The sequence below is a fragment of the Muntiacus reevesi genome, chromosome 1, assembly GCF_963930625.1.
Source record: "Muntiacus reevesi chromosome 1, mMunRee1.1, whole genome shotgun sequence".
Lineage (NCBI taxonomy): Eukaryota > Metazoa > Chordata > Mammalia > Artiodactyla > Cervidae > Muntiacus > Muntiacus reevesi.
Window position 1 is genome coordinate 3,221,972 of NC_089249.1, and position 144,179 is coordinate 3,366,150.

Genomic DNA, 144,179 nt, shown 5'->3' on the forward strand with positions numbered 1-144,179 from the left:
ACACTAGGCGGTCTCCCATCCAAGTACTGACCAGGCCCGACCCTGCTCAGTTTCCCAGATCACAGGAGAGAGGGCACGTTCAGGGTGGTATGGCCTTAGACGGAGGCGACTGCTAGGCGCTACAGGAGCCCCGCGTTGCGCCTCCCTTGCGGTCTGACCTGCCGGTCGGGCCTGGGGCTGCAGATGTCGAGCGGGCTCGCGCTGCACTTGAGCCGCACGACCCGCGATTGGACTCCGGCCGGCCAGAGCCTGCAGCTCGGCGGCCAGCGGAGGGCGCCCCCGCTCCGCACACCGCGAGCCCAGGCCAGCACCAGTCTGGCCCGGCCGGCCGGGGCCTGGCATGCCTGCGGAACCTGGGGTGTGGGGAGGGGGGGTGGGTAGAGCAGCGAGGACATCTCGGTGCCCCCTCACCCCCTGTCACCCACAATCCCGTTCGCTGCTCAGGGTCAGGTGGCTCCGGACGAGTGGGGCTTCGGCCCGGGTCTGCAGTCCCCGGAGCCTCCTGGAGCTTAGGGGCAGCCCAGCCGGGGCCCCAGGCTCCCATCCTGCCGGCTGTGCAAACCCCCTGGAGTGCCTCAGCCCCGCCCTGTCCCCAAACCGAGGCCCGCCCTGCCCCCACGCCACGGGCCCAGCACAGGACCTTCCTGAGAGAGCGGACGAGCGACAGCCAGGTACACGGACAGGCACTCGCACGCACCCACGCCAGGTGAGACAGAGGCAGAAAGAGTCGAGGGTTCAGAGAGAGACTGGAAGACAGCGTGTGGGCAGGGGGGGCCTCGGGCAGGATGCCGGGCAGCTGCAGAGACCACCCGGCCCTGAGCAGCCAAAGAGATGGGGGCGGGGGGAGGCCACTCAGCAGCGGCGGGCCTGGAGAGGCCCAGGGTGGGAGGACACCTGAGATCTCCGCGCTCTGCTCCCCGCCCCCCTCCCCCCAACCCCCTGCACGCATGCCACGCCGGGGCGCTCTGACACTAGCTTCACTGGAGTTTTGTCACTTGAATTTCTATCCTTGTGCTCAACTGAGTGATGACAGTGTATTGAACAGCTAGGTCATTTCCAAATAAATTAAGCTTAGTGTTTCACAGGACACCCGGGCATGTATGGAGAGACCAGCTCGGATGCATGGACACCAACCTTGGTAACTGGACAACCAATGGGAAATTACTGTCTGACTCAGGAGAGAGAAAGGAACCCGAACAGATGGAATGAAATGAACAGAAACACAAGCTTTGCAACTCACACCCTAATTCAATTACCAGAAAATAAACAACACTATAACCATTTTAGAAAAACAATAGACCTCTCCATGACCTTTGGTTGGGTGAGGAGTTCAAACACCCAGCAAAAAAAGCCAACTTTTCCAAGTCATGAATATGTTAGTTCACACATTGATTTTTACATTGAAATGTGTAACAAATAAAATTAAAATCATTGACTCACTACATAAGCATGGAAGTATTTTAAATATAAAATATATTCTATAGTATTCAGGAAGCACTTGGCACATCTCTAAGTGTATCAGACCCAAAACTGGAACGTAGTGGAAGAGTCAGGATAGTCTAAAAATGAATCCCTAACTAAAAGGAACACACAGGATTACTGTAGATAAAAAAGGTTAAAGAAGAGAAGCTAGAAATCAGTCAATAAATGTCTTAGGGGTTAGCTTAGACTGACTAGCCTCTGCGTGACTCTTTAAATTTTTCATGTTTGCAGCTTCCAAATTTTCCATTTTGAGAATAATACTTTCGCCTCCAAACCAGAGTGACTTGGGGACACAAAGGTAGAAGTCGATAATTTTCTTTGCCTATGTCTGAATATTTACAGTCAGAGGTAGAAAAGGAGGAGTCTGTCCCTTGTCTAGATGATGTCAATCCCCAGGTGTGGGATGTCTCCAACCCTGGTTTAGCCATAAATGTTCGACCAGTAAAGATTTCTCTGAGACCAAATGCTCCCTAGCCCTGGAAAAGACAATATCCCTTAAAACCAGTAGCTCTTGAGGGTCTTAAACCATTAGTTAACACATACCGAGATACTGGAACTCGAATCAGCTATGAGTCCCCCTGCAACACCCCAATCTTGCCCGTTCAAAAACCAGATGGATCTTACCGATTCGTCCAGGATCTAAGAGCTGTTAATGAAGCTGTGGTTCCCATCCACCCCATAGTCCCAAACCCATATACCCTCCTATCCCAAGTCCCAGGAAATGCCAAGTACTTCTCAGTCTTGGAACTTCAAGGTGCTTTCTTTTGCATTCCTCTCCATCCTGAATCCCAAAAACTCTTTGCTTTTGAGTGGCGGGACTTGGAAACAAGAGAGACCATACAACTCTCGACTGGACTCGACTACCCCAAGGGTTTAGGGACAGCCCTCATATCTTCGGGACTTCCTCGGGGAGAGAACTAAGGGAATTAACTTTAACAAACAGTAGTCTAATACAGTATGTGGATGACTTGCTCATAGCTAGGCCAGATTTAACCAGCTCTCAAATGGACACTATTTAAAACGCTAACTTTCCTGTATGAAAATGGTTATCGAGTATCCCCCAAGTAGGCTCAGATTAGCTTAACCCAAGTAAAATACCTTGGATTTATAATTACGGAGAGAAAAAGGATGCCTGACCCCGAGGGGAGATCCCTCATCTTAAATACCCCGTACCCCCAAACAAAACAACAGCTTAGGGGATTTTTAGGAAGGACCGGGTTTTGCAGGATATGGGTTCCTAATTATGGCAATCTGGCCAGACCCCTATATGAAAATTTAAGGGGGAAAGAGGAAGAGCCACTCGACTGGCATTAGACCTGCAAGGTGGCCTTTAATGTCCTAAAAGAGTCCATCACTACAGCCCCAGCTTTAGGCTTCCCCAACCTGGAGAAGCCTTTTAGACTCTATGTTTCTGGAAGGACAGGAACTGCTCTTGGGGTGTTAGAGCAGATGATGGGGCCCGTATTACAACCTGTGGCTTATCTCTCAAAATAACTAGATGAGGTAGCCAGAGGGTGGCCCACTTGCCTCCGGGCAGTAGCAGCTACTGCTCTTATGGTTAAGGAGGCATCTAAGCTGACCCTGGGTCAGCCCACCACAGTGTATACGCCTCACCGGGTGCAAGCAGTCTTGGAAACGAAAGGGGACAGGTGGATGACAGGGGGAAGGATCACCCAATACCAAGCCCTCCTCCTTGACACTCCAGAAATAAAGTTGAGGGTCTGCCAGACTTTAAATCCAGCAACCTTATTGCCAGATCCCCCTACCTCCCCTCTGGATCACCAATGCATACAAATCACAGACGAGTTATACTCTTCTCGCCGGGACCTATCAGAGACAACTTTATCTGACCCAGAGGAAAACTGGCACACAGATGGCAGCAGTTTTGTAGAAAAGGGAGAGAGGAAAGCAGGATATGCTATAGTGAGCCTGGAAGAAACTAAGGAAAGTGGGTCTCTTCCCCCAGACACTTCAGCCCAGAAAGCTGAACTTTTTGCCCTGACAAGAGCTTTGGAGTTAGGAGAAGGAAAGAGGATTAATGTGTGTATGGACTCTAAGTATGATTTCCTCATTCTGCATGCCCGTGCAGAAAAAGATAGAGGGATGCTCAGTGCCCGAAGCTCTGCTATTAAACACAAAGAGCACATTCTCAGGCTCCTGGAGGCAGTCAAACTTCCTGCAAAATTAACTGTCATCCACTGCAAGAGTCACCAAAAGGGGCAAGAAAAAGAGGCTCAGGGAAATAGGAAAGCTGATGAAGAGGCAGGACGAGCTGCCGGGGAAGCTACCTCTGCCACTGCTATCTGCCCCCTTTTCCCCAAGGAAACCCTGACTCCAGATTTTACCCCAGGGGGACATTCCCGATATGCTGAGCGGGGCTGGGAGATTGGGTCACATGGGTGGTTTCAGCCTGATCAGTCCCAAATAATACTCCCTGATTCTCAGGTTTAAAACATTACTAACTCCTTACATAAGAGCACCCATTTTGGAAAAGATAATCTAGAAATCTTGCTTAAGCCTATTCTCTCCCATCCCCAGTTAGCTAAGGTTGTTAAACAAGTCACACAAAATTGTGACACCTGTCTAAAAAATAACCCAAAAACCAGACCTCCTCTAATTACACCTGTCCAACATCGGGGATCATACCCAGGAGCGGACTGGCAATGCCGCTCCGCATTTAGAATTTACAGCCATGCCCAAGACCCAAGGGTTTTCTTACTTGCTAGTCTTTATTGACACATTCACAGGATGGATCGAAGCGTTCCCTACTGAGACTGAGAGAGCTACAGAAGTCTGTAAAGCTCTGCTGAAGGAGATAGTGCCTAGGTTTGGGCTGCCTCGGTCACTTCAGAGTGACAACGGGCCCTCACTTACAGCAAAGATACCCCAGAACCTAGCCGCATGCTTAGGCATAAAATACCAGCTCCGCTCATCCTGGAGGCCTCAAGCTTCAGGAAAGGTAGAGAGAGCCAACCAGACTCTTAAAAGGGCTCTGGCTAAGCTATGTCAGAAACACATAATAAGTGGACACATATGCTGCCCATAGCCCTCATGAGGCTACGGACATCCCCCAAACGGCCACTATTGTTAAGTCCTTATGAAATGATGTATGGACGTCCATTCTTAACTTCTGATTTGTTTTTTGACGAGGATGCCAATACACTCTTAAAACATATAATTGACCTGGGAAGCTTTCCGCAAGAACTCCAACGGTATGGAGAAGAAACCACAGGAAGACTTGAAAAATCCACAGGTAAAGCCAGGGGATCAAGTATCAGTAAAGACCTGGCAAGAAAAAGAGAGTCCAAACCAGCTGTCCGAGAAATGGACAGGGCCATATCAGGTTGTTCTAGTGACTTCAACTGCTGTAAAAGTGAAGGGTCTATCTGTCTGGGTCCACAATTCTAGAATAAAACCCTATGGCCTACAGGAGGGGGAGACAGAAACTGAGACTCCAAAGCCAGAGGACAGCTATTCCTGTGAACCTGTTGAAGATCTCAGGCTCTTGTTCAAGCAGAACCCCATCAATCCTGCCTCAGATAAGTAAAATGCATCATATGATGTTCTTCTTCTTTCTAATCATATCTCCCTGTATGGCTATTGATCTCTCCCTAAACGAGGCATGCTCACTTGCAAACCACACTGCTTCTCAACTCAACCTAAGCAGACCGGGCTGCATCTGCATTAATGACAAAGGTTGGGGGTATGTCCATCCCATCCCAGGGTATCACTATCAAAGGCCCACCCTTCCAGCCGAGCTATGGGCTGTTACTCAGCGCCCCCATGTGGTCGTAATATGGCCTTTTGGGAAAAGGGGGGAAAAAAACTTCATGTCTTGGTACCAGCAACAACTGTCTCTATTTACCCCCTGGATGACATCTGCAATCCCACCTGAGCCCTTATTTTCTCTCATGACTAACATCCCCCAAGTGACCTTCCCTATCTCTCTAAAAAGCCACTCCCTAACAGGGGTGTCAGTGAGAAATCTAGACGACTCACAATGTGGGGTGACCGTCACTGTTGAAACTGATGGGAAAAACCGGGACAGGCCCTGCAGCTGGGAGACCAGCCGACGCCACCCCCGGCCAGCACCCGCCTGGCCCGGCCCGGGGGGCTTCCTGGACCCCGAGCGGCCTGGCGAGGCTGCGGGAGCTCTGGCGGGGGTTGAGGAGGGGGGTGGCTTGAGCGGGGAGGACGTCTCGGTACCCCCCCACCCCCCGCCCCCCACCATCCCGTTCGCTGCTCAGGGTCACGTGGCTCCGGACGAGCGGGGCGTCGGCCCGGGGCCGCGGTCCCCGGAGCCTCCTGCGGGCTTAGGGGCAGCCCAGCCGGGGCCCCAGGCGCACATCCTGCCGGCTGTGCAAACCCCTGGAGTGACTCAGCCCCGCCCTGTCACCAAACCGAGGCCGGCCCTGCCCCCACGCCACAGGCCCAGCACAGGACATTCCTGAGAGAGCGGACGAGCGACAGCCAGGCACACGGACAGGCACTCGCACGCACCCACGTCAGATGAGACAGAGGCAGAAAGAGATGAGGGTTCAGAGAGAAACCGGAAGACAGCGTGTGGGCAGGGGGGGCTTCGGGCAGGATGCCGGGCAGCTTCAGAGACCACCCGGCCCTGAGCAGCAAACGCGATGGGGGCGGGGGGAGGCTGCCGAGCAGAGGCAGGCCTGCAGAGGCCCAGGTTCGGAGGGCACCTGAGATATCCGCGGTCCGCGCCCCTCCCACCCCAACCCCCTGAACGCACGCCCCTCTCCGACGAAAGCTTCTCCGGAGTTTGATCACCTGAATTTCTATCCTTGTGCTCAACTGAGTGATGACAGTATATTGCACAGCTAGGTCATTTCCAAATAAATTAAGCTTAGTGTTTCACAGGACACCCGGACATGAATGCAGAGACCAGCACGGATGCATGGACACCAACCTTGGTAACTGGACAACCAATGGGAAATTACTGTCTTACTCAGGAGAGAGAAAGAAACCCGAACAGATGGAAAAATTGAACAGAAACACAAACTTTGCAACTCACACCCCAAATCAATTACCGAAAAAAACAACAACACTATAACCATTTTAGAAAAACAATAGACCTCTCCATGACCTTTGGTCCAGTGAGGAATTCTTACACACAACAAAAAAAGCCACCTTTTCCAAATCGAGAATATGTTAGTTCACACATTGATTTTACATTGAAATGTGTAACAAATAAACTTAAAATCATTGACTCACTACATACGCATGGAAGTATTTTAAACATAAAATATGTTCTATAGTATTCAGGAAGCACTTGGCACATCTGTAAGTGTATCAGACCTCAAACTGGAACTTAATGGAAGAGTCAGGATAGTCTAAAAATGAATCCCTAACTAAAAGGAATACACAGGATTACCTAGATCAAAAAGGTTAAAGAAGAGAAACTAGAAATCAGTCAATAAATGTTTTAGGGTTTAGCCTAGAGTGACTAGCCTCTGCGTTACTTTTTAAGTTTTTCATGTTTGCATCTTCCCAATTTTCCATGCTGAGAATAATACTTTCATATCAGTTTCGAGATCAGTCTCACACTAAATACAGTAAGAGTGGAATAAGAAATAAGAAATGCTTGGGGGGGGGGGGAAGAAATGCTTGAACTAAAGGTGGTACTGATGAAATTATTTGCAGGGCAGCCAAGGAGTCACAGATGTAGAGAACAGACTTATGGACACGGGCAGGGGGGAGGAAGGAGAGGGTGAGATGAATGCAGAGGAACATGGAAACATAGTACCATACGTTAAAAGAGATGCCAATGCAATTTGCTGTATGACTCAGGGGACTCAAACAGGGGCTCTGCAACAAGCTAGAGGGGTGGAATGGGGAGGAGGAGACGGGAGAGAGGTTCAGGAGGGAGGAGACGTATGTAAACCTGTGGCTCATTCACGTTGATGTTTGGCAACAAAATTCTGTAAAGCAACTATCCTTCAATTGAAAGAAAAAGTCATGTTTGGACTTACCAAACAAGGTCTTGTGTACTTCTAGCATGGCCTTCTGTTTCGTGCTGCCATCCTTAATTCATTCCTCCATATCATTAAACAGACTAGTCAAGTTTTTGCCAAAAACATCTTGAGCTCCTGCATCATGCTGATCAACTGCCTTCTCTCGATCCAGTATAGAATGGAGACCAAAGAAACCTTTTGTCGTTTCTTCAAGTGATTGAAGCCACTCTATGTGATTTTAAAAAATAAATGTGGATAAGACGGATATGACCAAAGCAATCTAATGACAATATCTGTGCTTCATTAAAGACTTCTGCAGAGAACTAGTAAATTTTTTGTATAGTATCAGAAGAATTTTTTAAATCCACACCAACATTTCTTTCGCCTCCGCTAGCCATCTAGACAAGGAAAACTGATTTTACCAATCAATGTCCCTAGTTCTGCTCCCTCACCGATTTTTACGCAATATGTGTTACTCAGGCAGGAGACCCTGGTTCAATTCCTAGGTCAGGAAGATCCGCTGGAGAAGGGATAGGCTACCCACTCCAGGATTAGCGGGCTTCCCTTGTGGCTCAGTTGGTAAAGAATCATTCCTCTGTACCAAGAGTAGCTCAACTCTTCTCAAAGCAAATACAGGACGGTAGTCACTATGCAGGACAAAGATGATTCTGTACATTTATACTACTCGCTCATGAGCTTGACAGAGGTTCTAGATCTGTTACCACATTTTTATTTTTAAGTGATATCCGCATGTGCAGGTGAAAGTGGCTCAGTTCGTGCCTGACTCTTTGCGGCCCCAAGGACTACACAGTCCATGGAATTCTCTAGGCCAGAATACTGGAGTGGGTAGCCTATCCCTTCTCCAGGGGATCTTCCCGACCCAGGACTCAAAGCGGGGTCTCCTGCGTTGCAGGCAGATTCTTTAGCAACTGAGCTAGTAGGGCTTCCCTGGTGGCTCAGTTGCTAAAGAATATCTGCATAACTTTCTATCTATTTGGAATTAGCAATCTGTCTGTGAGCAGGGCCGGTCATAACCAGCTTCTGTGAGAAAACAGAAGCATGTCTGCCTCACTTGCTTCTCTGGGGAGCTTTCACTGTTCTTGCGCTAGTGCACATGGCAAGTTTCTAAGTGAGAAAGTAATGGCTACTATCACAGCTGGCCACTGAGGTACTTAATGGCAGAGGCAATCCCAGCTCTGCCAAGCAGTAGACATCACGAAATCAGCTATTGTCATTGTAGCCAAGTTCCGTGAATTTGTGGTGTTATTTGCTGTGTTCTTCAAGAAGATGCCTTCTTGAAGACATATTTCCATAACACACAGCCATGTACTCAATCGATGTGCATCCTCCAGTAAAGCCCAGCCACGATGTCTTAGAGGAGCCTTTCTGCCCATTGTCATAAACCAGTCTAATTTTGTGTGAGACCGTGGAAACTCAGTGTCTTTATTATGCTTGTGCTTCTGACGGGAGGTCTGAGAAGGCACTTCTGAAGGTTTATTCCTACCAGTCGTTGTCATATTTATCGAGTCTTTATTTTATATTTTTTTCTTATTTTTTACTTCTACCAGTTTCTTGCTACCAGCCTGTCTCCCTCCACCCTCGTGCACACACGGTCAGTCATGGAATCCCGTGGACTTCAGCCCGCCAGACTCCTCTGCCCATGGATTTTTCCAGGCAAGAATACTGAAGTGGGTTGCCATTTCCTTCTCCATGTGTGGAGTCTTTAAAGATTCCATCACTGAGGTGTTGCTTCTCCACTTGTACATGCCCTTCCTCCCTAAGTGCAGTAGAAGTCATCCCCACTTCCCAACATGTCTGTCTTCCGTCCTCTGGAGTATGTATTGCTTGAGCTCACCACAGCGTCAGGATATTCTAGAAACCCTTCTGATTGCAGTCTCTTCGGGAGGTTACAAGTGCTTCAAACCTCAGAATTTTACAAAGCACTTTTTACGACCTCAGCTGAAAGGGAAGTCAACACTCAGTGACAGTCACAGGCTTCCATGGCCTGGACTTGATTATGGGCAGTGCTTTCATAATCATCGTGTTTCCGATACCAACTAAGATGTCACTGAGAAATTTTTTTCTTTCTCATCATTGTATCTTTCATGTTTATTTAGATATATTATGGGTTTTCCTATATATCTTCCCTTAGGGATGAGGGTCTGAAGTCAGTAGAACTTACTACAACTGATTTCCAGTTAGCTGTGTTAGGACAGGAAAAAGAATGACCAGCTGCTGGATTCTTAAGATTATGTATGAAAATATGATTCGTTTTACTGTGTGAAGTCATCCGATTCTAAGTTTCTGAAGTAGGCATTCAGAAAAATCAAAAAAAATCGCCTAAATACTAGGCGGTCTCCCATCCAAGTACTGACCAGGCTCGACCCTGCTCAGTTTCCCAGATCACAGGAGAGAGGGCACATTCAGGGTGGTATGGCCTTAGACGGAGGCGGCTGCTAGGCGCTGCAGGAGCCCCGCGTTGCGCCTCCCTTGAGGTCTGACCTGCCAGTCGGGCCTGGGGCTGCAGATGTTGAGCGGGCTCGCGCTGCACTTGAGCCGCACGACCCGCGATTGGACTCCGGCCGGCCAGAGCCTGCAGCTCGGTGGCCAGCGGAGGGCGCCCCCGCTCCGCACACCGCGAGCCCAGGCCAGCACCAGTCTGGCCCGGCCGGCCGGGGCCTGGCGTGCCTGCGGAACCTGGGGTGCGGGGAGGGGGGGTGGGTAGAGCAGCGAGGACATCTCGGTGCCCCCTCACCCCCTGTCACGCACAATCCCGTTCGCTGCTCAGGGTCAGGTGGCTCTGGACGAGCGGGGCTTCGGCCCGGGTCTGCAGTCCCCGGAGCCTCCTGGAGCTTAGGGGCAGCCCAGCCGGGGCCCCAGGCTCCCATCCTGCCGGCTGTGCAAACCCCCTGGAGTGCCTCAGCCCCGCCCTGTCCCCAAACCGAGGCCCGCCCTGCCCCCACGCCTCGAGCCCAGCACAGGACCTTCCTGAGAGAGCGGACGAGCGACAGCCAGGTACACGGACAGGCACTCGCACGCACCCATGCCAGATGAGACAGAGGCAGAAAGAGTCGAGGGTTCAGAGAGAGACTGGAAGACAGCGTGTGGGCAGGGGGGGCCTCGGGCAGGATGCCGGGCAGCTGCAGAGACCACCCGGCCCTGAGCAGCCAAAGCGATGGGGGCGGGGGGAGGCCACTCAGCAGCGGCGGGCCTGGAGAGGCCCAGGGTGGGAGGACACCTGAGATCTCCAGGCTCTGAGCCCCGCCCCCCTCCCCCCAACCCCCTGCACGCATGCCACGCCGGGGCGCTCTGACACTAGCTTCTCTGGAGTTTTGTCACTTGAATTTCTCTCCCTCTGCTCAACTGAATGATGACAGTGTATTGAACAGCTAGGTCATTTCCAAATAAATTAAGCTTAGTGTTTCACAGGACACCCGGGCATGTATGGAGAGACCAGCACGGATGCATGGACACCAACCTTGGTAACTGGACAACCAATGGGAAATTACTGTCTGACTCAGGAGAGAGAAAGAAACCCGAACAGATGGAATGAAATGAACAGAAACACAAGCTTTGCAACTCACACCCTAATTCAATTACCAGAAAATAAACAACACTATAACCATTTTAGAAAAACAATAGACCTCTCCATGACCTTTGGTCGGGTGAGGAGTTCAAACACACACCAAAAAAAAAGCCAACTTTTCCAAGTCGTGAATATGTTAGTTCACACATTGACTTTTACATTGAAATGTTTAACAAATAAAATTAAAATCATTGACTCACTACATAAGCATGGAAGTATTTTAAACATAAAATATATTCTATAGTATTCAGGAAGCACTTGGCACATCTGTAAGTGTATCAGACCCAAAACTGGAACGTAGTGGAAGAGTCAGGATAGTCTATAAATGAATTCCTAACTAAAAGGAACACACAGAATTACTGTAGATAAAAAAGGTTAAAGAAGAGAAGCTAGAAATCAGTCAATAAATATCTTAGGGGTTAGCTTAGAGTGACTAGCCTCTGCGTGACTCTTTAAATTTTTCATGTTTGCAGCTTCCAAATATTCCATGGTGAGAATAATACTTTCGCCTCCAAACCAGAGTGACTTGGGGACACAAAGGTAGAAGTCGATAATTTTCTTTGCCTATGTCTGAATATTTACAGTCAGAGGTAGAAAAGGAGGAGTCTGTCCCTTGTCTAGATGAGGTCAATCCCCAGGTGTGGGATGTCTCCAGCCCTGGTTTAGCCATAAATCTTCCACCAGTAAAGATTTCTCTGAGACCAAATGCTCCCTAGCCCTGGAAAAGACAATATCCCTTAAAACCAGTAGCTCTTGAGGGTCTTAGACCATTAGTTAACAAATACCGAGATACTGGAACTCGAATCAGCTGTGAGTCCCCCTGCAACACCCCAATATTGCCCGTTCAAAACCCAGATGGATCTTACCGATTCGTCCAGGATCTAAGAGCTGTTAATGAAACTGTGGTTCCCATCCACCCCATAGTCCCAAACCCATATACCCTCCTATCCCAAGTCCCAGGAAATGCCAAGTATTTCTCAGTCTTGGACCTTCAAGGTGCTTTCTTTTGCATTCCTCTCCATCCTGAATCCCAAAATCTCTTTGCTTTTGAGTGGCGGGACTTGGAATCAAGAGAGACCATACAGCTCTCAACTGGACACGACTACCCCAAGGGTTTAGGGACAGCCCTCATATCTTCAGGACTTCCTCGGGGAGAGAACTAAGGGAATTAACTTTAACAAACAGTAGTCTAATACAGTATGTGGATGACTTGCTCATAGCTAGGCCAGATTTTACCAGCTCTCAAATGGACACTATTTAAAACGCTAACTTTCCTGTATGAAAAGGGTTATCGAGTATCCCCCAAGTAGGCTCAGATTAGCTTAACCCAAGTAAAATACCTTGGATTTATAATTAAGGAGAGAAAAAGAATGCCTGACCCCAAGGGGAGATCCCTCATCTTAAATACCCCGTACCCCCAAACAAAACAACAGCTTAGGGGATTTTTAGGAAGGACCGGGTTTTGCAGGATCTGGATTCCTAATTATGGCAATCTGGCCAGACCCCTATATGAAAATTTAAGGGGGAAAGAGGAAGAGCCACTCGACTGGCATTAGACCTGCAAGGTGGCCTTTAATGCCCTTAAAGAGTCCATCACTACAGCCCCAGCTTTAGGCCTCCCCAACCTGGAGAAGCCTTTTAGACTCTATGTCTCTGGAAGGACAGGAACTGCTCTTGGGGTGTTAGAGCAGATGATGGGGCCCGTATTACAACCTGTGGCTTATCTCTCAAAATAACTAGATGAGGTGGCCAGAGGGTGGCCCACTTGCCTCCGGGCAGTAGCAGCCACTGCTCTTATGGTTAAGGAGGCATCTAAGCTGACCCTGGGTCAGCCCACTACAGTGTATATGCCTCACCGGGTGCAAGCAGTCTTGGAAACGAAAGGGGACAGGTGGATGACAGGGGGAAGGATCACCCAATACCAAGCCCTCCTCCTTGACACTCCAGAAATAAAGTTGAGGGTCTGCCAGACTTTAAATCCAGCAACCTTACTGCCAGATCCCCCTACCTCCCCTCGGGACCACCAATGCATACAAATCACAGACGAGTTATACTCTTCTCGCCGGGACCTATCAGAGACACCTTTATCTGACCCAGAGGAAAACTGGCACACAGATGGCAGCAGTTTTGTAGAAAAGGGAGAGAGGTAAGCAGCATATGCTGTAGCGAGCCTGGAAGAAACTAAGGAAAGTGGGTCTCTTCCCCCAGACACCTCAGCCCAGAAAGCTGAACTTTTTGCCCTGACAAGAGCTTTGGAGTTAGGAGAAGGAAAGAGGATTAATGTGTGTATGGACTCTAAGTATGATTTCCTCATTCTGCATGCCCGTGCAGAAAAAGATAGAGGGATGCTCAGTGCCCGAAGCTCTGCTATTAAACACAAAGAGCACATTCTCAGGCTCCTGGAGGCAGTCAAACTTCCTGCAAAATTAACTGTCATCCACTGCAAGAGTCACCAAAAGGGGCAAGAAAAAGAGGCTCAGGGAAATAGGAAAGCTGATGAAGAGGCAGGACGAGCTGCCGGGGAAGCTACCTCTTCCACTGCTATCTGCCCCCTTTTCCCCAAGGAAACCCTGACTCCAGATTTTACCCCAGGGGGACATTCCCGATATGCTGAGCGGGGCTGGGAGATTGGGTCACATGGGTGGTTTCAGCCTGATCAGTCCCAAATAATACTCCCTGATTCTCAGGTTTAAAACATTACTAACTCCTTACATAAGAGCACCCATTTTGGAAAAGATAATCTAGAAATCTTGCTTAAGCCTATTCTCTCCCATCCCCAGTTAGCTAAGGTTGTTAAACAAGTCACACAAAATTGTGACACCTGTCTAAAAAATAACCCAAAAACCAGACCTCCTCTAATTACACCTGTCCAACATCGGGGATCATACCCAGGAGCGGACTGGCAATGCCGCTCCGCATTTAGAATTTACAGCCATGCCCAAGACCCAAGGGTTTTCTTACTTGCTAGTCTTTATTGACACATTCACAGGATGGATCGAAGCGTTCCCTACTGAGACTGAGAGAGCTACAGAAGTCTGTAAAGCTCTGCTGAAGGAGATAGTGCCTAGGTTTGGGCTGCCTCGGTCACTTCAGAGTGACAACGGGCCCTCACTTACAGCAAAGATACCCCAGAACCTAGCCGCATGCTTAGGCATAAAATACCAGCTCCGCTCATCCTGGAGGCCTCAAGCTTCAGGAAAGGTAGAGAGAGCCAACCAGACTCTTAAAAGGGCTCTGGCTAAGCTATGTCAGAAACACATAATAAGTGGACACATATGCTGCCCATAGCCCTCATGAGGCTACGGACATCCCCCAAACGGCCACTATTGTTAAGTCCTTATGAAATGATGTATGGACGTCCATTCTTAACTTCTGATTTGTTTTTTGACGAGGATGCCAATACACTCTTAAAACATATAATTGACCTGGGAAGCTTTCCGCAAGAACTCCAACGGTATGGAGAAGAAACCACAGGAAGACTTGAAAAATCCACAGGTAAAGCCAGGGGATCAAGTATCAGTAAAGACCTGGCAAGAAAAAGAGAGTCCAAACCAGCTGTCCGAGAAATGGACAGGGCCATATCAGGTTGTTCTAGTGACTTCAACTGCTGTAAAAGTGAAGGGTCTATCTGTCTGGGTCCACAATTCTAGAATAAAACCCTATGGCCTACAGGAGGGGGAGACAGAAACTGAGACTCCAAAGCCAGAGGACAGCTATTCCTGTGAACCTGTTGAAGATCTCAGGCTCTTGTTCAAGCAGAACCCCATCAATCCTGCCTCAGATAAGTAAAATGCATCATATGATGTTCTTCTTCTTTCTAATCATATCTCCCTGTATGGCTATTGATCTCTCCCTAAACGAGGCATGCTCACTTGCAAACCACACTGCTTCTCAACTCAACCTAAGCAGACCGGGCTGCATCTGCATTAATGACAAAGGTTGGGGGTATGTCCATCCCATCCCAGGGTATCAGTATCAAAGGCCCACCCTTCCAGCCGAGCTATGGGCTGTTACTCAGCGCCCCCATGTGGTCGTAATATGGCCTTTTGGGAAAAGGGGGGAAAAAAACTTCATGTCTTGGTACCAGCAACAACTGTCTCTATTTACCCCCTGGATGACATCTGCAATCCCACCTGAGCCCTTATTTTCTCTCATGACTAACATCCCCCAAGTGACCTTCCCTATCTCTCTAAAAAGCCACTCCCTAACAGGGGTGTCAGTGAGAAATCTAGACGACTCACAATGTGGGGTGACCGTCACTGTTGAAACTGATGGGAAAAACCGGGACAGGCCCTGCAGCTGGGAGACCAGCCGACGCCACCCCCGGCCAGCACCCGCCTGGCCCGGCCCGGGGGGCTTCCTGGACCCCGAGCGGCCTGGCGAGGCTGCGGGAGCTCTGGCGGGGGTTGGGGAGGGGGGTGGCTTGAGCGGGGAGGACGTCTCGGTACCCCCCCACCCCCCGCCCCCCACCATCCCGTTCGCTGCTCAGGGTCACGTGGCTCCGGACGAGCGGGGCGTCGGCCCGGGGCCGCGGTCCCCGGAGCCTCCTGCGGGCTTAGGGGCAGCCCAGCCGGGGCCCCAGGCGCACATCCTGCTGGCTGTGCAAACCCCTGGAGTGACTCAGCCCCGCCCTGTCACCAAACCGAGGCCGGCCCTGCCCCCACGCCACAGGCCCAGCACAGGACATTCCTGAGAGAGCGGACGAGCGACAGCCAGGCACACGGACAGGCACTCGCACGCACCCACGTCAGATGAGACAGAGGCAGAAAGAGATGAGGGTTCAGAGAGAAACCGGAAGACAGCGTGTGGGCAGGGGGGGCTTCGGGCAGGATGCCGGGCAGCTTCAGAGACCACCCGGCCCTGAGCAGCAAACGCGATGGGGGCGGGGGGAGGCTGCCGAGCAGAGGCAGGCCTGCAGAGGCCCAGGTTCGGAGGGCACCTGAGATATCCGCGGTCCGCGCCCCTCCCACCCCAACCCCCTGAACGCACGCCCCTCTCCGACGAAAGCTTCTCCGGAGTTTGATCACCTGAATTTCTATCCTTGTGCTCAACTGAGTGATGACAGTATATTGCACAGCTAGGTCATTTCCAAATAAATTAAGCTTAGTGTTTCACAGGACACCCGGACATGAATGCAGAGACCAGCACGGATGCATGGACACCAACCTTGGTAACTGGACAACCAATGGGAAATTACTGTCTGACTCAGGAGAGAGAAAGAAACCCGAACAGATGGAAAAATTGAACAGAAACACAAACTTTGCAACTCACACCCCAAATCAATTACCGAAAAAAACAACAACACTATAACCATTTTAGAAAAACAATAGACCTCTCCATGACCTTTGGTCCAGTGAGGAATTCTTACACACAACAAAAAAAGCCACCTTTTCCAAATCGAGAATATGTTAGTTCACACATTGATTTTACATTGAAATGTGTAACAAATAAACTTAAAATCATTGACTCACTACATACGCATGGAAGTATTTTAAACATAAAATATGTTCTATAGTATTCAGGAAGCACTTGGCACATCTGTAAGTGTATCAGACCTCAAACTGGAACTTAATGGAAGAGTCAGGATAGTCTAAAAATGAATCCCTAACTAAAAGGAATACACAGGATTACCTAGATCAAAAAGGTTAAAGAAGAGAAACTAGAAATCAGTCAATAAATGTTTTAGGGTTTAGCCTAGAGTGACTAGCCTCTGCGTTACTTTTTAAGTTTTTCATGTTTGCATCTTCCCAATTTTCCATGCTGAGAATAATACTTTCATATCAGTTTCGAGATCAGTCTCACACTAAATACAGTAAGAGTGGAATAAGAAATAAGAAATGCTTGGGGGGGGGGGGGAAGAAATGCTTGAACTAAAGGTGGTACTGATGAAATTATTTGCAGGGCAGCCAAGGAGTCACAGATGTAGAGAACAGACTTATGGACACGGGCAGGGGGGAGGAAGGAGAGGGTGAGATGAATGCAGAGGAACATGGAAACATAGTACCATACGTTAAAAGAGATGCCAATGCAATTTGCTGTATGACTCAGGGGACTCAAACAGGGGCTCTGCAACAAGCTAGAGGGGTGGAATGGGGAGGAGGAGACGGGAGAGAGGTTCAGGAGGGAGGAGACGTATGTAAACCTGTGGCTCATTCACGTTGATGTTTGGCAACAAAATTCTGTAAAGCAACTATCCTTCAATTGAAAGAAAAAGTCATGTTTGGACTTACCAAACAAGGTCTTGTGTACTTCTAGCATGGCCTTCTGTTTCGTGCTGCCATCCTTAATTCATTCCTCCATATCATTAAACAGACTAGTCAAGTTTTTGCCAAAAACATCTTGAGCTCCTGCATCATGCTGATCAACTGCCTTCTCTCGATCCAGTATAGAATGGAGACCAAAGAAACCTTTTGTCGTTTCTTCAAGTGATTGAAGCCACTCTATGTGATTTTAAAAAATAAATGTGGATAAGACGGATATGACCAAAGCAATCTAATGACAATATCTGTGCTTCATTAAAGACTTCTGCAGAGAACTAGTAAATTTTTTGTATAGTATCAGAAGAATTTTTTAAATCCACACCAACATTTCTTTCGCCTCCGCTAGCCATCTAGACAAGGAAAACTGATTTTACCAATCAATGTCCCTAGTTCTGCTCCCTCACCGATTTTTACGCAATATGTGTTACTCAGGCAGGAGACCCTGGTTCAATTCCTAGGTCAGGAAGATCCGCTGGAGAAGGGATAGGCTACCCACTCCAGGATTAGCGGGCTTCCCTTGTGGCTCAGTTGGTAAAGAATCATTCCTCTGTACCAAGAGTAGCTCAACTCTTCTCAAAGCAAATACAGGACGGTAGTCACTATGCAGGACAAAGATGATTCTGTACATTTATACTACTCGCTCATGAGCTTGACAGAGGTTCTAGATCTGTTACCACATTTTTATTTTTAAGTGATATCCGCATGTGCAGGTGAAAGTGGCTCAGTTCGTGCCTGACTCTTTGCGGCCCCAAGGACTACACAGTCCATGGAATTCTCTAGGCCAGAATACTGGAGTGGGTAGCCTATCCCTTCTCCAGGGGATCTTCCCGACCCAGGACTCAAAGCGGGGTCTCCTGCGTTGCAGGCAGATTCTTTAGCAACTGAGCTAGTAGGGCTTCCCTGGTGGCTCAGTTGCTAAAGAATATCTGCATAACTTTCTATCTATTTGGAATTAGCAATCTGTCTGTGAGCAGGGCCGGTCATAACCAGCTTCTGTGAGAAAACAGAAGCATGTCTGCCTGACTTGCTTCTCTGGGGAGCTTTCACTGTTCTTGCGCTAGTGCACATGGCAAGTTTCTAAGTGAGAAAGTAATGGCTACTATCACAGCTGGCCACTGAGGTACTTAATGGCAGAGGCAATCCCAGCTCTGCCAAGCAGTAGACATCACGAAATCAGCTATTGTCATTGTAGCCAAGTTCCGTGAATTTGTGGTGTTATTTGCTGTGTTCTTCAAGAAGATGCCTTCGCCCTGCCAGTAAGACATATTTCCATAAAACACAGCCATGCACTCAATCGATGTGCATCCTCCAGTAAAGCCCAGCCCCGATGTCTTAGAGGAGCCTCTCTGCCCATTGTCATAAACCAGTCTAATATTGTGTGAGACCGTGAAAACTCAGTGTCTTTATTACGCTTGTGCTTCTGACGGGAGGTCTGAGAAGGCACTTCTGAAGGTTTATTCCTACCAGTCGTTGTCATATTTATCGAGTCTTTATTTTATATTTTTTTCTTATTTTTTACTTCTACCAGTTTCTTGCTACCAGCCCGTCTCCCTCCACCCTCGTGCACACACGGTCAGTCATGGAATCCCGTGGACTTCAGCCCGCCAGACTCCTCTGCCCATGGAGTTTTCCAGGCAAGAATACTGGAGTGGGTTGCCATTTCCTTCTCCATGTTTGGAGTCTTTAAAGATTCCATCACTGAGGTGTTGCTTCTCCACTTGTACATGCCCTTCCTCCCTAAGTGCAGTAGAAGTCATCCCCACTTCCCAACATGTCTGTCTTCCGTCCTCTGGAGTATGTATTGCTTGAGCTCACCACAGCGTCAGGATATTCTAGAAACCCTTCTGATTGCAGTCTCTTCGGGAGGTTACAAGTGCTTCAAACCTCAGAATTTTACAAAGCACTTTTTACGACCTCAGCTGAAAGGGAAGTCAACACTCAGTGACAGTCACAGGCTTCCATGGCCTGGACTTGATTATGGGCTGTGCTTTCATAATCATCGTGTTTCCGATACCAACTAAGATGTCACTGAGAAATTTTTTTCTTTCTCATCATTGTATCTTTCATGTTTATTTAGATATATTATGGGTTTTCCTATATATCTTCCCTTAGGGATGAGGGTCTGAAGTCAGTAGAACTTACTACAACTGATTTCCAGTTAGCTGTGTTAGGACAGGAAAAAGAATGACCAGCTGCTGGATTCTTAAGATTATGTATGAAAATATGATTCGTTTTACTGTGTGAAGTCATCCGATTCTAAGTTTCTGAAGTAGGCATTCAGAAAAATCAAAAAAAATCGCCTAAATACTAGGCGGTCTCCCATCCAAGTACTGACCAGGCTCGACCCTGCTCAGTTTCCCAGATCACAGGAGAGAGGGCACATTCAGGGTGGTATGGCCTTAGACGGAGGCGGCTGCTAGGCGCTGCAGGAGCCCCGCGTTGCGCCTCCCTTGAGGTCTGACCTGCCAGTCGGGCCTGGGGCTGCAGATGTTGAGCGGGCTCGCGCTGCACTTGAGCCGCACGACCCGCGATTGGACTCCGGCCGGCCAGAGCCTGCAGCTCGGTGGCCAGCGGAGGGCGCCCCCGCTCCGCACACCGCGAGCCCAGGCCAGCACCAGTCTGGCCCGGCCGGCCGGGGCCTGGCGTGCCTGCGGAACCTGGGGTGCGGGGAGGGGGGGTGGGTAGAGCAGCGAGGACATCTCGGTGCCCCCTCACCCCCTGTCACGCACAATCCCGTTCGCTGCTCAGGGTCAGGTGGCTCTGGACGAGCGGGGCTTCGGCCCGGGTCTGCAGTCCCCGGAGCCTCCTGGAGCTTAGGGGCAGCCCAGCCGGGGCCCCAGGCTCCCATCCTGCCGGCTGTGCAAACCCCCTGGAGTGCCTCAGCCCCGCCCTGTCCCCAAACCGAGGCCCGCCCTGCCCCCACGCCTCGAGCCCAGCACAGGACCTTCCTGAGAGAGCGGACGAGCGACAGCCAGGTACACGGACAGGCACTCGCACGCACCCATGCCAGATGAGACAGAGGCAGAAAGAGTCGAGGGTTCAGAGAGAGACTGGAAGACAGCGTGTGGGCAGGGGGGGCCTCGGGCAGGATGCCGGGCAGCTGCAGAGACCACCCGGCCCTGAGCAGCCAAAGCGATGGGGGCGGGGGGAGGCCACTCAGCAGCGGCGGGCCTGGAGAGGCCCAGGGTGGGAGGACACCTGAGATCTCCAGGCTCTGAGCCCCGCCCCCCTCCCCCCAACCCCCTGCACGCATGCCACGCCGGGGCGCTCTGACACTAGCTTCTCTGGAGTTTTGTCACTTGAATTTCTCTCCCTCTGCTCAACTGAATGATGACAGTGTATTGAACAGCTAGGTCATTTCCAAATAAATTAAGCTTAGTGTTTCACAGGACACCCGGGCATGTATGGAGAGACCAGCACGGATGCATGGACACCAACCTTGGTAACTGGACAACCAATGGGAAATTACTGTCTGACTCAGGAGAGAGAAAGAAACCCGAACAGATGGAATGAAATGAACAGAAACACAAGCTTTGCAACTCACACCCTAATTCAATTACCAGAAAATAAACAACACTATAACCATTTTAGAAAAACAATAGACCTCTCCATGACCTTTGGTCGGGTGAGGAGTTCAAACACACACCAAAAAAAAAGCCAACTTTTCCAAGTCGTGAATATGTTAGTTCACACATTGACTTTTACATTGAAATGTTTAACAAATAAAATTAAAATCATTGACTCACTACATAAGCATGGAAGTATTTTAAACATAAAATATGTTCTATAGTATTCAGGAAGCACTTGGCACATCTGTAAGTGTATCAGACCCAAAACTGGAACGTAGTGGAAGAGTCAGGATAGTCTATAAATGAATTCCTAACTAAAAGGAACACACAGAATTACTGTAGATAAAAAAGGTTAAAGAAGAGAAGCTAGAAATCAGTCAATAAATATCTTAGGGGTTAGCTTAGAGTGACTAGCCTCTGCGTGACTCTTTAAATTTTTCATGTTTGCAGCTTCCAAATATTCCATGGTGAGAATAATACTTTCGCCTCCAAACCAGAGTGACTTGGGGACACAAAGGTAGAAGTCGATAATTTTCTTTGCCTATGTCTGAATATTTACAGTCAGAGGTAGAAAAGGAGGAGTCTGTCCCTTGTCTAGATGAGGTCAATCCCCAGGTGTGGGATGTCTCCAGCCCTGGTTTAGCCATAAATCTTCCACCAGTAAAGATTTCTCTGAGACCAAATGCTCCCTAGCCCTGGAAAAGACAATATCCCTTAAAACCAGTAGCTCTTGAGGGTCTTAGACCATTAGTTAACAAATACCGAGATACTGGAACTCGAATCAGCTGTGAGTCCCCCTGCAACACCCCAATATTGCCCGTTCAAAACCCAGATGGATCTTACCGATTCGTCCAGGATCTAAGAGCTGTTAATGAAACTGTGGTTCCCATCCACCCCATAGTCCCAAACCCATATACCCTCCTATCCCAAGTCCCAGGAAATGCCAAGTATTTCTCAGTCTTGGACCTTCAAGGTGCTTTCTTTTGCATTCCTCTCCATCCTGAATCCCAAAATCTCTTTGCTTTTGAGTGGCGGGACTTGGAATCAAGAGAGACCATACAGCTCTCAACTGGACACGACTACCCCAAGGGTTTAGGGACAGCCCTCATATCTTCAGGACTTCCTCGGGGAGAGAACTAAGGGAATTAACTTTAACAAACAGTAGTCTAATACAGTATGTGGATGACTTGCTCATAGCTAGGCCAGATTTTACCAGCTCTCAAATGGACACTATTTAAAACGCTAACTTTCCTGTAAGAAAAGGGTTATCGAGTATCCCCCAAGTAGGCTCAGATTAGCTTAACCCAAGTAAAATACCTTGGATTTATAATTAAGGAGAGAAAAAGAATGCCTGACCCCAAGGGGAGATCCCTCATCTTAAATACCCCGTACCCCCAAACAAAACAACAGCTTAGGGGATTTTTAGGAAGGACCGGGTTTTGCAGGATCTGGATTCCTAATTATGGCAATCTGGCCAGACCCCTATATGAAAATTTAAGGGGGAAAGAGGAAGAGCCACTCGACTGGCATTAGACCTGCAAGGTGGCCTTTAATGCCCTTAAAGAGTCCATCACTACAGCCCCAGCTTTAGGCCTCCCCAACCTGGAGAAGCCTTTTAGACTCTATGTCTCTGGAAGGACAGGAACTGCTCTTGGGGTGTTAGAGCAGATGATGGGGCCCGTATTACAACCTGTGGCTTATCTCTCAAAATAACTAGATGAGGTGGCCAGAGGGTGGCCCACTTGCCTCCGGGCAGTAGCAGCCACTGCTCTTATGGTTAAGGAGGCATCTAAGCTGACCCTGGGTCAGCCCACTACAGTGTATATGCCTCACCGGGTGCAAGCAGTCTTGGAAACGAAAGGGGACAGGTGGATGACAGGGGGAAGGATCACCCAATACCAAGCCCTCCTCCTTGACACTCCAGAAATAAAGTTGAGGGTCTGCCAGACTTTAAATCCAGCAACCTTACTGCCAGATCCCCCTACCTCCCCTCGGGACCACCAATGCATACAAATCACAGACGAGTTATACTCTTCTCGCCGGGACCTATCAGAGACACCTTTATCTGACCCAGAGGAAAACTGGCACACAGATGGCAGCAGTTTTGTAGAAAAGGGAGAGAGGTAAGCAGCATATGCTGTAGCGAGCCTGGAAGAAACTAAGGAAAGTGGGTCTCTTCCCCCAGACACCTCAGCCCAGAAAGCTGAACTTTTTGCCCTGACAAGAGCTTTGGAGTTAGGAGAAGGAAAGAGGATTAATGTGTGTATGGACTCTAAGTATGATTTCCTCATTCTGCATGCCCGTGCAGAAAAAGATAGAGGGATGCTCAGTGCCCGAAGCTCTGCTATTAAACACAAAGAGCACATTCTCAGGCTCCTGGAGGCAGTCAAACTTCCTGCAAAATTAACTGTCATCCACTGCAAGAGTCACCAAAAGGGGCAAGAAAAAGAGGCTCAGGGAAATAGGAAAGCTGATGAAGAGGCAGGACGAGCTGCCGGGGAAGCTACCTCTGCCACTGCTATCTGCCCCCTTTTCCCCAAGGAAACCCTGACTCCAGATTTTACCCCAGGGGGACATTCCCGATATGCTGAGCGGGGCTGGGAGATTGGGTCACATGGGTGGTTTCAGCCTGATCAGTCCCAAATAATACTCCCTGATTCTCAGGTTTAAAACATTACTAACTCCTTACATAAGAGCACCCATTTTGGAAAAGATAATCTAGAAATCTTGCTTAAGCCTATTCTCTCCCATCCCCAGTTAGCTAAGGTTGTTAAACAAGTCACACAAAATTGTGACACCTGTCTAAAAAATAACCCAAAAACCAGACCTCCTCTAATTACACCTGTCCAACATCGGGGATCATACCCAGGAGCGGACTGGCAATGCCGCTCCGCATTTAGAATTTACAGCCATGCCCAAGACCCAAGGGTTTTCTTACTTGCTAGTCTTTATTGACACATTCACAGGATGGATCGAAGCGTTCCCTACTGAGACTGAGAGAGCTACAGAAGTCTGTAAAGCTCTGCTGAAGGAGATAGTGCCTAGGTTTGGGCTGCCTCGGTCACTTCAGAGTGACAACGGGCCCTCACTTACAGCAAAGATACCCCAGAACCTAGCCGCATGCTTAGGCATAAAATACCAGCTCCGCTCATCCTGGAGGCCTCAAGCTTCAGGAAAGGTAGAGAGAGCCAACCAGACTCTTAAAAGGGCTCTGGCTAAGCTATGTCAGAAACACATAATAAGTGGACACATATGCTGCCCATAGCCCTCATGAGGCTACGGACATCCCCCAAACGGCCACTATTGTTAAGTCCTTATGAAATGATGTATGGACGTCCATTCTTAACTTCTGATTTGTTTTTTGACGAGGATGCCAATACACTCTTAAAACATATAATTGACCTGGGAAGCTTTCCGCAAGAACTCCAACGGTATGGAGAAGAAACCACAGGAAGACTTGAAAAATCCACAGGTAAAGCCAGGGGATCAAGTATCAGTAAAGACCTGGCAAGAAAAAGAGAGTCCAAACCAGCTGTCCGAGAAATGGACAGGGCCATATCAGGTTGTTCTAGTGACTTCAACTGCTGTAAAAGTGAAGGGTCTATCTGTCTGGGTCCACAATTCTAGAATAAAACCCTATGGCCTACAGGAGGGGGAGACAGAAACTGAGACTCCAAAGCCAGAGGACAGCTATTCCTGTGAACCTGTTGAAGATCTCAGGCTCTTGTTCAAGCAGAACCCCATCAATCCTGCCTCAGATAAGTAAAATGCATCATATGATGTTCTTCTTCTTTCTAATCATATCTCCCTGTATGGCTATTGATCTCTCCCTAAACGAGGCATGCTCACTTGCAAACCACACTGCTTCTCAACTCAACCTAAGCAGACCGGGCTGCATCTGCATTAATGACAAAGGTTGGGGGTATGTCCATCCCATCCCAGGGTATCACTATCAAAGGCCCACCCTTCCAGCCGAGCTATGGGCTGTTACTCAGCGCCCCCATGTGGTCGTAATATGGCCTTTTGGGAAAAGGGGGGAAAAAAACTTCATGTCTTGGTACCAGCAACAACTGTCTCTATTTACCCCCTGGATGACATCTGCAATCCCACCTGAGCCCTTATTTTCTCTCATGACTAACATCCCCCAAGTGACCTTCCCTATCTCTCTAAAAAGCCACTCCCTAACAGGGGTGTCAGTGAGAAATCTAGACGACTCACAATGTGGGGTGACCGTCACTGTTGAAACTGATGGGAAAAACCGGGACAGGCCCTGCAGCTGGGAGACCAGCCGACGCCACCCCCGGCCAGCACCCGCCTGGCCCGGCCCGGGGGGCTTCCTGGACCCCGAGCGGCCTGGCGAGGCTGCGGGAGCTCTGGCGGGGGTTGGGGAGGGGGGTGGCTTGAGCGGGGAGGACGTCTCGGTACCCCCCCACCCCCCGCCACCCACCATCCCGTTCGCTGCTCAGGGTCACGTGGCTCCGGACGAGCGGGGCGTCGGCCCGGGGCCGCGGTCCCCGGAGCCTCCTGCGGGCTTAGGGGCAGCCCAGCCGGGGCCCCAGGCGCACATCCTGCCGGCTGTGCAAACCCCTGGAGTGACTCAGCCCCGCCCTGTCACCAAACCGAGGCCGGCCCTGCCCCCACGCCACAGGCCCAGCACAGGACATTCCTGAGAGAGCGGACGAGCGACAGCCAGGCACACGGACAGGCACTCGCACGCACCCACGTCAGATGAGACAGAGGCAGAAAGAGATGAGGGTTCAGAGAGAAACCGGAAGACAGCGTGTGGGCAGGGGGGGCTTCGGGCAGGATGCCGGGCAGCTTCAGAGACCACCCGGCCCTGAGCAGCAAACGCGATGGGGGCGGGGGGAGGCTGCCGAGCAGAGGCAGGCCTGCAGAGGCCCAGGTTCGGAGGGCACCTGAGATATCCGCGGTCCGCGCCCCTCCCACCCCAACCCCCTGAACGCACGCCCCTCTCCGACGAAAGCTTCTCCGGAGTTTGATCACCTGAATTTCTATCCTTGTGCTCAACTGAGTGATGACAGTATATTGCACAGCTAGGTCATTTCCAAATAAATTAAGCTTAGTGTTTCACAGGACACCCGGACATGAATGCAGAGACCAGCACGGATGCATGGACACCAACCTTGGTAACTGGACAACCAATGGGAAATTACTGTCTGACTCAGGAGAGAGAAAGAAACCCGAACAGATGGAAAAATTGAACAGAAACACAAACTTTGCAACTCACACCCCAAATCAATTACCGAAAAAAACAACAACACTATAACCATTTTAGAAAAACAATAGACCTCTCCATGACCTTTGGTCCAGTGAGGAATTCTTACACACAACAAAAAAAGCCACCTTTTCCAAATCGAGAATATGTTAGTTCACACATTGATTTTACATTGAAATGTGTAACAAATAAACTTAAAATCATTGACTCACTACATACGCATGGAAGTATTTTAAACATAAAATATGTTCTATAGTATTCAGGAAGCACTTGGCACATCTGTAAGTGTATCAGACCTCAAACTGGAACTTAATGGAAGAGTCAGGATAGTCTAAAAATGAATCCCTAACTAAAAGGAATACACAGGATTACCTAGATCAAAAAGGTTAAAGAAGAGAAACTAGAAATCAGTCAATAAATGTTTTAGGGTTTAGCCTAGAGTGACTAGCCTCTGCGTTACTTTTTAAGTTTTTCATGTTTGCATCTTCCCAATTTTCCATGCTGAGAATAATACTTTCATATCAGTTTCGAGATCAGTCTCACACTAAATACAGTAAGAGTGGAATAAGAAATAAGAAATGCTTGGGGGGGGGGGAAGAAATGCTTGAACTAAAGGTGGTACTGATGAAATTATTTGCAGGGCAGCCAAGGAGTCACAGATGTAGAGAACAGACTTATGGACACGGGCAGGGGGGAGGAAGGAGAGGGTGAGATGAATGCAGAGGAACATGGAAACATAGTACCATACGTTAAAAGAGATGCCAATGCAATTTGCTGTATGACTCAGGGGACTCAAACAGGGGCTCTGCAACAAGCTAGAGGGGTGGAATGGGGAGGAGGAGACGGGAGAGAGGTTCAGGAGGGAGGAGACGTATGTAAACCTGTGGCTCATTCACGTTGATGTTTGGCAACAAAATTCTGTAAAGCAACTATCCTTCAATTGAAAGAAAAAGTCATGTTTGGACTTACCAAACAAGGTCTTGTGTACTTCTAGCATGGCCTTCTGTTTCGTGCTGCCATCCTTAATTCATTCCTCCATATCATTAAATAGACTAGTCAAGTTTTTGCCAAAAACATCTTGAGCTCCTGCATCATGCTGATCAACTGCCTTCTCTCGATCCAGTATAGAATGGAGACCAAAGAAACCTTTTGTCGTTTCTTCAAGTGATTGAAGCCACTCTATGTGATTTTAAAAAATAAATGTGGATAAGACGGATATGACCAAAGCAATCTAATGACAATATCTGTGCTTCATTAAAGACTTCTGCAGAGAACTAGTAAATTTTTTGTATAGTATCAGAAGAATTTTTTAAATCCACACCAACATTTCTTTCGCCTCCGCTAGCCATCTAGACAAGGAAAACTGATTTTACCAATCAATGTCCCTAGTTCTGCTCCCTCACCGATTTTTACGCAATATGTGTTACTCAGGCAGGAGACCCTGGTTCAATTCCTAGGTCAGGAAGATCCGCTGGAGAAGGGATAGGCTACCCACTCCAGGATTAGCGGGCTTCCCTTGTGGCTCAGTTGGTAAAGAATCATTCCTCTGTACCAAGAGTAGCTCAACTCTTCTCAAAGCAAATACAGGACGGTAGTCACTATGCAGGACAAAGATGATTCTGTACATTTATACTACTCGCTCATGAGCTTGACAGAGGTTCTAGATCTGTTATCACATTTTTATTTTTAAGTGATATCCGCATGTGCAGGTGAAAGTGGCTCAGTTCGTGCCTGACTCTTTGCGGCCCCAAGGACTACACAGTCCATGGAATTCTCTAGGCCAGAATACTGGAGTGGGTAGCCTATCCCTTCTCCAGGGGATCTTCCCGACCCAGGACTCAAAGCAGGGTCTCCTGCGTTGCAGGCAGATTCTTTAGCAACTGAGCTAGTAGGGCTTCCCTGGTGGCTCAGTTGCTAAAGAATATCTGCATAACTTTCTATCTATTTGGAATTAGCAATCTGTCTGTGAGCAGGGCCGGTCATAACCAGCTTCTGTGAGAAAACAGAAGCATGTCTGCCTCACTTGCTTCTCTGGGGAGCTTTCACTGTTCTTGCGCTAGTGCACATGGCAAGTTTCTAAGTGAGAAAGTAATGGCTACTATCACAGCTGGCCACTGAGGTACTTAATGGCAGAGGCAATCCCAGCTCTGCCAAGCAGTAGACATCACGAAATCAGCTATTGTCATTGTAGCCAAGTTCCGTGAATTTGTGGTGTTATTTGCTGTGTTCTTCAAGAAGATGCCTTCTTGAAGACATATTTCCATAACACACAGCCATGTACTCAATCGATGTGCATCCTCCAGTAAAGCCCAGCCACGATGTCTTAGAGGAGCCTTTCTGCCCATTGTCATAAACCAGTCTAATTTTGTGTGAGACCGTGAAAACTCAGTGTCTTTATTATGCTTGTGCTTCTGACGGGAGGTCTGAGAAGGCACTTCTGAAGGTTTATTCCTACCAGTCGTTGTCATATTTATCGAGTCTTTATTTTATATTTTTTTCTTATTTTTTACTTCTACCAGTTTCTTGCTACCAGCCCGTCTCCCTCCACCCTCGTGCACACACGGTCAGTCATGGAATCCCGTGGACTTCAGCCCGCCAGACTCCTCTGCCCATGGATTTTTCCAGGCAAGAATACTGAAGTGGGTTGCCATTTCCTTCTCCATGTGTGGAGTCTTTAAAGATTCCATCACTGAGGTGTTGCTTCTCCACTTGTACATGCCCTTCCTCCCTAAGTGCAGTAGAAGTCATCCCCACTTCCCAACATGTCTGTCTTCCGTCCTCTGGAGTATGTATTGCTTGAGCTCACCACAGCGTCAGGATATTCTAGAAACCCTTCTGATTGCAGTCTCTTCGGGAGGTTACAAGTGCTTCAAACCTCAGAATTTTACAAAGCACTTTTTACGACCTCAGCTGAAAGGGAAGTCAACACTCAGTGACAGTCACAGGCTTCCATGGCCTGGACTTGATTATGGGCTGTGCTTTCATAATCATCGTGTTTCCGATACCAACTAAGATGTCACTGAGAAATTTTTTTCTTTCTCATCATTGTATCTTTCATGTTTATTTAGATATATTATGGGTTTTCCTATATATCTTCCCTTAGGGATGAGGGTCTGAAGTCAGTAGAACTTACTACAACTGATTTCCAGTTAGCTGTGTTAGGACAGGAAAAAGAATGACCAGCTGCTGGATTCTTAAGATTATGTATGAAAATATGAGTCGTTTTACTGTGTGAAGTCATCCGATTCTAAGTTTCTGAAGTAGGCATTCAGAAAAATCAAAAAAAATCGCCTAAATACTAGGCGGTCTCCCATCCAAGTACTGACCAGGCTCGACCCTGCTCAGTTTCCCAGATCACAGGAGAGAGGGCACATTCAGGGTGGTATGGCCTTAGACGGAGGCGGCTGCTAGGCGCTGCAGGAGCCCCGCGTTGCGCCTCCCTTGAGGTCTGACCTGCCAGTCGGGCCTGGGGCTGCAGATGTCGAGCGGGCTCGCGCTGTACTTGAGCCGCACGACCCGCGATTGGACTCCGGCCGGCCAGAGCCTGCAGCTCGGTGGCCAGCGGAGGGCGCCCCCGCTCCGCACACCGCGAGCCCAGGCCAGCACCAGTCTGGCCCGGCCGGCCGGGGCCTGGCGTGCCTGCGGAACCTGGGGTGCGGGGAGGGGGGGTGGGTAGAGCAGCGAAGACATCTCGGTGCCCCCTCACACCCTGTCACCCACAATCCCGTTCGCCGCTCAGGGTCAGGTGGCTCCGGACGAGCGGGGCTTCGGCCCGGGTCTGCAGTCCCCGGAGCCTCCTGGAGCTTAGGGGCAGCCCAGCCGGGGCCCCAGGCTCCCATCCTGCCGGCTGTGCAAACCCCCTGGAGTGCCTCAGCCCCGCCCTGTCCCCAAACCGAGGCCCGCCCTGCCCCCACGCCTCGGGCCCAGCACAGGACCTTCCTGAGAGAGCGGACGAGCGACAGCCAGGTACACGGACAGGCACTCGCACGCACCCACGCCAGATGAGACAGAGGCAGAAAGAGTCGAGGGTTCAGAGAGAGACTGGAAGACAGCGTGTGGGCAGGGGGGGCCTCGGGCAGGATGCCGGGCAGCTGCAGAGACCACCCGGCCCTGAGCAGCCAAAGCGATGGGGGCGGGGGGAGGCCACTCAGCAGCGGCGGGCCTGGAGAGGCCCAGGGTGGGAGGACACCTGAGATCTCCGCGCTCTGCTCCCCGCCCCCCTCCCCCCAACCCCCTGCACGCATGCCACGCCGGGGCGCTCTGACACTAGCTTCTCTGGAGTTTTGTCACTTGAATTTCTCTCCCTCTGCTCAACTGAATGATGACAGTGTATTGAACAGCTAGGTCATTTCCAAATAAATTAAGCTTAGTGTTTCACAGGACACCCAGGCATGTATGGAGAGACCAGCACGGATGCATGGACACCAACCTTGGTAACTGGACAACCAATGGGAAATTACTGTCTGACTCAGGAGAGAGAAAGAAACCCGAACAGATGGAATGAAATGAACAGAAACACAAGCTTTGCAACTCACACCCTAATTCAATTACCAGAAAATAAACAACACTATAACCATTTTAGAAAAACAATAGACCTCTCCATGACCTTTGGTCGGGTGAGGAGTTCAAACACACACCAAAAAAAAAGCCAACTTTTCCAAGTCGTGAATATGTTAGTTCACACATTGACTTTTACATTGAAATGTGTAACAAATAAAATTAAAATCATTGACTCACTACATAAGCATGGAAGTATTTTAAACATAAAATATGTTCTATAGTATTCAGGAAGCACTTGGCACGTCTGTAAGTGTATCAGACCCAAAACTGGAACGTAGTGGAAGAGTCAGGATAGTCTATAAATGAATTCCTAACTAAAAGGAACACACAGGATTACTGTAGATAAAAAAGGTTAAAGAAGAGAAGCTAGAAATCAGTCAATAAATGTCTTAAGGGTTAGCTTAGAGTGACTAGCCTCTGCGTGACTCTTTAAATTTTTCATGTTTGCAGCTTCCAAATATTCCATGGTGAGAATAATACTTTCGCCTCCAAACCAGAGTGACTTGGGGACACAAAGGTAGAAGTCGATAATTTTCTTTGCCTATGTCTGAATATTTACAGTCAGAGGTAGAAAAGGAGGAGTCTGTCCCTTGTCTAGATGAGGTCAATCCCCAGGTGTGGGATGTCTCCAGCCCTGGTTTAGCCATAAATGTTCCAGCAGTAAAGATTTCTCTGAGACCAAATGCTCCCTAGCCCTGGAAAAGACAATATCCCTTAAAACCAGTAGCTCTTGAGGGTCTTAGACCATTAGTTAACAAATACCGAGATACTGGAACTCGAATCAGCTGTGAGTCCCCCTGCAACACCCCAATATTGCCCGTTCAAAACCCAGATGGATCTTACCGATTCGTCCAGGATCTAAGAGCTGTTAATGAAACTGTGGTTCCCATCCACCCCATAGTCCCAAACCCATATACCCTCCTATCCCAAGTCCCAGGAAATGCCAAGTATTTCTCAGTCTTGGACCTTCAAGGTGCTTTCTTTTGCATTCCTCTCCATCCTGAATCCCAAAATCTCTTTGCTTTTGAGTGGCGGGACTTGGAATCAAGAGAGACCATACAGCTCTCAACTGGACACGACTACCCCAAGGGTTTAGGGACAGCCCTCATATCTTCAGGACTTCCTCGGGGAGAGAACTAAAGGAATTAACTTTAACAAACAGTAGTCTAATACAGTATGTGGATGACTTGCTCATAGCTAGGACAGATTTTACCAGCTCTCAAATGGACACTATTTAAAACGCTAACTTTCCTGTAAGAAAAGGGTTATCGAGTATCCCCCAAGTAGGCTCAGCTTAGCTTAACCCAAGTAAAATACCTTGGATTTATAATTACGGAGAGAAAAAGAATGCCTGACCCCAAGGGGAGATCCCTCATCTTAAATACCCCGTACCCCCAAACAAAACAACAGTTTAGGGGATTTTTAGGAAGGACCGGGTTTTGCAGGATCTGGATTCCTAATTATGGCAATCTGGCCAGACCCCTATATGAAAATTTAAGGGGGAAAGAGGAAGAGCCACTCGACTGGCATGAGACCTGCAAGGTGGCCTTTAATGCCCTAAAAGAGTCCATCACTACACCCCCAGCTTTAGGCCTCCCCAACCTGGAGAAGCCTTTTAGACTCTATGTTTCTGGAAGGACAGGAACTGCTCTTGGGGTGTTAGAGCAGATGATGGGGCCCGTATTACAACCTGTGGCTTATCTCTCAAAATAACTAGATGAGGTGGCCAGAGGGTGGCCCACTTGCCTCCGGGCAGTAGCAGCCACTGCTCTTATGGTTAAGGAGGCATCTCAGCTGACCCTGGGTCAGCCCACCACAGTGTATATGCCTCACCGGGTGCAAGCAGTCATGGAAACGAAAGGGGACAGGTGGATGACAGGGGGAAGGATCACCCAATACCAAGCCCTCCTCCTTGACACTCCAGAAATAAAGTTGAGGGTCTGCCAGACTTTAAATCCAGCAACCTTACTGCCAGATCCCCCTACCTCCCCTCTGGATCACCAATGCATACAAATCACAGACGAGTTATACTCTTCTCGCCGGGACCTATCAGAGACACCTTTATCTGACCCAGAGGAAAACTGGCACACAGATGGCAGCAGTTTTGTAGAAAAGGGAGAGAGGAAAGCAGCATATGCTGTAGCGAGCCTGGAAGAAACTAAGGAAAGTGGGTCTCTTCCCCCAGACACCTCAGCCCAGAAAGCTGAACTTTTTGCCCTGACAAGAGCTTTGGAGTTAGGAGAAGGAAAGAGGATTAATGTGTGTATGGACTCTAAGTATGCTTTCCTCATTCTGCATGCCCGTGCAGCAATTTGGAAAGAAAGAGGGATGCTCAGTGCCCGAAGCTCTGCTATTAAACACAAAGAGCTCATTCTCAGGCTCCTGGAGGCAGTCAAACTTCCTGCAAAATTAGCTGTCATCCACTGCAAGAGTCACCAAAAGGGGCAAGTAAAAGAGGCTCAGGGAAATAGGAAAGCTGATGAAGAGGCAGGACGAGCTGCCGGGGAAGCTACCTCTGCCACTGCTATCTGCCCCCTTTTCCCCAAGGAAATCCTGACTCCAGATTTTACCCCAGGGGGACATTCCCGATATGCTGAGCGGCGCTGGGAGATTGGGTCACATGGGTGGTTTCAGCCTGATCAGTCCCAAATAATACTCCCTGATTCTCAGGTTTAAAACATTACTAACTCCTTACATAAGAGCACCCATTTTGGAAAAGATAATCTAGAAATCTTGCTTAAGCCTATTCTCTCCCATCCACGGTTAGCTAAGTTTGTTAAACAAGTCACACAAAATTGTGACACCTGTCTAAAAAATAACCCAAAAACCAGACCTCCTCTAATTACACCTGTCCAACATCGGGGATCATACCCAGGAGCGGACTGGAAAGTAGAAATTACAGCCATGCCCAAGACCCAAGGGTTTTCTTACTTGCTAGTCTTTATTGACACATTCATAGGATGGATCGAAGAGTTCCCTACTGAGACTGAGAGAGCTACAGAAGTCTGTAAAGCTCGGCTGAAGGAGATAGTGCCTAGGTTTAGGCTGCCTCGGTCACTTCAGAGTGACAACGGGAACGGGCCCTCACTTACAGCCACGATACCCCAGAACCTAGCCGCATGCTTAGGCATAAAATACCAGCTCCGCTCATCCTGGAGGCCTCAAGCTTCAGGAAAGTTAGAGAGAGCCAACCAGACTCTTAAAAGGGCTCTGGCTAAGCTATGTCAGAAACACATAATAAGTGGACACATATGCTGCCCATAGCCCTCATGAGGCTACGGACATCCCCCAAACGGCCACTATTGTTAAGTCCTTATGAAATGATGTATGGACGACCATTCTGAACTTCTGATTTGTTTCTTGACGAGGATGCCAATACACTTTTAAAACATTTAATTGACCCGGAAGTTTACCGCAAGAACTCCAACGGTATGGAGAACAAACCACAGGAAGACTGGAAAAATCCCCAGGTAAAGCCAGGGGATCAAGTATCAGTAAAGACCTGGCAAGAAAAAGGGAGTCCAAACCAGCTGTCCGAGAAATGGACAGGGCCATATCAGGTTGTTCTAGTGACTTCAACTGCTGTAAAAGTGAAGGGTCTATCTGCCTGGGTCCACAATTCTAGAATAAAACCCTATGGCCTACAGGAGGGGGAGACAGAAACTGAGACTCCAAAGCCAGAGGACAGCTATTCCTGTGAACCTGTTGAAGATCTCAGGCTCTTGTTCAAGCAGAACCCCATCAATCCTGCCTCAGATAAGTAAAATGCATCATATGATGTTCTTCCTCTTTCTAATCATATCTCCCTGTATGGCTATTGATCTCTCCCTAAACGAGGCATGTTCACTTGCAAACCACACTGCTTCTCAACTCAACCTAAGCAGCCCGGGCTGCATCTGCATTAATGACAAAGGTTGGGGGTATGTCCAACCCATCCCAGGGTATCAATATCAAAGGCCCACCCTTCCAGCCGAGCTATGGGCTGTTACTCAGCGCCCCCATGTGGTCGAAATATGGCCTTTTGGGGAAAGGGGGAAAGAAAACTTCATGTCTTGGTTCCAGCAACAACTGTCTCTATTTACCCCCTGGATGACATCTGCAATCCCATCTGAGCCCTTATTTTCTCTCATGACTAACATCCCCCAAGTGACCATCCCTATCTCTCTAAAAAGCCACTCCCTAACAGGGGTGTCAGTGAGAAATCTAGACGACTCACAATGTGGGGTGACCGTCACTGTTGAAACTGATGGGAAAAACCGGGACAGGCCCTGCAGCTGGGAGACCAGCCGACGCCACCCCCGGCCAGCACGCGCCTGGGCCGGCCCGGGGCGCTTCCTGGAACCCGAGCGGCCTGGCGAGGCTGCGGGAGATCTGGCGGGGGTTGGGGAGGGGGGTGGCTTGAGCGGGGAGGACGTCTCGGTGCCCCCCCACCCCCCGCCCCCCACCATCCCGTTCGCTGCTCAGGGTCACGTGGCTCCGGACGAGCGGGGCGTCGGCCCGGGGCCGCGGTCCCCGGAGCCTCCTGCGGGCTTAGGGGCAGCCCAGCCGGGGCCCCAGGCGCCCATCCTGCCGGCTGTGCAAACCCCCTGGAGTGCCTCAGCCCCGCCCTTTCCCCAAACCGAGGCCCGCCCTGCCCCCACGCCACGGGCCCAGCACAGGACCTTCCTGAGAGAGCTTACGAGCGACAGCCAGGCACATGGACAGGCACTCGCACGCACCCACGCCAGGTGAGACAGAGGCAGAAAGAGTCGAGGGTTCAGAGAGAGACTGGAAGACAGCGTGTGGGCAGGGGTGGCCTCGGGCAGGATGCCGGGCAGCTGCAGAGACCACCCGGCCCTGAGCAGCCAAAGCGATGGGGGCGGGGGGAGTCCACTCAGCAGCGGCGGGCCTGGAGAGGCCCAGGGTGGGAGGACACCTGAGATCTCCGAGCTCCGCGCCCCGCCCCCCTCCCCCCAACCCCCTGCACGCATGCCACGCCGGGGCGCTCTGACACTAGCTTCTCTGGAGTTTTGTCACTTGAATTTCTCTCCCTCTGCTCAACTGAGTGATGACAGTGTTTTGAACAGCTAGGTCATTTCCAAATAATTTAAGCTTAGTGTTTCACAGGACACCCGGACATGTATGGAGAGACCAGCACGGATGCATGGACACCAACCTTGGTAACTGGACAACCAATTGGAAATTACTGTCTGACTCAGGAGAGAGAAAGAAACCCGAACAGATGGAAAAAATGAACAGAAACACAAACTTTGCAACTCACACCCCAATTCAATTACCGAAAAAAACAACAACACAATAACCATTTTAGAAAACAATAGACCTCTCCATGACCTTTGGTCCAGTGAGGAGTTCTTACACACAACAAAAAAAGCCACCTTTTCCAAATCGAGAATATGTTAGTTCACACATTGCCTTTTTCATTGAAATGTGTAACAAATAAACTTAAAATCATTGACTCACTACATACGCATGGAAGTATTTTAAACATAAAATATGTTCTATAGTATTCAGGAAGCACTTGGCACAACTGTAAGTGTATCAGACCCCAACTGGAACTTAATGGAAGAGTCAGGATAGTCTAAAAATGAATCCCAAACTAAAAGGAATACACAGGATTACGTAGATCAAAAATGTTAAAGAAGAGAAACTAGAAATCAGTCAATAAATGTTTTAGGGGTTAGCCTAGAGTGACTAGCCTCTGCGTTACTTTTTAAATTTTTCATGTTTGCATCTTCCCAATTTTCCATGCTGAGAATAATACTTTCATATCAGTTTCGAGATCAGTCTCACACTAAAGACAGTAAGAGTGGAATAAGAAATAAGAAATGCTTGGGGGGGGGGAAGAAATGCTTTAACTAAAGTTGGTACTGATGAAATTATTTGCAGGGCAGCCAAGGAGTCACAGATGTAGAGAACAGACTTATGGACACTGGCAAGTGTGAGGAAGAAAAGGGTGAGATGAATGCAGAGGAACATGGAAACATAGTACCATACGTTAAAAGAGATGCCATTGCAATTTGCTGTATGACTCAGGGGACTCAAACAGGGGCTCTGCAACAAGCTAGAGGGGTGGAACGGAGAGGAGGAGATGGGAGAGAGGTTCAGGAGGGAGGAGACATATGTACACCTGTGGCTCATTCACGTTGATGTTTGGCAACAAAATTCTGTAAAGCAACTATCCTTCAATTGAAAGAAAAAGTCATGTTTGGACTTACCAAACAAGGTCTTGTGTACTTCTAGCATGGCCTTCTGTTTCGTGCTGCCATCCTTAATTCATTCTTCCATATCATTAAACAGACTAGTCAAGTTTTTGCCAAAAACATCTTGAGCTCCTGCATCATGCTGATCAACTGCCTTCTCTCGATCCAGTATAGAATGGAGACCAAAGAAACCTTTTGTCGTTTCTTCAAGTGATTGAAGCCACTCTATGTGATTTTAAAAAATAAATGTGGATAAGACGGATATGACCAAAGCAATCTAATGACAATATCTGTGCTTCATTAAAGATCTGCAGAGAACTAGTAAATTTTTTGTATAGTATCAGAAGAATTTTTTAAATCCACACCAACATTTCTTTCGCGTCCGCTAGCCATCTAGACAAGGAAAACTGATTTTACCAATCAATGTCCCTAGTTCTGCCCCCTCACCGTTTTTTACCCAATATGTGTTACTCAGGCAGGAGACCCTGGTTCAATTCCTGGGTCAGGAAGATCTGCTGGAGAAGGGATAGGCTACCCACTTCAGTATTAGTGGGCTTCCCTTGTGGCTCAGTTGGTAAAGAATCATTCCTCTGTACCAAGAGTAGCTCAACTCCTCTCAAAACAAATACAGGATGGTAGTAACTATGCAGGACAAAGCTGATTCGGTATATTTATAGTACTCACTCGTGAGCTTGACAGAGGTCCTAGATCTGATACCACATTTTCTTTTTTTTAAGTGATATCCGCATGTGCAGGTGAAAGTGGCTCAGTTCGTGCCTGACTCTTTGCGGCCCCAAGGACTACACAGTCCATGGAATTCTCTAGGCCAGAATACTGGAGTGGGTAGCCTATCCCTTCTCCAGGGGATCTTCCCGACCCAGGACTCAAAGCGGGGTCTCCTGCGTTGCAGGCAGATTCTTTAGCAACTGAGCTAGTAGGGCTTCCCTGGTGGCTCAGTTGCTAAAGAATATCTGCATAACTTTCTATCTATTTGGAATTAGCAATCTGTCTGTGAGCAGGGCCGGTCATAACCAGCTTCTGTGAGAAAACAGAAGCATGTCTGCCTGACTTGCTTCTCTGGGGAGCTTTCACTGTTCTTGCGCTAGTGCACATGGCAAGTTTCTAAGTGAGAAAGTAATGGCTACTATCACAGCTGGCCACTGAGGTACTTAATGGCAGAGGCAATCCCAGCTCTGCCAAGCAGTAGACATCACGAAATCAGCTATTGTCATTGTAGCCAAGTTCCGTGAATTTGTGGTGTTATTTGCTGTGTTCTTCAAGAGGATGCCTTCGCCCTGCCAGTAAGACATATTTCCATAACACACAGCCATGCACTCAATCGATGTGCATCCTCCAGTAAAGCCCAGCCCTGATGTCTTAGAGGAGCCTCTCTGCCCATTGTCATAAACCAGTCTAATTTTGTGTGAGACCGTGAAAACTCAGTGTCTTTATTACGCTTGTGCTTCTGACGGGAGGTCTGAGAAGGCACTTCTGAAGGTTTATTCCTACCAGTCGTTGTCATATTTATCGAGTCTTTATTTTATATTTTTTTCTTATTTTTTACTTCTACCAGTTTCTTGCTACCAGCCCGTCTCCCTCCACCCTCGTGCACACACGGTCAGTCATGGAATCCCGTGGACTTCAGCCCGCCAGACTCCTCTGCCCATGGAGTTTTCCAGGCAAGAATACTGGAGTGGGTTGCCATTTCCTTCTCCATGTGTGGAGTCTTTAAAGATTCCATCACTGAGGTGTTGCTTCTCCACTTGTACATGCCCTTCCTCCCTAAGTGCAGTAGAAGTCATCCCCACTTCCCAACATGTCTGTCTTCCGTCCTCTGGAGTATGTATTGCTTGAGCTCACCACAGCGTCAGGATATTCTAGAAACCCTTCTGATTGCAGTCTCTTCGGGAGGTTACAAGTGCTTCAAACCTCAGAATTTTACAAAGCACTTTTTACGACCTCAGCTGAAAGGGAAGTCAACACTCAGTGACAGTCACAGGCTTCCATGGCCTGGACTTGATTATGGGCTGTACTTTCATAATCATCGTGTTTCCGATACCAACTAAGATGTCACTGAGAAATTTTTTTCTTTCTCATCATTGTATCTTTCATGTTTATTTAGATATATTATGGGTTTTCCTATATATCTTCCCTTAGGGATGAGGGTCTGAAGTCAGTAGAACTTACTACAACTGATTTCCAGTTAGCTGTGTTAGGACAGGAAAAAGAATGACCAGCTGCTGGATTCTTAAGATTATGTATGAAAATATGAGTCGTTTTACTGTGTGAAGTCATCCGATTCTAACTTTCTGAAGTAGGCATTCAGAAAAATCAAAAAAAATCGCCTAAATACTAGGCGGTCTCCCATCCAAATACTGACCAGGCTCGACCCTGCTCAGTTTCCCAGATCACAGGAGAGAGGGCACATTCAGGGTGGTATGGCCTTAGACGGAGGCGGCTGCTAGGCGCTGCAGGAGCCCCGCGTTGCGCCTCCCTTGAGGTCTGACCTGCCGGTCGGGCCTGGGGCTGCAGATGTCGAGCGGGCTCGCGCTGTACTTGAGCCGCACGACCCGCGATTGGACTCCGGCCGGCCAGAGCCTGCAGCTCGGTGGCCAGCGGAGGGCGCCCCCGCTCCGCACACCGCGAGCCCAGGCCAGCACCAGTCTGGCCCGGCCGGCGGGGGCCTGGCGTGCCTGCGGAACCTGGGGTGCGGGGAGGGGGGGTGGGTAGAGCAGCGAAGACATCTCGGTGCCCCCTCACCCCCTGTCACCCACAATCCCGTTCGCTGCTCAGGGTCAGGTGGCTCCGGACGAGCGGGGCTTCGGCCCGGGTCTGCAGTCCCCGGAGCCTCCTGGAGCTTAGGGGCAGCCCAGCCGGGGCCCCAGGCTCCCATCCTGCCGGCTGTGCAAACCCCCTGGAGTGCCTCAGCCCCGCCCTGTCCCCAAACCGAGGCCCGCCCTGCCCCCACGCCTCGGGCCCAGCACAGGACCTTCCTGAGAGAGCGGACGAGCGACAGCCAGGTACACGGACAGGCACTCGCACGCACCCACGCCAGATGAGACAGAGGCAGAAAGAGTCGAGGGTTCAGAGAGAGACTGGAAGACAGCGTGTGGGCAGGGGGGGCCTCGGGCAGGATGCCGGGCAGCTGCAGAGACCACCCGGCCCTGAGCAGCCAAAGCGATGGGGGCGGGGGGAGGCCACTCAGCAGCGGCGGGCCTGGAGAGGCCCAGGGTGGGAGGACACCTGAGATCTCCGCGCTCTGCTCCCCGCCCCCCTCCCCCCAACCCCCTGCACGCATGCCACGCCGGGGCGCTCTGACACTAGCTTCTCTGGAGTTTTGTCACTTGAATTTCTCTCCCTCTGCTCAACTGAATGATGACAGTGTATTGAACAGCTAGGTCATTTCCAAATAAATTAAGCTTAGTGTTTCACAGGACACCCAGGCATGTATGGAGAGACCAGCACGGATGCATGGACACCAACCTTGGTAACTGGACAACCAATGGGAAATTACTGTCTGACTCAGGAGAGAGAAAGAAACCCGAACAGATGGAATGAAATGAACAGAAACACAAGCTTTGCAACTCACACCCTAATTCAATTACCAGAAAATAAACAACACTATAACCATTTTAGAAAAACAATAGACCTCTCCATGACCTTTGGTCGGGTGAGGAGTTCAAACACACACCAAAAAAAAAGCCAACTTTTCCAAGTCGTGAATATGTTAGTTCACACATTGACTTTTACATTGAAATGTGTAACAAATAAAATTAAAATCATTGACTCACTACATAAGCATGGAAGTATTTTAAACATAAAATATGTTCTATAGTATTCAGGAAGCACTTGGCACATCTGTAAGTGTATCAGACCCAAAACTGGAACGTAGTGGAAGAGTCAGGATAGTCTATAAATGAATTCCTAACTAAAAGGAACACACAGGATTACTGTAGATAAAAAAGGTTAAAGAAGAGAAGCTAGAAATCAGTCAATAAATGTCTTAAGGGTTAGCTTAGAGTGACTAGCCTCTGCGTGACTCTTTAAATTTTTCATGTTTGCAGCTTCCAAATATTCCATGGTGAGAATAATACTTTCGCCTCCAAACCAGAGTGACTTGGGGACACAAAGGTAGAAGTCGATAATTTTCTTTGCCTATGTCTGAATATTTACAGTCAGAGGTAGAAAAGGAGGAGTCTGTCCCTTGTCTAGATGAGGTCAATCCCCAGGTGTGGGATGTCTCCAGCCCTGGTTTAGCCATAAATCTTCCACCAGTAAAGATTTCTCTGAGACCAAATGCTCCCTAGCCCTGGAAAAGACAATATCCCTTAAAACCAGAAGCTCTTGAGGGTCTTAGACCATTAGTTAACAAATACCGAGATACTGGAACTCGAATCAGCTGTGAGTCCCCCTGCAACACCCCAATATTGCCCGTTCAAAACCCAGATGGATCTTACCGATTCGTCCAGGATCTAAGAGCTGTTAATGAAACTGTGGTTCCCATCCACCCCATAGTCCCAAACCCATATACCCTCCTATCCCAAGTCCCAGGAAATGCCAAGTATTTCTCAGTCTTGGACCTTCAAGGTGCTTTCTTTTGCATTCCTCTCCATCCTGAATCCCAAAATCTCTTTGCTTTTGAGTGGCGGGACTTGGAATCAAGAGAGACCATACAGCTCTCAACTGGACACGACTACCCCAAGGGTTTAGGGACAGCCCTCATATCTTCAGGACTTCCTCGGGGAGAGAACTAAGGGAATTAACTTTAACAAACAGTAGTCTAATACAGTATGTGGATGACTTGCTCATAGCTAGGACAGATTTTACCAGCTCTCAAATGGACACTATTTAAAACGCTAACTTTCCTGTATGAAAAGGGTTATCGAGTATCCCCCAAGTAGGCTCAGATTAGCTTAACCCAAGTAAAATACCTTGGATTTATAATTACGGAGAGAAAAAGAATGCCTGACCCCAAGGGGAGATCCCTCATCTTAAATACCCCGTACCCCCAAACAAAACAACAGTTTAGGGGATTTTTAGGAAGGACCGGGTTTTGCAGGATCTGGATTCCTAATTATGGCAATCTGGCCAGACCCCTATATGAAAATTTAAGGGGGAAAGAGGAAGAGCCACTCGACTGGCATGAGACCTGCAAGGTGGCCTTTAATGCCCTAAAAGAGTCCATCACTACACCCCCAGCTTTAGGCCTCCCCAACCTGGAGAAGCCTTTTAGACTCTATGTTTCTGGAAGGACAGGAACTGCTCTTGGGGTGTTAGAGCAGATGATGGGGCCCGTATTACAACCTGTGGCTTATCTCTCAAAATAACTAGATGAGGTGGCCAGAGGGTGGCCCACTTGCCTCCGGGCAGTAGCAGCCACTGCTCTTATGGTTAAGGAGGCATCTCAGCTGACCCTGGGTCAGCCCACCACAGTGTATACGCCTCACCGGGTGCAAGCAGTCTTGGAAACGAAAGGGGACAGGTGGATGACAGGGGGAAGGATCACCCAATACCAAGCCCTCCTCCTTGACACTCCAGAAATAAAGTTGAGGGTCTGCCAGACTTTAAATCCAGCAACCTTACTGCCAGATCCCCCTACCTCCCCTCTGGATCACCAATGCATACAAATCACAGACGAGTTATACTCTTCTCGCCGGGACCTATCAGAGACACCTTTATCTGACCCAGAGGAAAACTGGCACACAGATGGAAGCAGTTTTGTAGAAAAGGGAGAGAGGAAAGCAGCATATGCTGTAGCGAGCCTGGAAGAAACTAAGGAAAGTGGGTCTCTTCCCCCAGACACCTCAGCCCAGAAAGCTGAACTTTTTGCCCTGACAAGAGCTTTGGAGTTAGGAGAAGGAAAGAGGATTAATGTGTGTATGGACTCTAAGTATGCTTTCCTCATTCTGCATGCCCGTGCAGCAATTTGGAAAGAAAGAGGGATGCTCAGTGCCCGAAGCTCTGCTATTAAACACAAAGAGCACATTCTCAGGCTCCTGGAGGCAGTCAAACTTCCTGCAAAATTAGCTGTCATCCACTGCAAGAGTCACCAAAAGGGGCAAGAAAAAGAGGCTCAGGGAAATAGGAAAGCTGATGAAGAGGCAGGACGAGCTGCCGGGGAAGCTACCTCTGCCACTGCTATCTGCCCCCTTTTCCCCAAGGAAATCCTGACTCCAGATTTTACCCCAGGGGGACATTCCCGATATGCTGAGCGGCGCTGGGAGATTGGGTCACATGGGTGGTTTCAGCCTGATCAGTCCCAAATAATACTCCCTGATTCTCAGGTTTAAAACATTACTAACTCCTTACATAAGAGCACCCATTTTGGAAAAGATAATCTAGAAATCTTGCTTAAGCCTATTCTCTCCCATCCACAGTTAGCTAAGTTTGTTAAACAAGTCACACAAAATTGTGACACCTGTCTAAAAAATAACCCAAAAACCAGACCTCCTCTAATTACACCTGTCCAACATCGGGGATCATACCCAGGAGCGGACTGGAAAGTAGAAATTACAGCCATGCCCAAGACCCAAGGGTTTTCTTACTTGCTAGTCTTTATTGACACATTCATAGGATGGATCGAAGAGTTCCCTACTGAGACTGAGAGAGCTACAGAAGTCTGTAAAGCTCGGCTGAAGGAGATAGTGCCTAGGTTTAGGCTGCCTCGGTCACTTCAGAGTGACAACGGGAACGGGCCCTCACTTACAGCCACGATACCCCAGAACCTAGCCGCATGCTTAGGCATAAAATACCAGCTCCGCTCATCCTGGAGGCCTCAAGCTTCAGGAAAGTTAGAGAGAGCCAACCAGACTCTTAAAAGGGCTCTGGCTAAGCTATGTCAGAAACACATAATAAGTGGACACATATGCTGCCCATAGCCCTCATGAGGCTACGGACATCCCCCAAACGGCCACTATTGTTAAGTCCTTATGAAATGATGTATGGACGACCATTCTGAACTTCTGATTTGTTTCTTGACGAGGATGCCAATACACTTTTAAAACATTTAATTGACCCGGAAGTTTACCGCAAGAACTCCAACGGTATGGAGAACAAACCACAGGAAGACTGGAAAAATCCCCAGGTAAAGCCAGGGGATCAAGTATCAGTAAAGACCTGGCAAGAAAAAGGGAGTCCAAACCAGCTGTCCGAGAAATGGACAGGGCCATATCAGGTTGTTCTAGTGACTTCAACTGCTGTAAAAGTGAAGGGTCTATCTGCCTGGGTCCACAATTCTAGAATAAAACCCTATGGCCTACAGGAGGGGGAGACAGAAACTGAGACTCCAAAGCCAGAGGACAGCTATTCCTGTGAACCTGTTGAAGATCTCAGGCTCTTGTTCAAGCAGAACCCCATCAATCCTGCCTCAGATAAGTAAAATGCATCATATGATGTTCTTCCTCTTTCTAATCATATCTCCCTGTATGGCTATTGATCTCTCCCTAAACGAGGCATGTTCACTTGCAAACCACACTGCTTCTCAACTCAACCTAAGCAGCCCGGGCTGCATCTGCATTAATGACAAAGGTTGGGGGTATGTCCAACCCATCCCAGGGTATCAATATCAAAGGCCCACCCTTCCAGCCGAGCTATGGGCTGTTACTCAGCGCCCCCATGTGGTCGAAATATGGCCTTTTGGGGAAAGGGGGAAAGAAAACTTCATGTCTTGGTTCCAGCAACAACTGTCTCTATTTACCCCCTGGATGACATCTGCAATCCCATCTGAGCCCTTATTTTCTCTCATGACTAACATCCCCCAAGTGACCATCCCTATCTCTCTAAAAAGCCACTCCCTAACAGGGGTGTCAGTGAGAAATCTAGACGACTCACAATGTGGGGTGACCGTCACTGTTGAAACTGATGGGAAAAACCGGGACAGGCCCTGCAGCTGGGAGACCAGCCGACGCCACCCCCGGCCAGCACGCGCCTGGGCCGGCCCGGGGCGCTTCCTGGAACCCGAGCAGCCTGGCGAGGCTGCGGGAGATCTGGCGGGGGTTGGGGAGGGGGGTGGCTTGAGCGGGGAGGACGTCTCGGTGCCCCCCCACCCCCCGCCCCCCACCATCCCGTTCGCTGCTCAGGGTCACGTGGCTCCAGACGAGCGGGGCGTCGGCCCGGGGCCGCGGTCCCCGGAGCCTCCTGCGGGCTTAGGGGCAGCCCAGCCGGGGCCCCAGGCGCCCATCCTGCCGGCTGTGCAAACCCCCTGGAGTGCCTCAGCCCCGCCCTTTCCCCAAACCGAGGCCCGCCCTGCCCCCACGCCACGGGCCCAGCACAGGACCTTCCTGAGAGAGCTTACGAGCGACAGCCAGGCACATTGACAGGCACTCGCACGCACCCACGCCAGGTGAGACAGAGGCAGAAAGAGTCGAGGGTTCAGAGAGAGACTGGAAGACAGCGTGTGGGCAGGGGGGGCCTCGGGCAGGATGCCGGGCAGCTGCAGAGACCACCCGGCCCTGAGCAGCCAAAGCGATGGGGGCGGGGGGAGTCCACTCAGCAGCGGCGGGCCTGGAGAGGCCCAGGGTGGGAGGACACCTGAGATCTCCGAGCTCCGCGCCCCGCCCCCCTCCCCCCAACCCCCTGCACGCATGCCACGCCGGGGCGCTCTGACACTAGCTTCTCTGGAGTTTTGTCACTTGAATTTCTCTCCCTCTGCTCAACTGAGTGATGACAGTGTTTTGAACAGCTAGGTCATTTCCAAATAATTTAAGCTTAGTGTTTCACAGGACACCCGGACATGTATGGAGAGACCAGCACGGATGCATGGACACCAACCTTGGTAACTGGACAACCAATTGGAAATTACTGTCTGACTCAGGAGAGAGAAAGAAACCCGAACAGATGGAAAAAATGAACAGAAACACAAACTTTGCAACTCACACCCCAATTCAATTACCGAAAAAAACAACAACACAATAACCATTTTAGAAAACAATAGACCTCTCCATGACCTTTGGTCCAGTGAGGAGTTCTTACACACAACAAAAAAAGCCACCTTTTCCAAATCGAGAATATGTTAGTTCACACATTGCCTTTTTCATTGAAATGTGTAACAAATAAACTTAAAATCATTGACTCACTACATACGCATGGAAGTATTTTAAACATAAAATATGTTCTATAGTATTCAGGAAGCACTTGGCACAACTGTAAGTGTATCAGACCCCAACTGGAACTTAATGGAAGAGTCAGGATAGTCTAAAAATGAATCCCAAACTAAAAGGAATACACAGGATTACGTAGATCAAAAATGTTAAAGAAGAGAAACTAGAAATCAGTCAATAAATGTTTTAGGGGTTAGCCTAGAGTGACTAGCCTCTGCGTTACTTTTTAAATTTTTCATGTTTGCATCTTCCAAATTTTCCATGCTGAGAATAATACTTTCATATCAGTTTCGAGATCAGTCTCACACTAAAGACAGTAAGAGTGGAATAAGAAATAAGAAATGCTTGGGGGGGGGGGGGGGAAGAAATGCTTTAACTAAAGGTGGTACTGATGAAATTATTTGCAGGGCAGCCAAGGAGTCACAGATGTAGAGAACAGACTTATGGACACTGGCAAGTGTGAGGAAGAAAAGGGTGAGATGAATGCAGAGGAACATGGAAACATAGTACCATACGTTAAAAGAGATGCCATTGCAATTTGCTGTATGACTCAGGGGACTCAAACAGGGGCTCTGCAACAAGCTAGAGGGGTGGAACGGAGAGGAGGAGATGGGAGAGAGGTTCAGGAGGGAGGAGACATATGTACACCTGTGGCTCATTCACGTTGATGTTTGGCAACAAAATTCTGTAAAGCAACTATCCTTCAATTGAAAGAAAAAGTCATGTTTGGACTTACCAAACAAGGTCTTGTGTACTTCTAGCATGGCCTTCTGTTTCGTGCTGCCATCCTTAATTCATTCTTCCATATCATTAAACAGACTAGTCAAGTTTTTGCCAAAAACATCTTGAGCTCCTGCATCATGCTGATCAACTGCCTTCTCTCGATCCAGTATAGAATGGAGACCAAAGAAACCTTTTGTCGTTTCTTCAAGTGATTGAAGCCACTCTATGTGATTTTAAAAAATAAATGTGGATAAGACGGATATGACCAAAGCAATCTAATGACAATATCTGTGCTTCATTAAAGATCTGCAGAGAACTAGTAAATTTTTTGTATAGTATCAGAAGAATTTTTTAAATCCACACCAACATTTCTTTCGCGTCCGCTAGCCATCTAGACAAGGAAAACTGATTTTACCAATCAATGTCCCTAGTTCTGCCCCCTCACCGTTTTTTACCCAATATGTGTTACTCAGGCAGGAGACCCTGGTTCAATTCCTGGGTCAGGAAGATCTGCTGGAGAAGGGATAGGCTACCCACTTCAGTATTAGTGGGCTTCCCTTGTGGCTCAGTTGGTAAAGAATCATTCCTCTGTACCAAGAGTAGCTCAACTCCTCTCAAAACAAATACAGGATGGTAGTAACTATGCAGGACAAAGCTGATTCGGTATATTTATAGTACTCACTCGTGAGCTTGACAGAGGTCCTAGATCTGATACCACATTTTCTTTTTTTTAAGTGATATCCGCATGTGCAGGTGAAAGTGGCTCAGTTCGTGCCTGACTCTTTGCGGCCCCAAGGACTACACAGTCCATGGAATTCTCTAGGCCAGAATACTGGAGTGGGTAGCCTATCCCTTCTCCAGGGGATCTTCCCGACCCAGGACTCAAAGCGGGGTCTCCTGCGTTGCAGGCAGATTCTTTAGCAACTGAGCTAGTAGGGCTTCCCTGGTGGCTCAGTTGCTAAAGAATATCTGCATAACTTTCTATCTATTTGGAATTAGCAATCTGTCTGTGAGCAGGGCCGGTCATAACCAGCTTCTGTGAGAAAACAGAAGCATGTCTGCCTGACTTGCTTCTCTGGGGAGCTTTCACTGTTCTTGCGCTAGTGCACATGGCAAGTTTCTAAGTGAGAAAGTAATGGCTACTATCACAGCTGGCCACTGAGGTACTTAATGGCAGAGGCAATCCCAGCTCTGCCAAGCAGTAGACATCACGAAATCAGCTATTGTCATTGTAGCCAAGTTCCGTGAATTTGTGGTGTTATTTGCTGTGTTCTTCAAGAGGATGCCTTCGCCCTGCCAGTAAGACATATTTCCATAACACACAGCCATGCACTCAATCGATGTGCATCCTCCAGTAAAGCCCAGCCCTGATGTCTTAGAGGAGCCTCTCTGCCCATTGTCATAAACCAGTCTAATTTTGTGTGAGACCGTGAAAACTCAGTGTCTTTATTACGCTTGTGCTTCTGACGGGAGGTCTGAGAAGGCACTTCTGAAGGTTTATTCCTACCAGTCGTTGTCATATTTATCGAGTCTTTATTTTATATTTTTTTCTTATTTTTTACTTCTACCAGTTTCTTGCTACCAGCCCGTCTCCCTCCACCCTCGTGCACACACGGTCAGTCATGGAATCCCGTGGACTTCAGCCCGCCAGACTCCTCTGCCCATGGAGTTTTCCAGGCAAGAATACTGGAGTGGGTTGCCATTTCCTTCTCCATGTGTGGAGTCTTTAAAGATTCCATCACTGAGGTGTTGCTTCTCCACTTGTACATGCCCTTCCTCCCTAAGTGCAGTAGAAGTCATCCCCACTTCCCAACATGTCTGTCTTCCGTCCTCTGGAGTATGTATTGCTTGAGCTCACCACAGCGTCAGGATATTCTAGAAACCCTTCTGATTGCAGTCTCTTCGGGAGGTTACAAGTGCTTCAAACCTCAGAATTTTACAAAGCACTTTTTAGACCTCAGCTGAAAGGGAAGTCAACACTCAGTGACAGTCACAGGCTTCCATGGCCTGGACTTGATTATGGGCTGTACTTTCATAATCATCGTGTTTCCGATACCAACTAAGATGTCACTGAGAAATATTTTTCTTTCTCATCATTGTATCTTTCATGTTTATTTAGATATATTATGGGTATTACTACATATCTTCCCTTAGGGATGAGGGTCTTAAGTCAGTAGAACTTACTACAACTGATTTCCAGTTAGCTGTGTTAGGACAGGAAAAAGAATGACCAGCTGCTGGATTCTTAAGATTATGTATGAAAATATGATTCGTTTTACTGTGTGAAGTTATCCAATTCTAACTTTCTGAAGTAGGATCTCAGAAAAATAAAAAAAAATAGCCTAACTACTAGGCGGTCTCCCATCCAAGTACTGACCAGGCCCGACCCTGCTCAGTTTCCCAGATCAGAGGAGAGAGGGCACGTTCAGGGTGGTATGGCCTTAGACCGAGGCGGCTGCCAGGCGCCCCAGGAGCCCCGCATTGCGCCTCCCTTGCGGTCTGACCTGCCGGTCGGGCCTGGGGCTGCAGTTCTCCAGCGCGCGCGCGCTGCACTTGAGCCGCACGACCCGCGACTGTACTCCGGCCGGCCAGAGCCTGCAGCTCGGCGGCCAGCGGAGGGCGCCCCGCTCCGCACACCGCGAGCCCAGTCCAGCACCCGTCTGACACGGCCGGCCGGGTCTGGCGTGCCTGCGTAACCTGGGGTGGGGGGAGGGGGGGTGGGGAGAGCAGCGAGGACATCTCGGTGCCCCCTCACCCCCTGTCACCCACCATCCCGTTCGCTGCTCAGGGTCAGGTGGCTCCGGACGAGCGGGGCTTCGGCCCGGGTCCGCGGTCCCCGGAGCCTCCTGGGGCTTAGGGGCAGCCCAGCCGGGTCCCCAGGCGCCAGTCCTGCCGGCTCCCCAAACCCCCTGGAGCGCCTCAGCCCCGTCTTTTCGCCCTACCGAGGCCCGCCCTGCACCCACGCTGCGGGCCCAGCACAGGACCTTCCTGGGAGAGCAGGCGAGCGATAGCCAGGCACACGGACAGGCACTCGCACGCACCCACGCCAGATGAGACAGAGGCAGAAAGAGTCGAGGGTTCAGAGAGAGACTGGAAGACAGCGTGTGGGCAGGGGGGGCCTCGGGCAGGATGCCGGGCAGCTGCAGAGACCACCCGGCCCTGAGCAGCCAAAGCGATGGGGGCGGGGGGAGACCACTGAGCAGCGGCTGACCTGGAGAAGCCCAGGGTGGGAGGACACCTGAGACCTCCGCGCTCCGCGCACCGCCCCCTCCCCCCAACCCCCTGCACGCATGCCACGCCGGGGCGCTCTGACACTAGCTTCTCTGGAGTTTTGTCACTTGAATTTCTCTCCCTCTGCTCAACTGAGTGATGACAGTGTATTGAACAGCTAGGTCATTTCCAAATAAATTAAGCTTAGTGTTTCACAGGACACCCAGACATGTATGGAGAGACCAGCACGGATGCATGGACACCAACCTTGGTAACTGGACAACCAATGGGAAATTACTGTCTGACTCAGGAGAGAGAAAGAAACCCGAAGGGATGGAATGAAATGAACAGAAAAACAAGCTTTGCAACTCACACCCTAATTCAATTACCAGAAAATAAACAACACTATAACCATTTTAGAAAAACTATAGACCTCTCCATGACCTTTGGTCAGGTGAGGACTTCAAACACACAGCAAAAAAAAGCCAACTTTTCCAAGTCGTGAATATGTTAGTTCACACATTGACTTTTACATTGAAATGTGTAACAAATAAACTTAAAATCATTGACTCACTACATAAGCATTGAAGTATTTTAAACATAAAATATGTTCTATAGTGTTCAGGAAGCACTTGGCACATCTCTAAGTGTAACAGACCCAAAACTGGAACGTAGTGGAAGAGTCAGGATAGTCTAAAAATGAATCGCTAACTAAAAGGAACACACAGGATTACTGAAGATAAAAAAGGTTAAAGAAGAGAAGCTAGAAATCAGTCAATAAATGTCTTTGGGTTTAGCTTAGAGTGACTAGCCTCTGCGTGACTCTTTAAATTTTTCATGTTTGCAGCTTCCAAATTTTCCATGGTGAGAATAATACTTTGGCCTCCAAACCAGAGTGACTTGGGGACACAAAGGTAGAAGTCGATAATTTTCTTTGCCTATGTCTGAATATTTACAGTCAGAGGTAGAAAAGGAGGAGTCTGTCCCTTGTCTAGATGAGGTCAATCCCCAGGTGTGGGATGTCTCCAGCCCTGGTTTAGCCATAAATCTTCCACCAGTAAAGATTTCTCTGAGACCAAATGCTCCCTAGCCCTGGAAAAGACAATATCCCTTAAAACCAGAAGCTCTTGAGGGTCTTAGACCATTAGTTAACAAATACCGAGATACTGGAACTCGAATCAGCTGTGAGTCCCCCTGCAACACCCCAATCTTGCCCGTTCAAAAACCAGATGGATCTTACCGATTCGTCCAGGATCTAAGAGCTGTTAATGAAGCTGTGGTTCCCATCCACCCCATAGTCCCAAACCCATATACCCTCCTATCCCAAGTCCCAGGAAATGCCAAGTACTTCTCAGTCTTGGACCTTCAAGGTGCTTTCTTTTGCATTCCTCTCCATCCTGAATCCCAAAAACTCTTTGCTTTTGAGTGGCGGGACTTGGAAACAAGAGAGACCATACAACTCTCGACTGGACTCGACTACCCCAAGGGTTTAGGGACAGCCCTCATATCTTCGGGACTTCCTCGGGGAGAGAACTAAGGGAATTAACTTTAACAAACAGTAGTCTAATACAGTATGTGGATGACTTGCTCATAGCTAGGCCAGATTTTACCAGCTCTCAAATGGACACTATTTAAAACGTTAACTTTCCTGTATGAAAAGGGTTATCGAGTATCCCCCAAGTAGGCTCAGATTAGCTTAACCCAAGTAAAATACCTTGGATTTATAATTACGGAGAGAAAAAGAATGCCTGACCCCAAGGGGAGATCCCTCATCTTAAATACCCCGTACCCCCAAACAAAACAACAGCTTAGGGGATTTTTAGGAAGGACCGGGTTTTGCAGGATCTGGATTCCTAATTATGGCAATCTAGCCAGACCCCTACATGAAAATTTAAGGGGGAAAGAGGAAGAGCCACTCGACTGGCATGAGACCTGCAAGGTGGCATTTAATGCCCTAAAAGAGTCCATCACTACAGCCCCAGCTTTAGGCCTCCCCAACCTGGAGAAGCCTTTTAGACTCTATGTTTCTGGAAGGACAGGAACTGCTCTTGGGGTGTTAGAGCAGATGATGGGGCCCGTATTACAACCTGTGGCTTATCTCTCAAAATAACTAGATGAGGTGGCCAGAGTGTGGCCCATTTGCCTCCGGGCAGTAGCAGCCACCGCTCTTATGGTTAAGGAGGCATCTAAGCTGACCCTGGGTCAGCCCACCACAGTGTATATGCCTCACCGGGTGCAAGCAGTCTTGGAAACGAAAGGGGACAGGTGGATGACAGGGGGAAGGATCACCCAATACCAAGCCCTCCTCCTTGACACTCCAGAAATAAAGTTGACGGTCTGCCAGACTTTCAATCCAGCAACCTTACTGCCAGATCCCCCACTTTCCCTCTGGAACACCAATGCATACAAATCACAGACGAGTTATACTCTTCTCACCGGGACTTATCAGAGACACCTTTATCTGACCCAGAGCAAAACTGGTACACGTATGGCAGCAGTTTTGTAGAAAAGGGAGAGAGGAAAGCAAGATATGGTGTAGCGAGCCTGGAAGAAACTAAGGAGAGTGGGTCTCTTCCCCGAGACACCTCAGCCCAGAAAGCTGAACGTTTTCCCTGACAAGAGCTTTGCAGTTAGGCGAAGGAAAGAAGATTAATGTGTATATGGACTCTAAGTATGCTTTCCTCATTCTGCATGCCCATGCAGCAATTTGGAAAGAAAGAGAGATGCTCAATGCCCGAAGGTCTCCTATTGAACACAAAGAGCTCATTCTCAGGCTCCTGGAGGCAGTCAAACTTCTGCAAAATTAGCTGTCATCCACTGCAAGAGTCACCAAAAGGGGCAAGAAAAAGAAGCTCAAGGAAATAGGAAAGCTGATCAAGAGGCAGGACGAGCTGCTGGGGAAGCTACCTCTGCCACTGCTATCTGCCCCCTTTTCCCCAAGGAAACCCTGACTCCAGATTTTACCCCAGGGGGACATTCCCGATATGCTGAGCAGAGCTGGGAGATTGGGTCACATGGGTGGTTTCAGCCTGATCAGGCCCAAATAATACTCCCTGATTCTCAGGTTTAAAAAATTAATAACACCTTACATAAGAGCACCCATTTTGGAAGAGATAATCTAGAAATCTTGCTTAAGTCTATTCTCTACCATCCCCAGTTAGCTAAGGTTGTTAAACAGGTCACACAAAATTGTGACACCTGTCTAAAAAATAACCCAAAAACCAGACCTCCTCTAATTACACCTGTCCAACATCGGGGATCATACCCAGGAGCGGACTGGCAAGTAGAATTTACAGCCATGCCAAAGACCCAAGGGTTTTCTTATTTGCTAGTCTTTATTGACACATTCACAGGATGGATTGAAACATTCCCTACTGAGACAGAGAGAGCTACAAAAGTCTGTAAAGCTCTGCTGAAGGAGATAGTGCCTAGGTGTGTGCTGCCTCGGTCACTTCAGAGTGACAATGCGCCCTCATTTACAGCCACGATATCCCTGAACCTAGCCGCATGCTTAGGCATAAAATACCAGCTCCGCTCATCCTGGAGGCCTCAAGCTTCAGGAAATGTAGAGAGAGCCAACCAGACTCTTAAAAGGGCTCTGGTAAGCTATGTCAAGAAACCATAGTAAGTGGACACATAGGCTACCCATAGCCCTCATGAGGGTACGGATATCCCCCAAACGGCCACTATTGTTAATTCCTTATGAAATGATGTATGGAGGTCCATTCTTAACTTCTGATTTGTTTTTTGACGAGGATGCCAATACACTCTTAAAACATATAATTGACCTGGGAAGTTTTCAACAAGAAATCCAACGGTATGGAGAACAGGTCCTCCCTAAACCACAGGAAGACTTGAAAAATCCCCAGGTAAAGCCAGGGGATCAAGTATCATTAAAGACCTGGCAAGAAAAAGGGAGTCCAAACCAGCTGTCCGAGAAATGGACAGGGCCATATCAGGTTGTTCTAGTGACTTCAACTGCTGTAAAAGTGAAGGGTCTATCTGCCTGGGTCCACAATTCTAGAATAAAACCCTATGGCCTACAGGAGGGGGAGACAGAAACTGAGACTCCAAAGCCAGAGGACAGCTATTCCTGTGAACCTGTTGAAGATCTCAGGCTCTTGTTCAAGCAGAACCCCATCAATCCTGCCTCAGATAAGTAAAATGCATCATATGATATTCTTCTTCTTTCTAATCATATCTCCCTGTATGGCTATTGATCTCTCCCTAAACGAGGCATGTTCACTTGCAAACCACACTGCTTCTCAACTCAACCTAAGTAGCCCGTGCTGGATTTGCATTAATAGCAAAGGTGGGGGTATGGCTTCTTCCCTCAAGCCTCATGAATCAGTCTCTGCTACCTTCAAACTCTTCTGCAGCTTCCTCACCTCTCTCAGCCTTCAGAGAACTGAAGAGACTTACGAGAGTTTTAAGGCTTCCCTTGTAGCTCAGTCGGTAAATCTGCCCTCAATGCGGGAGACCCGGGTTCAATCCCTGTGTCATGAAGATCCACTGGAGAAGGAAATGCCAACCACTCCCAGTACTCTTGTCCGGAGAATCCCACAGACATAGGAGCCTGGCAGGCCACTGTCCATGGGGTTGCAGAGAGTCAGATGCGACTTAATGACTAAATCATCATCAGGGTTTGCTCAAGATTTGGCTTTGGCTTAAGGGTCATTCAAACTTTTTCCGCATCATCAATAAGGTTGTTTCACTTTCTTATTATTCCTGTGTTCACGAAATAGCCCTTTTACTTTCAAGAACTTTTCTTTTGCACTCACAACTTGACTAACCAGCACAGAGTTCTAGTTGTCAGCCTATCTTGGCTGTCAACACACTTTCCTCCCTAAGCTCATAATCATTTCTAGCTTTTGGTTTCAAGTAAGAGATATGCAACTCTTCCTTTCACTTGAACACCTGGTGTCTCAGATGGTAAAGAATCTGACCCAATGCAGTAGGCTGGGGTTTGATCCCTTGGTCAGGAGGATCCCCCAGAGAGGGAAATGGCAACCCACTCCAGTATTCTTACCTGCAGAACTCCATGGACAGAGAAACCTGGCAAGCTACAATCCAGGGGTCACAAAGAGTTGGATAGAAGTGAGTGACAAACACACATACACTCAGAGGCCACTTCAGGGTTATTAACTGCCCTAATTTCAATACTGCTGAGTCTCAGGGAATAGGGAGACCTGAGGAGAAGGAGAGAGATAGGGAATGGCTGGCTGGTGGGGCAGTCAGAACACACATATTTTACTAAGATCACTGCACTATCTCCTGTGGGCACGGTTCATGGTTACAATTAATTACAAACTCCGAAACAATGACAACAGTATTATCAAAAGTCACCGATCACAGCTCACTCTAAGAAATAACAATGAAAAAGTGTGAAATACTGCGAGAATCACCAAACTGACACAGAGACCCAGAGTGTGCAAATGCTACTGGAAAGATGACGGACACCCTCAGTGCAGGGCTGCCGCAGAACTTCAGTTTCCAAAAACTGAATTTGCAGGTACAATAAAACACGGTCTACTTGTATGCTAAAGTATCGACAATGGGCATTTTGTCAAACAGTTTAAGAAAAGAGAAGTTCTTTGTACTGCAATTGTAATTTTTCTCCAAGTCTGAGATTGTTTCAAAACAAAAGTAAACAAAAATACAAACAGAGACACACAAACATACAAATATACAGGGAGTCTTCACTTTTGCAACTAGTGTTAACTGAAATTTGCGTACATCAGAATCCTGACTTCATAAGTGCACAACTCCAGAACAGGCATGGCAGTTTGCTACAGTGTGGAAATTGAGAGTTTTTTAAAAATATAAAAAATTTTAACAAGATTTTGTACACTTAATTTCTACACTGAAGTATTTTCTACCTAATTTTATACAGAAATGTCACACACATAAAACTGTTAATAAAATCAGAGGTTTCAAAAACGAAGAAAAATGTTCTATTTCTTAAACTAGAGTAATGTTTTATTATTATTCTTCAGAATTTAGTTAAAAAGTAGTCTTTTCAAACCATTCAAAATTTTATAAATGACAATTAAAATTAACCTTAAAACCTTGCACTGGCTCTGGAAAAGACACTTCCATTTGGGAATGATATCTCTGTCCAAAGATTCCTTTTCCCTTTTAACTACTATTTCCATCATTAATGGCAAGATCATACAATTCTTCCTTCAGTGTTTGGAAGAAATCATCATGAAGATACTAAATGAAAACTGCAAGGTCCAAATCAGAGTATGTTGTGTCTATAAAAGGAGAAGCCAAAAGAATATATATATAATCATTTGTGAAGACACAGAAGTTATCCAAAAGAATACATTTAGAAACTAAGGAAGGGACATGGATGGCTGGCAGACAGAGACTGGACGGACACTTTTACTGTTATCCTTCTGTTCTTCTACACTGTCCTGTGGGACTTTCCTAGTGGTCCAGTGGTCCAGAATATGCCACCCAGTAGGGGATACAGGTTCAATCCCTGGTCTGGGGAGGTTCCACAGGGCAGCTAAGCCTGTGTGCCAGAACTAACGAAGCCCTCGAGCCCATGCTCTGCAACAAGAGGAGCCGCTGCAGAGAGGGGCCCGCGTCCCACAGCTGAAGAGCAGCCCCAGATAGTAATCCCCACTTGCTGCAACTGGAGAAAGCCTGTACATGGTGAAGACCTCATACTGCCGTATATACATAAGTAAATTCTTAAATGTGTTAAGTAGGTAAGTAAATAAATTATACTTTGTGAAGAAAATCTGCTCAGAAAAAAAAAGGTCCGATTTAAAAAAAAAAAAAAAACCAACACTTCAGACTAAGCAGATAGAACAAACTAAGCAAACTCACGCCATTGACTAGTAACTTTTTCAAATGAAATAATAATAAAAAATCAATTTTTACACTAAGGCTGTCAAAAACTACATATATTTCAAATAATTTCATGTGATAAGGCCAACTTAAAGGCAAATTTTATCAAAAATAGAACTGGAATCTTCATTTAACTTCAAAAGCTAAGAAAGAAACTTTCAGGTTTTTCCTAATTTATGTCTTAACATTTCAAAGACAGCATCCTTGAAGTTTAATACATGTTCTTGCCAATGTACACTCAGAAATATAACCAATCACATTTTCACGACATCTGTGTCTTTACACAGATGACGTGATTCAGAAAAATTAAAATTGTCAGAGAGAGATTATTGGAGTTGTTCAAGTTATCAAACTAGACACTTAACAAGTCTCTGTCTGGAATCTGGGGCCCACTGATCAATCCCCATACCACGCTTTCCCCAATCCATGCATGAGGTAGTTTAAAAACATCAGAAACAAGCTTACAGAACACTTACTGACACTAAACCCAACCCTTCAAATCCAGCAGTGTGCAAGGCTTCACTCTCTGCATGTACTATGGATTAAGATAAAATGCCAGATATTAAATATGCAGGTTGGTTACCCAACTCCTTAGTTTTCATTGTTTCTAATCCACTATTTTTTGAAAGCCAATATATGAACATAGTTAGGCACTAGGTGATACAGAGAAGAAAGTGTCCCTGGCATGACCCAAGTATTGTGATCACAGTCAAACAAAACCATGAGAGAAATGTGTTAAATGTCTACAAAAGGTGTAGCCCTAAGATACAGGAAGAATGTAAAGAGTATTCTGGAAAAGAATGAAAGAAGTCGTCAATAGATCAGCTGAATAAAATCAATTGGTACAGCAATAAAACAGATTCAGGTTCTAGAGACGACCCTGTTGAGAACACTTACAAAGGTTATCTTTTGTTTGGAAAGGCTATGGCCGAGCAATTACGAGTTACAAGGAAAGAAGTTCCCAAGGACTTCAGTGCCCCAACCAAAACCTTATGAATCATTAAAAAAAAAAAAAAAAAATGCTAGCACAGAACACAACCTCGGAATGTGCAAGAAAGGTTCCAACCAACATTATTTGGAATGACACAACTACAATTCTACTGGGCAAGTACCTTTCAATGCAAGGAAAGAAACTGAAGAAATAAATAAAAGAAATTAACTAATATATAAATATCTTACAGACTCAAATCCTTAGTACCAGTATTTATGATGCTTTACATATTTATATATTTGTAACGTAAAACAATTCTGACTATTAGCGTAAAATATCAGCCCTCTAATTTCAATTTAAAACAGAATTAACAGCTAACCTAGACTTGTAATTTTAATTTGAATTTCACTATAAATAGTACTGAAACTTAAGATATTAATATGTACCATGCTTGTAAGTTTATTAAATGTTTTAAGATTTACCATAACATTTGTGAAGGTTTGTCTGAAAACTGAACTACTTACCAAATAGTGAATATATTAAGTTATTTAAACAGTTTTTTAAAGTTTTAAATATGTATGTAAAAGGGATGCAATATAGTTTAAGTCTCCTTTTAAAATGATTCCCTAAACTTACTATATGTATCTAAAAAGATTTGTTAAGTTGAACTTTAAAATTTAAGGGAAATTTGGGGTTTAAAATGTAACTTTGATAAACTACATACTAATTCTTTAAAACCAAAGGAGCTTCCAAATAATTATTTCTGTTTAGAAAAACCCACCTTCAAGGATACAAAATCCTACTTAACTCTTATTAATCCTTCAGTATCTACGTAAAATTCTTCCTTTTCCATGAAGTCTTTCCTCTTTTTCCTTTTACCCTATACTAGGCAAAAAGAAAATAAATGTGTCTCTATCATTCAAACTGCTAATTTATTCTATTCTAGTGGCATAACTTTATGAAAACTCTTCTTTCAGGAATCCACATCGCCTATCCAAGGGTCACACGCACTTTCAGAACAGGGACTGTGCTTTATACTGCTCTCAACCTCTAGAAACATCTTACACAAGGCAACGCTAGCACACAGTAACTATTGGCGGTGGATGAACTGAATTCTAACAATCTTCCATGCCTTTCCAAATGGACCATTACCTCTGTTATGTCCCAATGGTGTGAAAACTGATCCAAGTCAGTGAGGTAAAGTAGCACGGGAGAAAGCTGCGTCTGGATGACATGGGGCACTCCTCAAAGGCTCTGAAGCCAAGTCAGTTCCTCTTTTGAAAACCCTAATTTGAGTATAAAGAAATCCAATTTAAAATAAATCACAAAGCAAGTAACATTCTTAAGTAATTTTTAAAAAATAGACATGTATCTTCAAGTTAAATTCTTCAAGCTAACAAGCTATTTTCTCTGAATTTCTGTACTTTATGTATTATTTTAAAAAATGAAATGTCAGCGATGTAGTAAAATTCATATAATTATGTACACAAAGATTTGACCTGAATCAAATGTGTAATACATCAAGAAACAATATTATATCCCTTAAACTGAGGGCTTTGCCACCTTTATACTTAAATAAGTGTGAAAGACATAATCATTCTAATTAATGTCAGGTTTAAAAAAGCAAATGAACAAGAAAAACAATATGCTCCTTCATACATATACCAAACTCTGTATTCTTACATAATAGCCTTTCAAGTGTCTTAAAACTATTCCATCCCCCCTAAGTCTATTTCTTCAACAATTACTGTGTACTTCCTTCTACCTATTCCATATAATAAGATTTCTGATTCTCTTACCACCTCTATTACACCTAGTCTGACCTATACAAACAACTTGCCCAAGTCCCTCCTGAAAGACAGCTCTTAGAATGATCAGAATACGAGCACAATGTGGTCTGACCCTAGCTACCTGCTTTGATATTTTCAGATCACTGTACTTCCATGAACATGCCCTAAAGAGCCATCATCTAGTTGGGAAGCCATATCACACTCCTGGCTGATTCCTAATGAGTTTCCTAAAACCACTAAACCCTTTGACAGGTACTACTAATTAAAACATAAAGCCCTCACATCCATCTCAAACGCATACATCCAAAATTATCAAACAAACATGTACAAGTCTACTTGTTACTTGTTTCTTTTATATAATATTTATCTTGCTACATTCAGCTCCTTATCAGAACTTTTCAAGCTATTTTTGGATTCTGACAACATATTTCAATAAGTCTCTTAATTTTAAGTCTTCAGAAAATTTCAAACACTGTCATCTTTATCATCCAGTTACAAAACAAAACTACCAAAGACAGTATGATCATTTAAAACAACAGTAATAATACTTACTAATCTAACACATCAAGACTCATTTTACTAATTTTTCTCTGACATCAATGGAAAGCAAAATATGGCTAATTAAAATGTGATGTTTTTCCTAACACACCAAACATGTTAAACATGCTTAAAATGGATATTCTGTTTCCCATCTTATTAAGCTATGCAGTGAGGTCCAAAACTTAGACCCAAACAGGTAAGACAGTAAATCTCAGGAGAATTTTCATACTAGGTTCTTTTCTTTTCCTTAACTTGGTGGATCAGGGCAGTTACCTGTAAGTGTTGAAAATAAGAAGCTGAAATAGTCCTCATTACTGATGTTTAACTGATCACTTCCATTCCATTCTTTCACTGAAGACTTCCATCCAGAAAATGATGATCTACAATAAACAATGGAGACCTAGTACTAGAAGTGACCAAATTGAAGACTCAGGAATAAAGCACAGAATATATGACTATTCTTTATGGAATACAAGTATAATTTAAGAGCTCAGTCAAAAATCCGTAGCATGTATCATCTTTACATGTAAGGGGGTTCAAGTATCGTACTATGGAAAATATAATTTCTAACATATGTTTTTGTAAAGTTTCCTTGAAAAGCATAACCAGCCCACTTATATGGTACAACTGGAAAATTTTTCCACACCACTCAAAACTCAGTTTCAAGGAGCCAAGGTGAAGTTCTGCTTTTCAGTAGTAGGTTCAGCTGCTATGTATTTACTACCTCATCTTCATTAAAAAAAAAAAAAAAGTCTTACCTTGTTTATATGAATGAGCTAAGTTTAAACAAGCTCCTGCTTCCTACCTAAACCAAAGCATCTTAACTAGGTAAAGAATACTTCAATTTAAAGCCACTCTGCAATAACTATGCCCTCCTATACTTTGCGAGGCTTTATAACTAGTCTACGTCACAATACTGCAGCTAAAGTATTGGTAGTGGACTTAAGGGAGTAGCTAAACATAAAGCAGCTTCTCATTAAATGAAGATTATCTGGTTCCTGCTATGAGATCAGTTTCCAGTGATACCTTTAAAAACTCTCCTCAAGGTAAGACTAAGAAGGAATACAGCAAATGTCAGCCATGAATACAGCAAAAAAACAAAAAGCTGAGAATAATCAGATCCAAAAAGCTATCTTTTTGGATAGCTTTTTGTGACAAATTTTTTTTTTGGGACAAACTTTTATAATAGAAATCTGAATAAATGTCAAGACAAAATAAGGAGTTTCTAATTCAATGAGAAGCACTTTTTTTTTTTAACCACTGAAACAACTGTATTTATTAACATTCTTAAAAGTTGGGGAGTTAAAAATAATGGCAACATTTTTCTGAATCACTTCTACTTAAAGGACTTCTCTTTGCTTAAAGGGCTATGGGAGAGAATATCACAAGCTAAGAGGTTATAAAAAGTCAGAGATGCTCAATGGAAATGAGTACAAAATGGGTGATTAGAAAAGAAGCTAATATCCTCTTATACCCAGTGAACACTGTGCTGTCCAGTGGCTAAAAAGAGTAGCAAATCCATTTAAAAATCTAGTTTGGACAAAAGACAAGCAATGTATCACTCTGTCCTTAAAACTACAATGACCACACATACTGGCCACACCAGAACAGTTCTGAGACTAGAAGGGATGCTATATCAATTATGCTTGGACAACAGAAGCAAACCAGACCTGCTCCTGGCAGGCCAGCTCACATATTCACCCTGCTTCAAAACCAGGCCGAATTTCTCAGTAATTTCTCCCTTCTCTGGTATTTTTATCTAACAGCATAGACTACGTTTCCACATGCATGTCTCATGTTCCCCAAACCAGCTGTAAATGAACTAGGGGCAGAGAGGGCAAGAAGAGTAACGGTCAGCAGAACACCACAGGTAGATGGAGAGGAAAAACTCAAAAAACCTCTAAGTGAATAGTGAAAAAGGCAGGAACAGCAATTCTAAGTACAGTTTTTAAGACAAACTAAACACCAACAACTCTAAGTTGATGGGTTTTTCACACACTGAACAAACGGAGATGGTCTGGTGGTGACCTGCTCTCCGATGAACTTCCCCTGCTGGAGACAACAGTGTCAGAACGCTAACACCCAGAGTGAACTAGACCGCAGAGCCCAATTAATATAGCAGATGAGAATCAGAAATTATTGAAGGAATATTTCAGGAAAAGGAGCCTGCCAACAGTCCTTGGCACAGACGGAGCTGAGGAGTGGGATGCCTCAGGCGAACAGTGCAGGTGGGAGACAGTGAGAAAGCTAGCTGGTTTACCGTCACCATCAAGGACGGAGGGGAAAACCAAAGACGTGAAATAACCCAGGTGATGTCTAAGGAATGGTATTCCTTAGAAGAACATCATTCCTTAAGAATAACCGAACATTATTCTTCAATTCTAAATCTAGGAAAAGTGATGCAATGATAATACCACTGGCCTGGGAAAGTTGAAAAGGCCCCATCTTGTTTTAATTTTTAAAGAGATTAGTTTGAATAGGGACAATACATCTACAGAAAGAGAAGTCTACTAAGACTCTGTGCAAATGCTAAAAGGCAAAGTTTAACTTGGTACACTTTTAACTACATGACAACTTGCTTTTGATGATTATAAACTTCTATTACCATTACTTGTAAATTAATATTTTCTCAGTACTCACCACAAACCCACAAAAAAATGTAAAAAAAGACTTGTGAAAAAATCCTTGACCAAAGTTATTGAGCACAAGTCAATCGTAATTAATGCCAAAAAAGATACTAAATACAAGTTCTAAAGAGAATTAATTTTAAGAGGTGTTCAAAAGTCACTTTTAAATGAATGCCAAAACAGATCCTCCACAAGTTCTATCATGGGAAATGAGTGCCCTCTACTGGAAGTTAACAGTCATAAAACCACTTAAGTTAAATTGTATTTCTTAAAGACCTGGCATTTAGTACTGAACTAGGCAAAGAGGGGTTTCATATATAGACAACATATTGCAAACAGCTCTCTTTTGCTAAAAGGAAAAAGTAATTATCAGTTATGAAGCACAATTTGGGCGACAACATTCAAACATACGTCTTATCCTGGTACGAAGAGACTGGCAAACAAAGCTAAAGAAAGTCTACTAATAAAGCGAGCCACTCCTGTTTAATTGGGGCAGAGGGTCTGCACAAGAAGCCACAAAGAAGCTAGTTTTTAAATTTTTCAGCTACAGCCCAGATTCAACTCCTGCCTAAAACTGTATCAGACCCTGGCCTTGAGCCACAATCAGTAACAAATGGCTGAATATGAAAGTACTATGCCTGATACAAACATTACATTTTAAAGGATACTTTGAACACTAGCAACATGAAACATTATTAGTTTTAAGACCTTTGAGAGTAAAACACCACAGTCACATTCTGGAAAGTAGCTCCTTGAAAAATTAAACAGAAAATTAACATATGATTCAGCAATTCTACTTCTGGGTATACAGCCAAAAGAATTAAAAGGATTCAAACAGGTGTCTGCACACCAATGTTTATAGCTGCATTATTTGTAACAGCCAAAAGGCAGAACAACCGAGTATCCATTAACAGATGAATATATCAAAATCATGAAGACAAAATAGTGGTAAACAAGGGCTGGGAGAAGGGGAAATAATCAGTACAGAGTTTCAGTCTGCAACGATGACAGTGCTGGAGATGAATAGTGGTAGCAGTCGCACAACAGTGTGAATGTACTTAATGCCCCAAACAATTCTCACTGTATACCTAAAACTGGTTAAAATGGGAAGTTTTAGGTTATGTATATTTTGCCACACACACACACACCCACCCACCCACCCACAGATATTTTAATGATTCCCTGTCTGAGTCCGCAAGCTTTTATTTCACCACCTACATTGAACTGAGCTCCCTTCCAAAAAGAAAGACCTGTATTACAATTTCATAACACCAGAAGTTTTAAAACACAGCACTCTCATCCGTCACTGAATCCTTACTATGGCTACACACTTCTGATAATCTTAACCCTTGTTTCAATGCACCTACACAAATCACTGTATGTTTCTACCTGATGGTTCAGCGGTAAAGAATCCACCTGTGGTGTAGCAGAACAAGAGTTCAATCCCTGGGTCAGGAGGATCCCCTGGAAAAAGAAACAGCAAGCCACTCCAGTATCCTTGCCTGGAAAATCCCATGGGCAGAGGCGCCTGGTGGACTACAGCCCATGGACTTAGTGACTGCAACCATGACAATGCAAACCGCTAAGCAAACCACCTGGAACAGTCTTGCCCCAGTGACCTTCCTCTTACCCAGTATCATCAACAGTTTTAACTGCTGTTTTAAGAGCAAATGAAGGGAGGGGCGGCATTTTAAAAAGTCAGTTCATAAACTGCCAGTGACAGGGGAAGGGTGAGGGAGAAGATTATACACTTGAAATACAGCTCACTTTAGCATGCTACCTCATGTGCAGTATCCCGATAAGCATGGCAGCCAAATTTGCACTGAGTCTTCCCATAATACAGCAGCAGCTTAACCGAGAAAGCAAGTCAGCAGGCAGACTGGGTAGAAAATACACAAGCTGGACCAAAAGCTGCTGAGACTCTGCTGACAGAACCACCACTGTGCCTTCTTGTGGATCTAGTGAGGCAGGAAGACAAGTTAAATTTTAAAAGATATACAAACAAGAATTAATAAAGCAGACTGACCATTTTCACTGTGCTATGTTGAATTCTAACATATCAACTACATGAAAAAAAAATATATATGTATGGCTTAAGGTACTGCCTAGAGTAATACTAAATACAATCATTATTTAAAGATAACATTTAACACTCGATTTCATAATATTCAAATGTGTTATTTGAGATAATAACTGATGGAGTTAAAGGTATTAGAAACAAAGCAAAACAGTAAAAACAAAAAACAAACAAAAAAAAAAAACAAGCACTTTTGCCAAACAGGGACAATTATAATATCAACCTAATCCGGCCCCATCACTTCATGGCTAATAGATGGGGAAACAGTGGAAACAGTGGCTGACTTTATTTTTCTGGGCTCCAAAGTCACTGCAGATGGTGACTGCAGCCATGAAATTAAAAGATGCTTACTCCTTGGAAGGAAAGTTAGGACAAACTCAGATAGCATATTAAAAAGCTATTACTTTGTCAACAAAGGTCGGTCTAGTCAAGGCTATGGTTTTTCCAGTGGTCATGTATGGATGTGAGAGTTAGACTGTGAAGAAAGCTGAACACAGAACAATTGATGCTTTTGAACTGTGGTGTTGGAGAAGACTCTTAAGAGTCCCTTGGACTGCAAGGAGATCCAACCTGTCCACCCTAAAGGAGATCAGTCCTGGGTGTTCATTGGAAGGACTGATGCTGAAGCTGAAACTCCAATACTTTGGCCACCTGATGCAAAGAGTTGACTCGTTGGAAAAGATCCCGATGCTGGGAAAGATTGAAGGCAGGAGCAGAAGGGGACAACAGAGGATGAGATGCTTGGATGGCATCACCGACTTCATGGACATGGGTTTAGTTGGGCTCCAGGAGTTGGTGATGGACAGGGAGGTCTGGCATGCTGCAGTTCATGGGGTTGCAAAGAGTTGGACATGACTGAGCAACTAAACTGAACTGAATTTAAAACCAAAGACTTATCTGAGTATACACACACAGTCCTATATATAAGCAATACTGAAAAATACAGATTTTTAAATACCACACACAAAAGGTAGACACAAACCAACGTTTGTCATTTAATAAATGGGTAAATATAAAGTGGTGTATATTCAACAGTGGAATGTTACTCAGCATTAAAGAGAAATACAGTACTCGTATATGCTCGTAAATCCTAAGAACAGTATGCCAAGTGACGGAAGCCATACTGAGAAGATCCACATCACACAATGTCATCTGTGAGAAATGATGAAAACAGGCAAATACAGAGAGACAGAAATGGTGAGCAGTGGTTGTCAGGAGCTGAGGTAGGAAGAAATGAGGAAATAGGGATGGACTACTAATGGTAGAGTTTCTTTTTGAGGTGATAAAAATATTCTGGAATAAGATAATAGTGACTATCGCACAATCTTGGGAATATGATAAAAATTAATGAATTGCACAGTGTAAAATGGCCAATTTTATGGTATATAAACTGTGTCCTAATAATAAATACTAATTATACATATGCATATATGTATATTTTTATTGATATTTTTGCTAAAAGAATGAAAAGGTTTCAGGGGTGAGTGAAACGTTAATATATGAAAGCCGTACAAGATTTCAATAATGATTAAATAAGTAAAATTTGCCATCAAAGTTTCAAAAGAATTCTATAAAAATACCTGATCAGTTTTGAATTTGTGAATTTCGTGGCTTAAAAGATAATTTAAGATCTGAAGAGACATCTACAACCTTTAGTTTTCTTAAACTATTGTATTAAGTAATACTATTGAAAATGAATTTACTGTTTGATATTTTATTCATTTTACCATGGTACAATTAATGTATAATTTGAAGGAAAAGTAAAACCTAAAGATCTCCCCTTTGAAACATTGTTCTTAAGTCGGGGTAGACCGATTATTACATACACAGGTAAACAACACTCTTACCATAGATTCGGAGAGCAGTAACTTGTAAACTTTTGAGTAGCTCTTTATTTGCTCGGGCTGCAGCAGTATGGATAATGTCAACAAACTGTGTTGAAAGCTCAGGATTTCGGGAGCCGAGATGTGCAAGCTGCAGTGGTAAACCAGCCAACCAACGTGATAACACTTTACTACGGTATCTAAGGCCATCAAAGAAAAGGGAAATACACCACATTTATTTAAACATTTGAGAGCCTATAAGATGACTGGCATACTATATTCATCTATAGTATTCTCTAAGGTTTTACCCACTGTATTTTAAAAGTTTATGTAGTTTGGGGCACTATGTACATTGTAATTTTATCTTAAAGGACACAGGCTCTACTTAGCTTGTGAACTATTTACACTAATTTGTAATGACCGTTTTACTATATTAAGTCATTTATGCATTCAGTATAGGGTGCCCCCACATTAAGTGGCTTCAAACTTGGGTTCTTTCCATTCTTGCACATACTTGCTCACTCTCTAATGTCTCATCTTGGACACGGCAATCACTTTTGCTGTCCCCCAAGAGTTCAGTGATTTACACACAACCTTTGGAGTCTACCAGACTTGAACTTAAGTCTCAGTCTGGCTGCCCTTTAACAGCATGACACTCACCAACTTATTTAACCTAAGCTTCCTTCTATAAGGCAGAAACCAACAGTACCTACATAAAAGTATGAGAATTACTGAAAAATTAAGAAAAGCACCTGACTCACAGTAAAGACTTGAATATGTTCTAACAACTACCTATGTATGCTGAGGTACCACAAATCCCGTTATCTTTCACCCAAACATCTCTTCCAGACTATCCCAAGTAAACCTCAAACTCACCACATCTAAGACTGATTCCTGAGTTCTACTCTTCGTGTTGTCTGCATCACCAGACAGCACCAAACCAAGCTGGACACTTTTGCTCTTTAAGATACCGCCATTTAAAAATTTATTGAAACATTTTTGACACCCAGTATTATGTTAGTTTCAGGTATGTATCACATAATACTCTGACATCTGTACACATTGCAAATGGTCACCATACGTCTAGTAACCACCTGTCCTAATAAAAGTTACTGGTCATATTCTTTATGCTGTATATTATATCCCCATGACTTATTTACTTTATAACTCAGTTTGCACCTTTTAATCTCTTTCACCTATTGTACACCTCTCCTCTTCTACTGCCCTCATTCTTATACCATGTGTCCCAATATGTCACTAAGGGCCGGAGGTTAAACCTCCATAATTTTTATGGGAAGCAAAACAAAATTCTGAGGCTGCTACAGGTGGTTCCAATAATTGTCCTTTAGCTGTTAAGCAGACAAGTGGAAATATATGCTCAAAGAGACTTTTACCTTCTCAGTTATGTGTATAAAGGTTACTGAAACTATTATGTATGCCTTTTTATTTAAAAAAAAAATAATAAAACCAAAAAGGATAAAAAGAAGATTTTCTCCAAAGATTTAATCACCCTATCATCTTATTCATACAGATTACAAAGTAACCTGGTAAGAAAAAGAAAAGCAAAATAACAAAGGAACTGTACCGGATTCTGTAAGATCTCAGTTCTTCTTTTTGATAGCTTTTACTGAAAAACTTCAGTAACAAAGTCGGAACTGGAAGGAGAAGGCCTCTCTGCTGATACAATGTATAAACTGCCTTTATGAGAGACTCTGTAGCCTCTAAGAAACAAGAGAAAACAGCTGCATGTGAGTCAAAATGTTTCTTCACCAGCACCATAATTCTTCTAAAAAGCACAGAAGCACCTTGTTCCTATGAGGAAGCAGATTTTAGCCACAAACTGATGACTACCATCAAAATCCTACATCAATGGCCTAATAAAAAAGTCAAACCAATCGGAGATTACAGTACAAATTTTCCTAAGAGACAACAAACCTAGGAAAGGACAACAAATACCACAATACTAGAAAGGTGGATAAGCCAGGAACCAAACAGCAAAGTTCTGCTTCAATGAAAAGAATTAGTAAGTCACACTAAAAACTGACTTAATGCAACATAACTTCAAGTTACAAGAAAGGTAAAGAGATAAGGATCCACCAATTTCTAGTCAAACTAGATCAGAAAAGTATTTCTTTATCCTTAGGCTCAATGTCATTTCCTATTAATAAAACTGACCTTCTTTCACTCCAACTATGTAATCTAGTAGAAAACCTACCCATCAGCTTCAGAGTGGACCTACCCACCGAAAAGGGGGTGTTCTCAGCCATCAGGGTTCAAGCAGACATTCCTTCATGATTATGCTGGCTACCTTTTATGGCTCGAACGTAAATGACTATGAAATGTTTGACAGGTATGAACTCAAAATTAGATGCTCAACATTAACAGTATGCGTAAGAGCCCCTCTCTTAAGTAAGGACAGAGCATTGACACCCACCTCTGTCTGACTGCATCTGCATTAACCTCCAGGAGACACCAAGCAATCTGTTCAGCTGCTTACTGTTTAGCCTAGACCCATCTTCAAGGGTTTCTGTTACAAATTTCCTTATCCTTTCTATCCAACTGGAATCCTTCTGCAAAGTTGAGGCATTTGCCAGGGAGACCATGATATCAGACAGTGTTAAATTCAGTAAAAGGTGATCTACATTATTCGAGAGAATCGTGCAATGCTTGATGCTAAAAACAAAGACACACATAACTGTTAAGTGTTGTATCTACCATGCCTGTTTCACTTAAACACTTAACTATTCCTCCCAGAATGAACTGTCAAGAAGGTAAGTATATTAAAGCGACTGTAAGCAAACCATTCATTACAGAATCAGAGTTGTTAAGGCATAAATTAAGAATGCATACTGCTCAGTTCATTACCCAAGTTGCTATTCACACAAGAACTACAGGCCCTTGAAACATGGTGTGGTAATCCTAGATGTACTACAGGGATAAGAACACTTGAAAACTTCAACACACTTGAAGATTTTCATTAAGCAGATATTTATATTAGGATGAAACTCACGACAGACCTTGATTCTGCTTCTAACTAATTTTGACTTGACAGAATCACTAATTTCTCCTGGCCACAATTTCCTTATATGTGAAACAGGAGACTGGTCTAGATAAGCCCAATTCTGAAACAATTTAATTTTATGACTCACATATTACAATCACTTTTTCTAACAGATTATCTTAAGAAAAACAAAATTTGCAACTTAGGATAAAAACCACTAGATATATAAACACTATATAAACACAGTGTAGATTTCAGGCTACACTGCATTCAACAGCAGAGCCTATTTATTCTCATGTTCAGAAACATGTAAAGTTGATTAAACTAAAAAAATACCTGAAACTAATTTATTTTAAAAGAAAGTTAACCCTGGATTAGGCATGAGAAAGGACACAGTCGTAAGGAACCACAAATACAAGGGGAGGGAAATTTTTAATATTTGGTGTTATTAGGGTATCAAATGTAGGGTTAGGAATGACAAATGGGACCAGATCACAAAGAGTTGAAAACTAAGGACACTAAAATCAATTCTGCAAGCACAGGAGTAACATAGTTGAAAAGTTCTTTCATTTCTGCTGATGAAAAAGAAAATATCAGTTACAAGACTCTAAACAAAGAAGTAGTTGTATGTCTACTTGAGCAATACAGGCAAGACGTGACAAGCTCAAGAAACAATGCTGGTACAGACTAGGAGAAAGGGGGATGTATAGCAAGAATAAAAATTAGCTGGATTTGAAGTCTGCTTAAATGCATACATGTATGTGAGCTTTTAGCTGAGCTGGTAAAGAATCCGCCTGCAATGCTGGAGACCCCAGTTCGATTCCTGGGTTGGAAAGATCCTCTGGAGAAGGGGTAGGCCACCCACTTCAGTATTCTTGGGTTTCCCTGGTGCCTCAGTTGGTAAAGAATATGGCCGCATTGTGAGAGCCCTGGGTTCCATCCCTGGGTTGGGAAGATCCCCTGGAGAAGGGCATGGCAACTCACTCCAGTATTCTTGCCTGGAGAATCCCCATAGACAGAGGAGCCTGGTGGCCTACAGTCATGGTGTCACAGAGAGTCGGGACCTGGCTGAGTGAGTGAGTAAGCACAGCACAGCCCAGCAAAAAACTGGGAATTCTATCACGGAGAGAGAATGAATGAAAACTGGGACAGATGAGTAGCAATCTATACTACAAACCCAAAACTACTGGTAGGTTCTTTGCCCAACTGTTCAGTGCCCAAAACCAAGGCACATTTTATACTAACCAGACCACACAAAAACTCAACTGCATCATTTATTCACCACAGGTAGAGCTTTTGAAGATCTACTTACCTATTACTGTCTGGAAGGTGTCAACAGACATTCAAAAGTTGGGAGAATTCATCCCGCTCCTCCAAGAATTTACACAAAATTTTAAAGTCTAAATACACTGACCACCAATTCTATGAGGGAGACAGGAAACTGGGGAAACTCATTTTCAGCAATGATAGAGGAGGAAATTAGAACTGATTCCCATCCTGAAAATAACTTTAAAAGCTGGATGAAATAGTTTTTAACAACTCAAAAGCATTCAAGAGGTAACAAGGTGATGAACAATTGCTGGGTCCCCAAAATAAAGCAAGATCACAGTACTCAGGTTCCAAGGGCTGTGGAACCAAATACCCAATTCCAACGAAAAGCCTGGAAAACAGAACTAACCTTTCAGAGGCCTCACAGGGAAAAGTCAAACTCCAGAGCCAGACAAACATGGGGACTCTGGTATATTATCCCTACTTCAAGTTGAACCTGTAAGGGCTCCCTGCCAGAGTAACGGTGAACTGGAAGTAAAAAGAGCTCTTACATAAAACAATCCCAGTTATACATCATCTCAGTAGTTAACGCAACAATTTTTCCCAAATAGATCTATAGATTCAACACAATTCCAATCAAAACCCCAGCCAGTTACTTTATAGTTATCAACAAAATGATTTCTGAAGTTTACACACAAAGGCAAACACTAGACTACCCAACACAAGACCAAAGTGGAACAATGTTGGAGGACTCACACCACTCGATTTCAAGGCTTACTGTACTACAGTAATCAAGACAGCACAGAACTGGTGAACGAACAGACAAACATAGGTCAGTGGAAGAGCCCCAAGACAGGCCTACAAGTACAGTCAACTGATGATTTCAGACAAAGGAGCCGAAGCAATCCAAAAGAGAAACAAGAGTCTTTTTCTGCAAACAGTGCTGGAATAACTGGACAGAAACTCTAGAACTGAAAAATAAAAATAAAACAAATTCAACAAATGTATGTTTGAATGAGACAAAGAGAAACAAAAAATTCAGTAAGTGGGTCTTATATACAATCAATTAGTCTTTAAAGGGAAGGAGAAAAATGGCATTAATATTTTAAAGATGAGAATTTTTCAGATGTGTTTAAACACTTCACTCAAGTTCTCAGATTTAAGAAGCTCACTGAATTCCAAGGAAAATCAATAAAAAAGAAAACCACACCTGGATACATCATTGTCAAACAGCAGAAAATAAAAGACAAGGAGCAAAGTCTTATGGGGGAGGTGGGGGGGGTGGGGAGGGAAGTAACTTTTATAAAGTAGCAACAGTTCAGACTCATAGCTGACTTCCTAACAGCAGTGGGAACCAACAGAGCGAAGCGTTGCAGTCAGTACGGTCAGTACGCTCAAACAAGAAAACTGCCAAGCTCAAGCACTGTGCTCTGTTAAAACAGTCCTTGGAAATAAAGGAGAATACATATATTCTCCTTCATTTTATATTATATATATATATATATATATATATATATATATATATGTATTTTTGTGTGTGTGTGTAAATCCTCTAGCACCTTCTAAATAAGCCTAATGAAGAGAGATGAAAAAAATGAAGAGCAAAAAAATAGAATATACAGATAAAACTCAGATGGTGGATACAAGTTCTCCAAAAATATTAATTTTTGCTTGAAAGTTCAAATTTTATCTCTAGCACAGACACTATTTTCCTGAAACTGATAGGCTTATTTTTTTCATTTCTGAGAAAATATCTACAAATACCCAAGTCTGAATAAGCATAGTTAGTCATTTAAATTAAAATCATGTCCATTGCAGAAAATACAAACAGAATGACAAGTGCATTTCCTCGAGACAACCATCATTCTTTGGCATGCAGCCAAAATACTTCAGGCACACTTTCCATTTCACCACACAGAATATTAAAATTACGTGTTTTCAAGGATTGTGACTTAATAAGATTAGTAATTTTTTACTTAATTAAGAACAATTTTAAGTGAAACTGGCATGTTCTTTTAAACTGTGAATGCATAGTGGTGAAGAATACTGTTAACCCTCCATACCGTTCTGCCTCCACATATTCAACCAACTGCAGATGGTGTATCATGTGTATGGATTGTGGCTTTCTGAATCCATAGATGCAGAATGTGTATTTGGAGGGCAACTTGCTTCTGGATCAGTGAAAATACCACGTATGACACTATGTCTTTACACAAAACTCAGACTGTACAACAAGAAGAGTGACCCCTCACATAAACCAAGGACTCCAGTGTAAATGATGTATCACTGAGGTTTGTATTTTACAACAGATACACAACTCTGGTGTGGGACGCTGACGTGAGGGAGGCTGTGCATCCATGGGGGTAGGAGTAGTGTATGAGGACTCCGTACTTTCTGTTCAATTTTAATACGAATCTAAAATTGCTCTAAAAAATGAACTCCATTTAAAAAAAAAAAAAGGAATGAAATGCTAGTAGTGCCACAACATGAATAAACCTTAAAGATATCATGCTAAGTGAAGTTAAGCCAGACATAAAACAGTGTTTTCAGTTTCTACTGATACATGGTACCAGAACAGTCAAATTAATAAAGGGGAAAAATGCAATAGCGGTTCCCAGTACCTGGAGGGAGAAGAGCATAGGAAGCTGTTATTTAATGTGTACCGAGTTTCAGACTGGTAACATGAAAAATGTGAAATGTACTTAATGCCACCAATCAGTACACTTTAAAAATGGTTAAAATGCTAATTTTTATGCTATGGACATCTTACCACAATGAAAATAATATCTTTTGTAACTCCACAGTTCAACCCAAGATTAAAAAAAATCTAGACATCAGGTCAAAATTGAAGACCACCAGCTTAGGCCACATTGGCTCCTCTAACTTGAATCTGTGAATTTAATAGATAGCCTCCAAAGGCTATCTGAGAAATATTCAACAAGCTTCCTTATGGAAGTTCAAGAGCAGCCTGCGGACCCTCAAAACAAATCACTAGGGAAATTTATGGTAATACTGTCAATCCACTTTTGTTAAAAATGCCACAATTTCACCACCTCAGTGTCTTCATCGTTAACTCCTTTTTCACCTTCTATATCTTAGCACAAATCACTACCTAGGCAGGCAGCCCTCCCTAGGACCTATGCCCCCCATGAAAGAGCAGGACCAGCTCCCTACTATACTGATATACTTTTATTACCCTACATTCTTTTTCCTAAGTGCCTTCAACATATTAAGTGCCCAATAAAGTGAATAATGACAGTACACCCATATGCTCTTGAGTAGTTTACTTACATTTAATGGTCTACCAAATTCCAAACATCCTTTTATTTAATCTCATTTTGATGAAAATTACACCTGAAACCTCTTCCTTGACAACATAAAAATCACATGTCATTATATTCACGCATTGAAGGATATTCTCAACCTTATCCATGGACCTGATTAAAAACTTCTGTGTTAATAAGAAAACTGTATCTGGAGCAAGTAACAACTTACTTGCTCAAGAAAGTATCTCCATATTTGATTCTCTGTCACCTCCAACTCCAGAAACTCTAAATTAATGGTCCTAAAACATGGTTTTGATCCAACCAATAATAGTCTTCAATGCCTAAAGGATCAAGGATGAAAGAGAAATGAGAGTCAGAGACAAAAAAATGACTTTCAGCATTAAAGTTAGTCATCAGTAGAAACCAATTTGATCCAGGTCTGTCCCATGTCCTCCATTATGCAATTTTATAGCTTTCTCATACCCTATAATATCTCCTTCCATTACTGCAATCATCCCTCACTTCACTTCTGCCTGCTAAAATCACATTCACATTAAAACACTACTCTCCAACACTGCCTTGTCTGTTTATCCTAACAAGGATCTGTCTTCTCCTATTAATTCCTATAGCATTTCTTGACTATAAAGTTCTAATGACACTTAAATATGCCTTGTGTGAAAGATGTAGATTCATTTTTCTTCCTGCAAGTTATTGAGCTTTTGTTTCTCAGCCTTAAAACTACCCTTCCACGCTCTTACTTTGTGATCCTGGGGGTGAGTCACATTTTCTCCTTTACAGTTTGCTTCTTGTTAGGCTCTGCCAATAAAGTGCTTGTTATTGTTTAGTCACTAAGCTGTGTCAGACTCTTCAGCAACCCCGTGGACTACAGCCCGCCAGGCTCCTCTTTCCATGGGATATTCTAGGCAAGAATACTGGAATGGGTAGTCATTTCCTTCTCCAGCAGATCTTACCAACCCAGGGATTGAAATCTGTCCCTGCACTGGCAGGAGGGCTCTCCACCACTGAGCCACCTGGAAGTCAAGGGGTACTTGAGACCAGAAAGCTGGAGGAGGAAAATGCGGCACTTTCTGTTTGCTTCCTAGTCCTATTTTTTGCTTCCTTTTGCCACCAGTGCAACCCAACCACTCTTCAGGCCAGCAGCAGTTCATTCTAGCAGCCAGAGTTGGTTCCAGTCTGTATCTTCCTGACACAGAACCAGTATCACCGTGCCCCTAGAACACCAGTGCCAGCCAGCAGAACCCTCTTCGCTGAGCCCTGTACCCTTACCCCACTGGGCCCCTCTCCTGACCCCAAAGACATTAGTCCCAGCTGAGTGCAAACCCCTTCCTCGAGGCCTGAGTTTGGGCTGCAGCCTTTCTTTCCAGCCACTTGCCCTCTTCTTTTTGCTCTCCGGTCAGGAGGCAGTGGTGGCTTCCGACAAGACCTTGCTGTTCCCTTTTGTCTTTCCACTATTAAGTGGAAATGCCTAGTTAACAACCGGTTGTATTAAATTCTCTGTGAAAATCACTGGTATGATTTCCATCTCATGACTAGAGTCTGACACACATTTTTATCAATTTTAAGATTTTGTATTGATTTTTGCAATTTATGAATCACTTAAGAGATCAAAGAATATACCTTAGGGCATCTAATTATCTGTCATAATACTTTACTTACAGTGAGAGACCAAAAAACTTCAGTGAATGAAGTTTATCTGCCTACAACATACTTATCACTTCTGAGCATATCCTCTGAACTCTGCCCAAAGAGCCTCACTGATTCTCCAAGTAGTTTCTTCCTTTTGATAAGTTTAAGAAACTTCTGACAAAGACTTTAAAATCTGTTCAAGCGTTTGCTCATTTGGGGAATTGCACCTTGAGTATCTGTATCTGCTTGTCAAGTTTTATTTGGTAATTTGTTTTTACGTTTATCTGCTCTTACTTCAGGTAAACATTTCAAATAACTTCCAGGCTTACACTTTTCCAGTGAAACTTCATCCATAATTTGTTCTTTTCACTTATTTTAAAAAAGAGAACTGCTTTTCTTCAATTATCCCTCTTCCATCAGGATACTGATAACAGTTACATTACGCTTCCTTGTGTATATAAATGAGAGCAGAAACTAGTGATGTTATGCTCTCAAAGATTCAGTAATTACACAGTGCCTCTCACAAACAAACTATCCACTCTAAGCAAATTTTTATTAAATTCTTATCTATACAATTTGATAACTGACACTCATTTAGCACAAAACATTCACTTCACAGATTAAAAATAAAAATAAAAACTAAGTAAAATTGGAAGTCCAGGGCTTAAAGTGACTTGTTTAAGATCAGATACTACAGCTTTTATCTTTACGTCACAGTCTAGATAACAACTACTTGCAGTGTACAAAGTTCAGTGTGAGACTGTTTTCTGAAAATGTCAGGTTAAACAGTGGATGAGAATGGCAATATCTTTTATTTGTCCCTTTCCTTTTTTTGCTTGGTTATTTCTTTTAAGGCATATGGAAAATTACTCCTAAAATGGTGTTTGAAATCAGTAAGGTAATTCTTTCAAAGCCATGACTCCTAGTAAAATAAGCACAGATTAGAAAATCTGTAAGAAACAATAACTTAAAATAGCAAATAAGACTTTAAGCAGAAACTTAACAACTTGTCAATATTCACTTACAAATTTACCCTTATAACACACCTTTTGCTAATGATATAATATGTAAATAAATCTTAAAATCTGAATAAACTGTTAGGCCATCCAACTTTCACCCACAGTTCTTTTTGGTGTTTTCATTTTTACATGCATTTCATCTACTTAAAATGAGAAAAAAAGGGAGAAAGTAAAATTTAATAAAATTCTGATTTTGAACTACTAATGCAATATTTATAAAGTATACAAGAAAATCTTCTACTTAGTGTTCCATTTAAGAGTAACTATATTCTCTAGAAATTCTATTGCTCATTAAAGACATTTAATACCTTCACAAATCAATGTGTTTGTCTAAATTCTTCAGCAGTATTCTTCAATGTATCATGTTCTCCTACCTGAAACACTGATTCCCTACTATCCAGAGGACCAATCATTCCAGTCTGCCAGTGGCTGAGGGGTTGCTTGGGATATGGGACATGAGACACTACAATAGCTAGCTCCAGCTCTAGCAAACCTGGAGGCCAAACTCAGACCATAAATCAACAGCTAGCTATTGCAGCATATCTCCTTAGTTACCTTCACTGGGTTTTCCTCTTTTTCTTAACCTAAAAATGTGTCCTTGACAACCTCTTGACTTCTACTAGGTATCTTAAACTTAACATGAATAAACTGAACTCTCCTATGGGCAGTCACATCATCATCTGGACCACAGTACAGGCATCACCCCTGCTCCTCTTTCCTTAACTACATACACCAGCATTCCTGCTGGTTTCACCAGAATCTGGCTGCTTCTCATCACTTCAACCACCACCTGCCATTCGACTCCAAGCCACCATCACCTCTCACTTAAGACTGCTGTCTCAGGCTCCCAAAGGCCCTCATGCTTTTCCTCTTGCCCCCCTAAACTTAACTCTCTACACGGCAGCCAGGGTGATCTTTTAAAACACAAATCCTACTTCACAATATTACAGGGAAGGATAAAGGAGATAATATATATAAAGGAAGGACAGGTCATCCATGGGATCAATGATCTCAGTTGGGCCCATTTTGCTAGAGTTGGAGAATGAGGGCATGGGGGTTTTTAACTGTTTTATTTGTAAATCTGGCATATTAAAGTTAAATAAACATAATTTAGATCATGCCACTCCTCTGCTCAAAACCCTCCAATGTCTTTTCACCACACTCAGGTTAAAATTCTAAGTCTTTACCACAGACCACAAGGTACCACATGATGTGGCTACTGTCCGTCATGTCCCCCCTCATCACCCACCATTCTCCCAGGACCTCACTTGCACATGACTTGCTGCCATTCCTCAAGTATGTCCAATCTGTTCTCACTTCAGGGTTTTGCACTTGCTGTTCCCTGTGCCTAGAAGGGTCTTCCTACAGGTCTTCACAAGACTTGCTCCTTCTCTTCATTCACTGACATGCAAATATTAAGAAGGCATTTCCTGACCACCTAGTTAACAGGTACCTCCCCGCACACTGTTTCATTACATCTTCTCTCTTACCCACTTTCATCTTTCTTCCTAATGATGACATGATGGACATCAGCTATTTGTTTGCCATCTCTCAACCCCACCAGGAGCTAAGTGTTTGCCTTGTCAGTCATGTTTATCTCTGTATTCCCAGAGTCTAGACAGAACCTAACTCACTGCAAAGCAGCACTATTCAAAAGACCTTTCTGCAGTGACAGAGCCATTTTGTTCTTGTATTTGTGCTGTCCAATACAGTAGCCACTGCCACCTGAAGCTACTAAGCATCTAAAATGTGACTACTGTTTACTGAGGAACTGAATTTTAATTAAACAGCCAAATTTATAGGTGCTCAATTAACCTTTGCATCTAACTCTTTCTCACAAATTCTGATCTTCATGGTAAAAACAAAACAATAAGGAAACATTTACACTGAACGCAGCAAGCATTAAAATACAAAGCTAGGACACAACAAAATCTCCATAGTGTATAAAATTATACTACTGACCTAAAGTTAATAATACAGGACTCCAAAAACTGAAGTTAATTAAAAAGTTAACATTACATTGTATTTTAAAACACTGTGTGTTTTAAAAATATTAAATACAGTATACTTTAAATTAAGGATCCTAAGGATACAAAGAGTGTATTACAAATAAACCACCTCAGTCAGGATCTGAGTACTCAACCACTGAAAATAAGATTTAATATTAACTTGAGATTTCTTTCCAAAGATGAAAGATTTCAAATTCCTAAAAAGCTTTACAATAAAAAATACTTGGGCAAAAATGAAACTTCTCAATTATGCAGCAAATACAAACACACTATATGCGTTTAACAAAACTTAAAAAGTAAGCAGTCAGTTACCCTAAGGTTGCACCCTAATACAGATGCCAATTTATCAACAGAAAACCTACTCATTTTGAGAGAAAAGAGCTACAATTCAGCCTGTGGTGCATAATTAGAATTTAAGACCAAGAAATGCCATTTCATTCCTCCTAAAGTTTGAACTTTGACCACTCAATACTTTAAGTACTAAGCTATAACTAAGGTGAATGAGAAAGTGGAACTGACAGCAGGAATGGTAATGAAAAATAAACTAACAGACATTTTAATGTAATCTGGTGTAACATACATATTTATACTTTGTCTGCAAAGTAATAGATTTACCTTATTCAGTTATTATAGTTCAAATCTGCCGTGGTCAATTAGAGAACTCTGCCAATGGATGCTTTTAAATACTATTTCAGTTTGAATTTGCACCATACCTGCAACTGCAGCTTACCTACAGTAAAGGTTAACTTTAAGAAATATTTTCCGATTTATATCCTTTATCAAGAAAATAGAGAGAGACTGAGTAACTCTCTTAGTAAATGTCACATTGCACTTGAAAAGATGTGGGTTATTTTCAAATATCTTTTTATGTTGGTTTCTAACGTAATTCCACTGTGATAAGAGAACAGACCCTGTGTGATTTCAATACCTTTAAGACCATGAAATTTTTGCACGTTGTTTTATGTCCTTGGATAAGTTCCAGAGTCTCCCAATTTACAGTCTATGGGAACTTGAATAGAATTTGTGTCCTACTGTTGTGTAAAAATTGTATAAATCTTAATTATATTGAATTGGTTCATAGTGTTTTTCAGGTCTAGTATATCATTCTATTTCTCTACATATTCATTCTATTAATTTTTGAGAGTTTGATACTAAAACTCCAACTAAAAATCTTAATTTATCTCCTTAAAAAATAACTGTAATATACAGTGTATTTTCCAAGTCTCCTGTAAATGTGTTATCATACTTTCAGAATTTAAAAAATTGAAATTAAAAAACTACTATGTATGAAGTAAATAAACCCCAAGGATGTATTGTACAGCACAGAAAAAATAGTCATTATTTCATAATAAAATGGAGTATAATCTGTAAAAATACTGATTCACTGTATTGTATAACTGAAACAAATGTAACATTATAAATCGGCTATGTGCTCATGCATACTCAGTCTCTTCCATCGCGTCTGACTCTTTGCCACCCTATGGACTACAGAACACCAGCTCTTCTTTCCATGGGACTCTCCAGGCAAGAATACTGGAGTGGGTTGCCCTGCCCTCCTCCAGGGGATCTTCCCGACCCAGGGATTGAACCCAAGCCTCACGTGTCTCCTGCATTGTAGGCAGATTCTTTACTGCTGAACCACCAGGGGAGTAAATCAACTATATTTCAATATAAATACCCTCCTCAAAAGAGAGACTGAGTAGGAAGATAAAGATCAGAGAATCTTAAGTGATAAGTCAGCCAAGAACCCTGATTTAAACAAAGAAGCTCAATTATATATTATGGCAATCAAGGAAATATGAACACTAGATCTTTGATAATATTAAGGAATCGTGGATAATGATAAAGGAATTTAAATTATTTTTTTAAAAGACTCACTGCCTTTTAAGAAAACATGCTGAAACATTTATGGATGAAATGATGGTATAAGATGATTTGCTTTGCTTTGGTTTAGGATTTGCTTCAACCATCTGTATGAAGGGTTGGGGGGTGAGGTGGGTCGAGCAGAAATAGAAAAAGCTTGTCCTTGAGCTGAAAACTTGGAGCTGGAGGATAAGAGAATATGGAGATTTGTGTTCTATTTTTTGTGTGTGAAATTTTCTACACTATAATCTTTAAAAAAAGAAAAAAAGAAAAAACTAGTAGAGCCATTTTTTTTTTAAATGCAAGTAGGTCATAAGAGAGTAAGAAGATTTCCAATAATGAATTAACAACCTGCAAATAGCTATATATTATGGTTATCCTACTGGAAATTTTAATATAAATAAATTCACTTATTTGGGAAAGTTTCTTTCAGGTTATATGTTGTATTTGGAAAATATAACAGCCATACCCAGGGGCAAGTGACAAGACTCATCTGCACACCTGGGTCTTCACTGCCAGTGCCTGTGACACTTGACTATTTTACCATTTCCACGTTACCATTCTCAGAATATAAGGCAAATCTTGCCTGAATCACTGTCACTGACCCGAGAGGGTCCTAGCCCAGAGTCTTAAAGAAGGTCTTCCTCCAGAAATTAGACACGGTCCTTGTGTAGTTCTGTCCTCTAGAATCTTTCTCCCAAGTAACATAAGAACAAGAGGAGAAAGGCAGAGATGATCTGGATTTCTTGAGCCATCTGGGTGGATCAAGTTTTTTATTTCTTTCCTCTGCACAAAGTCCCTCACCTGTGACAAGCTTCAGCATTAGGTCCTGGTGACACAGTCCCCTGCGGGGGGAGATAGAGAAGTAAGGAGACAGGTAGTAGTAAGTAGCTTCTTAATCTGACTAAGATCAATTTAATTTGAAAGAGGAAGTAGCTTTACAGCAATCCTTTTTCTCATCATTGCCAGATTACCTCATTGCTTTAAAAGAAAATGAATTCCTCCATCTCAAGTGTTTGGCAAACAATAGTCAGCAGATTTGTGTAAAAAAAAAAGTATACCTAGTCAATTAGGGGTCGATTACAAATTTCTATTTGGGGAGTCTCCAAATTGGGAACCTGAGAGTAGAGTAGAAAAAAGATTTTTCCCTTTGAATACTTCATGCTTTTAAAATTTTGAGCCATGTGAATGTATTGCTTTATGTAATTAATTAGTTAACTTATTAAAAATAAAGATTAAATAAATAAATAAAAATAAAGATAAAAATGGAGATCATAATGCCTAAAAAGAGATTAAGATCACAGGGCCATTTGCTTCTAATGTAAAAACTAATACAAATCACTCTGTTAAGAATCAAAAGGCTATTATAATTAAATGACACATAATATCAGATTTTCTTTTGCAAAATAGGCCCTTATGGGCAAAGTTGGTGAATTCTGAATAAAATCTCTAAGTTAGATAACAGTATTGTATCAATATTAATTTCCTGACTTTAATAATAGTACTGTGGTCATATAAAAGTTTTTTTAAGAAACACACTTCAAAACATTAGGGTTAAAGTGGTGTCATATCTGCAACTTTCTCTGAAAGAGTGGGGATGAGATATATAGAGAAAGACAGAGAGAAAATAATAATAATAAATTAGACTCGATAAAATGTTGATATTTACTGGCAAAGAGGGGGAGCGCCTGGAACTCTCATACACTAATGGCAGAAGTAAAAAAATTATGACTATTTTTGAAACCAGGCAATGCTTTAATAATGTTAAACATACTTATCATATGGCCTAGCAATTACAGTCCTAGGTATTTACCCTAGAGAAATTAAAACATAGAGATCCAAAACATGTGTCTAAGAATGTTCATATCAACTTTATTCATAATAGCCCAAAGTGCAAACAATCTCCATGTTCATCAATAGGAGAGTGAATCACATTCATCAACAGGAGAGTGAATAAACAAATGTATTCTCACACAAATGTTTGACAAACATTATTTTCACAAACAAATGTATCCACCTGCAAAGTGGGAGACCTGGGTTCCATCTGATCCCTGGGTTGGGAAGATTCCCTCGAGAAGGGGAAGGCTACTCACTCCAGCATTCTGGCCTGAAGAATTCCACAGGCTGTATACACATGAGGTGACAAAGGGTCAGATATGACTGAGTAAGTTTCACTTCACTTCATTCACACACCAGACACTGGGACATGATTCCCATGGGTCCCTTGTGTTTCCACATGTCTTATGAATAGAGGTGCTGACAGTTTTGCTCCAGACAATCTTCTTTAAAAAAAAAAACACTTGCACAGTAGATACCCTTGGAAAATATAATTTCTCCATCTGGAGCAGAAGGCAAATTTTTTGGAGTCCAGTATGATGAAGATAATGTCTCCTTCCAGGAACAAAGGTTGGGCAGATTTTCTTGAAGTCTCTTATTAAAGATTGAGGTTTTCTAAGCTTAGGGTTCCTCAGCTATGACTCAAGATTTACTATGTGTGGACATTTAGGTTGTTTTTACCTGTATAAGTTTATTGAGGCATAACTTACATGCAAAAAAATCATATTTGATCTGGTACAAGCATGAATCCGAGGCAGCCTAACTTTTTAGCTTGCAAACAGGATAAAATCTCAGATTCTTCACAGTCCTTGCCAGTGGAATGCTGCCCAGCAACAAAAAGGAAAGAATCACTGAGACACACAGCAGTACAGATGAGTCTTGCAAACATTATGCTGCGTGAAAAAGCTGAGCCCGAATCAAGTATGATACTGTCTAATTTTATTTACTGAAAATTCTCCATCGAGCAGAATAAATCTGTATTAATAGAAATCACAATGGCAGTTGCCTGAGCCAGGGAGTTTGGGGCATGTTGACAGAGGTAAAGGATGAAGGATTTTCCCAAGAGTCCAGTGGTTAAGAATTATCCTTGCAGTGCATGGGACACGGGTTCCGGGAACCAAGGTTCTGCGTGCTGCAGCACAGCTAAGGCCACGCGCTGCGGATACTAGGTGAGGAGGAGCCCCACAATGCGACTAAGGCCCGGTGCAGGCAAATAACCAAGTCTTTAAAAGGAGGTGAGGGGGAAGCTTTCTAGCGTGGTGGGAGTGGTGGAACTATTTTGTATCTTTGTTGTGTTTGCATGGATATATACATCTTTCAAAGTGCATCAAACAGTGTGCCCTAAAATGTATAATTTTGTTATATGTGAATTACGCCTCAGTAAAATTACATAGAAATAGTCTAAATATTTATCAACATGTGAACAGATATGCAAAATATGGTATATACATAAAATGGAATATTATTCAGCCTTGAAAAGGAATGAAATTCTGAAACATGCTAGAACATGGGTGTTCCTTGAAATCATTACACTACGTGAGAGAAGTCAGACATGAGAAGACAGTTACTGTGTGATTCCACTTCTTTGAGCTGCCTGGAATAGACAAATTCATAGACAGAAAGTAGAGCAGTGGTTATCCAGGGCTGTGGAGTTGTGGTCTAGTGGGTACAAGGTTTCAGTTTGGAAGGATGAAATAATTCTGGAGATGGAGGTGATGGTGTTGTACAACAGTGTGAACACACTTAATGCCACTTAACTGGACACTCAAAATGTTTAAAATGATAAATGTTATATCTAGTACATTTATATGTATTACAGTAGTGGTGTGAAAAAAAATAATCTCTCTCTCCAGTGGTGTGCTGCAAAATGTATAACAACCAGCTATGAGAGGGAAGCATATTGGTAGTATTCACTTTGATAGAAACACTCCCACAGTGATCCAGTTCAAGCAACAGTGTGATATCACTGAATGTAGAGTTTGGAAAAGATACAAACAACTGACTTTACAAAGTCAATAGGAGTTGGCTCAAAGACACTACTGTCTCTATCCAACCAACCGATTGTTAGTACACAGCAAATCCAGTAAAGAAAACACAACATAAAAGTTATAAAGAAAAAGGGAAAAAAATCACCCCACCACTACTTATAGGCAGTTGTCTGTATGCCAGCCAGGGAGGTCGATGGTTATTTGTGGGCTGATAACATACAGGAACAACAAAGTGCCAGTTCACTGATCCTGCAGGCTGGAAGGCATCAATTCTGGTTGGTTGGTACCCATTGCCACATCAGTTATTAAATCTTGTGGCTCTTATTCCTGGTGGTGACATCCAGAAAAGGAAAACTGTGGGACCTTCTTGAATCATGTAAGTTTAGCTACCAGTAGGTAACCCTTTAAAATTTTTATCGATCTTTACTGTCATCATATTCCCTTTGTTTTGGCACAAAATGGCTGCAAAAGTACAGGAGATACAAAATTTTGAAGCCATTTCCAGAAGATTTAGGCTGATTCTCGGTGCCAGTGACTCTCAGATAGGGTGTGCATGTAATTACTTGGAGTAATCTTCATTTTGAAAGAACTACAGGTGATTCTAATGCAGTTGGTTCACAGAACACATTTGGCAACATGGTTCGATGAGGTAGCTCTTTCCCTTCTCCCCTTTCATAATTTCACACCACAACCACATTGCTCTAAGATGCAAATTAGGGTAACTGATGTTATAAAACATGTCCCAATGTGTGTATAACAATGTCTGAAATGATTTTAAGAATATTCAGTATAGAAAAGGTGACATAAAATTGTGCTAATTCATTTTACTGTCATTGGTGAAACAAGTGTTATTCAAGCCTTTTGATGTGGCAGAAATATTTTAAGACAACCCCTTCTATTCTTTGAGCAGGAAATAAAATCTAGCAAACTGTGTAGCCAGTAACCTTAGGGATGGTACTTGAGGCTTGATCTCTAAAAGATGTTGAGTCCAAAAGTTGAACCTAAATCTGCCTGTATTGTTCTGCCTTGAGTGAATCTTTCATGCAGGCTGTGATCAGTGCATTTAAAAGAGCAGAGATCTGAATTTTATTGAGATTTACCTTATGTTTTATTATTGTGGGCTTGCCAGGTGGCACTAGTGGTAAAGAACCCACCTGCCAATGCAGGTGATGTAAGAGGTGCTGATTGGATTTCTGGGTCAGGAAGATTGAGGAGGGTGTGGCAACCCACTCCAGTATTCTTGCCTGGAGAATCCTATAAACAGATGAACCTGGTGGGCTACAGTCCGTAGAGTCGCAAAGAGTCGGACACAACTGAAGCAACTTAGCATGCATGCATGTTTTATTAATAATGAATTTCTGTTTAGTAAATGTTTCATAGTTATGTGCCAGACTTGCTTTCCTTATAACATGGTGGCAAGGTTAAGAAGGCATCGTTAGTCTTCATCCACTCTAATTAATAAATGCTACATGAATCTACCAAAAAGAACCTTATAACTGTGCTTGAAAAGTTGGCTTAGGGTAGCTCTTTATAGGGTGTTTGGGGGAACACTAAACCCCAAGATGCTCATTTGAAGATAGAAGACCTGCAAAAAAAAAAAAAAAAAAAAAAAAAAGAGAGAGAGAGAGAAGAGAAAGAAGACTTGCATGATTAAATAAACATAGGAAATGCTGCATAGGCGAATATTTTATTTTTTTAATTTAGTCCACCATTTACCAAAGTTATTGATTAAAGATTTTAAAATTTCATAAGAATAACATTTTGTGGAATATATATTTAGCAAAGAATTCTCCAGTGCTCTGGTGAAAATTTTAGCTGTGAAGGGGAACACAGGGATAGAGAGGCAAATTAATTTGTCATTCTTGACTTCAAACTTACATTAACCACATTTGTTTCCACTATTAAATGTAAAGAATTTGATGGATTTAACAACAGTCATCAAGGATAGTCAAAAGGTAACTTCCTCAGTGGTCTGGTGCAGCCAAAAATCAACTGGAGAATATACCTCAGGTGCCCGCTGCAACTCGAGAAAAACCATGAGGCTTCCCCCTCGCTACGAGATGAACCCCAATTCCCCAGCATTGCATGAAGACCAATTCCATGTTCCCCATCAAACAAGAAAGGAGCCTTGACTTCCTTGATGGAACTCCAGAGAGGCCCCAAGAACACTGTCCCAAGTCTAGAGGGACCTGAGGTCACCGCAATCACACAAAAGAGCTCCATGTACCACAAATCAACTCGAGATGAGGCCTGATTCCCCTGCAATGCCTGCAGAGCTAGCAGGCGTTCCCCTGCAAACACAGCAAGTGGCTTGCCTTCCTTTAGGCAACTCCAGAGATTCCGCGAGAACACCATCCCAAGTCTAGAGGAACACGAGTTCAGCACAGCAACTAGAGAGAAGCTCCGTGTACAGCAAGTCATCTCGAGATGAGAGCTGATTCTCTGGCTTTGACTCAAGAGGAATGCCAACTTTCCACAAGCACCTCAAGAGGAGGCTTCTCTCAGCTCTAGGTATGTGAGAGGGACCCTGAGTTTGCTGCCTCAAGTGGAATGGACACCGAGATGCCGTGACTCGAGATAAGGCCGGATTTCCCTGCAGTGACCTGAATGCAAGCTCGTCTTTCATCTCACGAGATGAAGGGATGTCTGAATCCCCTGTGGAGACCCTAGAGAAAGCCCTAGTTCCACGTATCATCCCAACAGGAGGCCTCACACTCCTTTCAAAACTCGAGAGTCACGCGGAGGTCAATGCCTCAAAAGGAGACGATTCCTGACTCCTCTTGAAAATTGATAGGAATCCCAATATCCCTGTGGCAACTGGACAGGAACCCTGGGTCTCTCGCCTCACCTTGAGAGGGGTCCCTATTGCCCTATCAAGCCTCGATGAGAATACCGAGGTGTCCCTAACATCTAGGCAGGAGTCCTGACGTCACTGAACAACATGAGCTTTGAAGGGTCATTCCCGCCGTAACTCGAGAAGATACCCCAGGTCCCCACCACAACTCAAGAAAACCCAGGAGAATTCACCCTCGCCATGAGATGAGGCCCAATTCCACTGCATCGCATGTAAAGCAATTCCGTGTTCCCCATAAAACAGGATATGAGCCTTGACTTCCGTGATGGTACTCCAGAGAGTCCCCAAGAACACTGTCGCAAGTGTAGACGGACCCTGAGGTCCCCGCAGCAACACGAAAGTGCTCCGAGTACCCAGATCAACTCGAGATGAGACCCGATCCCCTGCACTGGCTCCAGAGCAATCCCGCTTTCCTCATCAAACTAGACAAGTGGCTTGACTTCCCTTAGGCAACTCCAGAGATTCCCCGAGAGCACCGTCCCAAGTCTAGAGGAACACCAAGTTCAGCACAGCAACTCGAGAAAAGCTCCGTGTACCCCAATACATTCGAGATGAGAGCTGATTCCCTGGCTTCGACTCAAGAGGAATGCCAACTTTCCACAAGCAGCTCAAGCGGAGGCTTTTCTCAGCTCTAGGTATGTGAGAGGGACCCTGAGTTTGCTGCCTCAAGTGGAATGGACACCGAGATGCCCTGACTCGAAATAAGGCTGGATTTCCCTGCAGTGACTTGAATGCAGGCTCGTCTTTCATCTCACAAGATGAAGAGATGTCTGAATCCCCTGTGGAGACCCTAAAGAAAGCCCTAGTTCCCCACCTCATCTCGACAGGAGGCCTTACATCCCTTTGACAACTCGAGAGGAACACGGAGTTCAATGCTTCAAAAGGAGACGATGCCTAACACCTCTTGAAAATTGATAGGAATAGCAATATCCCTGTGGCAACTGCAAAGGGAAGCTGGGTCAACACCTCACCTCGAGAGGCATCCCTATTGCCCTGCCAAGCCTCGAGGAGAATCCTGAGGTGTCCTTCAAAACTAGACAGGAGTCCTGTCGCCGCTCAACCAACACGGGTTTTGAAGGGCCATCCTCGCCGTAACCCAAGAACATACCCTAGGTCCCAGCCGCAACTCAACATAAACCATGAGACTTCCCCCTGGCCGCGAGGTGAGGCCCGATTCCCCTGCACTAAGTGCAGAGCAAATCCGTGTTCCCCATCAAACATGAAAGGAGGCTTCACTTCCTAGATGAAACTCCACATAGTCCCCAAGAACACTGCCAGAGGTCGAGAGGGACCCTGAGGTCACCGCAGCAAAACAAAAGAATTCGTGTAAATGAAATCAACTCGAGATGAGGCGCGATTGCCCTGCATTGGCTCCAGAGCCATCTCGCATTCCCCATCAAACATGACAAGTGGCTTGACTTCCTTTAGGCAACTCCAGAGATTCACCAAGAGTACCGTCCAATATCTAAAGGAACACAAAGTTCAGCACTGCAACTCGAGAAAAGCTCCCTGTACCCCCAAATCATCTCGAGTTGAGAGCTGCTTCCCTGGATTCAACTCAAGAGGAATGCCAACTGCCCACAAGTACCTCAAGAGGAGGCTTCTCTCAGTTATATGTATGTGAGATGGGCCCTGAGTTTGTGGCCTCAAGTGAAATGGACACTGAGATGTCCTGACTCGAAATAAGGCTGGATTTCCCTGCAGTGACTTGAATGCAGGCTCGTCTTTCATCTCACGAGATGAAGGGATGTCTGAATCCCCTGTGGTGACCCTAGAGAAAGCCCTAGTTCCTGGCCTCATCCCAACATGAGACCTCACATCCCAGTGAAAACTCGAGAGGCACACGGAGTTAAATGCTTCAAAAGGAGACGATGGCTGACTCTTCTTGAAAAATGATAGGAATCCCAAAATTCCTGTGGCCACTGCAAATGGAACCTGGGTTTCCCCTCTCACCTTGAGAGGCGTCCCTATTGCCCTCCCAAGCCCCGAGGAGAATCCCGAGGTGTCCCTCGCAACTAGACAGGAGTCCTGACATCACTGATCCAACCCGAGTTTTGAAGGGCCATCCTCGTCATAACACGAGAACATAATCCAGGTTCCCACCGCAACTCGAGAAAAACAATGACACTTTCCCCTCGCCACGAGATGAGGCCCGATTCCCCTGCACTGCATGCAGAGCAAGTCCGTGTTCCCCATCAAACAGGAAAGGAGCCTTGACTTCCTTGATGGCACTCCAGAGAGTCCCCAGGAACACTTTCACAAGTCTAGAGGGACCCTGAGGTCCCCGAAACAACATGAAAGCGCTCCATGTACTCCAAATCAACTCGAGATGAGGCCTGATTCCCCTGCACTGCATGCAGAGCAAGTCCATGTTCCCCATCAAACACGAAAAGAGCCTTGACTTCCTAGATGAAACTCCACATAGTCCCCAAGAACACTGTCACAGTTCTGCAGGGACCCTGAAGTGACAGCAGCAGCACGAAAGAACTCGTTTAACTCAAATCAACTCTAGATGAGACCCGATTCCCCTGCATTGACTCCAGAGACATCCCTCACTCCCCATTAAACAGGGCAAATAGCCTGACTTCCTTTAGGCAACCCCAGAGATTCACCGAGAGCACCGTCCCATATCTAGAGGAACACCAAGTTCAGCACAGCAACTTGACAAAAGCTCCGTGTACCCCAAAACTTTTCGAGATGAGAGTTATGACACAGGAGGAATGGAAACTTTCCACAAGCACCTCAAGAGGAGGCTACTCTGAGCTATAGGTATGTGAGAGGGATCCTGAGTTTGCTGCCTCGTGTGGAATGGACACCGAAATGCCCTTACTCGAAATAAGGCCGGATTTCCCTGCAGTGACTTGAATGCAGTCTCGTCTATCATCTCACAAGAAGAAGGGATGTCTAAATCCCCTGTGGCTACCCTAGAGAAAGCCCAAGTTCCCTGCCTCATCTCGACAGGAGGCCTCACATCACTTTGAAACTTTGAGAGGCACGTGGAGTTCAATGCCTCAAAAGTAGATGATGCCTGCCTCCTCTTGAAAATTGATAGGAATCTCAATATCTCTGTGGCAACTGGAAAGGGACCCTGGGTCTCCACTTTACCTCGAGAGACTTCCCTATTGCCCTCCCAAGCCCCGAGGAGAATCCCGAGGTGTCCCTCGCAACTAGACAGGTGTCCTGACATCGCTGACCCAACACAAGTTTTGAAGGTCCATCCCCACCGCAACTCAAGAACATACCCCAGGTTCCCACCGCAACTCGAGAAAAACCATGAGACATCCCCCTCGCCGTGAGATGAGGTCTGATTCCCCTGCATTGCATGCAGAGCATGTGTGTGTTCCCCATCATACTTGAAAAGAGTTTTGACTTCCTTGATGGAACTCCAGAGAGTCCCCAAGAACACTGTTACAAAGCTAGAGGGACCCTGCGGACTCCGCAGCAACATGAAAGAGCTCGTGTACCCCAAATCAACTCGAGATGAGGCCCAATTCACCTGAATTGGGTCCAGAGCCATCACACGTTCCCCATCAAATAGAACATGCGGCTTGACCTCCTTTACGCAACTCCAGAGATTCCACGAGAACATCATTCCAAGTCCAGAGGAACACCAAGTTCTGCAGAGCAACTCGAGAAAAGCTCCATGTACCCCAAATCATCTCGAGATGAGAGCTAATTCGCTGAACTCGACTCAAAGGGAATTCCAACTTTCCACAAGCACCTCAAGAGGAGGCTTCTCTCAGCTATAAGTATCATAGTGGGACCCTGAGCTTGCTGCCTCAAGTGGAATGTACAATGAGATTCCCAGACTCGAAAAAAGGCCGGATTTCCCTGCAGTGACGTGAATGCAGGCTTGTCTTTCATCTCACAAGATGAAGGGATATCTGAATCCCCCGTGGAGACCCTAAAGAAAGCCCTTGTTCCCCGACTCATCTCGACAGGAGGCCACACATCCCTTTGACAACTCGAGAGGAGTGCAGACTTCAAGGCGTCAAAAGGAGACGACACCTGACTCACCTTGAAAATTGATAGGGATCCCAATATCCCTCTGGCAACTGCGAAGGAAGTCTGGGTCTCCTGTCTCACCTCGAGAGGCGTCCCTATTGCCCTGCCAAGCCTCAAGGAGAATCCCGAGGTATCCCTGGCAATTAGACATGAGTCCTGAAGTCGCTGAACCAACATGAGTTTTGAAGGGCCATCCCCGCCGTAATACGAGAACATACCCCAGATTCCCGCTGAAACTCAAGAAAAACCATGAGACTTCCCCATCGCTGCGAGATGAAGCCCGATTGCAATGCTGCGTGCAGAGCAAGTCTGTGTTCCTCATTAAACACAAAAGGAGCCTTGACTTCCTTGATGGACCTCCAGAAAGTCCCCAAGAACACTATCACAAGTCTAGCGGGACCCTGAGGTCCCCGCAGCAACACAAAAGAGCATCGTGTACCCCAAATCGACTCGAGATGAGGTGTGATTCCCCTGCATTGCATGCAGACCACATCTGAGTTCCCCATCAAACACTAAAGGAGCCTTGACTTCCTAGATGAAATTCCACATAGTCCCCAAGAAGACTGGGGACTTCAGCACCTCACAAGTCTAGAGGTGCTGAGGCCACCACAGCAACACATAAGAGCTTCGTGTACTACAAATCAACTTGACATGAGGCCGGATTCCCCTCCATTGGCTCCAGAGCCATCGTGCATTCCCCATCAAACAGATCAAGTAGCTTGACTTCTTTTAGCAACCCCAGAGATTAACCGAGAGCACCGTCCCATATCTAGAGGAACACCAAGTTCAGCACAGCAACTCGACAAAAGCTCCGTGTACCACAAATCATCTCAAGATGAGAGCTGATTTCCTGGATTGGACTCAAGAGGAATGCCAGCGTTCCACAAGCAACTCAAGAGGAGGCTTCTCTCAGCTATATGTATGTGAAAGGGAACCTGATTTTGCTGCTTCAAGTGGAATGGACATCGAGAAGCCCTGATTCAAAATAAGGCCGGATTTCCCTGCATTGACTTGAATGCAGGCTCATCTTTCATCTCACATAAAGAAGGGATGTCTGAATCCCTTGTGGAGACCCTAGAGAAAGCACTAGTTCCCTGCCTTATCTCGACATGAGGCCTGACTTCCCTTTGAAAACTCGAGAGGCATTCGAAGTTCAATGCTTCAAAAGGAGACGAAGCCTAACTCCTTTTCAAAATTGATAGGAATCACGATATCCCTATGGCAACTGGACAGGAACCCTGGGTCTCTCGCCTCACTTCGAGAGGCATCCCTATTGCCCATGCAAGCCTCGAGGAGAATTCCGAGGTGTCCCTCGCAACTAGAGAGGAATCTTGACGTTGCTGATCCAACACAAGTTTTGAAGGTCCATCCTCGTCGTAACTAGAAAACATAACCCAGGTTCTTGCCGCAACTCGAGAAAAACCATGAGGCTTTCACCTGGCCGTGAGATGAGGCCTGAATCCCCTGCACTGCAGGCAGAGCAATTCCCTGTTCCCCATGAATACGAAAGGAGCCTTGACTTCCTTGATGGAACTCCAAAGAGTCCCCAGGAACACTGTCACTGGTATAGAGGGACACTGAGTTCCCCACAGCAACACGAAAGCGCTCTGTGTACTTCAAATCAACACGAGGTGAGGCTTGACTCCCCTGCATGGTCTCCAGAGCCATCCAGCATTCCCCATCAAACACGACAAGTGGCTTGTCTTCCTTTAGGCAACTCCAGAGTTTACCCGAGAACACCGTCCTAAGTATAGAGGAACACCACGTTCAGCACAGCAACTAGAAAACATCTCTGTGTACCTCAAATCATCTCGAGATGAGCGCTGATTCCCTGGCTTTGACTCAAGAGGAATGCCAGCTTTAAACAACACCTAAAGAGGAGGCTTCTCTCAGCTATAGGTATGTGAGAGGGACCCTGAGTTTGCTGCCTCAAGTGGCATGGACACTGAGAAGCCCTGACTCAAAATAAGGCCAGGTGTCCCTGCAGTGGCTTGAATGCAGGCTCATCTCTCATCTCACAAGATGAAGGGATGTCTGAATCCCCTGTGGAGACCCTAGAGAATACCCTAGTTCCCAGCCTCATCTTAAAAGGAGGCCTCACATCCCTTTGACAACTCGAGAGGAACACAGAGCAACATGTAAAGGCTCTGTGTACTCCAAAACAACTCGAGATGAGGCCCGATTCCCCTGCACTGCGTTCAGAGCAAGTCTGTGTTCCCCATCAAACACGAAAGGAGCTTTGACTTCCCTGATGGAAATCCAGAGAGTCCCCAGGAACACTGTCACAAGTTTCGAGGGTCCCTGAGGTCCCCGCAGCAACATGAAAATGCACTGTGTACTTGAAATCAACTCGAGATGAGGCCCGCTTCCCATGCACTGCATGCAAAGCAAGTCTGTGTTCCCCATAAAGCACGAAAGGAGCCTTGACTTCCTTGATGGAAATCCAGAGAGTCCCCAGGAACACTTTGAAAAGTCTAGAGGGACCCTGAGAACCCCACAGCAACATGAAAGTGCACTGTGTGCTTCAAATCAACTCGAGATGAGGCCCGATTCCCCTGCATTAGCTCCAGAGCCATCACTCATTCCCCATCAAACACAACAAGTGGCTTGACTTCCTTTAGGCAACTCCAGAGATTACCTGAGAATACCGTCTCAAGACAAGAGGAATACCAAGTTCAGCACAGCAACTCGAGAAAATTCCGTGTACCCCAAATCATCTCGAGATGAGAGCTGATTCCCTGGCTTTGACTCAAGAGGAATGCCAACTTTCCACAAGCCCCTCAAGAGGAGGCTTCTTTCAGCTCTAGGTATGTGAGAGGGACCCTGAGTTTACTGCATCAAGTGGAATGGTTACCCAGATGCCATGACTCGAAATAAGGTTGGATTTCCCTGCAGTGACTTTAATGCAGGCTCGTCTTTCATCACACATGATGAAGTGATGTCTGAATCCCCTGTGGAGACCCTAGAGAAAACCCTAGTTCCCCGGCTCATCTCGACAGGAGGACTCACAGTCTTTAGAAACCTCCAGAGGCACATGGATTTAAATGCTTCAAAAGGAGAGCATGGCTGCCTCCTCTTGAAAATTGATAGGAATCCCCAAATTACTGTGGCAACTGGAATGGACCCTGGGTCTCCCCCCTCACCTCGAGAGGCATCCTTATTGCCCTACCAAGCCTCGAATAGAATCCCAAGTTGTCACTTGCAGCTAGACAGGAGTCCTAATGTCACTGAATCAGCACGAGTTTGAAGGGCCATCCCAACCATAACTTGAGAACATAACTCAGGTTCCCGCCACAGCTCAAGAAAACCGTGAGAATTCCCCCTTGCCATGAGATGAGGCCCGATTCCCCTGCATTGCATGCAGAGCAAGTCCATGTTCCCCATCAAAAACGAAAGGAGCCTTGACTTCCTAGATGAAACTCCACATAGTCCCCAAGAACTGTGTCAGAAGTCTAGAGGGACCCTGAGGTCAGTGCAACAATAGGAAAGAGCACCGTGTACCACAAATCAACTCGAGATGAGGCCCGATTCCCCTGCACTGGCTCCAGAGCAATCCTGCATTCCTCATCAAAGAGCACAAGTGGCTTGACTTCTTTTGGGCAACTCCAAGATTCCCCGAGAACACCATCCCAAGTCTAGAGCAACACCAAGTTCAGCACAGCAACTCGAGAGAAGCTCCGTGTAGCCCAAATCATTTCGAGATGAGAGCAGATTCCCTGGCTTTGAAACAAGAGCAATGCCAACTTTCCACAAGCAGCTCAAGTGGAGGCTTTTCTCAGCTCTTGGTATGTGAGAGGCACCCTGAGTTTGCTGCTTCAAGTGGAATGGACACTGAGATGCCCTGACTCGAAATAAGGCCGGAATTCCCTGCAGTGACTTGAATGCCGGCTCATCCTTCATCTCAAAAGATGAAGGGATATCTGAATCCCCTATGAAGACCCTAGAGAAAGCCCTAGTTCCCCGCCTCATCTCGACAGGAGGCCTCACATCCCTTTGACAACACGAGTAGAACACGGAGTTCAGTGCTTCAAAAGTAGACAATGATTGAGTCCTCTTGAAAATTGACAGAAGTCCCAGTATCCGTGTGGCAACTTGAAAGGACACTGGGTCTCCCGCCTCACCTCGAGAGGCATCCCTATTGCCCTGCCAAGACTCGAGGACAATCCCGAGTTGTCCATCGCAACTAGACAGGAGTCCTGACGTAGCTGAAAAAACACGAGTTTTGACGGGCCATCCCCATCGTCACTTGAGAATATAACCCAGGTTCCCTCCACAACACGAGAAAATCCATGAGACTTCCTGCTCGATGAGAGATGAGATCAGATTCCCCTGCACTGAGTGAAGAGCAATTCCGTGTTCCCCATCAAACATGAAAGGAGCCTTGACTTCCTTGATGGAACTCCAGAGAGTCCCCAAGAACACTGATAAATGTCTAGAGGAACCCTGAGGTCACCACAGCAACATGAAATAGTTCGGTGTACCCCAAATCAACTCGAGATGAGTCCAGATTCCCCTTCATTGGCTCCAGAGCCATCCAGCGTTCCCCATCAAACATGACAAGTGACTTGACTTCCTTTAAGCAACTCCAGAGATTCCCCGAGAACAACGTCCTGAGCATAGAGGAACACCACGTTCAGCACAGCAACTAGAAAACAGCTCCGTGTACCTCAAATCATCTCGAGATGAGACTTGATTCCCTGGCTTTGACTCAAGAGGAATGCCAGCTTTAAACAACACCTAAAGAGGAGGCTTCTCTCAGCTATAGGTACGTGAGTGGGACCCTGAGTTTGCTGCCTCAAGTGGAATGGACACCGAGATGCCCTGACTTGAAATAAGGCCGGATGTCCCTGCAGTGATTTGAATGCAGGATTGTCTTTAATCTCACAGATGAAGGGATGTTTGAATCCCCTGTGGAGACCCTAGAGAATACGCTAGTTCCCAGCCTCATCTCGACAGGAGGCCTCACATCCCTTTGACAACATGAGAGGCAAGCGGAGTTCAATGCTTCAAAAGGAGACGAGACCTGACTCCTCTTGAAAACTGACAGGAGTCACAGTATGGCTCTGGCAACTGCAAAGGGAAACCTGGTGTCCCGCCTCACTTCGCGAGGCATCCCAATTGTCCTGTCAAGCCTCGAGAAGAATCCCAAGGTGTCCCTCGGAACTAGACAGGAGTCCTGACGTCGCTAAACAAACACGAGTTTTGAAGGGCCAACTCTGCCGTAACTCGAGAATATAACCCAGGTTCCACACCACAGCTCCAGAAAAACAATGAGACTTTCCCCTCACCGTGAGATGAGGCCCGATTCCCCTGCATTGCATGCAGAGCAAGTCCGTGTTCCCCATCAAACACGAAAAGAGCCTTGACTTCCTAGATGAAACTCTCCATAGTCCCCAAGAACTCTGTCAGAAGTCTAGAGGGACCCTGAGATCAATGCAGCAACACGACAGAGCCCCGTGTACCACAAATCAACTCGAGATGAAGCCTGATTTCCCTGCATTGGCTCCAGAACAATCCTGCATTCCTCATCAAAGAGCACAAGTCGCTTGACTTCTTTTAGGCAACTCCAGAGACTCTATGAGAATACCGCCACCAGTCTAGAGGAACACCAAGTTCAGCACAGCAACTCGAGAAAAGCTCCGTGTACCCCAAAACATTTCGAGATGAGAGCTGATTCCCTGGCTTCGACTCAAGAGGAATGCCAACTTTCCACAAGCAGCTCAAGCGGATGCTTTTCTCAACTATAGGTATGTGAGAGGGACCCTGAATTTGCTGCCACAAGTGGAATGGACACCGAGATTCCCTGACTCGACATAAGGCTGGATTTCCCTGCAGTGACTTGAATGCAGGCTTGTCTTTCATCTCAAAAGATGAAGTGATGTCTGAATCCCCTGTGGAGACCCTAGACAAAGCCCTATTTCCCCACCTCATCTCGACAGGTGACCTTACATCCCTTTGACAACACGAGTCGAATGCGGAATTCAATGCTTCATAAGGAGACGATGACTGAGTCCTCTTGAAAATTGACAGGAATCCCAGTATGTCTGTTGCAACTTGAAAGGACACTGGGTCTCCCCCGTCACCTCGAGAGGCGTCACTATTGTCCTGCCAAGCCTTGAGGAGAATCTCAAGGTGTCCCTCGCAACTAGACAGGAGTTCACACATCGCTGAACAAACATGAGTTTTGAAGGGCCATCCCCGCTGTAACTCTAGAACATAACCAGGTTCCCTCCACAACTCCAGAAAAACAATGAGACTTTCTCCTCACCGCGAGATGAGGCCCAGTTCCCATGCAATGTATGCAGGTTAAGTCCGTGTTCCCAATCAAAAGGAAAGGAGATTGACTTCTTTGAAGGACCTCCAGAGAGACCCCAAGAACACTGTCAGAAGTCTACAGGGACCCTGAGGTCCCCGCAGCAACATGAAAGGGCTCCGTGTACTCCAAATCAACTCAAGATGAGGCCCGATTCCCCTGGACTGCATTCAGAGCAAGTCCGTGTTCCCCATCAAACACGAAAGGAGCCTTGACTTCCTTGATGGAACTCCAGAGAGTCCCCAGGAACACTGTCACAAGTCTAGAGAGACCCTGAGGTCCCCTGCAGCAACATGAAAGTGCACCGTGTACTTCAAATCAACTCGAGATGAGACCCGATTCCCCTGCATTGTCTCCAGAGACATTACTCGTTCCCCATCAGACACAGAAAGTGACTTGATTTCCGTTAGGCTACTCCAGAGATTACCCGAGACTACCATCTCAAGACTAGAGGAACACCAAGTTCAGCACAGAAACTCGAGAAAAGCTCTGTGTACCCCAAATCATCTCGAGATGAGAGCTGATTCCCTGGCTTTGACTCAAGAGGGATGTCAACTTTACACAAGCACCTGACGAGGAGGCTTCTGTCAGGTATATGTATGTGAGAGGGACCCTGAGTTTGCTGCCTCAAGTGGAATGAACACCGAGATGCCCTGAGTCATAATAAGGCCGGAATTCCCTGGAGTGACTTGAATCCAGGCTCGTCTTTCATCAAACAAGATGAAGGGATGTCTGAATCCCCTGTGGAGACCCTAGAGACAGCCCTAGTTCCCCGGCTCATCTCAACAGGAGGCCTCACATCCTTTTGAAACTCGAGAGGCACGTGGATTTAAATGCTTCAAAAGGGGAGTATCGCTCCCTCCTCTTGAAAATTGATAGGAATCCCAAAATTCCTGTGGCAACTGGAAAGGACCTTGGGTTGCCCCTCTCACATTGAGAGGCGTCCCTATTGCCCTGCCAAGCTTCGAGGAGAATCTCGATGTGTCCCTCACAACTAGACAGGAGTCCTGATATCACTGAACCAACACAAGTTTTGAAGGGCCATCCCAGCTGTAACTCGAGAATATAACCCGGTTTCCCGCCACAACTCGAGAAAACCATGAGAATTCCCCCTCGCCGTGAGACGAGGCCTGATTCCCCTGCATTGCATGCAAAGCAAGTCGGTGTTCCCCATCAAACACGAAAGGAGCCTTGACTTCCTAGATGAAACTCCACATAGTCCCCAGTAACTCTGTCACATGTCTAGTGGGACCCTGAGGTCAACGCAGCAACATGAAATATCCCCGTTTACCTCAAATCAACTTGAGGTGAGGCCTGATTTCCCTGCATTGGCTCTCGAGCAATCCAGCATTCCTCATCAAGCAGGACAAGTGGCTTGACTTCTTTTAGGCAACTCCAGAGATTCCCTGAGAACACCGTCCCAAGTATAGAAGAACACCAAGTTCAGCACAGCAACTCGAGAAAAGCTCCGTGTACCCCAAATCATTTCGAGATGAGAGCTGATTTCCTGGCTTCGAATCAAGAGGAATGCCCACTTTCCACAGCAGCTCAAGCGGAGGCTTTTCTCAGCTCTAGGTATGTGAGAGGGACCCTCAGTTTGCTGCCTCAAGTGAAATGGACACCGAGATGCCCTGACTCGAAATAAGGCCGGAATTCCCTGCAGTGACTTGAGTGCAGGCTCGTCTTTCATCTCATCAGATGAAGGGATTCCTGAATCCCCTTGAAGACCCTATAGAAAGCCCTATTTCCCCACCTCATCTTGACATGTGGCCTCACATCCCTTTGACAACACGAATGGAAAGCGGATTTCAATGCTTCAAAAGTAGACGATGACTGAGTCCTCTTGAAAATTGACAGGAATCCCAGTATCCCTGTGGCAACTTGAAAGGACACTGGGTCTCCCACCTCACCTCGAGAGATGTCCTCCTTATGGACTTGCCAAGTCTCGAAGTGAATCTCGGGTTGTCCCTCGCAACTAGACTGGAGGCCTGATGTCGCTGAACAAACACGCGTTATGAGGGGCCATCCCCTTCATCACTCGAGAATATAACCCAGGTTCCTTCCGCAACACGAGAAAGTCCATGAGACTTTCCACTCGAAGAGAGATGAGATCAAATTCCCCTGCATTGCGTGCAGAGCAATTCCATGTGCACCATCAAACATGAAAGGAGCCTTGACTTCCTTGATGGAACTCCAGAGAGTCCCCAAGAACACTGATACAAGTCTAGAGTGACCCTGAGGTCACCGCAGCAACACGAAAGTGCTCAGTGTACTGCAAATCAACATGAGATGAGGCCAGATTACACTACATTGGCTCAAGAGCCATCCGGCGTTCCCCATCAAACATGACAAGTGGCTTGACTTCCTTTAGGCAACTCCAGAGATTCCCTGAAAACACTGTCCTAAGTATAGAGGAACACCACGTTCAGCACAGCAATTAGAAAACAGCTCCGTGTACCTCAAATCATCTCGAGATGAGAGTTGATTCCCTGGCTTCGAATCAAGAGGAATGCCAACTTTCCAGAACCCCCTCACGGGGAAGCTTCTCTCAGCTATAGGTACGTGAGAGGGACCCTGAGTTTGCTGCCTCAAGTGGAATGGACACCGAGATGCCGTGACTCGACATAAGGCCGGATTTCCCTGCAGTGACATGAATGCAGGCTTGTCTTTCATCTCAAAAGATGAAGGGATGTCTGAATCCCCTGTGGAGACCCTAGAGAAAGCCCTAGTTCCCCACCTCATTTCCACAGGAGGTCTCACATCCCTTTGACAACTCGAGAGGAACACGGAGTTCAATGCTTCAAAAGTAGACGATGACTGACTCCTCTTGAAAATTGACAGGAATCCCAGTATTCCTGTAACAACTTGAAAGTGACAGTGGGTTTCCCTACTCATCTCGAGAGGCATCCCTATTGTCCAACCAAGTTTCGAGGAGAATCCCGAGGTGACCCTCACAACTAGACAGGCGTCCTGACATCATTGAACAAACAGGAGTTTTAAGAGTCCATCCCTGTCGTCACTCGAGAATATACCCCAGGTTCCCTCCGCAACTCGAGAAAAACCATGAGACTTCCCACTCGATGAGAGATGAGATCAGATTCCCCTGCATTGAGTGCAGAGCAAGTCCGTGTTCCCCATCAAACATGAAAGGAGCCTTGACGTCCTTGATGGAACTCTAGAGAGTCCCCAAGAACACTGATACAAGTCTAGAGGGACCCTGAGGTCCCCGCAGCAACATGAAAGCACTCCGTGTACTCCAAATCAACTCAAGATGAGGCCAGATTCCCCTTCATTGGCTCCAGAGCCATCTGGCGTTCCCCATCAAACACGACATGTGGCTTGACTTCCTTTAGGCAACTCCAGAGATTCCCCGAAAACACTGTCCTAAGTATAGAGGAACACCCTGTTCAGCACAGCAACTAGAAAACAGCTCCGTGTACCTCAAATCATCTCGAGATGAGACCTGATTTCCTGGCTTTGTCTCAAGAGGAATGCCAGGTTTAAACAACACCTAAAGAGGAGGCTTCTCTCAGCTATAGATATGTGAGAGGGACCCTGAGTCTGCTGCCTCACGTGGAATGGACACCAAGATGCCCTGGTTTGAAATAAGGCCGGATTTCCCTGCAGTGACTTGAATGCAGGTTCGTCTTTCATCTCATAAGAGGAAGGGACGTCTGAATCCCCTGTGGAGACCCTAGAGAATGCCCTAGTTCCCCGCCTCATTTTGACAGGAGGCCTCACATCCCTTTGACAACACGAGAGGCATGTGGAGTTCAATGCTTCAAAAGGAGATGAAACCTGTCTCCTCTTGAAAACTGACAGGAGTCACAGTATTGCTCTGGCAACTGCAAAGGCAAACTTGGTCTCCCCCCTCACCTTGAGAGGCGTCCGTATTGCATTGCAACATCTCGAGGAGAATCCTGATGTGTCTCTCCCAACAAGACAAGAGTCCTGACGTCACTGAACCTCACCCCAGACCCTGCACCTGGGGTCACTCCTCCAGTTTCCAAGGTGACCCCACCTGAAATATCCTGTGTCTGTAATCACATGTGCACATCTCCAGGATGACGCCACTTCCCAGACCCAGTACCTGTGGTCACGCTTCCACAATCTCCAGGGTGATCACAACACACTGGACCATGCACCTGGGGTCACATGTCCACAGTCTGCAGGGTGACATTCTCCCAAACCCTATATCTAGGATCACATATCTACAGTCCCCTGGGTGATCCCTCCCAGACACTGTATCTGGAGTCACACATCCACAGTCTCCACGGTGACCCCTTCCCAAGCCTTGCAACTGGGCTCACAATTCCACAGTCTCCAGGGTGAATTCCTTCTGACATTCCCCTGGGGTCACATATCCACATTCTTCAGGGTGACCAACCCAGTCCCTGTCCATGGGGTCACATATCAACAGTCTCCAGGGTGACACTCCTCCCCTGAATGCACATTTCAAGGGGAGCACAAAAAGCACACCCAAAATATGCACATTTGACAAAAGGGTTATTTTGGACAGATTAATTAAAACAAAACAAAACAAAACAAAAGAAAAAAAACAAACAGCCGCCCCAGGAGGATCTTTGAAAACCAAGTCGAAATTCCATTTTATGAAGTAGATTTACATTTGTTAAGGATATCTCCATCTTTAAGGACGTGTCCCTGTCTGGACCAGGAAATAGAGGATGGCTAAATATCAAGAATGGACTAAGTATCAAGACTGACTTGATATCACTAAATGACTTGACTAAATATCAAGAAGGTCTATGGAATGGACCTGGAAGTTAATCTGCATACCACCATGTCTTTGTTTACTGTGCTTCACCTAATAATCTCCCTTAAATAGCTTCTTCCATTCCTTAACCTCCTTCTTTCATTCTTAGCTGATGATAGCATTTAAGGTAAAGTCTTGGACCATTTCAGAAAGTGACAGTTTTCCCAGGTATCTTTCAACTATATAGGAGGTATGCATGTCATATATTAAACTTCTGATTGTTTTTCTCCAATCCATCTTCCTTTCATTATGAACATCTCAGTGAAGAACATTGAGGCTAGGGGGAAAATTATCTTTCCTCTCATCTAATGCAATAAAATAGCATTCAGAGATATAGAGGAATGAACCACAGACCAATTTAAAATAAAAATAAAGGAAAGCATGAATCTAACACTTACATTACTGAGTGAGGGAATCCAGCCTCAAGTGCTACACACTGTATGATCGTATAAGACATTCTAGCAAAGGTAAAACAGACATGATAAAGAGTTTATGGAATATATGGTTGAAATATTTCACATGGTACTTTAGTGAAGAATACCTGCCACTATGCATTTGTCTAAGCACATAGATTTCTGTTTTCAGAACACAAGTAATTTATTACCTATTCACATTTATTTATTTATGGTATGGAGTGCTAAAGACTGGAATGCAGAATTTAACAAAGAATATAACAGATTGAGAAATAAATGAAAAGCTTCAGACTTCCCTAGGGGCCCAGTGGTTAAGACTCCACGTTGCCAGTGCAGGAAATATGGGTTCAATTCCTGGTCAGGGACCTAAAACCCCACATGACGCGGCACAGCCAAAAGATTTAAAAGGAAGAAGAAAAATTTTAAAAGGCCACTCTCACTCTTAGGACAAAATTATCTGACCTAAGTTCACTGTGTAAATGAATGGAATCTGCAGGCCAAAGGCAAATGTACCATACATAAACAATGGGCTCTGTAAGTTCTTTCCACGGGGGTTTGTAGCTAACAGGACTGAAACTACCATATCAGTTATTGAAGGAGCAAGCCCTGAATTTGATAAGTGATGAGTAGTGGAAGCCAGGTTTCTTACCATTGGAGTGGGAAGTTACAGGCAGACAAAAGGAGAAGGTTATAATACCTGTGTCATAAGAGATCAGGTTGGAGACATCATTATAAACTATCTTTAGCCTAATGCAGAAACATATAACTCCATGTGAAAATCTTCATAACCGTCTGTATGCATAGTCTGGATACATGCATGTGTATTTCCATGCATTGTCTGCTGAGATTATTAAGTTCCCACATACAAGTTTTTATTAATATGCTCTAACAAAAAGGGACAAGGACTCTTTAAATATGTGTCTGATACTAGGACTGAGACAATAAATATGTAAAGCAGCATAATCTTAAAATGTGAGAAAGAAGGACCAAAAAGCCCCATAAAAGCTGAATTATGTAAAATAAAAGCAGGAGAGTATGGAAAAAGCTCTCAATAGCCAAAGCTAGAATGAACTAAGCAGTCTAATTGGCTGGATTATAGCCAAAAGAAAGTGAAAGTGAAGTTGCTCAGTCGTGTCTGACTCTTTGCAACCCCATGGACTGTAAGCTATGAGGCGCCTCCATTCATGAAATTTTCCAGGCAAGAGTACTGGAGTGGGTTGCCATTTCCTTCTCCAGGGGATCTTCCCCACCCAGGGATTGAACCCAGGTATCCTGCATTGCAAGCATATGCTTTTACAGGCTGAGCCACCAGGGAAGCTCCCAAAAGTTTAAAATAATTTTCAGGTGTCCAAACTGGTAAAAAGTAAAAATTAGGTTTTATGAGTAATGTTGAATAAAAATCTCACACAGAAAGATTCTAAATAATTGATACAGACTCAGCTGTCCATCAAGTATATGAAGCTAACTCTCCTCTCCTCAAATGTGGGTCCTGCATTATGACTTCCTCCTTAATAAGGCACTCAGGATGGACGTGAGGAAAATCAACAATAAAGACAAATAACAAATGTTGGCGAAAATGTACGAAATTGAAACTCAAAACTTTACTTGTGGAGAGGTAAAATGGTGCAATCAATGTGTCCAAAACAAGCATTTTCTCGAAAACATAAAAATGTAATTATATCACTCAGTAGTGGCCACAGGACTGGAAAAGGTCAGTTTTCATTCCAATCCCAAAGAAAGGCAAAGCCAAAGAATGTTCCAACTGCCACACAGTTGCACTCATCTCACATGTTAACAAAGTAATGATCAAATTTCTCCAAGCCAGGCTTCAACAGTAAGTGAACCATGAATTTCTAGATGTTCAAGCTGGATTTAGAAAAGACAGAGGGACCAGAGATCAAATTGCCAACACCCGTTGCATCACTGAAAGAGCAAGAGAGAAAAACATCCAGAAAAATATTTACTTCTGCTTTGTTAACAATGCCAAAGCCTTTGACTCTGCAGATCACCACAAACTGTGGAAAATTCTGAAAGGTATGGGAATACCAGACTGCCTTACCTGCCTCCTGAGAAATCTGTATGCAGGTGAAGAAGCAACAATTAGAACTAGACATGGAACAATGGACTGGTTCCAAATCAGGAAAGGAGTACAGCACCCTGCTTATTTAACTTATATGCAGAGTATATCATGTGAAATCCCGGGTCTGGATGAGGCACAAACTGGAATCAAAATTGCCAGGAGAAATATCAATAATTTCAGATACACAGAGGACACCACTCTTATGGCAGAAAGCAAAGAAGAACTAAAGAGTCTCTTGATGAAAGTGAAAGAGGAGAGTGAAAAAGTTGGCTTAAAAATCAGTATTCAGAAAACTAAGATCATGGCATCTGGCCCCATCACTTCATGGCAAATAGATAGGAAAACAATGGAAATGGTGACAGAATTTATTGTGGGGGGGGGGCTCAAAAATCACTGAAGATGGTGACTGCAGCCATGAAATTAAAAGACACCTGCTCCTCGGAATAAAAGTTATGACCAACCTAGACAGCATATTAAAAAGCAGAGACATTACCAACAAAGGTCCATGTACTCAAAGCTATGGTTGTTCCAATAGTCATGTATAGACGTTACAGCTGGACTACAAAGAAAACTGAGCACCGAAGAAGTGATGCTTTGGAACTGTGGTGTTGGAGAAGACTCTTGAGCATCACTTGGACTGCAAGGAGATCCAACAAGTCAATCCTAAGGGAAATCAACCCTGACTATTCATTGGAAGGACTGATGCTGAAGCTGAAACTGCAATACTTTGGCCACCTAATGTGAAGAACTGACTCATTGGAAAAGACCCTGATGCTGGGAAAGATTGAAGGCAGGAGCAGAAGGGGATAACAGAGGATGAGATGGTTGATGGCATCACCAACTCGATAGACATGAGTTTGAGCAAGCTCTGGGAGTTGGTGATGGATAGGGGAGCCTGGTGTGCTGCAGTCCACGGGGTCACAAAGAGTCGGACATGAGTGAGTGACTGAACTGAAATATCATATGTTTTGGTAACTCCACTCCTAGATATACATCCAAAGAATTTAAAAGAGGTGCTCAAATATATACTTGTACACCAATATTTACAGCAGCAGTGTTCTTGATAATCCAAGTTAAAAACAATGAAAATGTTCACCAACAAGTGAATGGAAGAGCAAATAGGGCAGTTCCATCCATGAGATGCATTACTCTGCCATATAAAGGAATATAGTAAAATAATGCCACAGCTTCAGAAAATAGTAGGGGGCTTTACAAAAACTTAAACACAGAGTTAACATAGAATCCATCAATTCCGGTCCAGGTTATACACTCAAGATATTTAAAACCAAATACTGAAACAGATATTCAAACCCCATATTCATAGCAGCATTATTCATAGTAACCAAAAGGTGGCAGCAGCACAAGTGTTCAACAGATGACTGGATAAGCACGATGTAGTATATACACAGTGGGATCTGATTCAACCTTTAAAAACAAGATAACTCATACATGCTATAATGTAGATGAAACTTCAAGTCATTAGGTGAAGTGAAACAAGCCTGACACAAAAGGAAAAATGTTCTATGATTCCACTAGTATGAGATATCCATATAAGACAAATTCCAAGTAGAGTAAGATGGCCAGGGATTGGGGGTTATGAGTATTTAATGGTTACAGTGTCACTTCAGGAAAAGGGAACGATTCTGGAGATGAATGGTGGGGAAATTTTTACAATGAGAGTGCAGTTAATGCTATAGAAGTTCATACTTAAAATGACTCAAATAATAAATGTTGTTATATGTTTGTAAGCACAGTGAAAAAAATGACACATGGCACAACATGGAAAAGCACTAAAAACATTCTCAGTGAAAGAAACCACACTGAAAAGCCACCCAGATCATAGTCATCTTGTCACTTTAAATCCATGAAGGTTTTTAACATGAGGGAAAGCCCCAGTGATGGCTCCAGAAAAAGAAAACTGCATTAGAATGAAGAAAGACAGTTGCACAAAGCTTGGGCAGCTGATGAAAGTTGAACTGGTCCTATGGATAGGATTGTAATGTGGAAACCATAATTATCCCCCATTTTGGGGTTGTGGGCTGGTTCCCTTTGAAAGTGACCATGTTTTGGGTAAAACACATTGCAGTATTTGGTGTGAATGTAGAAAACTTTGTACCACTATTTAAAGTAGACACGTTTGAAATTTTACTAGAAAGTAAGTTACTTTTCAATACAGCCATGTAAGTCACATGCCAGAAAATCAGAGATGACATCGAACATTGCAATAGAGGCCAAGAGTTAACCTAACTAAATTCAGCTAAAGTAGTTTGATGCTAATTGCCTTGTACTAGCCCACATGGTATTAAAAGGCACCATAGGAAGAGTATATTAGTAGACACCATGCCCTGGGTGCTGTGGATGACCAGATGGAACTGAAACTATTAGATGTCTTAATTCTAGTTTTCCACATAACACTACACCAAAGCAACTGTCAGAACTAAAAAGCGAATTCACAGACTTGCCTGGCAGTCCAGTAGTTAAGACTGCACTTCCACTGCAGGGGGTACAGGTTTGATCCTCGGTCAGAGAACTAAGATCCAACATGTCGAGCTGTGGGGCCAAAAAAAAAGAAAAAAGAAAGTCAGCAGAACTGCAAGATCATTTGTGATTCTCTACACTAATAATGAACTATCAGAAAGAGAAATTAAGAAAATAATTCCTTTTACAATTGCATCCCCTCCCCCACATAACTAGAAATCTAACCAAGGACTTGAAAGACCTGAAAGCTAAAAACTACAAGACAATGATCAAAGAAACTAAATGGATACAAGTAAAAAGATATCCCATGCTTATGGGTGAAAATACCATTAAAATATCCATTCTAAACAAAGCAACGTACACATTCATGCAATCACTGCCAACATTTCAATGACATTTTTCACAGAAACAAAAGCAATCTTTACATCTGTGTGGAGCCACAAAGGAACCAGAAGAGCCAAAGGGATCCTGAGAAAGCAGAACAGGCTGGTGGCATGTCTATCCCTGACTTCAATCTAGAGTATGTACCTAAAGTCACCAGAAGACGTGTGGAATTGGCACAGAAATAGTCAAGAGAGCTCAGAAGTAAACCTACAGGTGCATGGTAATTAATTTACAAGAAAGGAACTAAAAATATATACGCGGGAAAGGACAGTCCCCCCCACCCCCCTCAATAAACCGTGCTGGGAAAAATGGAAACCACACACCAAGGAACAATATAGGACACCATCTTATACTACAGACAAAAACTGACTAAAATCCCACAACTTTCCACATCAAGCCCTAACAGTCTTGGGTCCTCTTAAGACAGACTTTCAGCAACAGCCACACACAGAAGCTTCTTCCCAATTTTCCTCACTTTTTCTTTCAGCAGCACATCGTTGCAGGAATCTTGAGGAAACCAGACTCCCGTCAGACTCAACTGAACCCCACAATGTCCCAAAGCTGAAGCACCAATGGGTTCTGAGGAGATCATGGGTCCTGAGGAAACTAGATTCCATCAGCCAAAACTAAACCCCATAATGCCCCAAAGCCAAAATACAATGGATCCTGTGGTGACCCATCTCCTGTCAGCCTGAACTGAACCCCACAATGTCACAAAGCTGAACCCCCATAAGGTCCTGAGGAGATCAAATTCTATCAGCCTGAATTGAACCCCACAATGCCCCAAAGCTGAAACCACATGGGTCTTGTGGTGACCCATCTCCTGTCAGCCTGAACTGAACCCCACAATGTCCCAAAGCTGAACACCCAGCAGGTCCTGAGGAGACCAGATTCCATCAACCTGAACTAAACCCCACAATGCCCCCAAACTGAAGCCCCAGTGGGTTCTGAGAAGACCAGATTCCATCTGCCTGACCTGAAACTCAGAGTATCCTGAAGCTGGGTCCTGAGGAGACCAGAGTGCTGTCAGTGGCCACCAACAGCCAGGTGCTCCAGCAGAGTGGGGAGTTCCCCCTGGGGTGAGGAGAGTGTCAGGGGGGCGGGCTCTTCATTATCATGAATAGGCATGATCAAGAAGGTTTGCAGGGACCAGGGCAAGGACAAGGGAGATAAGCTCCAGCTCTGAGTATTCTAAGTCCCCACTTTCTGAGATTGCGTGACCTACATGATCCAGACTTTGCAAGGAGCAAGCTGAGTTACAGAGGCAGAAGGAGCAGGAGGTGATGTAAAATTTTAACGCTTCCTCTTCAGGTTCAGAAAGATGAAGCCCTCCCAGGTTCCCAGGTCCTTGTGCCCCAGTGACTGTGAGCTCTTCCTTCTGGGTGTATGACCAACCCCCACACTAAGTCCCCTCTATACCCATGGCCCTGGCCCAAGCCTAACCTCCCCCTCAGGCCCTGATGAAGCTCCCCGCCCCCATTGTGCATCTCACATCCCACCCCAACGTGGTCTTTTTGAAGCCTAAACAAGACCATCCTCCTCTCCTCCCTGTGATTCCCCTCACCTGATGAAGCCAGGTCTTCATCCGTTCCAGGTGACTCCAAGGGCCTCATTCTCTCCATGTGTGTGGCCGCTCTCTGTGCCCATCTTTATGGGCATGTGGTGATCTCCTAAAATGAGGGTTATTTGACAGAGAGAGAATGGGGTAAATGGTGGCCACCAAAGATGTGTCCCCCCAGAACAGGGCCGTATCTGGGAAAAGAGTCTTTGTAGATGTAGTTAAGGATAGCCAGGTAAGGTCATCTAGGGTTAGGGTGACCTTCAATCCAACTGACAGACTCCTTCAAAGAGACGAAAGAGGACACAAAGGGGAAGCCTCTTAAAGGCAGAGGCAGAGATGGGAGGGAGGGGGCCACAAGCCCAGGGACCCCTGGAGCCCCTGAAGTTGGAAAAGGCAGGAATGATCCTGTCCTGGAGCCTCTGGAGGGACCTCAGCCCTGTGCCACCTTGATTTCCGGTGTCTGGTCTCCAGGACTGAGAGAGGATGAACTCCTGTTGTTTTAAACCACCCAGCATGTGATCATGTTAGAGAAGCCACAGAGCAGCCACACAGACCCTGCTCTGTAGGATCCTAGAAATGTGGGTCTCATTAAAGCAGATGAAGGGTGGATTACAGAACCCTTAAAATCAGCTCTGGACCCTCAGAAATGCTAAAGCATGTGGCTGGGCTCCAGAATGTTGAGGGGTCAAGTCTGAAGCCTGTGCCTAGGGGTACTGGGTGCACACGCCTCCCCGGGTTCTTACACCAGTACATGTGGTGTAACATCTCAGTCTTGATGGAGGACATTTAATATCAATGGCCACATTGCTAATTAAGAAGCCACCAGTTGCACAGGTGAAAGCCCAATTAGGGCACTTGCTTCAGGGATGAGCAATTCTGAAGATGGTCAGGGATGGGGACTTACTCATGTGTAGCCAGCCAGCAGCCCTTGCACATACCCCACCCCCTCCCCTCCCAAGGAGGGACCTCAGTGGGAAGCTGGGAGACTACACGGAGTCATCTCTAAGTAAATGCTGGCTGACCCCCAGGCTAGCCATTCCTGAACCTCATCCACCCTTCATAGATAAAACACTTGAATATGTGCAAAGACCTCACAGGCTGGAGAAAAGTGGAGCCACTCCAGCGACAGCATGCTTACTGACGTGGCTCCTGTAGGTCAGGCAGAATGGTCCTGGCCTGGGTGATCTGGAAGCTTTGCACTTTCCTACCTGAGTTACTCCTCCTGTGCTGCTCCCATTGCCTGTTTTCTTGCTTCCTCATTTCTGCCTGAGAAGATTTCCAACAGCAGGAACAGGTGACACAGCCCATCCTTAGGAAGTGACAGCTTAGCACCTCCTGCAGAAGGTCCAGCAGAGCCCAACACAGACCCAATCCCCCGAAACACTATGGGCCCTCACTCTCTCTTATCAAGCCAACCCTGCAAGATCTAAGCAGAAAGACAGCATCAGGTACAGCTGCAGGCACTTGAGGGGGTTTATATAGACCTCAACCCAGGCACACATCCAAAGGGCAGGCCAGTCAGGTCAGCCAATCTGCCCACCTGGGCTTGTGGTTTCAGAAAATGGGCCTCGTTGTCCTGGCCAGGGTTCCAGGAACAGGTGTGGGTCCTTTGGGTCAGGATGGATATGGGGCTGCTGCTCTGACTTGTTTTCTCATCTTCTTATCTGACCTATAAGTGGGAGAGGATTTCAGGAAGGCCTTCTTCTAATGAGAGGGACCCAGGGGTCAGGGAGAGGATGGGTGGTGGGTGGAGACAGACTCAGTGCCCAGGTGCTATGGGACCCTCTGGAAAACCTGCTGGAAGGAGGCTGCAACCAGTGAAGCCCAAGGTCACAAAACTATCCTGAAGCTGCTGTATGTTACCTCAGGTCCTCCTCTGAGGGTCTCAAGGTCAGATCTGTCCAACAGAGGAGCTGGGGGCTCTTTGCAGTGAGGGCTCTGTGAACAGCTCCTGGGTGCTGAGCCCTGCAGGATACCTGCCCAGGTGAGCCCCATATCCTGGGAGGCACCTGCCCATAAGAACCATGTATCCTGGGAGGGGCGAGTGAACAAGTATTCTCTCTGTGCAGTTATCACAGATTAGCTTAGTGACTCTCACGTGGGCAGTGCTGGAATTAGATGAGAACAAGGACATGTTGGGGGACGTTCCCTGAAACACCCCCAGGCCCATCCAGAGTGAAGAGTTCAGTAGGTGGGTACTGGTTGCTGTGCTGGGGTGGGAGGTTTCATGGGTGCCTCTTGTTTCTTCACCTGACACCACAGAGGCCTCTGCAGGACACAGAAGACAGCCTGCCCAGGGACGGTGTGAGCCCCTGGTGACCAGGCACGGGAAGTGAGAGGGAAGGACCAGGCTGAGGGGGCCTTTCTGCTCTGAGTTGGGAGTGGACAAGCAAGTGGTGAGTGTGATCTAGGAAAGTGGCTCTGGTGATGGGAGGCTTGTTGAGGCCGTCTGAGTACGAGTTGGAAAAGAATGTTCAGACATAGAGCATTTCAGAAGGGAGTGAGTTTGTATTAAGAACAAAGAGCAGAGATAAAGTGGGCACTGTGGGCTCAGGGGGCCAACCACCTGACAGACTAGGCAAAGTTGACTGATTTCCTGGGTTAAGAGCAAATTTTTACAGTTTCAAGGCAAAGAAAATTCCTACTGGAAAGTTGATATTAGGTGATTGGGTGGGGTACCATAGGGTGTTTACTGGAGTGGGCATCCTTGCCTGGTAGGGAGTCAGGAAGCTCATTAGCGATGATCAGGTGCTTTTGGCAACGGTTGCAAAGGGGGCCCAGTCCGATTCACAGGTGACCTTGGTTCTGGGGCCCACTTCTATGGCCTTGGTGTGAGGACTCCCAGTTGTGGCCTTGGGGAAGGAGTCACCTCAACAAGACTGACCCTGCTTCAGAGTAAAAGTTCCATCAAGTTTTCCCTGCAGGAGAGATCTAGTGATCCTAGATCTGTTTGGAAAAGTCTTGGACACTGCAGGGACACATACTGAGTGTGAAACTGGATATTGAACCTTGTTGGCAAAACTCACCTTTTCTCTCTGTTGGCATTAAAAGGGTGTGGGCTGACAGCTACCTGAGAATCCATCCAATTGACAATTTCCTATTTACAACATAAATGAGTTTGGTCAAATTATTTCTATTTCTATGCAAACAGGCAGCTTGCAACACCTTGTGGCAGGATCATTTCCAATAGATTGTCGACTAATCAAGGTAACAACATTATGACACTCAACACATTTAGATATAATTTCCTAAGCCTTTTTCTTGAGGGACAGACCCAATATGAGCTAGGAATGTGTTCAAAAGGCTCAGAAAGTGCAGGAAAATACACTGGCTATGACTGGAAATTAGGGTCTCTGTGCAAACCTGGAGTTCTGACATCTTACAATCTAGACAGTTCCTGATAGACAGATGCATGAAAAACACTCTACTTTTATGTTTTTCTTTCATCAAAGGAACATGGATTTCCTAGCATTCTGTGTGCTGAGAGTAACTCACTGCTCTAAAATGCTTGCTTGGACTTCATTTTTCAGTAAGAACTTCCCCTGACTGTGTTACAGTCAGGACGGTCCCACACTCACAGGGAAAAAGCAAACTAACATCCAAACGTTTGTTCCATCAGGTTTTCTCTGTAGGAGAGATCCAGTAATCCTAGGTCTGTCTGGAAAATGCTTGGGTAGTGCATGGACACATACTGAGTGTGAAGCTGGATCCTGGACCTTGTTGGCTAAATCAGCATTTTCTTTCAGGTGGTCCTAAAATGGTGCAGAGTAGCAACTGCCTGAAGATCCATCCAATTGCTGTTTTCTTACTTGTGACAGCAATATCTTTGGTCAGACCTCTTGGATTTCTGCAGCAAACATGGGACTTTCAATTCCTTGCCACTGGATCATTTCCAATGGCAGGTAAACTCATTAGGTAACCAGACTCGATGGCATTCAGCACTCTCAGACACACTCCTACAGCCTGTTTCTTCATAGACAGTCCCAGGATGACCTAGGAATGGGTTCGCTAGTATCAGAAATGTGAGCAAACATACTGGCTGTGACTCTGAAAATTAGGTGCTCTGTGCAAATCTGGAGTTTTAACATTTTAGAATCTAGACAGTTTCTGATAGATGTCTGAAATACACTCCTTTTTATTTTTTGCCTTTCATTCCTCAAAGAAACACAGATGTCACAGCATTATGTTTGCTGAGAGTGACAGACTGCTTGGAAATTCTTGCCTGGAAGTCATTTTGAAGTAACAATTTCCCCTCCCCTGTGTTACCATGGGAAATGCCCCCACACTGACAGAGAAAAGTAAACAAATGTCAAAACATCTGTTCCGTGAAGTCCCCTGTAGGAGGGATCCAGTGATCCTAAGTCTGTCTGGAAAATTCTTGGACAGTGCTTGGACACATGCTCAGTGTGAACCTGGATTCTGGACCTTGTTGGCAAATTAGAATTTTCTCTGTGTTGGCCACAGTAGGCTGGGGTTTAGCAACTCCTTGAAAATCAGTACACTTGCTCTTTTCCCACTAACGACAGCAATAGCTTTGGTCAAAACACTGGAATTGCTGAAGCAAGCAGGCAGCGTGCAACTCCTTGTGGCAAGATCATTTCCATTGGAATGCCAATTAAACTACTTAGAAACAGTATGGCACTCAGCTGTGTCAGACACACTCCTCCAGACTCTCTCCTCATGGTGTGTCCCAGTAAGATAGAGTACTGTGCTCATGAACCATGGAAAGTTCAGGGAAACTTACTGGCTGTGTCTCTGGAATTTAGGGCATCTGTGGAAGCGTGGTCTTCTCACATCTTAGAATCCAGACAGCAGTCATGGATAGAGAGATGCCTGAAAAGCACCCTATTCATTGCCGCTCATTCCACGAGTGAACACAGGTGTCCCAGCATTCTGTTTGCTAAGAGTAACACTCTAAGTGGAAACCCTTGCCTGGAAGTCATTTTTAAGTAAAAATTTCCCCTCACGTGTGTTACACTAGGGAAGGCTCCCACACTCACAGGGAAAAGCAAGCAAACATCAAAATGTCTCTTCCATCAATTTTTCTCTGTCAGAAGGATCCAATGGCCCCAGGTCTCTCTGGAAATTTCTTGGATACTGCAAGGGAAACATACTGACTGTGAACCTGAATATTTGACCTTCTTGGCAAAATTAGCATTGTCTCTCTTTTGGCACTAACAGGATATGCGCTGGCAGCTGCCTGAAAATCCTTCCAATTGATATTTTCCTACTTCTGACATCAATAGGTTTGGTCAAATCTTTCAGGTTTCTGACACAAGCAGGTGGCTTGCAACCCCATCGAGCTGGATCATTTCCATTAAAATGTCAAATAATCTAGGTAACAACAGTATGGCTCTCAGCAATCTTAGATAATTTCACAGCCAGTTTCCTCTGAATCAGACCCAATAGGAGCCAGGAATGTGTTCATAAGGCTCTGAAAGTGCAATGAAATATACTGGCTATGACTTTGGAAATTAGGCCCTGTGTGCAAACTTGGAGTTCTCACATCTTAGACTTTAGATAGTTCCTGACAGATAGATGCCTGAAAAACACCCACTTTTATGTCTTTCATGCATTTAAGTAACATAGTTATCCCAGATTTCTGTGTGATGAGAGTAACACACTGGTTGAAAATCCTTGCTTGAAGGTGATTTTTCAGTAACAATTTCCCATGACTGTGTTACTGTAGGGAAGACCCCCAAACTCACAGGAAAAAGAAAACAACCAACCAAATGTCTATTCTATAAAGTTTTCTCTTTAGGAGAGATCCAATGATCCTCTGCCTGTCTGGAAAATTCTTGGATACTACAGGGACACATACTGAGTGTGAATCTGCATCCTTGAATCTGTTGGCAAAATTAGCAAATTTTGTCGGTTGGATCTAAAAGAGTGCGGCCTTAGCAACTGCCTGAAGATTCATCCAATTGGTCTCTTCCTAATAATGACAGTGATAACATTGGTCAAACCTTTGAGGTTTCTAAAGCAAGCAGGCGGCTCACTACTCCTATCTGCTGGCCCATTTCCAGTGTAATGTCACCTCATCTAGTTAAGCACTGTATGGCACCCAGCCCTCTCAGACATACTCCTGCATCCTGTTTCCTCATGGGCAGGCCCAGTTTGAATAAGGAATGTGTTTAAAGCCTTGGAAGGTGCAGGGAAACACAGTACCCTAACTCTGGAAGTTAGGACCCTGGGAAAGCCTTGAAGTCTCATGCCTTGAGTTCTAGACAGTTCCTGATAGCTAGAGGCCTAAAAATACACTCCGTATGGATGCCTTTCCGTCCTCGAAGGAACATAGCTTTCCCAACATTCTGTGTGCTGAGAGACACACGGTGCTTGAAAACACTTGCTTGTAGGCCATTGGTCAGTAGAAAATTCCCCTGAAGGTGCAATGGTAGGGAAGGCTCCCACACTCACTGGGAAAGGCAAACCAACATCCAAACGTGTACTCCATAACATTTTGTCTTTAGGTGCGATCAAGTGAGCCTAGGTCTGTCTGGAGAATTCGTGGGTATTGTGGGGACACATCATGAGTGTGAACTTGTATATATGAATTTGGTGGCAAAATTCTCATTTTCATCTCCCACACTCATTTTGGGACCACATTGGTTCTAAAATGGTGCAGTGTAGCAAATCCTTGAAAATCCATCCAATTGCTGTTTTCTTACTTTTGACAGTGATAGATTTGTCCACCCTTTGGAATTTCTGAAGCAAGCAGGTTGCTCACCACTCCAGCCACTAACTGATTTCCATTGTACTGGCACCTCATGCAGGTAAGCACAGTATGCTGCCCAACACACTCGGATACACTCGTGCAGCCTGTTTCTTCAGGAGCAGTCCCAGTATATACTTGGAAAGTGTTTACAAGGCTTGAAAAGTTCATGGAAACACACTGCCCTGACTCTGGGTGTTAGGATCCCTAGGAAAGACTGAAGGTCTCACGACTTAGAATGTAGACAGCTCCTGATATATAGAGGGCTGAAAGCACTCTCTGTTGATGCATTTCTTTTCTTGAAGGAACATAACTTTCCAAACATTTTGTGTGCAGAGAGACACACACGGCTTGAATATGCTGGCATGGAGGTCATTTTTCAGTAGCACTTTCCCCTGATGGTGTGACCATGGGGATGCCGCACTCTCCATTTTTAGAGAAAGACAAATTAGCATTCAAACGTCTGTTCCATCACATTTTCTCAGTAGGATCGATCCACTGAGGCTAGTTCTGTCTGGAAACTTTGTGGATACTGCATGGAGACATCCTGAGTCTGGACATGGATACCGGATTTTGGGGGCAAAAATAATATTTTTTCTCTTGATTTGGGAAAATGCTACGGCCTTGCAACTGCTTGGAAATCCATCCAATTGCTGTTTTCTTCCTTCTGACAATGATAGCTTTGGTCCATCCTTTGGGATTTCTGAATCAAGCAGGCGACTCACCACTCCTACCCTCTGGCCCATTCCCAGAGGAATGTCATCTCATCTAGGTAAGCACAGTATTGGTACCATACAATCTCAGACACTCTCCTACAGTCTGTTTCCTCATGGGCCATCCCTATATGAGCTAGGATGTCTTTGGGAGGCTTGGAAGGTGTAGGAAAAATAGTGCCTTGACTCTGGTAGTTAGGTCCCCTGGACAAGCCTGGAGGTCAATGTTAGATTCTAGACAGTTACTAATAGATATAGGCCTAATAACACACTCTCTGTCGATGCCTTTTCTTCCTTGAAGAAACATACTTTTCCCTGCATTCTCTGTGCTGGGGATCACACACTGCTTGAGAACGCTCTTTGGAGGTCATTTTTCAGTAGAAACTTCCTCTGACAGTGTAACCTTAGGGAAGGCCCCCACACTCACTGGAAAAGGCAAACCAACATCCAAACTTCTGTTGCATCACATTTTGTCTCTAGGAGTGATCCAGAGAGCCTAGGTCTGTCTGGAAAATCGTGTATACTGCAGGACCACATCCTAAGTGTGAACCTGGATACTGGAACTGGTGGCACAATTCACATTTCTCTTTCGGTTTGTCCTAAAACTGTGTGGCCTGGCACCTGCTTGAAAATCCATCTAATTGCTGTTTTCTTACTTTGAAGAGCAATAACTTTGGTTCACCCTTTGGGATTTCTGAAGCAAGCAAGGAGATCACCACTCCTAGTCATGGGCCTATTTCCAGTGGAATGTCACCTTATCTAAGTAAGCACATAATGGCCCCTCTGTATACTCAGACACACGCCCACAGTCTGTGTCCTCATGGACAGTCCCAGTGTGACCTAGGAATATGTTTACAAAGCATTAAAAGGGCAAGGAAGACACTGCCCTGACTCTGGAAGTTCCGTTCTCTGGGAAGGCTGGAGGGCTCTTGTTAGAATCAAGACAGTTCTTCATAGATAGAGGCCTGAAAACACACTCTCTGTTGATACCCTTCCTTCCTCGAAGAAACAGTACTTTCCCAGTATTCTGTGAACTGAGAGTCACACATTGCTTGAAACCGTTTGCTTGCAGGTCATTTTTCAGTAGCAATTTCTTGTGATGTTGTGACAGTAAGGATGTCCTCTACACTCACAGGGTAAGGCAATCCAAGATCCAAACATCTGTTCCATCACATTTTCTCTATCAGAGCAGCCAGTGAGCCTAGGTCTTTGTGAAATATGGGTAGATACAGCAGAGACACCTCCTGAGTCTGACAGTGGATACCGGAACTTGATGGTCAAATTTGCAACTGCTAGAAAATCCATACAATAGCTTTTTTTTTTTAATTTCTAACAGTGGTCACTTTTGTCCCACCTTTGGGATTTCAGAAGCAAGAAGGCAGCTCGCAAGTGCTGCTGATGGCCTATTTGCAATGGAATGTCACCTCACCTGGGTAACAACAGCATGGCACCCTGCAGTCTGAACACATTCCTGCAGCCTGTTTCCTCATGGGCAGTTCTGGGATGATGTAGGAAGGTGGTTAAAAGCCTGGGTTAGTGCAGGGAAACACACTGCCCTGACTCTGCAAGTTAGGTCCTCAGGGTAAGACTGGAGGTCTCACATCTTAGAAATCTAGACAATTCTTGATAGATAAAGGACTGAAAATTCATTCTCTGCTGATGCCTGTCTTTCCTTGAAGGAACATTGTTTTCCCAACATTCTGCTTCCTGAGTGTCACACACTTGCTTGGAGGTCATTTATCACTAAGAATTTCCCCTGAAGATGTGACTGGAGGGAAAGCCCCACAAACACAGTAAAAGGGAACCACATTCAAATGTCTGTTCCATCACGTTTGCTCTGTAGGTGAGATATAGTGAGCCTAGTCCTATCTGGAAAATTCTTGGATACTGCAGGGACACATCATGAATGTGAATCTTGATAGCAGATCTTGGTGGCAAAATTTGCATTATCCTCTCCATTGGGCTTAAAACGTTGTGGCCTAACAACTGCTTGAAAGTTCATTTAATATCTCTTTTCTTACTTCTGACAATGATAGCTTTGTTCCAGCTTTCTGGATTTCTGAAGCAACAGGCGGTTCATAACTCCTAGTCCCTGGCCCATTTCCAGTGGAATGTCAGTTCATTTGGTAAGGGCAGAATGACACACAGCACACACGGACACTCTTCCATCGCCTGTTTCATCATGGACATTCCTGAGTGATCTTGGAATGTGCTTACAAGGCTCAAAATTTGCAGGGAAACACTGCCCAGACTCTGGAAGATGGGTCCTCTGGACAAGCCTGGAGATCTCACATCTTAGAATATAGACAGATCCTGATAGATAGAGGCCTGAAAACACACTCTCTATTGATGCCTTTCCTTCCTCAAATGAACGTAGCTTTCCCAGAATTCTGTGTGCTGAGAGTCACATACTGCTTGAAAATGCTTGCCTGGAAGTTGTTTTTCAGTAGCAATTTCCCTTGATGGTTTGACCATAGGGAAGTCCACCACACTCACAGGAAAAGGCAAAACATCATCCAAACGTCTGTTCCATCATGTTTCTCTGTAGGAGAGATCCTAGGGTTAGGGTTAGGGTTAGGGTTAGCCTAGGTCTGTCTTGAAAATTCTTCAGTGCTGTGGGGACACATCCTGCGTGTGAACCTGGGTAATGGACCTTGGTGGCAAATTTCGCATTTTCCTCTAGGTTGGCCCTAAAATGTTGGGAAAGCAATGGCCCTTTGAGTAAGGAAAGGCGTCACCAGAGAGTGTGTTTCCAGGCCTCTATCTATTAGGAACTGTCTAGATTGTAAGACGTGAGACCTCCAGTCTTGCCCAGATGACCTAACATCCCGAGTCAGGGGATATGTTTCCATACAATCTCTGAGCCTTGTAAATACATTCCTAGGTCATACCAGGACTGCCAAGGAGGAAACAGGCTGTCAGAGTGTGTCTGAGAGAGCTGGGTGCCATGTGGTGCTACCTATATTATGTGACATTTCACAGGAAAGGGACCACCAGATAGAAGTGGCAAGCAGACTGCTTGCTTCAGAAATTACATGGGTGAACCATATCTGTCACTGTCAGAAATAAGAAAACAAGTACTGGATGGATATTTAAGCAGTGGCTATGCCAAACCATTTTAGTGCCAACTGAGAGAAAAAGGTGAATTTTGTCCTGTATTCAGGTTCACACTCAGGATGTGACCCCACAGGATCCAAACTTTTCCAGATAGACCTGGGTTCACTGGACCTCTCTAACAGAGAAAACGTGATGGAACAGGTATTTGGATGCTTGCTTGTCTTGTGATTGTGGGCGCTTCCCTACTGTCACAGTCTCTGGGGAAATTGCCACTGAAAAATGAACTCCAAGCAAATGTTTTCAAGCAGTGTGTGACTCTCAGCACACAGTACATTGGGAAAGTTATGTTCCTTCAATGAAGGAAAGGCATCAACAGAGAGTGTGTTTTTTATAGCAGGAACTGTTCAGCTTCTAAGATGTGAGAGCTCAGGCCTGATTAAAGGACCTAAGTTCCAGAGTCAGGACAGTGTGTCTTGCTGCACTTTCTGAGACTTCTAAATGCATTCCTAGGGCATACCAGGTCTGCTCCTAAGGAAGGATGCTGAGGGAGTGTATCAGACTGTGCTGGGTGAAATACTGTGGTCACATAGATGAGGTGTCATTCCACTGGAAATGGGCCTGCAGCTAGGAGTTGCAAGTCATTCACATGCTTCAAAAATCCCAAAGGGTGAACCAAAGCTAGCATTGTCAGAAGGAAGAAAACAACATTCAGATGGAATTTCAAGCAGTTACTGGGCGGCACTCTTTTAGGGCCAAGTGAGAGAAAAATGCATATTTTAACACCAACGTCTGGTATCCAGATTCAAACATAGGTGTTTCCCCGCAGTGTCCACGGATTTTCTAAATAGACTTACATTGATGAATGGCCCCACCAAGAAAACGTGATTGAACAGATGTTTGGAAGTGCTTTTGAACTTACCTGTGAGTGTGGCGCCTTCCCTACAGTCACACCTCCAGGGGAAATTGCTAATGAAAAATGACCTCCAACAAGCGTTTTCAAGGAGTGTGTGACACTCAGCACACAGAATGTTGAGAAAGCTATATTCCTTTGAGGAAGGAAAGGCATCTCGAGAGAATATGTTATCAGGCCTCTACCTGTCATGAACTGTCTAGATTCAAACATGTGAGTCCTCCAAGTTTCCCAGAGGACCTAAATACCAGAGTCAGGGCAGTGTGTTTCCCACCACTTTCTGAGATTTGTAAACACATTCCTAGGTCAAACCAGATCTGACCATAAAATTCATGCTGCAAGAGTGTGTCTCAGAGTGCTGGGTGACATATTGTGCTAACCTAGATGAGATGACATCTCCCTGGAAAGGGGCCAGTGGCTTGGAGTGGAGAGCCTCCTGCTTGATTCATAAATCCCAAAGGGTGCACCAACACTATCACTGTCAGAAGTAAGAAAACAGCAATTAGATGCATTTTCAGGCAGTAACTAGGTTTAACCGTTTTAGGGCCAACTGAGAAAACAATGGAAATTTTGCTGCCAAGGTCCAGTATCCAGGTTCAAACATAGGGTGTGTAGGAACAGTATCCATGAGCATTCTAGACAGTTAGGTTGAATGGATTGCTCCTATCAAGAAAACGTGATTGAGCAGACGTCTGGATGATCCTTTGCCTTTTCCTGTGGGTGTGGCGGTCTTCCCTAAGGTCACAACATCAGGGGAAGTTGCTACTGAAAAATTACTTCTAACAAGCCTTTTCAAGCAGTTTGTGACTCTGAGCACACAAAAAGCTGGGAAAATTATGTTCCATCCAGGAAGGTAAGGCATCAACAGAGAGTGTTTTATCAGGCCTCTGTGTATCACAAACTGTATAGACTCAAAGATGTGAGACTTCCAGGTTTGCCCTGAGGACCCAAATTCCAGAGTCAGAGCATTGTATTTCCCTACACTTTCTGAGATTGCATCCAAGTACCATATTTTGGACTCGATTGTTGACCATGATGGCTACTCCATTTCTTTTAAGCGGTTCCTGCCCACAGTAGTAGATATAATGGTCATCTGAGTTAAATTCACCCATTCCTGTCCATTATAATTTGCTGATTCCTAGAATGTCGACATTCACTCTTGCCACATCCTGTTTGACCACTTCCAATTTGCCTTGATTCAAGGACCTAACATTCCAGGTTCCTATGCGATATTGCTTTTTACAGCATTGGACCTTGCTTCTATCACCAGTCACATCCACAACTGGGTACTGTTTTTGCTTTGGCTCCATCCCTTCATTCTTTCTGGAGTTATTTCTCCACTGAGCTCCAGTAGGATATTGGACCCCTACCGACCTGGGGAGTTCCTCTTTCAGTATCCTATCATTTTGCCTTTTCATACTGTTCATGGGGTCCTCAAGGCAAGAATACTGAAGTGGTTTGCCATTCCCTTCTCCAGTGGACTACATTCTTTCAGACCTGTCCACCATGACCCGTCCGTCTTGGGTGGCTCCACACGTCATGGCTTAGTTTCATTGAGTTAGACAAGGTTTTGGTCCATGTGATCAGATTGGCTAGTTTTCTGTGATTATGATTTCAGTGTCTGCCCTTTGATGCCCTCTCACAACACCTACCATCTTATTTGAGTTTCTCTTACCTTGGACGTGGGGTATCTCTTTACAGCTGCTCCAGCAAAGCACAGCCACTCCTCCTTACCTTGGACAATGGGTATCTCCTCAGGCCGCCCCTCCTGACCTTGAATGTGGAGTAGCTCCTCTCGGTCCTCCTGCACCCGTGCAGCTGCTGCTCTGTGGACGTGGGATTGCTCCTCTTGGCCACAGCCCCTGCCCTTGGGCATGGGGTAGCTCATCTCAGCCACCTCCCCTGACCTCAGGCATGAGGTAGCTCCTCTCGGCCGCTGCCCCTGGTCTCGGACATGGGGTGGCTCCCCTCAGCCACTACCTCTGACCTTGGGCGAGAGATAGCTCCTCATGGCCATGCTTCTGCATGGTCCGTCACAGCCTGCACCATTTGAATGCCGAGTTCCAAAGAATAGCAAGGAGAGATAAGAAAGCCTTACTCTGATCAATGCAAAGAAATGGAGAATAACAACAGAATGGGAAAGACTAGAGATCTCTTCAAGAAAATTAGAGATACCAAAGGAACATTCCATGCGAAGATTGGGTTCAATAAAGGACAGAAATGCTATGCATCTAACAGAAGCAGAAGCTGTTAAGAAGAGGTGGCAAGAATACACAGAACAACTGTACAAAAAAAGATCTCCATGACCCAGATAATTATGATGGCGCGATCAGTCACCTAGAGCCAGACATCCTGGAATGTGAGGTCAAGTGGGCCTTAGAAAGCATCACTACAAACAAAACTAGTGGAGGTGATGGAATTCCAGTTAAGCTATTTCAAATCCTAAAAGATGATGCTGTGAAAGTGCTGTACTCAATAGGTCAGCAAATTTGGAAAACTCAGCAGTGGCCACATGACTGGAAAAGATCAGTTTTCATTCCAATTCCAAAGAAAGGCAATAACAAAGAATGCTCAAACTACTGCACAATTGCACTCATCTCACAAGCTAGTAAAGTAATGCTCAAAATTCTCCAAGCCAGGCTTCAGCAATACATGAGCCGTGAACTTCCAGATGTTCAAGCTGGTTTTAGAAAAGGCAGAGGAACCAGAGATCAAACTGCCAACATCTGCTGGATCATTGAAAAAGCAAGAGAGTCCCAGAAAACATATATTTCTGCTATATTGACTACGCCAAAGCCTTTGATTGTGTGTATCACAATAAACTGTGGAAAATTCTGAAAGAGATGGGACTACCAGACCACCTGACCTGTCTCTTGAGAAACCTATGTGCAAGTCAGGAAGCAACAGTTAGAACTGGACATGGAACAACAGATTGGTTCCAAATAGGAAAAGGAGTATGTCAAGGCTGTATATTGTCTCCCTGCTTATTTAACTTATATGCCGAGTACATCATGAGAAACACTGGGTTGGAAGAAGCACAAGCTGGAATCAAGACTGCCAGGAAAAACATCAGTAACCTCAGATATGCATATGATACCACCCTTATGGCAGAAAGTGAAGAGGAACTAAAAAACCTCTTGATGAAAGTGAAAGAGGAGAGTGAAAAAGTTGGCTTACAGCTCAATATTCAGAAAACTAAGATCATGGCATCTGGTCCCATCACTTCATGAGAAAGAGATTGGGAAACAGTAGAAACAGTGTCATACTTTATTTTTGGGGGCTCCAAAATCACTGCCGATGGTGATTGCAGCCATGAAATTAGAAGATGCTTACTTCTTGGAAGGGTTAAGACCAACCTAGATAGCATATTAAAAAGTGGAGACATTTCTTTGCCAACAAAGCTCCATCTGGTCAAGGCTATGGTTTATCCAGTGGTCATGTATGGATGTACGAGTTGGACTGTGAAGAAAGCTGAGCACTGAAGAATTGATGCTTTTGAACTGTGGTGTTGGAGAAGACTCTTGAGAGTCCCTTGGACTGCAAGGACATCCAACCAGTCCATCCTAAAGGAGATCAGTCCTGGGTGTTCATTGGAAAGACTGATGCTGAAACTGAAACTCCAGTACTTTGGCCACCTGTTGTGAAGAGTTGACTCATTGGAAAAGACCCTGATGCTGGGAGGGCTTGGGGGCAGGAGGAGAAGAGGATGACAGAGGATGAGATGGCTGGATGTCATCACCAACTCGATGGTCATGAGTTTGTGTAAGCTCCGGGAGTTGGTGATGGACAGGGAGGCCTGGTGTGCTTCGATTCATGGGGTCCCAAAGAGTCGAATACAGCTGAGCGTCTGAACGGAACTGAACTCTTTCTGAGCATTGTAAACACATTCCTAGGTCATACCAGAAGTGCCCTTAAGAAAAAACAGGCTGCAGGAAGATTTCTGAGATTGCTGGGTGCCATGCTGCACTTACCAAGATGATGTAGCATTCCACTGTAATTGGGCGAGCGGCTACGAGTTGCTAGCTGCTTACTTGCTTCAGAAATCCCAAAGGGTGTACCAAGTGATCACTGCCAGAAGTAAGAAACCAGCAGCTAAATGCATTTCCAGGTAGTTGTTATGCTCTACTGTTTTTGGCCAACTGAGAGAGAAAGGTGAATTTTGCCACCAAGGTACACTGTCCATGTTCACACCTAGGATGTGTCCACTCAGGATCCAAGAATTTCCCAGACAGACCTAGGCACACTGAATCTCCACTACAGAGAAAACATGATGGAACTGACCTTTGGTTGTTGCTTTTCCTTTTCCTGTGAGTTTGGTGGCCTTCCCTATGGTCACACTATCAGGAGCAATTGCTAATGAAAAAGGACTTCCAACAAGTGTTTTCAAGCAGTATGTGACTCTATGGACATGGAATACTGGAAACCTACGTTCCATTGAGGAAGGAAATGTATTTATAGACAGTGTGTTTTCAAGAATCTCTCTATTAGGAACTGTCTAGCTTCAAAGATGTGAATTCTCCATATTTGCCCAGAGGACCTCAATTCCAAAGTCAGGGCAATGTGTTTTCCTGCACTTTTTGAGCTTTGTAAATACATTTCTTGGTCATACCAGGAATGCCCATGAGGAAACAGGCTCTCTATATGAGGAACTGTCTAGATACTAAGATATGAGACCTCTAGGTTGGTACAGAGGACCTAAATTTCAGAGCAAGGGCAGTGTGTTTTTGAGCATTTTCTGAGCTTTGTAAACACATTTCTGAGTAACGCCAGGTCTGCTCATGAGAAAACAGGCTTCAGGTGTGTGTCTGAGGGTGCTGAGTACCATACTGTGCTTACCTAGATGAGGTAACTTTCCATGGCAAATCGGCACGTGACCAGGAGTTGTGAGCCATCAACTTGCTTCAGAAATCTTGAATGGTGGACTAAAGTTTGCACTGTCAGAAGTAAGAAAAAAGTAATTGGGTGGATTTTCAAGCAATTGCTAGCCACACCTCTTTATGGCTCCAGAGAGATAAATACAAATTGTGCACCCTAGGCCCTTTATTCAGGTTCACACACGGGATGTGTTCCCTCGTGATTCAAGAAATTTCCAGACAGACCTTTGCTCCCCAGAGTTCTTCTACAGAGAAAACTGGTTGGAACAGCCATTTGGATGTTGCTTTGCCTTTCCCTGTGAGTGTGGGGCCGCTACTTATGGTCACAGCCTCAAGGAGATATTGCCACTGAAAATAGACTCGCAAGCAAGCACTTTTCAAGCAGAGTGTGACTCTCAGGTCGCAGAATGTGAAGAAAGCTATCTTCCTTTGAGGAAGGAAAGACGTCCACAGAGAGTGTGTTTTCAAACCTCTATCTTGCAGGAAATTTTGAGCTTCTAAAACATGAGACCAGCAGGTCTGCTGAGAGGACCTATATTCCTGAGTCAGGGCCGTGTGTCTCCCTGTAATTTCCGAGTCTGACAAACACATTCCTAGATCATAACGGTACTGACCATGAGAAAGCTGGCAGCAGGAGTGTGTCTGAAAGGGCTGAGTGCCTTACTGTGGTCAACTGTGTGAGGTGACATTCCAGTGACAGGCTCAAAGCTCCAAGGTGTGAGCCACCTGCTTGCTTCAGAAACCCCAAAAGGTAGAGCAAAGCTAGCTCTGTCAGAGGTAAGAAAAGAGCAATTGGACGGATTTTCAAGCTGTTGCTGGGCCGAACCACTTTAGGGCCCCCTGAGAGAAAAATGTGAATTGTGCCCTGTAGGTCAGGTATCCAGGTTCAAACACAGGGTGTGTCCCAGCAGGATCCAAGAATTTTCCACAGAACTAGGCTCACTAGACCTCTCCTGCTGGGAAAATGGGATGGAACAGACATTGGAAGTTGGTTTGCCCCTCCCTATTGTCACAGACTCAAGGAGAAAGTGCCCCTGAAAGATGACCTCCAAGCAAGCACTTTTCAAGCAGTGTGTGACTCTCAGTTCACAGAATGCAGGGAAAGATATCTTCCCTCAAGGAAAGAAAGGCATCAAAAGAGAGTGTATTCTCAACCCTCTATCTTGCAGGAACTGTTTAGCTTCCCAGATGGGAGGCCTCCAGTAGTGCTCAGAGGAACTAAATTCCAGAGTCAAGGCCATGTTTCTCCCTGCACTTTCCAAGCCTTGCAAAGCCATTCCTAGGTTATACCAGTACTGCACATGAGGAAGCAGTCTGCGAGAGTGTGTCCAAGAGGACTAGGTTCCTCACTATACTCACTTCAGCGAGGTGGCATTCCACTGTGAAAAGGCCCACAGCTGGGAGTTGAAATTCACCCACTTGCTTCAAAAATCAAAAAGGAAGGAGCAAATCTAGCTCTCTCAGAATCAAGAAAAGAGCAAGTGGATGGATTTTCAAGCTGTTGCTAGGCTACATTGCTTTAAGGTCCACAGAGAGAAACACAAATTGTGCCCCCTCATTCTGGTATCCTGGTTCACAAACAGGGTGTGTCCCCAAAGGATCCAAGAATTTTCCAGACAGACTTACGTTCACTAGAGTTCTCCTACAGAGAAAACGGGATGGAACAGACATTTAGATATTGCCTTGTCTTTCCCAGTGAGTGTGGAACCCCTCTGTTTGACTACAGCCCCAAGTGGAAATTACCATTGAAAACTCATGTCTCAGCGAGCACTTTTCAAGCACTGTGTGACTCTCAGTTCGCAGGATACTGGCAAACCTATATTTCTTCAAGGAAGGAAAGGCACCCACAGAGAGTGTGTTTTCAAACCTGTCCCTTGCAGGAACTCTTTAGCTCCTAAGACATGAACCCTCTAGTTCTGCTCAGAGGACCTAAATTCGAGAGCCTGTGCCCTGTGTCTTGGTGCATTTTCCCACCTTTCAAACACATATCTAGGTGATACTGGTACTGCCCTTGAGGAAGCAGACTGTGGGAATATGTCTCAGAGTGCTGGGTCCCTTACTGTGGTCACCTCTGTAAGGTGACACTCCAGTGTAAATAGGCCCAAAGATAGGAGTTGCGAGCCGCCCATGTGCTTCAGAAACCCCAGGGGTGGAACAAAGTTAGCTCTGTCAAAAGTAAGAAAATGGCAATTGGACGGATTTTCAAGATGTGGATAGGTTACACCACTTTAGGGCCACCCGAGAAAAATATGCAAATTTGAACCTGGGTGTCCAGATTAACGCACAGGGTGTTTCCCCACATGATCCAAGAATTTTTCAGACAGACCTAGGTTCACTGGAGCTCTCCTGCAGAGGAAACATACATCCAGAGTCTCCAGTGTGAACCCTCCAAAATCTATACCTGGTGTCACGAATCCACAGTCTCCAGGATGACCCTACCCTCAAGATCCTGTACCTGGGGTCACAAGTCCACTATTTCCATGTCGAGTCCACCTCCAAGAACTTGAACTTGTGGTCACATGTCCAGAGTCTTCAGGGTGACCCCACCTCCCCGAAGCTACTGGTGTGAAGCATCCACAGTTTTAAGGATGGACCCAATTCCCAGAACCTGTAGCTGGGGTCACACTTCCAAATTCTAAGGGTTACCCCACCTCCCACACATTGAACCTGGTTTCCCATGTCCCTGTTAGCCAAGGTTACCCTCTCCATGACCCTGTAATGGGGATCACATGTCCACAGTCTGCTGTGTGTCGTCACTTCCCAGACCCTTCACCTAGAGTCACAATCACAGTTTCCAGGTTACTCCTTTGCAGACCCTGCACCTGGAGTCACTTATCCACAGTCTCCAGGGTGACTCATTCAAAACCCCACACTGGGGCTCACATGACCACAGTCTCCAGGGTGACCCAAGCACCCAGATCCTGCACCCAGGGTCACATATCCACAGGCTCCAGGGTGTACCTCTTGCAGACCCTGCACCTGGGGTCACATATCTACAGCCTCCAGTGTGATCCCCATCCCCAGACCTGATTTGGGTGAGAAATATCCATAGTCTCCAGACTCACACCTTGGATCACATATCCACAGTCTCCAGAGTCACACCTTGGGTCACATAGCCATAGTCAGCAGGGTGAACTCACCTCCCAGAGCCTGTACATGGTGTCAAATGTGCACATTCTCCAGGGTTACCACCCTTCCAACATGCTGTACCTGGGTCAAAAGCCCACAATCTCAAGGGTGACCCCCTCTCAGACCCTGTTCCTGGGGTCACATGTCCAGAATCTCCAGAATGATCTACCTCCAAGATGAAGCACCTGATGTCACATGTCAACAGTCTCCAAGGTGACCCCGTCCTCAGAATCTGCACCTGTGGTTACATTTCTCCAGTCTGCAGGATGACCCCCAATCTCAGTATTTGTATTATGTGTCACATGTACATAGTCACCAGGGTAACCACTGCAGGCCCTTTTTCTGACATAACATTTCCACAGACTCCTGAAGAACTCCCTTCCCAGACTCTGAACCTGGGATCCTACCTCCAGGGTCTCGAGGGTGATGCCCTTCCCTGTCCCTTCACCTGGTGTCAAACATCCACAGTCTCCATGGTAACATCCACACCAAAGTCTGATATTGGGGACACAGATCCATAGTCTTCTGGGTCGCAACCCCTCCCAGATCATGCACCTGGTCTCACATGTCCTCAGTCTCCAGGTTGACACCCCTCCCAGACACTGCAGCTGGGGTTACACATCCACAGTCTCCAAGGTGAACCCACCTCACTGACTATTGTACCTCTGGCCACATGGCCTCAGTCTCCAGGGTGACCCTATATCTCAGACACTGTACTTGAGGTTACATATCAACGGTGTCCAGGATGACACCTCTCCCCAGACCCTGTACCTGGGGTCGCATTTGCACAGTCTCCAGGGCGATGCTATATTCCCAACCCTGTACCTGGGGTCACAGGTCGCAGTCACCAGGCTTTCCCCACCCTCAAGAGCCGTTACCTGGGGTCATACGTCCACAGACTCCAGGGTGACTCCCTCCCAGACCCTTCACCTGGCATCCTATGTCCACAGTCTCCTGTGTGATATCACTTCCCAGACCCTATACCTGTGGTCACAGATCCACAGTCTCCATGGTGATCCCCTTCCCAGACCCTGTAATTTGGATCCCATGTCCTCAGTCTCCAGTGTGACACCACCTCTCATACCTTGTACTTTGGTGACTTGTCCACAGTTTCCAGGATGACCCAAACGGTGCATGTGGAGTCACATGTCCACATTCTGCAAAGTGACCCCAGTCCCTAACCCTGAACCTTAGTCACACAGCCACAGTTTCCAGAATGACCTCACTCCAGACCCTGCACATAGGGTCACACCTCCACCTTCTCCATATTGACCCCCTCCTTGAACTTCTATCAGGTTTCACACATGCACCAGCTCCACAGTGACCACCACCAGATCCTGTACCTGTGGTCAGGGTCCGCAGTCTGCAGGGTGAGACCATTTTGTACCTTAAACCTTGGTTCACCTAGCCAGTCTCCAGGGTCATCCCTGCCAAACCTGCACCTGGGGTCACATGTCCATACTCTCCATGGTGACATCCCCCAGGCCCTGTACTGCTGCTGCTGTTGCTGCTGCTGCTAAGTCATGCCAGTCGTGTCCAACTCTGCGACCCAATAGATGGCAGCCCACCAGGCTCCCCCATCCCTGAGATTCTCCAGGCAAGAACACTAGAGTGGGTTGCCATTTCCTTCTCCAAAGCATGAGAGTGAAAAGGGAAAATGAAGTCACTCAGTCATGTCTGACTCTTAGGGACCCCATAGACTGCAGCCTACCAGGCTCCTCCATCCATGGGATTTTCCAAGCAAGAGTACTGGAGTGGGTTGCCCACTCCAGTACCTAGTGTCATATATCTGCGCAGACCCTATACGTAGTGTCATATATCCACAGTTTCCCGGGTTACCCCACTTCCCATATCATGCACCTGGTATCACATGCTCAGTCTGCAAGGTGACCCCGATCCCATTCCTGTACCTTGTGTCACAAGTCCACAGCCACCAGGATGGCCCCACCCTCAAGATCCCATACCTGGGGTCACACTCCTGTCTCCAGTGTGATCTCACCTCCCAGAAACTTTACCTGGGGATAAACGTCTACTGTTTTCAGGATGGTCCCAACTCCCTGAAACGGTACCTGGAGTCACTCTTCCATAGACATTGAGGCTGTTCCATGCCCCTGGTCCACAGGGTTACACCCTCCAAGACCCTGTAATGTGGTTTACATGTCCACAGTCTCCTGTATGTCATCACTTCCCAGAACCTTCACCTGCAGGCACACAAACAGAGGTTCCAGGATGACTCCCTCATAGACCCTGCACTTGGAGCCACATATCCACAGTCTCACAGGTGACTCATCCAAATCACTGTACCAGGGCTCACATAACCACAGTCTTCCAGATGCTGGACTATTGACCCCAGCACCCAGTGTCACATGTCCACAGATTCTAGCATGGCCTCACACTCCAGACACTGTACCTTGGGACACATACCCACAGTCTCTAGGGTGAACACCCTCCTAGACACTGTACATGGTGTCACATGGGCACATTCACCAACTCCCAAACCCTGTACCTAGGGTCACACGTAGATAGTCTCAGGGTGACCCCACTTGCCAGAACTTGCACCTGGGTTCATATGTCCGCAGAGCCCAGGGTAACACCACCTGTCAAACAATTGTACTCGGTTCAAACACCCACTGGTTCTAGGGTGACACCAATTCCAAGCCCGTGAACCTAGCTAGGGTCACACATCCATGGTCTCCTGGGTGGCAACCCCTCCCAGATCATGCACCAGGTCTCACACCTCCGCAGTCTCCAGGGTGACTACACCTCACAGAATATTGTAATTCTGGTCACATTGCCCCAGTCTCCAGGGTGACCCCGTATCTCTAACCCTCTACCTGGGGTTACATGTACATGTTGGCCAGGAATACACGCCTCCCCAGACTCTGTACACGTGATTACATTGGCACAGTCGCCAGGGTGACTCCAACTTCCCCACCCTATACCTGGGGTCACATGTCCAGAGTCTCCTGGATTTACCCACATTCAAGGGCTAGTAACTGGGATCACATGTCCACAGTCTCGAGGCTTTCCCCACCCACAAGTGCCTGTACCCAGGGTCACACGTCAACTGACTCCAGGGTGACTCCCTCCCAGACCGTTCACCTGGCATCCCATGTCCCTAGACTTTTGTGTGATGTCATTTCCCAGACTCTGCACATGTACTAACAGATTCACAGGCTCCGTGGTGACCCCCTTCCTGGTCTCTGTAACTTGGGTCACATGTTCTCAGTATCCGGTGTGACCCGACCTCTCATGCCCTATACCTTTGGTGACTTGGCCACAGATTCCAGGGTAACCCTCCCCTGCCAGACCCTGTGCTTATTTACACACATCCACAATCTCCAGGATGTTCGCCCTCCCATACCCTGCACCTGGAGTCACATGTCAACAGTTTCCAGCGTGAACCCCACTTTGCCCACTGCACCTGGGCTCACATATCCACATCATGCAGGGTGACACCCCTTCCAGACCATTTCCCTGCCATTAAATGCCTGCAGTCCCCAGAGTGACCCCGTACCTCCCAGACACTGTACCTGAGGTCACATATACAGAGTTTCTTGGATCACCCCCATCCTAGACCCTGTACCTGGGTTCAGATATCCTAGTGTCTTGGGGGACCCAGGTCAGACCTTGCATCTAGGGTCGAATGCCCACTATCCAGGATGACTTGCCTCCCCAATCAGTGCATCTGGGGTCATATGTCCACAATCTTCAAAGTGACCCCATCCCCTAACCCTGCACCTTACTCACACATCCACAGTCTCCAGAGTGATGTCCACTGTCTCACGGGTGACCTCTTCCCTGAACTTGTTCCAGATTTCACACGATCACCATTGCCACAGTGACCACCAGCAGATCCTGAACTTGTGGTCACAGTTCAACAGTCTGCCTGATGAGACCCATTTTGTACCCTGAACCTTGTGAACCTGCACCTGGGATCACAAGTCCATATTCTCCATGGTGTCATCCCCCAGACCCTGTACCTAGTGTCATATATACAGTCTCCTGGACTTCCCCACTTCCAATACCATGCACCTGTGATCACACATCCACAGTATCCAGGGTGATCCCCCTCCTAAACCTGTACCTGGTGTCACAAGTCGACAGACTCCAGGATGACTCTACCGTTAAGACCCTGTACCTAGGGTCACAAGTCCACTGTTTCCAGGGTGAGACCCCTCCCAGACTCTGCACTTGGGGTCACTTGTCGAGAGTCTCCAGGGTGACCCCACCTCCCAGAAACTGTACCTAGGGTGAAACATCCACAGTCACTCAGGTTGGCCCCAATTCCCAGAACCTGTACCTGGGGTCCCACTTCCATAGTCTCGGTTACCACACGCCAAGACATTTAACATGGTGTCCCATGATCTTGGATGCCAGGGTTACCCCCTCCAAGACCCTGTAATGGGGTCACATGTTCACAGTCTCCAGAGTGTCGTCACTTCCCAGACCCTCCACCTGGAGTCACACAAACACAGGTTCCAAGGTGACTCCCTCGCAGGCCCTGCACCTGGAGTCACATATTCACAATCTCACCTTGGGGAATCCCATTCAGACCCTGGATCTACGGTCACATATCCAGTCTCCAAGATGATTTGCCTCCCAAATGGTGCATTTGAGGTCACATGACCACAATCTTCAAAGTAAACGTGTCCCCTAACCCTGCATCTAAGTCACACGGCAAATAGTTTCCAGAGTGACCTCAACCCAGACCCTGAAACGAGGGTCACATGTACACAGTCTTGGAGGGTGACCCCCTCCGTGAACTTGTACTAGGTTTCATACGTCCATCATCGCCACAGTGACTACCACCAGATCCTGTACCTGTGGTCATAGATCCACAGTCTACAGGGTGAAACCCTTTTCCTACCCTGAACTTTGGGTCACACGACCACAGTCTCCAGGGTGACCCCACCCAAACCTGCACCTGGGGTCACATGTCCACACTTTCCATGGGGACATACCTGAGACCCTGTACCTACTGTCATATATCCACAATCTCCTAGGTTACCAAACTTCCCATACCATACACCTGTGATCACATGTCCACAGTCTCGAAGGTGGCCCCCTGTATAACCTGTACTTGGTGTCACAAGTCCACAGCCTCCAGGTGACCCCACCCTCAAGATCCTGTATCTGGGGTCACAAGTCCACTTTTTCCATGGTGAGTCTACCTCCCAGACCCTGCATTTGGGGTCACATGTCCAGAGTCTTCAGGGTGACCCCACCTCCCAGAAACCATACCTCGGGTGAAATGTCCACCATTTTCAGGATGGCACCAACTCCCAGAACCTGTACCTGGGGTCACACTTCCATACTCTCAGGGTATCCCCACCTCCCAGACATATAACCTTGCATCCCATGACCCTGGCCACAAAGGTTCCCCCCTCCAAGACCCTGTAATAGGGGTCACATGTCCACAGTCTCCTGTTTGTCAAAACTTTGTAGACCTCACCTGGAGTCACACAAACACAGGTTCCATGGTGACTCCCTTGCAGACTCTGCACCTGGAATCACATATTCACAGGCTCCAGGGTGACCCCCTCGGAAATCCTGTACCTGAGATCACATATCTACAGTCTCCAGGGTGAATCCCATCCCCACACACTGTCTGAGCGGAATCATCCAGTCTCCCATGAGACCCCAATGTCAAGAACTCATCCCTTGTGCTAGAAGTCTACATTCTCCAGGGTGACATTATTTCCCACACCCTGCACCTTGGGTAGCATATTCACAGTCTCCAAGGTGACCTTACCTCCCAGACCCTTTACCTGGGGTCACATGTGCAAATTATCCAGGATTCCCGCCACTCCAACACCCTGCACCTGGGTCAAAAGCCCACAGTCTCAAGGGTGACCTCCTATCTGACCATGTTCCTGAGGTACATGGCCAGAATCTCCAGGATGATCTTGAAAGGTATTGCTGAACCACGCAAAGACACTGGAATTCTTGGCCTCCAGAGGAGATGAATTCAATTCAGGTCCAGAGACGAGGCTTGATTGCTTAGAGCTTTTGTGTAATAAAGTTGTATTAAAGTATAAAGGAGATAGAAATCTTCTGACATAGGCATCAGAAGAGGGCAGAAAGAGTAGCCCCTTGCACGTGTTAGCAATGGAATTATATGGCTCAAATGGTAAAGCATCTGTCTGCAATGCTGGAGACCCAGGTTAGATCCCTGGGTCAGGAAGATCTCCTGGAGAAGGAAATGGCCACCCACTCCAGTACATTTGCCTGGAAAACCCCATGGACAGAGGAGCCTGGTAGGCTACAGTCCATGGGGCCACAAAGAGTTGGACATGACTGAGCAACTTTACTTTACTTTTAATTAGTTATTCATATCAGTTCAGTTCCGTTCAGTCGCTCAGTCATATCTGACTCTTTGGGACCCCATGAATCACAGCACGCCAAGCCTCCCTGTCAGTCACCAACTCCCGGAGATTTCTCGAACTCATGTACATCAAGTCGGTGATGCCATGCAGCCATCTCATCCTCTGTCATCCCCTTTTCCTCCTGTCCCCAATCCCTTACAGCATCAGGGTATTTTCCAATGAGTCAGCTCTTCGCACCAGGTGGCCAAATTATGGGAGTTTCAGCTTCAGAATCAGTCGTTCCAATGAACACCCTGGACTGATCTCCTTTAGGATGTACTAGTTGGATGCCCTTGCAGTTCAAGGAACTCTCAAGAGTCCTCTCCAACACCACAGTTCAAAAGCATAAACTCTTCGGTGCTCAACTTTCTTCACAGTCCAATTCTCACATCTGTACATGACCACTGGAAAAACCATAGCCTTGAACAGAGGGACCTTTGTTGGCAAAGTAGTGTCTCTGCTTTTTATTATGCTATCTAGGTTGGTCATAACTTTCCTTCCAAGGAGTAATTTTCTTTTAATTTCATGGCTGCAATCACCATCTGCAGTGATTTTGGAGCCCAAAAAGATAAAATCTTACACTGCTTCCACTGTTTCCCCATCGATTTCCCATGGAGTGATGGGACCTGTTGCCATGATCTTAGTTTTCTGAATGTTGAGCTGTAAGCCAACTTTTTCACTCTCCTCTTTCACTTTCATCAAGAGGCTTTTTAGTTCTTCTTCACTTTCTGCCATAAGGGTGGTGTCATCTGCATGTCTGAGATTATTGATATTTCTCTTGGCAATCTTAATTCCAGCTTGTGCTTCTTCCAGCCCAGCATTTCTCATGATGTACTCGGCATATAAGTTAAATAAGCAGGGTGACAACGTACAGTCTTGACGTACTCCTTTTCCTATTTGGAACCAGTCTGTTGTTCCATGTCCAGTTCTAACTGTTGCTTCCTGACCTGCATACAGGTTTCTCAAGAGGCAGGTCAGGTGGTCTGGTAGTCCCATCTCTTTCAGAATTTTCCACAGTTAATTGTGATCCACACAGTCAAAGGCTTTGGTGTAGTCAATAAATCAGAAATAGATTTTTTTTTCTGGGACTCTCTTGCTTTTTCAATGATCCAGCAGATGTTGGCAGTTTGATCTCTGGTTCCTCTGCCTTTTCTAAAGCCAGCTTGAACATCTGGAAGTTCACAGTTCACGTATTGCTGAAGCCTGGCTTGGAGAATTTTGAGCATTACTTTACTAGCGTGTGAGATGAGCATAATTGTGTGGTATTTTGAGCATTCTTTGGGATTACCTTTCTTTCTATTTGGAATGAAAACTGACCTTTTCCAGTCCTGTGGCCACTGCTGAGATTTCCAAATTTGCAGGCATTATGAGTGCAGCACTTTCACAGCATCATCTTTCAGTATTTGAAATACTTCAACTGGAATTCCATCAACTCCACTAGCTTTGTTCTTACGATGCTTTCTAATTGCCACTTGACTTCACACTCCAGGATGTCTCGCTCTAGGTGAGTGATCACACCGTTGTGATTATCTGGGTCATGAAGATATTTTCTACAGTACTTCTGTGTATTCTTGCCACATCTTCTTAATAGCTTATGCTTCTGCTAGGTCCATAGCATTTCTATCTTTTATCAAACCCAGTTTTGCATGAAGTGTTCCCTTGGTATCTCTAATTTTCTTGAAGAGATCTCTAGTCTATCCCATTCAGTTCTTTTCCTGATTCACACGTGATGCACACAAGGTGCACATGAGGTGCACACGTGATGCCCACGTGATGAACACGTGATGCACACGTGATGCTCATGTGATGAACATGTGGTGCACAAGTGAGGCACACGTGATGAACACGTGATTCACACGTGATGCACATGTAATGAACAGGTCATGCACACGTGATTCACACGTGATACACATGTGATGAACACGTGATGCACACATAACACACACGTGATGAATACGTGATGAACAAGTGATTCACAGGTGACGCACACGTGGCGCACACGTGACGAACACGTGTTGCACAAGTGATGCACATGTGATGGACATATGATTCACACGTGAAGAACACGTGACACACATGTGATGAACACGTGCCTCACACATGATGAACACATGATGCACACGTGATGAAAACATGATGCACACGTCACACAGACGTTGTGAACAAGTGAACAACACGTGAGGCACATGTGATGAACAAGTCATGAACACGTGATGCACACATAACCCATATGTGATGAATACGTGATGCACACATGACACACACGTGGCGCACACGTGACGAACACGTGTTGCACAAGTGATGCACATGTGATGGACATATGATTCACACGTGAAGAACACGTGACTCACATGTGATGAACACGTGCCTCACACATGATGAACACGTGATGCACACGTGATGAAAACATGATGCACACGTCACACAGATGTTGTGAACAAGTGAACAACACGTGAGGCACATGTGATGAACAAGTCATGAACACGTGATGCACACGTGATGCACACGTGATTCACGCGTGATACACATGTGACTCACACGTGATGAACACGTGATGCACACATAACCCATATGTGATGAATACGTGATGCACACATGACACACACGTGACGCACACGTGACGAACACGTGATGCACACGAGATGCACACGTGACGCACATGTGATGCACACATGATGGACACGTGATCAACACGTGACACACACGTGATGAACACATGATTCACACGTGACGCAAACTTGATGCACACGTGATGCACACGTGATGAACACATGTCGCACACATGATGAACTCGTGACGCACACGTAACGCACACGTGATGAACACGTGATGCACCAGTGACGCACACCTGATGGACACGTGATGCACACATGACGCACCCGTGACGCACACGTGATTCCCACGTGCACACACGTGATGCACACGTGACACACAAGTGACACACATGTGATGAACACGTGATTCACCCATCATGGACACGTGACACACACCTGATGAACACGTGACTCACACGTGATGGACATGTCACACACACGTGATGCACACGTGACACACACGTGACACACACATGATGGACACGTGATTCACACTTGATGCACACGTGATTCACACGTGATTCACTCATTTCAACTCGAGATGAGGCCCGATTCCCCTTCATTGGCTCCAGAGCCATCCCACTTTCCCCATCAAACTCGACAAGGCGCTTGACTTCCTTTAGGCAACTCCAGGGAATCCCCGAGAACACTGTCATAAGTCTAGAGGAACACCAAGCGTAACACAGCAACTCGAGGAAAGCGCCATGTACCCCAAATCGTCTCGAGATTAGAGTTGATTTCCTGGCTTCAACTCAAGAGGTAGGCCAACTTTCCACAAGCACCTCTAGAGGAGGCTTCTCTCAGCAATAGGTATGTAAGTTGGACCCTGAGTTTGCTGCCTGAAGTGGAATGGGCCCCGAGATGCCCTGACTCAAAAGAAGGCCCGATTTCTCTGCAGTGGCTTTAATGCAGGCTCGTCTTTCATCTCACCAGATGAAAGGATGTCTGAATCCCCTGTGGAGACCCTAGAGAAAGCCCTAGTTCCCCATCTCATCTCGACAGGAGGCCTCACATGACTTTGATACCTAGAGAGGCACCAAGAGTTCATTGCTTCAAGAGGTGACGATGCCTGACTCCTCTTGAAAAGTGATAGGAATCCCAATATCCATGTCACAAGTGGAAAGGGATTTTGGGTCTCCCGCCTCATCTCCAAAAGCGTCCCTATTGCCTGCCAAGCCTCGAAGAGATTCCCGAGGTGTCCCTCTTAACTAGACAGGAGTCCTGACATAGCTGAACAAATCCGAGCTTTGAAGGGCCATCCCCACCGTAACTCGAGAATATACCCCAGGATCCCACCGCAACTTGAGAAAAACCATGATACTTCTCCCTGGCCACGAGATGAGCCCCGGTTCCTCTGCATTGCATGCAGAGCAATTCTGTGTTCCCCATCAAACATGTAAGGAGCCTTGACTTGCTTGATGGGACACCAGAGAGTACCCAAGAACACTGTAACAAGTCTAGAGTGACCGTGAGGTTAGTGCAGAAACGGGAAATAGATCCGTCTACCCCAAATCAACTCGAGATGCTGCCCCATTCCCCTGCATTGGCTCCAGAGTCATTCTGCGTTCCCCATCAAACACAAGTGGCATGACTTCATTAAGCAACTCCAGAGATTCCCCGAGAACACTGTCCCAAGTGTAGAGGAACACCAGGTGCAACACAGCAACTCGAGGAAAGCCCCATGTACCCCAAATCGTCTTGAGATTTAGAGCTGATTTCCCTGCTTCGACTCAAGAGGTATGCCAACTTTCTGCAAGCACCTCAAGAGGAGGCTTCTCTCAGCAATATGTATGTGAGTTGGACCCTGAGTTTGCTTCCTGAAGTGGAATGAACACCAAGATGACCTGACTCAAAAGAAGGCCAGATTTCCCTGCAGTGGCTTTAATGTAGGCTCGTCTTTCATCTCACAAGATGAAGGGATGTCTGAATCCCCTGTGGAGGACCTAGAGGAAACCCTATGTCCCCGCCTCATCTCGACAGGAGGCCTCACATCCCTTTGACACCTCGAGAGGCACGCGGAGTTCAATGCTTAGAAGGTGACGATGCCTGACTCCTCTTGAAATGTGATAGGGATCCCAATATCACTGTGGCAACTGGAATTGGACCCAGGGTCTCCCGCCTCACTTCAAGAAGCGTCCCTATTGCCCTGCCAAGCCTCAAAGAGATTCCTGAGGTGTCTCTCATAACTAGACAAGAGTCCTGATGTCGCTTAACAAACAGGAGTTTTGAAAGTCTATCCCCACCTTAACTCGAGAATATGCCCCACGTTCCCACCGCAACTTGAGATAAACCATGAGACTTCCCCCTGGCCGCAAGATGAGGCCTGATTGCTCTGCATTGCAGAGCAATTCCGTGTTCCCCATCAAACACGTAAGGAATCTTGACTTGCTTGATGGCATTCCAGAGAGTCCCCAAGAACACTGTCACAAGTCTAGAGGGACCCTTGTGTCACCGCAACAATGCGAAATAGCTCCATACTGCAAATCAACTTGAGCCGAGGCCCAATTCCCCTGCATTTGCTCCAGAGCCATCCCGTGTTCCCCATCAAACAGGAGTAGTGGCTTTACTTCCTTTAGGCAACTCCAGAGATTCCCCGAGAACACAGTCCCAAGTCTGGAGGAACACCAGTTGCAACACAGCACCTCGAAGAAAGCCCCATGTACCCCAAATCGTCTCGAGATTAGAGCTGATTCCCTGGCTTTGACTCAAGTGGTATGCCAACTTTCCACAAGCACCTCTAGAGGAGGCTTCTCTCAGCAATAGGCATGTGAGTTGGACCCTGAGTTTGCTGCGTCAAATGGAATGGACACCGAGATGCCCTGACTCAAAAGAAGGCCTGATTTCCCTGCAGTGGCTTGAATGGAGGCTTGTCTTTCATCTCACCAGACAATGGGATGTCTGAATCCCTTGTGGAGACCTTAGAGAAAGCCCTAGTTCCCCTCCTCCTCTCGACAGGAGGCCTCACATGCCTTTGACACCTAGAGAGGCACCAAGAGTTCATTGCTTCAAGAGGTGACGATGCCTGACTCCTCTTGAAAAGTGATAGGAATCCCAGTATCCCTGTGGCAACTGGAAAGGGACCCTGGGTCTCCCGCCTCACCTCTAGCAGCGTCCCTATTGATGTGTCAACCCTCGAAGAGATTCCTGAGGTGTCCCTCATAACTAGACAGGAGTCCTGACGTCGCTGAACAAACACGACTTTTGAAGGGCCATCCCCGCTGTAACTCGAGAATATACTCCAGGTTCCCAGCGCAACTCACGAAAAAGCATGAGACATCCCCTCGCCACTATATGAGGCCAGATTCCTCTGCATTGCGTGCAAAGCAATTCCGTTTTCCCCATGAAATGCATAGGAGCCTTGACTTGCTTGATGGAACTCCAGAGAGTCCCCAAGAACACACTCACAAGCCTAGAGGGACCCTGAGGTCACCGCAGCAACGCGAAATAATTCCGTGTACACCAAATCAACTGGAGATGAGGCCCGATTCTGCCACATTAGCTCCAGAGAAATTCCGCTTTCCCCATCAAGCAAGACAAGTTGCTTCACTTTCTTTAGGCAACTCCAGAGACTCCCCGAAAACACCGTCCCATGTCTAGAGGAATACCAGGGTCAGCACAGCAACTTGAGGTAAGCTCTATGTACCCCAAATCATCTCGAGATGAGAGCAGATTCCCAGGATTCAACTTAAGAGGTATGCCAACTTTCCACAAGCACCCCAAGAGGAGGCTTCTCTCATCAATAGATATGGGGGAGGGACCCTGAGTTTGCTGCCTCAAGTGGAATGGAGTCCGAATGCCCTGACAAGAAAGAAGGCCGGATTTCCCTGCAGTGGCTTGAATGCAGGTTCGTCTTTCATTGCACAAGATGAAGGGATGTCTGAATCCAATACGGAGACCCTAGAGAAAGCCTTAAGTCCTGGCCTCATCACGCCAGGAGGTCTCACATCCCTTTGACATGGAGGTAGGCGGAATTCAATGTTTCAAAAGGTGATGACGCCTGACTCCTCTTGAAAATTGATAGGAATCCCAGTCTCACTGTGGCAACTGGAAAGGAACCCTGGGTCTCCCGCCTCACATTGAGAAGCGTCCCTATTGCCCTGCCAAGCCTCGAAGAGATTCCTGAGGTGTCCCTCGTAACTAGACAGGAGTCCTGACGTCGCTGAACAAACATGAGTTTTGAAGGGCCATCCCCGCCGTACCTGGAGAATATACCCCAGGTTCGCGCCGCAACTCGAGAGAAACCATGAGACTGCCTTCTCGCCGCGAGATGAGGCTTGATTCCCCTGCATTGCATGCAGAGCAATTCCGTGTTCCCCATCAAATACGTAAGGAGCCATTACTTGCTTGATGGAATTCCAGAGAGTCCCCAAGAACACTGTCTCAAGTCCAGAGGGACCCTGATGTCACTGCAGCAATGGGAAATAGCTTCGTGTATCCCAAATCAACTCGAGATGAGTCCCTATTCCACTGCATTGGCTTCAGAGCCATCCCGTGTTCCGCATCAAACACGACAAGTGGGTTGGCTTCCTTTAGGCAACTGCAGAGATTCCCCGAGAACACTGTCCCAAGTCTAGAAGAACACCAAGTTCAGCACAGCAACTCGAGGAAAGCTCCATGTACCCCAAATCATCTTGAAATGAGAGCTGATTCCCTGGCTTCCACTCAAGAGGTATGCCACCATTCCACAAGCACAACCAGAGGAGGTGTCTCTCAGCAGTAAGTATGTGGGAGGGACCCTGAGTTTGCTGCCTCAAGTGGAATTGACCCTGAGACGCCCTGACTCGAAAGAAGGTCCGATTTCCCTACAGTGGCTTGAATGCAGGCTCATCTTTCATCTCACAGGATGAAGGGATGTGTGAATCCCCTATGGAGAGCATAGAGAAAGTCCTAGGTCCCCGCCTCTTATCGACAGGAGGCCTCACATCCCGTTGACACCTCGAGAGGCATGCAGAATTCAATGATTCAAAAGGTGATGATGCCTGACTCCTCTTGAAAATTGGTAGGAATCCCAATATCCCTGTGGCAACTGGAAAGGGACCCTGGGTCTCCCTCCTCACCTCGAGAAGTGTGCTGATTGCCCTGCCAAGCCTCAAGGAGATTCCTGTGTCCCTCATAACTAGACAGGAGTCCTCAAATTGTCCAAGAACACTAGAGCAAACAAGCCCATTCATAACTGGTAAAGATTGAAATAGACACCTGGCCACGGAGGGTATACTGATAGTAAACTCTCCTACAGAAACATACTCAAGATACTGGTGGGATGCATGCACAGCCCCCTTTGGAAGACAGTCTGACAGTTGTTTCAGTAACCACATGGGACAAGCACTGAATTCCATACATGACAAGTGGTGGAAGCCAGGTATCTTACCATTGGAATGGTAAGTTATGGATAAACAAAAGGAAAGGTTACAAGATTCATGGAGACATCATCACAAATTACCTTCAACTGAATATATAAGCTGGAATACATGTATATATTTCCAAATATTGTCAGCTGAGCATATTTAGCTCCTACATGTATGTTTTAAATATCACTCTATAATGAAAAAGAACAGGAAATGTCCCTGGTGGCCCAGTGGTAAAGGATCTGCCTACCAATGCAGGGAACACTGGTTCAACCCCTGGTCCTAGAGGATTCCACATGCCCAGGGGCAACTAAGCCCCCGTACAACTATTGAAGTACTTGCATGCTCCAGAGCCCAAGTTCTGCAACCAGAGAAAGCGCTGCAATGAGAAGCCATGGCAAGTCAACTAGAGGGTAGCCTCTGCTCACTACAACTAGGCATCTAACTACAAAGACCCAGCATTGTCAAAAATAATTCAGTGTTTAAAAAAAAGGACAGAAATTCTTTGAATAAACGATTGAGACTAGGGGCGAGACAGTAAATATATAAGCTAGGATAATCTTAAAGTATGAGGAAGTAAAGAAAGTAAAGACAACTATCAAGCTGTCCAAGCTGATAAAAATGAATGATTACACAGTTTTATCTGTATACACTAGCAAATAATAATCTGAAAAGGAATTTAAAAAAACAATTTCCTTTTGATAGTGTCAACATTAATAAAATATTTTGCCATGGGTGTAATGAGGATGACAAGACTGGCACATTGGAAATTATACACGATTGCTGAAAAATATCCTGAATACATGCACAGATATTCCATAGCGATGGAAAGACTTAAGATGGCAATACCATGGAATGCATCTTCAATCTGAAATGAAGATTCAATATGAATTACAAAAGACTGAAAGGTCATTGCTGAACCACAAAAGGCGCCAGGATTTTTGGCCTCCAGAGGAGAAGAATTCAATCCAGGGCCAGTTGACAAAGCTTGATCGCTCAGAGCTTTTGTGTCATAAAGTTTTATTAAAGTATAAAAGAGATAGAGAAAGCTGCTGACATAGACATCAGACGGGGGCAGTAAGAGTACCCCCTGCTAGTCTTTAGGCAGATGTTATACAGTCACTAGCAGTCTGCTAATGAAAGAAAGGCAATGTCTCAGAGAATGACACCAGGCC